Source organism: Jaculus jaculus, chromosome 15, assembly GCF_020740685.1.
Source record: "Jaculus jaculus isolate mJacJac1 chromosome 15, mJacJac1.mat.Y.cur, whole genome shotgun sequence".
Lineage (NCBI taxonomy): Eukaryota > Metazoa > Chordata > Mammalia > Rodentia > Dipodidae > Jaculus > Jaculus jaculus.
Genome location: NC_059116.1, coordinates 2,104,817 through 2,248,995, shown reverse-complemented (window position 1 = coordinate 2,248,995; position 144,179 = coordinate 2,104,817).

The window sequence follows — 144,179 nt, the reverse complement described above, 5'->3', positions numbered from 1 at the left end:
TTAATTTAATTCTTAAATCAGAAAAGGCACGTGATTATCAAGTTCTTGACTATGAGGCCAGATGTTTGGAAAAACATTTGTAATGTAGGAGTTTCTTACCTTTCCCCAAAGATACCTCTTTTGGTCTCACAATAACTGAAGAGCATCTAAGAGGACCGAAGCAAAGGAAAAGTCTTTTTGCTGAAGATTTTATTTATAGTCCTTGATGAACTGAATACATTTACAAGCTGCATTTTGAAATCATAATCTCATGTGTAGCAATCAAAATTCCCAAATCATCTAATCAGGAGTGACATCACAGGCCAGCAGTCTCTAGATGACTCTCTGGAAGTCTTCCATTTGGAGCAGATGTTCTAATTCAGAGGATTAAGTCAAGAAGAGTTGAGTTAAGTAGGTAGTTACTTAGAAAAGGTGAACCAACGTGAGCTTGAGTTTCCCAAGTAAAAAGAGCGACCTTCATAAAATAACTCGTAACTATTCTTCCTGTGTCAGAACAGGAGAATTGGGTTGCCAGATAAAACAGGAAGGTCTTTGTCAAGGGAAAGAGATATTTTCAAAGGACTGCCTTGGCGTTGTCTAACACCCACCCTGGTGTGCGCATCCCTTCCTTCTGGAAGCGGCTCTCCTCATTGTTCCCCTCCTAGCCCTTCCTTTCCTATAGGATTGAGAAGAAAAAAAGAACAGCCATGAGCTCTTGCAGCTTTTCATTTCCAAAGACAGCTATTTTTGTTCATTGATCAAGTGAGACATATGGATCTAGAAATACAAGATCTGTATGTTTTACTTCTCTCATCATCTTGGCGGGTGACCTTCTATGGCGCGAGAGGGGGTATGGGGTATATTGTTCTGGTCCCAGTTGTCACGACAGTTGGGTCCTGGCCCCCGATCTAGGAGCAGAACTGTGGGCTCCAAAGGTCTGCTGTTAACAGTTTACACAGTGTTGTCAGAACTGTGTTCATTCTTTACTGTTTTCTTATTGCTTTTATAATAAATATTTACAGATCTATTGCATACGTATTTTCCAAATGGATAGACATTTTTAGAAATGACATTTCTGAAAGTGCAGACGCTCTCTGGCACATACACAGTGCATCGTACCATGTGTTTTCTGACAAGAGTATCATCGAAACTGTCTATTCGTTTATCTGATGAAACTATCGCAATCCGTGGTATCAAGTTTACAGCCCCATTCTTTTACTCTATGCCTCTTAGTTTTACATCTGACATAGGGGAAAATGGCAAGATTTTCTCTTTTAAAAAATTTTTTTATTTTTCTTTATTTATTTGAGAGAAAGAGAGAGATAGGAAGACAGAGAGAGAGAGAGAGAGAGAGAGAGAGAGAGAGAAAAGGGACAACAAATGGGCATGCCAGGGGCCTCCAGCTGCTGCAAACAAACTCCAGATGTGTGCGCCCCCTTGTGCCTCTAGCTTAAGTGGGTCCTGGGGAATTGAACCTGGCTCTTTTGGCTTTGCAGACAAGTGGCTTAACCACTAAACCATTTCTCCAGCCCCAAACTTTTCTTTATTTCCCCAGCAAACCAGTCTGTAAAAGCTAAAGGAGATTCTCTTTCCTTTGCAAACACAGGAATTGCCTTCAGCAGCTCATCTTCTCTGCTGGAGAATTTGTTTCTATTCCCATTGTCAATAGATTGTGTCTTTCTTCCTAAGGACAGGGGTGGGTGAAAGGAAAAAGCTATGCAGGGATCTATAAGATGTCTTAATATTTAAGCTGCAAATAATTTTGAACCATTTTGCTATTTAGTGAAGGGTGCTACCACATAAGAACTTTCTGGGTTCTTGGGGTTGCCCAGAATGATATAAAGCAATAGACCGGTGGTTTCTCAAACTGGGGCATAGTTTTAGTGGTTTCTCAAACCGGACCATAGAGTTAGTGTTAGTAGCAAGAGAGGTTCTGTGATACTCTTGAGTTACAGGATGGTACAGCAGAATAAATAAGACTGGACTGTTATTTAGTTGTCTGCATTTGAAAGATCAGATGTTGCTGTGAAGTTCTTTCTCTCTCTCCCTCTCTTTCTCACTCTGTGTGTGTTTGAAAATTCAACGAAAGGCTCAGGATTTAAAGGAATGCCAGTGAAATACCTGAAAGCGCTTCAGAATAGCACTGTAGCCTCTAGGTGACTTGGTTTCTGGTTCTGAATGTTTTTGGTATTGATGGCAGCAATCAAGCGGTCTGTTTAGACAGTTGTTGATTCTGGACTTTATTTAAGGTGATATGGGAATTTATGAGTCATTTTGACCTATTTTGTCCCCCAAGGGACCCCAAGTGACAGGCAAACTATGCATAGAGGAAAAAGGGTTTGAGGCAGCATTCCTGTGTCTGTTTATATTAACACAGCAACTGGGACCACGACTGGCTGTCTTAAGGAAGGCGATTCTGATTGCTTCTAAGAACAACTTCCAAAGCATAGAGCTTTTTGCAATGAATTGGACTTTGAAAGATAGAGCACCCCTATCGATAGGTGTCTTTACACAGCCTGACTGATTACACCCCAAGATCAGTTTAGGGTTTCAGCCTTGTCTTCAGTGATGCCTTATGTCTCAGTCTCACTAATGAAAAGAATTTTAAGATTAGTATTCTATCAGCTTATATGTATAAAATTTCATTAAAGTAAGATTTCTAATTTGTAATTGAGAATAATTAGGTCAAAGTCTCTTGTTACATAGTACATAATTTTATTTATTTTGATTTTTAATATTTTATTATTATTTTTCTGTATTTTAATCTTTAAAATATTTTATCTATTTATTTGAGAGAGAGAGAGAGGGAGAGGCAGATAGAGAGAAAGACAGAATGGGTGCACCAGGGCTTTTAGCCACTGCAAACGAACTCCAGATGCATGCACCCCCTTGTGCATCTGGCTTACGTGGGTCCTGAGGTATCCAACCGAGATCCTTAGGCTTCACAGGCAAGTGCCTTAACTTCCAAGCCATTTCACCAGCCCTATATTTTTATTTTTAAAGAATAAAAATGACCTTAGAGAAAATTCTTAAGATCCTTAAAATATAGTTTTGTGGCCTGGAGAGATGGCTTAATGGTTAAGGTGCTTGCCTATAAAACCTAAAGACCCAGGTTTGATTCCCCAGGACCCAAGTAAGCCAGGTGCACAAGGTGGCACATGCATTTGGAGTTCATTTGCAGGGGCTGGAGACCCTGGAATGCCCATTCTCTCTCTCTATTTGCCTCTCTTTCTGTCTGTCAAATGGATAGTAAAATAAAATAAAAAAATATAGTTTTCCTTAAATGCTGTCATGGACAGATTATTTAGAAAACTGAGATGCTCATCATTTAAAAAATATTGGTTGCTAATCATACCTACTTCTGAATGTGAATGTCAAAACATATTTTTAAATATATGTATTTTAAATATTTTTATTTTTATTTATTTATTTGAGAAAGAGGGATAGAGGAAGAGACAGAATGGGTACACCAGGGCTTCCAGCCACTGCAAATGAACTCCAGACGCATGTACCACCTTGTGCATCTGGCTTACGTGGGTCCTGGGGAATTGAACCTGGGCCCTTTGGCTTTGCAAACAAGAGCCTTAACTACTAAGCTGTCTCTCCAGCCCTCAAAACATATTTTAATAGAGCTTTTCCTTATAAAATAATTCCTAATTGATATGATTTTATGCCTATTTATCTATACCTGCCAAAAGAATGCTTTTTAAAAACATTAAATTATTACTATTATTTTGTGTATGTATGGATGTACCAGGGTCTCTTACCACTGCAAACAAGTGCCAGACATGGGCCAGCAGGCTTTGCAAGCCAGTACTTTTAACTGCTGAGTGGTCTCTCCAACCCCTAAAAGATATACCTTTTTTAAAAACAAAACAAAACAAAACCTTGTTTTTATTTATTTGTTTGAGAGAGAGAAAGGAAGAAAGAAAGAGAGAGACAGAGAGAGAGAAAGAGAGAAAGGAAAAGAGAGAGAAAAAGAGAATGGGTGCACCAGGGCCTCCAGCCACTGCAAACAAACTCCAGACGCACGTGCTCCCTTGTGCATCTTGCTTACGTGGGTCCTGGGGAATTGAACTAAGGTTCTTTAGCTTTGCAGACAGTCATCTTTTTTAAAAATTTTTTAAATTTATTTTTATTTTTTTTAACTTGTAGTAATTTCTGAATTTTTATTTCTATGACATACATGATCCACAGTCATCTTAACTGCTAAGCCATCTCTCCAGCCCCCAGATATGCCTTTTAAAAATTAAAAGCTAAAACTATGACTGGGGAGATAGCTCAGTAGATAAATTGTTTGCCAGGCAAGCATGAGTATCTGAGTTCAGATCCCCAGAACCCATCTAAAGCCTGACATAGTGTTGCTGTGTATCTGTAATTCCAGCATGCCTAGAGAGAGACAGGAGGCAGAGATAGGAGAATCAAGCTTGCTGGCCAGATAGCTTTGCAAACCTCATGGTAAATAATAAGAGAGTCTGCCTTCAACAGGGGAGGGGAGGACTGACACCCGAAGTTATTCCCTGGCCTCTCCACATGTGCACTGTAGTATACGTAAACTCTCACATACAAACACATACATACACATCATATACCCCCGAAATATCAAACTATAACTCAAACAAGTACAAAGTGAGTACATATCAACGATTTCATTTAACTCATTCTTTGATGAGAGAAATAGAAAGTGAAAGAACTTGCTCCAAGTTGAATTCAAAGTCCAAAGATAGATGGACTGTCCGTTGGGAGTGTGAAGTAGTTATTCAGTGAAGGAGAGAAAGGTGTGGAATCTCCTCTTGCATTTCTGTGGAGGAGGTTATGCTCACAGCCAGCAGGATAGCTTCTGTTTCACCAGAGTTGGTAAACAGACCCAATCAAAGACATTTTTTTCATAAAGCCCTTTCTTCTGAGATACTTTTCTTTTTTAAATTTATTTTTTAGGGGGCTGGAGAGATGGTTTAGCTGTGAAGGCACTTGCCTGCAAAGCCAAAGGACCTAGGTTCAACTCCCCAGGACCCATGTAAGCCAGATGCACAAGGGGGCCATGCATCTAGAGTTCATTTGCAGTGGCTGGAGGCCCTGGCATGCCCATTCTCTCTCTGTGTCTCTACCTGTCTATTTCTGTATCTCTCTTTCAAATAGATAAATAAAAAAAGAAAAATAAATGTTTAAATATTTTTATTTATTTATTTTCAAGCAGAGAGAGAGAGAGAGAGAGAGAGAGAGAGAGAGAGAGAGAGAGAGGGAGAGGGAGAGAGAGAATATGAATGGACACACCAGGGCCTGCAGCCACTGCAAATGAACTCTAGATGCATCTGGCTTTATGTGGGTACTGACGAATTGAACGTGGGTCCTTAGGCTTTGCAGGCAAAAACTTTAGCTGCTGAACCATATCTCCAGTCCCTGAAGTAACCATCTTTTAAAAAGGAAACTTCTAACAACACCCTGTGATTTTGGCACACACACATACACACAAATGCTGGTGTTCTTAACTGCTCTCATTCCTAAGCTTTCTCATCTGTAAATAAGGATTGAGTTGAATGATTGCTAATAGGGTTTTTTGTTTGTTTGTTTTCGAGGTAGGGTTTTACTCTAACCCAGGCTGACCTGGAACTCACTATGTAGTCTCCGGGTGGCCGGAAGTCAGCTCAGTGGTGATCCTCCTACCTCTGCCTCCTGAGTGCTGGGATTAAAAGCGGGTGCTATCATGCCCGGTGATTGCTAATAGTCTTCGTCTCGTTAACACTATAAGATTACTCTTTTTATGAGTTTATGAGTTTTTATGAGTTTATGAGTTTAGCTTTCCCACTACAATTCAAGCACTTGGCTTCAGAGTTTCCATGTAGCTAAACAGGGAAGAAGTCGAAAAGTTGGTTTTATTCTCTATGATTCAACCCTAATCTAATTCAGGAGTGAAACCTATTTCATCATAGTATTTTATTTATAAAACCTTCTCAGGAAAACCAGGCTTCCTTGCATTTTGGATATCTAATCCCCTAAATGAGGATCAGTAAATACTAGAGAAGGTTGGGGGGGGGGGGCTGTGAACTCAACTGTCTTTAAGATCTCAAGAGGGTTTGGGGAGATTGGATCAGCACTTAAAGGCATTGCCTGCAAAACCTGCTGGCCTGGGTTCCATCCCTCAGTCCCTATTTAGCCAGATGCACAAAGTGACACATGCATCTGGAGTTCATTTGCAGTGGCAAGAGGCCCTGGCATGCTCACCTCTCCCCTTCTCTTCTCTCTCATAAATAAAAATCTTTTTTAAAAACTAAAGAGAAATAGACAAACTATGACAATCTGGAGAGTCTTAACACTAAGAATAGTTTGTAGCACTTAGTACATGTGAGGCACTGCATTTAGCGGTTTGAATTGTTAAAGCACTTAATTCTTGTGCCTCATGCAGTAGGATGACTGTCATCTCCACTACTATCACTGGAGCACCTGAGACACAGAAAGGTCACAGAGTTGTAAGGGAACAAGCCAGGGCATGGATCCCGTTGTCTCGAATAGGGTACTGACAGCCTTGGGATTCTGTACAAGCAAGATCAAATCAAGTCAAAACAAAACAACACCGCATGAAAAAAATCCTCCCACCTGACTGTCACCTCGACAGCCACAGTGGGAGGAAACGGCAAAGGTGCCACTGAAGACACTTGGATGAAGGAGATGCCTAAGACAACTGTGGCCTTGAAGCCTGGGAGGGCCATGTGCTTCTGTCCCCACTCCCAACCTCTCCATTCACTGCCAGTGTCTTCTTGCAGTGACGTCGTGGAGACAAACGAGCCTTTTCAAGATTGCTTTCCTATAGCTTGTCATACCACAGAGGTCTTTCATGTCTCCAGCTCATGATAATATGTAGTCTTTGCTAGAACTCCTGTGGTTTGACACCAGCCTATACAAGACATTATGGCATCTTTTGTTTTTCCTCAGAAGCTGGCCACTCTCAGAGCTTAGACTCCAGAGCACGGAGGAGAGGTTGGTTTGGCTCCAACAAAGCAGTGAAGTGTAACTAATACTGTGTTATTAGCACGGGGTGAAATTTTCAACTTTCAATGTCTTGATGAAACATAGACAATAAAAATTGCTCAGTGACTTTTTCTAACCTTTCTAACCTGTATTTTACTCCCCAAGACCACCATCCAATGTGCATTCAGAGACAATGAGCCAGGGAGCTCGAAGGTGCGCCACTCATGATGAAGGACGCTTTCCTTCCATGAAACGAAACAGCTATGTTTGCCAAATTGAAGTTTCAAGAAATCTTACAGTTTTCCAGGTACTAAACTGTTCTTCTAAATGACAGATTGAAATAGTCACCATGGCTCCAGTGTGTGTGTGTGTGTGTGTGTGTGTGTGTGTGTGTGTATTTGAAGGGGTGAGGAGAATCTGCCTTGAAAAGTTCTGAAAAAAAAACCTTGGTCAACTCCCCAAGTGTGACAGAAAACATTCTCTGCATCCCTGTGGATATTTAATTAATCTAATTGTTTTGAAATGTTCCATTATAAAATACAGTAGAAGACTACAATACAATGTATTAAAAATCACAGTGGTCTTAGACAAGGCCCATTAACATTGTAAAAATAGAAATATATACACATATCTTTATTTGGAGTTTTTCTAGCTTTTTTCTGCTTTAGGCATTTTGGAGGACTTGGAAAATGTTATGTGACTTTGAAATGTGGTTTCTCACATCAGGAACTAAGTGATCAGGGACATTGTGTGTTTATATTTGATAAGGAAAAAAAAGAATGCATTTTGGTGCCCCTTGTATTGATGCTTTGGTGGTAAACAAAGATTTAGAGAGGTTATACCCATCACCACCCCACACTGACATCAGCTGTGGAGGTACCCCCTTTGCTGGCTTCCAGAGCTCTCATTTTTTCTCATGCAAAGCTCCACTGTGGTGCACAGTCAAGACAACCTTCTCCAAATTCCCTAAGTTTCTGGCTAAATACTCACCTCCTTCATGATTGCAGGCGCTTTGGGCTGAAGAGGAAGCTTGTACTGGGGTTTGGAGAGGGAAGATTCAGGCCTGTGAGAAGGTGGTAGGTCAGGTCCTTGAAGCCAGTGGGAAGGCTGTGTGTGGGTAGAGCCAGTGAGTGTAAGGAGAGAGAATTCACAGTGCTCTGGGCCTCTCTCCAGTGCTAGAGCAAAATACTTAGAAGCACCAAAAGTCAGATTTATGACTTGAAAGACAAGGGGTTGGACTTACTGCTATATCAGTTTTTAAAGTTTGTGCATGTTCCCTTCATGTGAGCACATGTGTACATGTGGGTGTGTAGGTCAGAGATTGACATTGGACATCAATCACTTTCCACCTTATATTTGCGACAGGGTCTCCTGTTGGGCCTGGATCTTACACACTAGGCTAGTGAAGCTGGCCTGGAAAACCCCTGGGACCTTCCTGTCACCACTGCCTCAGTGCTGGGATTGTGGGCATGTGCAATGCGCAACATCTGGCTCTTCTTTTTATATTTATTTAGTTATTTGAGAAAGAGAGGAAGAAAGAGGAAGAGAGAGAGAGAGAGAGAGAGGGAAAGAGAGAACTGATGTGCCGGGGCCTCCAGCTGCTGTAAACGAACTCCAGACACATGCACCATCTTGTGCATCTGGCTTATGTGGGTCCTGGGGAATCAAACCTGGGTCCTATGGCTTATAGGCAAGCATCTTAACTGATAAGCCACCTCGCCAGCCCTCTTATGTTTTTGTTTTGCAAGGTAGTGTCTCAGTCTAGCCCAGGCTGACCTGGAATTCACTCTGTAGGCTCAGGGTGGCCTTGAACTCATGGCGATCCTCCTACTTCTGTATCCCGAGTGCTGGGATTAAAGGTGTGTTCCCCCACACCTGGCTTCTTCTTCCTTCTAAATGTAGGTATGGGGAGCTGAACTTAGGTCCCCATGCTTGCATGGCAAGCACTTTACCACTAAGCTACCTTTCCAGGGCCCTCAAACTTATCTTTGAACTTCAGGATTTCCCCTTCAAAGGCAATGTTACATGTAATGATAACAAGTTTGAGAGACAGAAGTGGAGTTGCTGTTATGAATGGGGTAGACCTTCATCTTGTTCTCCCTGGATCTTCTCATGCTGGTGTCTCTCTCTCTCTTTCTCTCTCTCTCTCTCTCTGTCTCTGTGTCTGTGTGTGTGTGTTCTAACCTAAATGTGTGGTCTAATTTCTGTGGAAGGAACATAAAACCATGAAGTTTGACACAAGAGAAGTCTGGGCAAGACAGAAAGAGGAAGAGGGATGAGAGAAAGGAGAAGGGAGACAGATGCAAGGCAGGCAGTTGGAAAGATTCATGTCCTTGTCAACCCTTTCTGGGCCAGAGTTCCAGAGTGAAAATGAATTGAGGGGGATGCCATATGTCATTTGAAAAGAAGCTATGCTATAACCATCCTGATCATCCCCCACCCCACCAAAGACCATAGCTCTATTTATGGAATTTTATAGAAATAAAAGTGTTTAAGAAGCAAATGATTTCTTTGCCCCCCTAAGCCTATGTGTGTGGCTGAGTTTAATGTTATATAATAGCTGGAAAAGAAGTTAAAAAGGTAAGAAACAGAAAATCTACCTCAGTAGAGGGTACCTGGGCCAGAGAGGAGGCAAGTTCCATGTGTGGACTTCTGGGGAATGAGAAGCTGCACAAGAGAGAGAGGAAGAGAGAGAAAGAGAGAGAGAATGGCATACCAGGGCCTCCAGCCACTGCGAATGAACTGCAGACACATGCACCATCTGTGCATCTGGCTTATGTGGGTACTGTGGAATTGAACCTGGGTTCTTAAGCTTTGTAGACAAACACTTTAGCTGCCAAGCCATCTCTCCAGCCCCCTCTTTTTAAAATTGAAGCAGGGTCTCACTGTAGCTCAGGCTGATCTGGAACTCACGCTATAGTTCCAGGTTGGCCTCAAACTCAGAGTGATCCTCCTTCCTCTGTCCCCTCCCACCCCAAGTGCTGGGATTAAAGGTGTGCACCACCATGCCTGGCTTCTTTGAGCCTCTTCAAATGACATGTGATCGTCTCGGAGAAGCAGAAAAGGCAATGAGGTAAAAGTCAAGAAGTTGGTATCTCCACATTCCATCTTTATTTTTTCTTTCTAGGTAAGTTCTTGCTCTAGCCCAGGCTGACTTGGAATTCACTATGTTGTCTCAGGCTGGCCTTAAACTCACAGTGATCCTTTTACCTCTATCTCCCAAGTGCTGGGTGGCATTAAAGACACCTGTTACCACACCTGGCCACTTTCCATCTTTAAATTATTCTCTCTATGTTATTTTGGTTAGTATTCAATCATTGACAGCCACATCTGAGCCCAAAGAAAGAGACTTGATCTTTGCATTCGTACACTGCACATGGCTGCTTTGCCAGTGTCCCTGAAAGCTGTCCTTGCTTCATGATCTTCCCGCACACCTAAGATTCTGAGGATGTGGGGAGACAAGAGACTCCTTTCTTCTTAGGCCTAAGCAGTCTATGGGTGCACACACACACACTCACTTTATAATGCATTGTGACGTAAATGCTTGAAAGAAAACTGTTTGGTTCACTGAAGTCTCCAACTTTATCATTTGAAAGATCCATATTTTCCTTCATGCTTGAACCAATATCACAAAATCCCACAGTTTGTCTTGGGGGGGGGTCTAGCAAGAAATCTGTATCTTCACAGGTCCAGAAGGAAAGTCCCAGTTCAAAGTCGGGCTAGGGTGGTTTCTGCTAAGAGCTCTCCTCTTGGCAATAAGATCTCCATCCTATGGGAACAGAGTTCCAGGTTTATGTTCTAGTTTAACTTTTATTACTTTCTACAGACCCTCTTTTCAAATAGTCACATGATGGCTAATCCTTCAGTATCTGAATTTGGAGAAGATACTAGTCAGTCCACAATGTTCTGTTTTTGCATAGATTGAAATATATTCATCTGACTAAGCATATATATAATATTTATTTATTTATTTGAGAGGGAAAAGATTGAGAGGGAGAGAAGAGAGAGAGAGAGAGAGAGAGAGAGAGAGAGAAGATGGGTGTACCAGGACCCCTAGCTGCTCCAAGCAAATTACAAATGCTGGGGACTAGAACTCAGGTTCTAATAATTGTGAGGCATTTAACTATCTCCCTAACCTCAGTAGGATATGTTTAATTAAATTCTTATTTGAAATGTTTATAGAGTTAGATACAGTTGTAAGAAATAACACAAATAAATATAATGCACCTTTAAAATTATTTTTGTGTGTGTATGGACTTGCATGCTGCTGTGTGCATGTGGAGATCAGAGAACAACTTGGAGGTGACTGTGCAGCACTTTCTCTGAAACAGAGTCTCTTGCTGCTGCAAACAGACTTCCAAACTAGAGCCATGAGTTTCAGCTTCTCCTGGCTCTTCCTGCCATTGTTGTAGGGCACTGGGATCACAAATGCATGTGCCACTTTGCATCCAGTTTGCTGGGGAATTGAATTCAGACTGACAGGCTTTGAAAGCAAGCACCTTTAACTGCTGAGTCATCCCCCCAGCTCCTTTTATCTAATTTTCTCTAATGGGAGTATCTTATATAACTATAGTACAGTATCACAGCCAGAATACTGATGTTGAAGTAGTCAAATTACAGAACATTTCTTTTCTTTTCTTTTTTTTTTTTTCAGGGTAGGGTCTCACTGTAGCCCAGGCTGACCTGGAATTCACTGTAGTCTCAGGGTGGCCTAGAACTCACTGTGATCCTCCTACCTCTGCCTCACGAGTGCTGAGTTCTGAGATTAAAGGTGTGTTCCACCATGCCTGGCCAGCCCCTTTCTTTTTTTGACATGTGTATGTAGTATGTGTGGTGTGTAGACGTATAGTATGTGCACGTGTGTGTAGACATGCATACCCCTGTGCAGTGTGCAGAGACACGAGGAGAAGTTGCGTGTCCTTGTCTTTCACTCTTCTGCATTGCTCCCTTGAGACCCAGTCTCTCTTGGAACCTAGAACTGCCATTTTTATTTTTTTGGTCAGACTGGCTAACCAGCAAGTCCAGCAATTCTCCTATGTCACCCTCCACAGGACTTGGATTACAGGTGTCCATGACTATTCCCAGCTTTTTATGTGGGTGCTGGAGAATAAATTCAAGCAATCTTGGGCCTTTCAGGGCAAGGGGTCTTACCAGCTGAGCCACCTCCCTAGTGTGATCCCACTGCCCTTTTTTTTTTTAGAATTCCATTTTTTAAAAAAAAATTAATTTATTAGTTTTCTTTTCAGTAAATACAGGCAGTTTGGTATCATTGTTTAGGCTCATCTGTGATCTACCCCCTCCCTTTGGACCCTCCTTGTTGATGTAAATGGGTCGTGCATTGTGGAGTTAGCCCCCAGTTATTGGTATGATAAATGTCTCTGCAAATCATGACCCAACATGTGACTCTGACATTCTTTCCGCCCCCTCTTCCGCAAAATTTCCCTGAGCCATGTTGGGTTCATTTTTGGTCTGCTTCAGTGCTGAGGTGTTGGGGGCCTCTGAGGCTCTGGCTCTCTGATATGGTAGGAGTTGATTTTTCTCTGTGTTGGTCTCCTTCCCCTTTGTGCTGGCATCTGGTTCACAGGAAAACATCACCCTTGCTTGTTTCGCCAGTTGTCCTTAGTTTCAGTTGGGCCCCTTTTGAGGTATGTTGGGGCAGCTCTCTTCTTAGGATCTGCATCTATCTGGAAAAGAGAAGCAGATTCTCCAACGGAGAGTAAGTTAGCACCCGGAAAATTGAGATAACACTTACTTTTTTGATAGACAGTTTGATAGGTGTAGGCCCTCTTATACCCCATGATTGATGGTAGCTTGATATTGTAGAGTGGGCTTGTGTTTGGGTATGGTTCTGACTTGTTTCCCAGCTCCAGCTATGGGTCTTGTACCACTGGGTGGATCAGTTAGCCAAATCAAGAGCAATTGGTTCCTCACCATGGCTGTGTACCACTATTGCACTTGTGTGGGCATCACATTAGGTTATTTGTTGCTAATTAGGTTAAACAATGAGTTGCTTGGACAGATCTTGGTCATTTCCCCCAGTCGCCTATGTAGCACCTTCTGGCACTAGACATGCTGACTGTCTGGGGACTGACTCTCTCCTGGCTTTTAATAGCTACTTGCTTCCTGTCTATGGTATACCACACTTCTACAATAGTTTGTAACACCCTCAACTGGACATCTGATTGCTTCTAGGTTTTGGTAATTATCAATAAGGCTACTATAAACATTCCTATGTGGATTTCTGTGTGAACATACATTTTCATTTCTCTGGGATAAACCTCTAGGAGTATCATTTCTGGGTTGCATATGTAACTAATAGTTATACATTTTTAGCTTTTTAAAGAAACTGCCAAGCTGTTATCCAAAGTTCCAAACTGTTTCTGCTCTGCATTCCCACTAGCCATGTAAGAGCCATCCTGTTTCTCCAGATCATTGCCAGCATTTGGTATTGTCACTGTTTTTGTTTCAGACATACTTGTAGGTATGCAGCGGGTTTGTGATATAAATTTCATTTGTAATTCCCTAACTGCTCATCAATCCAAACATCATCATGTACTTATTTGTGTATATGCATTTTAAACAATTTGGAAGCTGGGTGTGGTGGCATATGCCTTTAATCCCAGCACTCGGAAGGCAGAGGTAGGAGGATCACTGTGAGTTCGAGGCCACCCTGAGACTCCATAGTGAATTTCAGGTCAGCCTGGGCTAAAATGAGACCCTACCTCAAAAAACAAAAACAAAAACACTTGCAAAAAGGCATTTAATATCTCTTTAATGTTTATTTTATGGACTTTGTTCCCATGGCGCTGGCTTTCTTCTATAGCGACAATGTAGCCACAGAGAGGATGTTCGGCCGAGATGCTCAGCACATTGGACAAGGCTAAGTAGTAGAGATGTTTATTTGGGCTGGATGTCAAAAGAAAATCAATTCTGTTTCATGCAAGCGCCTGTGTAATACTGTAAGACAGTAACAAGGATTAGTGTCTTACCCCTTCAAGGGTCTAGCCTTTTTACCTTACGTAATGTTAGGAGATTTGTAGGCATCTTAAAGATGCTGTTATCATTGGCAGAAGTGTGGCGGCTTGGCTGGGAAAGCAAGCGGTAACAATGCTATCAGTTCCCTTAATATACTTTTTCTTCTCCTGGAACACCACGTTACCTAGAATACACGAGACTCTGGCAGAGATATACATTTTCTTCCCCTGTATTCCTTTCACACCATCTGGTTGGGTGTGCTAGAATCCACTGGAATGTCTTTACAAGGTGTCAAAACTCCGGGAACTCCACTGTATTTGGCAGCAGAGGGAGAAAGGATAAAGTGATCATGGGAGGCGTATGGAAGAGAGAATCCGGGGGACTGTCTGTCACAGTTATAAAAGAGACAATTTATAGCATGCTACAGCCCAGGGTTAGTGTTATTTCTCTCAGGATCTATTTCTGTTTGAGGTCTCAGGAATGGACGCCATGCGGGCTTCCTCTGCCTACAATGATGGGAAACATCACATGGTGCTGAACACAGCTTCAGAGCTGTCCACATTCCTGTGTGGGGTGCTCTCACAGAAAAAGAATGTGGGGCAATGGCTTGATGGCACAGAAAGCCCCACATTTATGTAGGACAAGTTCATCTGAATGATGGGACAGAAAGTCAGTTGGTTTTTGAGTCATTTCAAAGGCAGAATTTTGATTTTGCTTATTAAAAATATAGCAAAACAAGACATGACAAAACCTAGTATTTCTACAGTTTATAAACTGTATCATGTGAAAATCCAACTTGGAAAGAATTCTAGTTTGACTTTAAACTATTTGTCAGCTCATGGAATAGCACAGTTTTTGGATTCATTAGCTCTTATTTATAAACCTACAGTTGTTTTGGAATAAGAAGCATAACATTTACCAAAAAGAACATTGAGATGTATTTGTCTTTTTAATTAAAAAAATACGAAGAAATGAAGTCTTCAAAGCACAAAATCTTAATATTGCAGTAGGATTTTCCCTCATTAAAAAAGATATCAAACCATTGTCTGATTGAAACTAAACACAGTTAAACATATATAGATATAAATTATATAATTTACATTTATTATACTTAATCCAGGTACACATGCAAACACATTTGTATATATAAATTATGTATGAAAAACTCATAGCTAAAATTTATGTGGCTATATTTGAAACTGTGACATCAGAGATAGGCTTAAAACATGTTTAATTACATTACCAGCGTGTATAATCAGAGTGAGAGCTACTGATAGATTTTGCTGACAAGAATTATGGAAAGTAGCAGCTAATTCAGGATTGTTCTATTATAGATATTACAGGGGAAGCAAGTCTGGGAAGTAGATTTAGTCTCATATACTCACTTTTTAATGGGAACTTTATCACTAAAAACATATTTCTTAAGCAACTTAGGCAGGTGAATTCTAGAATAAAACAGTAGTCATCATTTCTGATCACTTCCTAAGTCTTTCCATTTATATTTGTTCAGCTAACGTCCATCATAGATTACATAACTCATAAACATAAAGCTGAAGACATGGCTTAGTGGTTAAGGCATTAGCCTGTGAAGCCTAAGAACCCAGGTTTTATTCCCCATGACCCACGTAAGCCAAATGCACAAGGCGGCACACGCATCTGGAGTTCATTTGCAGTGGCTGAAGGCCCTGGCAAGCACTTTCTCTATCTGCCTCTCTCTCTTCCTTTCTCTCTTTCCCATAAATAAATAAAACATTTAAAAACATAAATATAATGTAAAGTATTCAATACAGAAATACACATAACATTCAGTTTCTTGTCTTCCAAAGGAGGATTATAAAATATTGTAAGGTCCAGGTGGTATCATTGTCCAATACTGGATTATCCAATTCATACTGGAAAAGCGATTTATAAAAGCATTTAGAACACTGGAATACAGATAGTCCCTTCCTCTATATGTCTCTATATTCAGTACTTTTAGGGTCTAAATATATCCATGCCCATTCTTTCTTTGAGCAATGCAAATACATTTTTTTTGGGAGGGGTTCTGAGGTAGGGTCTCACACTAGCTCAGGCTGACCTGGAATTCACTATGTAATCTCAAGGTAGCCTCGAACTCTTGGCGATCCTCCTACCTCTGCCTCCCAAGTGCTGAGATTAAAGGAGTGCACTACCAATCCTTGCCACAAATACATTTCTAACAAAACTGTGAATCAAATTCAGTGCCTCATTTATACTAAGCAAACATCCACCAGTGAGTTATATCCGGGCTCTGAGAAATGCATTGAAAGAATGAAAGGATAGTTTTAAAAACCTGGGTGCCAGCCAGGCATAGTGGCACACAATCCCAGCACATGGAGGTAGAGGTAGGAGGACCACTGTGAGTTTGAGGTCAGCCTGAGACTACAGAGTGAGTGCCAGGTCAGTCTGGGCTAGAATGAAACCCTACCTTGAGAAAACCAAACCAATGCAACCAACCAACCAAACAAAAAAACCCCCACAAAACTTCTGTGTGTTGTAAGATGCTCTGTAAGTGCTCTATTTAAACTGTTTTTATAGCTTGGAAAGATTTTCTTTAAAAAATTTAAAAAATATTTTGTTTATTTATGAGAGAGAAAGAGAGAGAGAGAAAAGAAAGAGGGAAAGGGAGGAGGAGAGGGAGAGAAGGAGGGAGGGAGGGAGGGAGGGAGGGAGGGAGAGAGAGAGAGAGAGAGAGAGAGAGAGAGAGAGAGAGAGAGAGAGAGAGAGAACACCAGGGATTTCAGCCACTGTAAATGAACTCCAGACACATGCACCACCATATGCACCTGGCTTACATGGGTACTAGGGAATTGAACCCAGGTCCTCAGGCTTTACAGGAAAATGCCTTAACCACAAAGCCATTTCTCCAGCCCTTTGAAATATTTTCTAATGAAAATAGATGTTTTTTAGCAACCACTAAAGAAAGTGATCTTTGACTAGCAAGACTCTTCCAAACCAAACAACTTAGATGAAATAAGCTTGCCTTTTTTGGGGTTCTTAATGATTATTCTAAAAAGATGACAGTTTGAAATTATATTTAGTAAGTTAGCATCATTACCCCCAAATAATACAAGTAACATATTGGCTGCTTCGAAATGTGCTCCAAACAATTTTTGTTTTGTTTTGAGGTAGGGTCTTACTTTAGCCAAGCTGACCTGAAACTCACTCTGTAGTTTGTTTGCGGTGACTAGAGTTGCTGGTGCACCCATTCTTTCTCTCTCCTTCTGCCTTCTCTCTCGTTCTCAAATAAATAAATAAAAAATAAAAAAATACTTATTTACTTACAACACTTAAATCTTTAAGTCCTTCCTTATTTCCCTCCCTCCCTGCATCATCCATCACTCTCCCTTCTCTCCTCCTTTTTAGTTCTCCCTTGGTTTCTTTCTTTTTCTCTCTTTTTCTCCCTTTTCTCTTCCTTCCTTCCTTCCTTCCTTCCTTCCTTCCTTCCTTCCTTCCTTCCTTCCTTCCTTCCTTCCTTCCTTCCTTCCTTCCCTTCTTTCTTTATTCTTTTGTTTCTTTGAGGTAGAGTTTCACTTGAGCTCAGGCTGACCTGGAATTCACTATGTAGCCTCAGGTTGAACTCAAACTCACAGTGATCTTCCTACCTCTGCCTCCTAAATGCTGAGATTAAAGGCATGTGCCACCATTTTAAATATTTTATTTATTTATTTGAGAAAGAGGGCGAGAGCAAGAGAGTGATGGAGAGCACGCGCATGCGAGAGAGAATGGGCATATCAGGGCCTCCAGCCATTGCAAATGAACTCCGTGTCTATGCGCCACCTTGTGCATCTGGCTTTATGTGGGTGCTGGGAAATTGAACCCAGGTCCTTAGGCTTTGAAGGCAAGCACCGTAACCACTGATCAATCTCTCTAGCCCTTCTCTCTCTGTCTTCTTTGGGATAGGGTTTCATGTAGTCTAGCCTGGCTGGAAACTCACTACATAGTTAAGGATGACTTTGAATTCCTGATCCTTCTGCCTCTTCGGGATTACAGGTATGGGCCACCATACCCAGGTGTATTTTTAAATCCTTGACTTAATGATGCATTTATAATTAGAATCTCCATTTTCTTTCAAATTAAAGCCAGGGTGTGAGTCACCTGGTGACTTACTTTCATTTGTGTATCTGGCCTGCCTCATGGTGGTTTGATGTCGGTCAAAGTCCTGCATCAGAAAATTTGGGATTGAGGTTAGTTTATTTTGAGCATTCCCATTGCTCAGCTGGCCAGCTGGGTTGGGCACTTTAATGTGAGTGCTTTCGAGTTTAAGTTGGGTTTTCCTGGGAAGCTTCTGTGTAAGTGCATGAAGAACCAGTGCAAAGCAGCGCTGAAGGCCTTGGACAACATCCAGGTTGCGAGAGAAGGCCGCCCGTGACATGTGGGTGCCCATGCAGTCATGAGGAAGCATGAGAGTCCAGAGCACGTGTCTCCTCTCAAGCGTGAGATGCTGCACTGTGCTGCCCCCCTGAAAACCTTAGGGGTCTATTTGCAAATGATTAGCCAAAGGTGGATAGTATTATCAAAGAAATTAGCATATTGTAAACAGAAGGATCTGGTGGACCGAATGAGGGGAGAGCAGATGGCCGGAGCCTGCTTCTAAGGGTAACTTCGAAGGCTGGATGTCCAACAGGGGCCCAAGGAAAGATTCAGGGGCTGTCATATGCTGAGCAAGATATGTCCCTTCATTCTTTCATTCCTACGTGTGGAACTCTTGCTGAGTCAGACTTGTTTCAGTCTCTAGGGACTGAGCATGGACAGCAACAACAAAAGCGACAAAGGTCTCTGCCTCACTGACGCAGTCGCTCTGAAACCAAGTACACTGGGAGAAATCTTAATCATCAAACAGTTCATTAAAAAAGACAAAGCATTTTATTTATATATTTATATGTAAGAATAATACTGCTTAATCTATAAAGAGAAACAAAATTAAAAGTAGACTGGCTTTCTTGTTTCCAAAGGAGACTAGACAAAAATACATAAAAACTAATAAGAAACTATTTCTAAAAAAATTGAAAAATGACTTCCAATCACTTTACCACCATCCTCTTATATCTGTTATAGTCTCCCATCTAAGTGCTACCCCAGCCCGACCCTGCTTAGCTTCCGAGATCAGACAGGTCGGGTGTGCTTCAGGGTGGTATGACCATAGAGCATCAGTTATAATCTCTATATTTTTAAAAACATGGATGCTAAAGGTCTTTGATATTCTATTAGTAGTTATTTTGCATTGTGTATGTTTGTAGTGTGCAAGTGTGAGTGTGTGTGCATGTGTGTGTGAGTGTGCCCATATGTGCCCGTATGCATGTGGAGGGTATAAGGTGGCATTAGGTGTCTTCCTCTATTATTTTTATACTTTAATTTTGAGACAAGGTTTCTCACTGAATCTGAGCCTCATTGAATTGGCAGACTAGTCACCAAGCCCTGGGATACTCCTGTTTCTGTGTCTTTAGGGCTGGGATTTTAGCCCAGCTTTTATTTAGGTGCCAGGTAATCAAACTCATGTCCTCATGCTTGCATGACAAGAACTTTATCAATTCCAATTTGAAATGTTATTAGTAATTGTTGCCTAAAATTTTATTTCTGAGACTCATGTATTAGTCACAATTAAATGTAGTCATTGCATATTTCAATAATGGATGTTAATTACTCTAGTATTGAGTGCAAATAGATCAAAGGAAATGCAAACAAGTTTATACTGTAGGTCCCCATGTTGTGAGTTTCCATACTCAAGTTCAACCAACCTCAAGTTGATAATATTTGAATAAATATTGCATTCATACTGAAAATGCACAGACATTTTTTCCATTAGTCCCTAAATTCTCATATTATACCTACATTGTATTAGGCATTATAAGTAATGTTAAGAGCCAGGTGTGGTAGCGTATACCTTTTATCCCAGCACTTGGGAAGCTGAGGTAGGAAAATTGTAGTGAGTTTAAGGCCAGCCCGGAGCTACAAAGTGCACTCCAGGGAAGCCTGGGCTAGAGTGAGACTTTGGCTTGAAGTCACCAACAATAAACCAAAGTATATATGTAATCTTAAAGTGACTTGACAGGTATATGGGAAGCTGTGTGCAGGTTCTGGGTAAACATTGTGTCATCTATGGGTTTTGGTACCCAAGGTGGGGGTTAGGTCCCAGAATTGATCCTCTCTTTATACCCAGGGTAAGGGTAAAAAGCATGGAGATATGACTTGAACTTTATAATTTGTTAAGACCTTATATCTGTTATTTTATTTCAAACTAAAGCAATAGGATTGCAAGTTAAACTATCTACCTTAGCTATAAACTCAACACATAAAAAGTAGGAAGTTAGAGGAGAGCACTCAACTTCATAGCATATGAAAAAAATGTGTGTGCATTACTGAATCAGACTGTACTGAAGAATTTGCTCTTTCCTATCACTAACCCTTCTGTTTCTAAGCAAGTCTTCTTGCTTTCTGTGCCAGTGTGCATTAAGTAGCATGGTACACAGACTCAGTGTATTATTTATATTATCAGAAATTGGTGAAAATGTCAGCTTATTTCTTTCTTTTACATGTACATTAAAGACCAGCTTCTGGGCTGGAGAGATGGCTTAGTGGTTAAGCGCTTGCCTGTGAAGCCTAAGGACCCCAGTTCGAGGCTCAATTCCCCAGGTCCCACGTTAGCCAGATGCACAAGGGGGCGCATGCGTCTGGAGTTCGTTTGCAGAGGCTGGAAACCCTGGCGCGCCCATTCTCTCTCTCCCTCTATCTGTCTTTCTCTCTGTGTCTGTCGCTCTCAAATAAATAAATAAATAAATAAAATGAACAAAAAAAAAAATTAAAAAAAAAAGACCAGCTTCTCTTTTATTTATTTATCTGAGAGAGAGAAGGGTCGGGGGGGGGGGGGAGACAGAGAATGAATATGGGTGCTCCACAGCCTTCAGCCATGCAAACAAACTCCAGACACACGTGTCACCTTGTGCATCTTGTTTTTCATGGGTACTAGGGAATCAAACTCAGGTCCTTAGGTTTTGCAAGCAAGTACCTTAACCACTGAGTAATCTCTCCATCCCAGCTTCTCTTTTCTTAATGAAAGTTAGGTCATTACATACAATAATAAATGAATGAATGAACAGATGAATAATTATGGACAGAGGCTTGCTCAACGTCCTTGCAAACGCCCTGTACAGGCCTAACCCTGCCACCCTTAACTTTGCCACCAATGGTTGGGCTACTCACAAAGGGGGTCCAGAAGGGTCTTGCTACCAAGGTGAGGGGATCTTTGTAGAGTACTTGCCCTCTGAACCATATGGAAAGTATGAACGGAAGTTTTTCAGGGGGCAAGGGATCTTCTAAAGAGAGAGCATAACCAGCACAGAAATGGCAGCTATACCTTGTGCTTTTCATGGACATGGATCCAAATTTCTATCTGACATCTATCTGGCGCCAATTTTTTCGCCTATCTGAAGGGCTTTTCTTAACATCCATAGTGCAATCAGGTTTCGGTGAATTGTTTCAGCTTTGGCATCTGAAAAATTCTCTATCTCACATTCATTTTTAAAGTATGTTTTCAGGGATATTGACAGTTCTTTTTTCCAGGACTTTAAATGTGTTTCTGGATTGCCTTCTGGCTTGCATTGATTTGGGTGGGAATATGCTGTAATTCTTATTTTTGTTCCTGGTTATGTAATGTGTCTTTTTAATTTGGCTGCTTTTAAGATTTTCTTTTTATGGATAGTTTTCTATAAATTTTTTTGATGAGTCTTGGTGTAGTTTGTATATTAATACTGCTTTGGAGTTTGTTTAGCTTTTTGGATCTATAAGTTTATAGTTTTCATCAAATGTGGAAATGTTTTGGCCATCATTTCTTCAAATATCTCTATCATATTCTCAGATTCTCCTGGAGCTCCAAGGATACTGGCCCCCTTAGACTTCCCCACAGGTCAATGGAACCATGTCCCCCCCCCCTTTTTTTCAGTCTTATTTTCTCCTCTGCACATCATTTGGGATAGCCTCCCTTTCTATGCCTTCAGTTTACTTGTCCTTTCTTCAGTGCTTATCCAATCTAGGGTAATTTGAAAGTTGCAGATATGGGGCTGAGAGGATGGCCCAGCAGTTAAGACTCTTGCCTGCCAAGTCTATGGACCCAGGTTTGATTCCCTAGTACCCATGTAAAACAAGATGCACAAAGTGGCATATACATCTGTAGTTTGTTTGGAGTGGCTAGAGGGCCTGATGCACTCATTTTCTCTCTCTCTATCTGCCTCTTTTTCTTACTCTCTCAAATAAATTAAGTTGCACATATAGTTTTCATTACTAAAGAGTTCTTTGACATTTCTCTCCTCATATTCATGTTTTCTTCTCCTATCTTAAATATTTGCAGCATACTCTGATACCTGTTTAAACATGCATGTTTCTTAATATCACTTTTGTCATTTCTCACCTCTGTTTCTATTGTTTTTCCTATTTATACATCACATCTTCTTGATAGTTCTTTGTTCTTTTTTTAAAAAAAATATTGTTTTTTTAGAGAAAGCAAACGAGAGAGGCAGAGAGGTGGGGGGTGAGGGAGAGAGAATGGGTGCACTAGGGCCTCCAGTCACTGCAAAAGAATTCCAGATGCATATGCCACCTTGTGCATCTGGCTTATGTGGCTCCTGGGGAATAGAGCCTTGAACCGGGTTCTTTAGGCTTCACAGGCAAGTACTTATGTGCTAAGCCATCTCTTCAGCCCCTAATCCTGATAATTTTTAATTTTTTTGTTTATTTTTATGTATTTATTTGAGAGTGGGGGAGAGAGAGGAATGAGGAAGAGAGAATGGGTGCGCCAGGGCTTCCAGCCACTGCAAATGAACTCCAGACACATGCACCCCCTTGTGCATCTGGTTAACATGGGTCCTGGGGAAATGAGCCTCAAACTGGGGTCCTTAGGCTTCACAGGCATGCACTTAACTGTGAAGCCATCTCTCCAGCCCTTGATAATTCTTTATTGGATTATGCACATTGTGAATTTTACATTGTTGGAGTCTGGGTTTTGTTGTATTTCTTCAATATTTACTTATTTGTGAGAGGAAGAAGGCAAGGCCTCTTGCTTCTGTAAATGAACTCCAGACACATGAACCACTTTGTACATCTCGCTTTACATGGGTACTAAGGAATTGAACCAGTTCCAGAAGGCTTTGCAAGCAAGTTCCTTTAAATACTGACCCATCTCCCCAGCCCTTGTATTTCTTTAGATATGTCATATATGACTTTGTTGTGGTATGCAATCCAGTAACTTGGAATCCATCTGATCCTTTCACATACCCTCCCCACTGCATGTGTATGTGTGGGGGGGTACAGTGTATTATGTGTGTGTAAGCACGTGTGGGTGGATTCCTGTTCATTGTGGGCATGCATGCACAACCCAGGTAACTTTGGATGTCCTCGTGTATTTCTCATCTGTGCACTTCCTTGAGATGGGGGCTCTCCTCAACATGGAGCTACCATTTTCAATCATGGAGCCTCAGCAACCCTTTGATCTCCACTCTCAACAGAATGGGGTTACAGATGTGTGTGGTCATACCCAACTTGGCTATGTGGGCTCTTGGGAGTTGAACCTCATGCTTAAGTGTTAGGCACTCGAAACTACTAAGCCCTCTCCCTAGCCCTCATGGACGTTTTTTGTTTTGTTTTTCAAGGCAGGGTCTCACTCTAGCTCAGGCTAACCTGGAATTCATTATGTAGTCTCAGGGTGGCCTCAAACTCTAGGCAATCTTCCTACCTCTGCCTCCCAAGTGCTGGCTGGCTAATGGATTGTTTTTAGATATACCTGCAGTCTTGGGTTCATTGAACTCTCTTGCTAAGACAACACCCTTCTGAGGGCTCTGCCTCATGCAGCTCAGGGCTGGACTCCAGAATCTGCCCCCAGTGACACCTCTTCCACTCAGGTGGCTGGAGAGCCAAGTTACCAGCTTGAATAAAACACCCAAGTCGAGGGGCATGTCTTCTCACTTGCACAGGATCCTTGTCTGATGTCTGGAGTATGTGCTGTCACTTAAGCACCGGCTCCAGGACCCTGTCCTGGAATCCTATGGGGTGCTCCATGGCAGAGTTCCTTCCTCAGGCAGGAAGCCAGGACATCGGAGGGCTCAGTTAATTTGTTTTCCTTTATGCAGTGTCTGTTTCTCAATGTCTGAAAACAATTATTTCATATGCTTCCGTTCTTTTTCTGGTTGTCTAGTTTTTCCAAGGCAGGAGGATAAATCCAGTCTTGGATATGTTATGTGGTTGGAAACACTGTGCTTTGTAAAATTCCTTTTTTTTTTTTTAATGATGAAGATTTAAAATATTTACAATTATTTTTTAAAAAAAATTTACTTATTTATTTGCAAGCAGATAAAGACACACAGAGAGAAAGAATAGGCACACCAGGGTCTCTAGCCACTGCAAATGAACTCCAGATGCATGCAACACTTTGTGTATCTGGCTTTATGTGGGTACTGGGGAATTGAACCCAGGTCATTAGGCTTTGCAGGCAAGTACCTTAACCATTGGCAAATCTCTCCAGCCCCATTTTGAAATTTTAAGTGGCTCACAGAGTCATGGAATATTTATATTTATAAAAAGTGGTCATATGGGCTTGAGGGATGGCTTAACAGTTAAGGCATTTGTCTGCAAAGCCAAAGGACCTAGGTTTGACTCCCCAGGACCCACGTTAGCCAGATGCACAAGGGGCACATGTGTGTGGAATTTGTTCGCAGTGGCTGGAGGCCCTGGTGTGCCCATTCTCTCTCTCTTTCTCTTTCTCTGTCAGATAAATAAATAAATCAAATAAGATATTTAAAAAATGGCTATAGGTTTAAAGAGTTTGAAAATTAATGATTACTGTCATGGAGGATCTGTTTTAATTTGATGAGTCTTATAAGTGAATTCAGGGGAAACAAGTGGATTCCATGCCCCTTGCCCACCTACCATTCCCACCTTCCTCACCTCTTCTTGGATATCTGAGATGTTCTATAGTAGGAAAAGACCACAGATCAAGAAAAGCAACTTTTAAAACCAGCTTTATTGATATTCAGCTCACACACCATGCCCTCTACTCACTGGAAGTGTATATGCAGTGGTTTGAAGTATATTCATCAATATGTATAGTCCTTGCCGTCGTTCCTTTTAGACATTTTCATCATCTGAAAGAACCTCACTTCTATTACCAGTCACCATCCCTTTCTCTACTTCAACTCTCGTAGTCCTAGGCAAACATTCCCCAACTGCGGTCTCTGTTTCACATAAATGGTGTCACGCATGTGGTCTCTGAAAAGATTTAAATTCATATCAAAAAGGCAAAGACTGTATTCCTTTATATGGGTTTTTGGTAGGAGGAAGAGACCCTTTTGCAACTGGGTAACCGATAAGAAGGCAATACAGAGTGGCAAAGGGCAGTGCTCCTCACTTTCCTGTCTGGCAGTGGCAGCCTTGGTAGTCAGCACTAAATGTAAAAGCTTCCAGGTGATAATTCAGGCATTGGCATCAAAGAGAAGGACTTGCCTAAGTGGCCTCGTGCATAGATGCTGGCAAGCCCCGGTTCCTGCCCGTCACATTCACACATCCTGGAAATGAGACATACTTAGACCTCACTTAACTGAAAGCTCACCTTGTTTCCTCACGGAGCCACTCGCAGGACAGTGTCTCCTCCCTCCGCTGCATCGTGTAGCGCCACACCTTGCAACAAGGTTGCCCAGGCTATTTGCCGGATCGGGCCAGGTAACGGGGCACTGGGCTGTCATTTTCATCACCAGGATATTGGTCTTCTGGTGTAATTTTCCTCCAGTAATTAGTCTCTCTGTGGTTTTTAGACTTCATGTCATGTTGTGCATGCAGCATGCTCCACAGATTTCCTGGGGAGGAAGTATCTTCTATGATGGGTTAGCAAATATCATCTTCCGTTAAAAACATCAGAAAAATTTTATGCAAAACTTCTGAACAGTCAGGGGAGGAGAACTCCTCATGACAGCAAAAAGCCCACTTATGCCAATATCCATGTGAGAGCACTGTGCAGAGCATTCTGAGACGTGCCCGGTGTTTGGATATCTGTTCACACATGAGTGATGGTGTCTTCTGAGACAATCACTTCTGGTCCACCAAATGGTGTTATTTAACTAAGAAAGGAAGTGGATGGCCCTAGTGATGTTAAATTAAGACACTTTCCTAAATAGGAATTTAAAAAAATATATTTTTATTTATTTATTTATTTTCAAACAGAGAGAGATAGAGAAAAGAAAGACAGAGAGAATGGATGCACCAGGGCCTGCAGTCACTGCAAATTAATTCCAGGTACATACATCACTCTGTGTATCAGGCTTTATGTGGGTACTGGGGAATCAAACCCAGGTCATTAGGCTTTTCAGGCAAGTGCCTTAACTGCTGCGCCATCTCTCCAGCCCCTAAGTCAGATTTTTTTTTTTTTTATTAACTTATGCAAGGGCAAGGAGCTTTATTTCGGACTTAAGCTTGGTCTCTTGACTTTACCAACACAGTGTATCTGTACAAGGGCCCCAAGAAGTGGGAGGGTAGGGTTTTTATAGGGATTTGAACATAGAAGAAAGGGATGGGTACATGATTGGTTGATTTAAACAGTAACTGCACCTGTACTCTTCTGATTGGCTTAGGATTTTGGTGTGCAAAGATGGAGGGCTAAAAATTGGCAGGCTGGGGCTAGGGGAATGGTGCAATCAGTTTCCAGTAACTGCTAAACCCACCCTTACCAGAAAATAAAAACTTAGACCTTTCTGGGAAACAGAAATTTAGGCCTACTGAGGACTCTGAAGCCTGTCATGGCGTCCATGTGGTTCCTAAGTCAGAATTCTTAAAGTCAGGTTTTGACACCACTAGTCCTTATCTCTCTCTCTCTTTTTTTTTTTGTTTGTATGTATGCAGGTGTGTGTGCCTGGGGCATATGCATACAGTGTCCAGAGGAGAATACTGGCTACTACTGTTCTACTGTTCATCCACTCCTTGAGGTGGGGTCTCCCAGTGAAAAGGGCTTGCTGACTAGCTCATCTAGCTGAATCAGTGAGTTCCCAGTTCAGTGAGAGACCTGTCTCCAACATTAAGGTGGAGAGTGTTGGAGGAACGCATCTGACACTGGTTTTTCTGGCCTCCAAATGCATGTGTACACACCTGCACCCATGTGCATTCATACACATATGAACATGCACCTACACACTCATATACACATGCCAAAAACAAAGACAAAAGCAGTTCTTCTCTGTAGTTTTCCTCTTAAAAGATATTTGCATTGATATTATCTTTTGGCCACTATAATTCTCTTTCACTACATCTTTATATCAAGAAACAACAGGGGGCCTGGAGAGATGGTTCAGGGGTTAAAGGCACTTTCTTGCAAAGCCTGATTGTCTGGGTTCCATTCCCTAGCACCCATATAAAGTCAGATTCACACAGTGGTGCATGCATGTATTTAGAGTTTGAGTGCAGTGGCAAGATACCCTGGCATTCCCATTCTCTCTCTTCTTTTCTCTCTTAAACAAACAATAAGAAAAGGAAACAACAGTGGAGGGTGTGTAACTTGTACTGTTTCTAGGCCAAGGACTTCAAGGTGAAGGTGTACATGTGAGTGAGATATCCGAGGAAAGAATGTGGGTGTCGTGTGTGTGGACATCATCAAGCATCCAGAAGAGAGCAGTGAGTGAGGACAGGAGGGCCAAGAACTGCATCATGACGAGGAGGCAGCTGCATGGGGGAGAAAGAGGGGCACAAACAGGAGCTGAAGATCCAAGTGGCACATGTGTCTGGAATTCGTTTGCAGTGGGAAGAGGCCTGGTGTACCTGTTGTCTCTCTGTCTTCTCTCTCTCCATCTCTCTCTCTAAGTAAATAAAAATGTTTATTTATTTATTTATTTGAGAGAGAGAGAGAGAGAGAGAGAGAGAGAGAGAGAGAGAGAAAGAATGGGTGCACCAGGGCCTCATGCTGTTACAAATTCCAAACATATGCACCACTTTTGTACATCTGGCTATACATGGATACTAAGGAATTGAACCTATACCAGAAGGTTTTACAAATAAGTGCCTTTAGCCACTTAGCAACCTCCTCATTTCCAGAGAAATCTTTTCTTTTCTTTTCTCCTCTTCCCTTCTCTTCTTTCTTTCTTTCCTTCTTTTGCAGGGTCTCACTCTAGCCCAGGCTAACCTGGAACTCACTGGCTGGCCTTAAGCTCACAGCAATCCTTTTATTCAGCCTCCTTTTCTGTTTCTTTGAAAGTATTTTTAAATTTTTATTTTATATATATATATAAATATATATATATATATTTATATATATGTATATATTATATATATGTTATATATATATATCTTTTTCAATTTAAATTAAGCCAATTTTTTTTTAACATCTACCACGTCTCCTTCTCCACCCTGACCTTACTTTCATACTCTAGTTCTCAATCTGCACCTTGGCAAATATCAACAAATACCATATATCCAAGGCTCTAGAAGTTGTGGGGTAGATAGGGTCAAGAATGTAAGAAGTTTGAAGGATAAAAAGGAGCATTTTAACAGAAATATAAAGGTTGTTGACACACTCAAAGCACATGGAGGAGATTCACTTTGGAAAGGGGGAAGAGAGGAGGGTGACGTCTGGAAATAGAGATATGCCCGCCTGTTCCTAGTCCCCTTTGAATGACTGTTGAAGTGTCGAGAGGTGTTGGCAGATATTTCGTTATTGCTGCTCATCCAGCACTATGCTATGTGCTTATGGATACCACCTTGCTTGATGCTCATGACAAGCTTGAAGGAAGTTAATAGCTTGCATTTTTAGATAGGGAAATTGAAGGGGCTGATGTCCCCTCTTTGCTCATGCCATCATTTTCCCCTGCCATCGTGGAGCTTCCCCTCAAGCCTGTAAGCCAAAATAAATCTCTTTTTCCCAGAAGCTGTTCTTGGTTGGGTGGTTTCTACTAGCAATGTGAACTGGACTGAAAACACTCTCCTCCTCTCACATACACACAAAATCAACGCCTAGAATGCCTACGGAACTAATTGACCAATCATCTCACTCTTACCACAGAGTGTTTCATAGCTGGCTAGGTGCTGGCTTTCATTTCCTTCTCATAACAATTAGGCTACAGTGCCTCTTTATGGACACACACACTTGTTAGCGTACCCCCTTCAGGACTTCACGAGGTCTTCTTGCCTTCCTTAGCCCCTGCATCTGCCTCCCTGTTCCTGTCCCCAGGATCTCTGGATGCTTTTTACTCTGCTTATTTTTGTAACTGGGTGAATCATTCCAATGGCAGGTTTGCATGTGGTCAAGCAGGTAGGGATGGGAAAGTGACCAGTTTAGTTTAATATGACCAGGGGCTTGGAAGGCTTCAAATTAATGAATGATGAGTTAAGATACAATTTACCTGACAGGACAGAGTCACTGAAGGCATGTGACTAGAGCTTCCAGGACTTGAACCTGACAGCACTGAAAGTGCCCTGGAGCAGCAGAGGGGTAGACAGAGGCCAGTTTTGTAACAGTCCAGATAAGGTGATAGGCCTGGAAGGATGATAATAGAGAAAGCAGGAGAGAAATGAGAGCTATCAGAGAACAACCCTTCTCAGAGGCCCTGCTGGGGAGTGTATTTACCCAGTTTCCAATGGAGCTAGTGGAAAGAGTACCTTGGTCCTTTAGCACTTAATTAAATCTTAGATTTCCCAGCTAAACTTTCAAAGGCCCTGTGTAAACTGATGCCACCCATATATGTCCATCTTTTCTGTTTGCTATTCCCCAACTTTCCATTCACACTAGTGGTGGGCTGGCCCTGCTGTTCCCCACGTAGACCATGCCTCTTCTCTCCATTCCTCAAGACCTTCAAAGCAGGTCTGCATGGCTTAGCTGCACTGTGTTTTCTTGAGCCCAGTGGAGTACGGCTGGTGACCACCATGTATTGTCCTCCACCTCACTTCTCCACAAGGTCTAATCAGGCTTGGAACACACACAAGCTCTAGACCAGTGCTGAAGGCCCACATGTAGAGAACCTAGCTTCCACGTAGAGTCGTGACCGGCTGGAGTTGGTTCTGTCTTAAAGCTCAATGTTCATTCAAGTGCATTGTTACTGAAGGGAGGTGTTAGGAAACAAGGAGAGATGACTGGAAGTGAGGCCACGAGGAAGGTCGTGGAAGGAGCATTACTTTGAATACACATGCTTTTCCAAACTCCACTCTTCCTTCTCCTTGCAAACTTTGTAGGACACCTGACTTCGGTGCTTACGTTCATTACTTTGGCTTTCTGTAGTGAACCCAAGGTCAACCCAGAAGAGAAAGAACAGGGAATGAGCTCGCTTGGGACTAAAGCCAAGGACCAGAAGGGGTGTGAGCACCACGACCAAGACTATGCTTGGCTGTCCATGCCAAGACTGTGATGATATGTTAGTTAGCCTTCATCTTTGAGGTAGAATAGCTAGAAAACATCAACTTAAAAGGAGGAACGATGCATTTTTTTTTTATCATAGTTTCAGACTTTTCAGCCCATGATCACCTGGTCCCATTTCTATGAGTCTGGGCAGGCGGGGCAGAACATCACGTGGCCAAACACGAGGGTGCTGATATCACGGAAGCCGGTAAGCAGAGAGAGCAGAGCCACACGGCATGGACCGTCCTCTTTCTTGCATCTACATCTAGTCTGGGTCCCAGCCTATTGCACAGCGCCATCTGTACTCAGGGCAAATCTTCCCTTATCGCGTCTGGAAATGCCCTCGTCGGCTCGCCCCGAAGTGTGCTTTGCTGAGCTCTTGACGTCTGTCAATCCACTGCGCTTGGCAATCAAGCTGAACCCTCATGAATGGAAAGTTGTCATGCTTAAAGGGGAAGAAAGGGGGCGCCCGCATCTAGAGTTCGTTTGCAGTGGCTGGAGGCCCTGGCGCGCCCATTCTCTCTCTGCCTCTTTCTCTCAATAAATAAATAATAAAAAACTCTATCTTTAAAGGGGCAGAAGTGTCCATGTCCTATAGATCCATGACTGCCACAAGGCTGCACTGTGTTGGCATCTCCTTTCAAGTGTATCTTCCTCAGCACTTGGTACCCCACAAGGCACGCAATAGGTACTAATTTAGTGCTCCTTTTCCTTTTCAAAAATTTTTAATTTTTTTCAAAGTAGTGTTTCCCTCTTGCCCAGGCTGACCTGAAATTCATTATATAGTCTCAGGGTGGCCTTGAACTCACGGCGATCCTCCTGCCTCTGCCTTCCAAGTGCTGAAATTAAAGGTGCGCACCACCACACCTGGCAAATTTAGTCCTTTTTGATTGTTAGCATGATCTAGTTTATTTAGCAGCATCTATGTAATACTCAGAAAGGGTATAAGCTTAAAAATGCCAACACTTGCAGTCTTTACAACTCCAGTGGATGCTGTTACTGTCACTGGCTTTAGTTCATATGGGACTAGTGGAGCACAGTGATTTTCAGTAAATTGGCCAAGGTCACATGGCCAAGTAGGCAGAGGGGCAGGATTTAAACCCAGACATTCCCGCTCAGGAGTCCCTGCTATGGTCTGCCAGTACTTGTCAATTTAACCATGACTTGCACTAAGTATGTTTCAAGCTACCTGGGTCTAGAGCTATGCTGAGGTCATTTGGAGGGATGGATAAAGAAATAGAGGCAAGGAAAAGGCTCGTGGAGAGATGGCAGAAAGAGGACAGTTGAAGGCCAAGACATCTGCCCTTCTTTGACAATTCAACCAGGACTTGGCTGGGGTTAGAATTGTCCCTTCCCTCTTTTGATTGAGGAATCCTGAAAGCCTGCCCAAGATATTAAAAAGTAGCAATTAGATGTCATTGTCCCTCATAGTTCATCATCTGCACTCTGACAGGAGTGAGCAGATGCTGTGTGAAGATCATGCTGTCACGGACGTCGTGGAACAATTTGGGCTTGATGGATGTCACTCCCTCACTGCTTCTCCAACTGACAACCTGGGACATGGCAGGGATGAGGAGGTCTCTTATCAGTCGCCTCTTCAATCTAGATGTCTCGGGCCTTCCGGGAGTTCAGCTACCTGGGCAGGAACCTTCTTGCCGGATGGATGCTCCGTTTGGGATGAGTTCTGGAATAGACAAAATTAACCCCATGCTTTTGGAAGCACAGTGACATTATCTGATAGTGTGATGAAGCCCTTTGCAAACTGGCATTATTTTGTTTTCGTTTTTCTTTGAGATGAAGAGCTATTAATTTAATGGAAACCTGTTTTTGCAACTTAGAGGGAATTATTTTGTGTGGCAAAAGAGAAGGATCTGAAATAACCTGGCAGGGAACAGAGCCTGGGGACCTTGTCAGAGCTTCTCTGAGATGTGGAAATTTAGGGTTAATTGCTAAAAATGAAGTGTTTCCTTTCCTAAGTGGTTGGCGGGGTGTTTAAGGCTCTCCATGTGGTCAATCTCTACCCATTAGGCTCACGGCTTTCCATATTCCTCCTATGAGGACTCTGATCCTTTGTGCTAAGCAATCACTTCACGAGTCCCTTTATTTACACTGAGAATTAGCTTGTGTGTGTGTGTGTGTGTGTGTGTGTGTGTGTGTGTGTGTGTGGTGGGGAGCTATGACTTTATTATTACTGTTACTGGAGTCCTAAAAAGAAATCAACAATAGAGTTCTGTCCAATTTTACATAAACACTTCTTGTATTATGTCTTTGGCTAACTTGGGGGTTATAACATGGGTTATTCCAGTTCTAGTACCTTGATGACCTGTATGCAGGAGTTGAGGTGGGGCAGAGAGAGAGAGAGAGAGAGAGAGAGGAGGGAGAGAGGAGGGAGAGGAGTGTGTGGCTGCATGAGGAGCCTACCTGAGAAGCCAGGGTGGTTCTGCCTTGGCACTCTCCATCATGACTTGGAATCTCGATGAAGCTTGACATAGGGAAGAAAACCAGGGATGAAAAGAGCCCACATGCCTGATCTGCATTTCCCCTGGAAGATCTCTTGTTGGTTAACTTCATGTCAAGCCTCAGGTTGGGTGTGTGTAGGGTCACTGTGGAAGCAGGATGACTTGTCTGGACTTTAAGGTGTGATTAGCTGCCTTTGTTTGCCTGGTAAGCGACGCTTTAAATGAACAGAAGTGAATTTGTGTTTTCGTTAAGCCTGAAAAGGAACAGCACACATTGTCATCAGATGCCCCGTGCCCTGGGTGGTCTCTCTCTCTCAGGGTGCGCTGGCTCCCCATCTCTGCAGCTCTCTTCCCAGGTAGCTCACCTGCAGAGCAGGCCGCCCTCCGCACCCCAGGTGCAGCACGCGAGCAGGTGGAGCTCTTCTCTGGAGGGCTTGGCTCGCCCTTCAGCTCCTTGGCTGATTAACGGATCCTCTTCAGGTGAAATTTTGGAAACTTCCTGAACTTCCAGTTTTGCTGGTAGAGTCTCTTTCTTGTTCCCAGGCTGAATGTCTGATGTGACACTTTTCCCAGTTTCTTTTGACTGATCTAGGCCCTCCTTATCCTTTCCATTTTTATCCTTCAATTTTCTAGTTTTTAAAAATTATTTATTGGTTAGGTGGGAGGAAGAGATGGGGAAAGAGAGAGAGGGTGAGAGAGAAAGAGTTTGAGAATGGGTGCACCAGGTCCTCTTGCCACTGCAAACAAACTCAAGATGTATGCACCATTTTGTGCATCTGAACTTACGTGAGGATAAAGAATCTAACCGAGGCCATCAGGCTCTGCTAGTAAGTGCCTTTAACCACAGAGCCATCTCCCCAGGCCCTCGTCTTCAATTTTCTATCATACTCCACCTTTTCTGTCTCTTGGGACCGGAATTTTATCTTGAAAATCTATCTTAGAAACAAGAGTTAGGCATCAAATTTATGGATTTTTCTCAGTGACCATAGAATAAAGTCTGTTCCTTTAGTCCTCAAGGCTGAGCTTGCCTTTCTACCTGTGTCTTCACTTGTTAGTTTAGTTAACCTCACTTTGACAACCCATATACTTTTTTTTTTTTTTTTTTTTTTGGCTTTTTGAGATAGGGTCTCACTCTGGTCCAGGCTGATCTGGAATTCACTATGTAGTTTCAGGGTGGCCTTGAACTCATGCCAATCCTCCTACCTCTGCCTCCCGAGTGCTGGGATTAACATGTGCGCCACCATGCCTGGCTCGATATACTATTTCTTTTTTCAATATTTTTTTGTTCATTTTTATTTATTTATTTGATAGTGACAGAGAGAGAGAGAGAGAGAGAGAGAGAGGGAGAAAATGGGCACGCCAGGGCTTCCAGCCACTGGAAACGAACACCAGATGCATGCGCCCCCTTGTGCATCTGGCTAACATGGGTCCTGGGGAATCAAGCCTTGAACCACGGTCCTTAGGCTTCACAGGCAAGCACTTAACCGCTAAGCCATCTCTCCAGCCCTCGATATACTATTTCTTAACGGTGACTTTAGCTTTCTAGGTCAAAGTTCCTGGCAGTGGGCATCAGATAAGCAGGCATCAGAATCACGTAGAGATTTTTATTAAAACATGGGCACTTGGCCTGGTCCCTGAATCTCTCTCTTCTCTCTCCCCTCACTCCCCTTCTCTCCCTCTCTCTCTTGTTCTATTCTCCCCGCATCTCTCCCTCTCCCTCTTTCTCTCCTCCTGTCTCTGTATTTTGGATTGAACTCAGAGCTTGGGTAAGCTAGGCAAGCCCTCTGCCACTGAGCTATATCCTCAGTCCTGAGCATCCCCCTTGCCTTGCCTGGACTGAGCCTGTTATCTCACTGCTTAGGACAGGCATTGTCTTTGACCCAGCTTTTGTAAATCACTATCCTTTTATGTAGTGCAGGTTTTACTTGACCAGCATGGTGCTCAACACAATGGAGGCCCTGCGACATTTAAAAATAAGTGTTCTTTCAGCATAGGGCTTTGATGGGTCTGTGTTGCCCACTCCCCGTTTCAGCAATCCTATTCAGGCTCAAGCCTCTAGAATTGGGATCACATCAGTTTCTTAAATGTAGCATTTTAAGATGTTAGTTTGGTGTCTTATAAAAAAAGAATTTCTTATAGTTTCTCTGTCCAGACAGTTCTTGATGACATTAGAGAAAATAACTAAAGCATGTACTTGGAAAATTCAAATACTAGACAAAGGTCCCTGTCTTTGAAGGCAAACATTCAAAATAACATATTATGTATCTGAAGGAAAATATAGGATATGTATGTGTGTATACAGGCATGTATATGACACACATGCATATATTTTATACAATCTTCTCCATCTTTTTTTCTCTAGATAATGGTTTTTCTGTGAGATTTCTTAACACCAGAATAATATTACTTTGTTCTTGTAAAGCCTCCCCAGAATCTGTCAACAGATATATCACAATTTAGACATCATTAGCTTTAAAAATGTTTTATTGGTTTATTTGAAAGAAGAAAAAAGAAAGAGAGAGACAGAGAAGAGAGAGAGAGAAAGAGGGACTGCACACACTAAGGCTCCTTGCTTCTTTTGTGCATGTGGGTCCTGGGGCATTGAACCCTGGCTGGCAGGCTTTGCAAACAAGTGCCTTTGACCACTGAGCCATTTTCCCAGACCTAATTAGCTTTTTAGATGAAGTTTTGTGAAATATTTTTAAACAAGGAAAGGAGAGTTTGTGGCATGAAAGGAAAATGTCCAGCTGGTGGGTGAAGAATAAGAAAAAAGAAAACAAAATTGCAAAGAGTGGAAGCATCTCACGAAAGTGAAACTTTAGAACAAAAGAAGTCATCAGACATGTCTTGGGGCATTCAGCGTGTCCTTCTGATCATCGCCTCGCTGGGCCCTGTGAAACAGGAACATCGGCGACAGTGGGGACTTGAACTAGGTTCAGAATGACCAGAGGGAAGCAGTCTTGGCAGCAGCTTCTAATATTTATTAGACTTGAGAAGCTCAGAGGGAAGACAGGCCATCTGGACAATAGTTACATTTGTCAAGTCAAGAAGGGACCAAGACACAGGGCTGGATCTTGTCAGCGGGAGAAGAGACAGGCTGGAACTATCTAGGGACCAAGAGAGAAGGGCTGGAGTTGCAAGAGGAGAAGGAGTCATCGCCACTGGCAGCTTAAGAAAAGGAGCAGGAAGTATTATTTGTAGCATAGAGGAAAGACAACTTAATTTTGAGTTAGTGTGAGGTTAGTTTAATCCCTGTGTGTATGTGTGTGTGTGTGTGTGTGTGTGTTTACATGCCTATGCATGCCAAAATGTGTGTAAACAGCAACAACAAAGTAATTGAAGAAATTAATGGTACGAGGATTTGAAAATACTCCTTTCTGGAGCAAATATGATAAAAATATATTATATACATGTATGAAAATTGTTCAAATAAATATATAAATGAAAATCTCCTGCCCTGTCTCTCAAAGGCTATGCTAGACACTTGACATAGAAGCTGCATTTGCTCAGTTTGCCCCTAATTTCTTTCTTTCTTAATATTTGTTTATTTGAAAGGGAGAGAGAGAGAGAGAGAGAGAGAGAGAGGCTAGGACCTCTAGCCATTACAAGCTCCAGATCATGTGCCACCATGTGCAACTGGCTTATGTAGGTTCTGGGGAATCAAATCTGGGTTCTCAGACTTTGCAAGTAGTGTCTTAAGCACTAAGCCATCTCTCCAGCCCTCTTTTTTAAAAAATATATTTTTATTAATTTGCAAGAAGAGAGAGAGAGAGAGAGAGAAAGTGAGAGTGAGTGAGCTGGGACTTCAGCCACTGTAAAGGAACTCCAGATACATGCTCCACTTTGTGCATCTGGCTCTGTGTGGGTGCTGGGGAATTGAACCTGATCATTAAGCTTTGCAAGGCAAGTGCCTTAACCACTAAGCCATCTCTCCAGCCCCCTAACTTCTTCTTTAATCTTTCTTTTAAATTTTTATTAATTAAAAACTTTGTTGTATGGACAAATTGTTTGTTGGTCCCTCCTCCTTGCCCCCATTTCACTGAAGGCGCTCATCAGTGGGGTCACTCACCATGAGCCATGGGTTATGAGTGGTGAGAGCCGCAGTCAGTCATTGTGGTGATGGGGGCAGGGCCTCTGCATTCTCCTTTGCTCCCTGCAGCTCTTACAATCTTTCTGTCCCCCTTTGCAATGTTCCCTGAGGCTTGGTAGGTGTGCTATAAGCCTACTTTGGTGTCAAGCTCTCAGCAACTTCTGGATTTTTGCTTTGATACATTTTGAGTGTCTCGTGTTTATGGTCATCTCCCGGGTGCGGGTTGTCAGGCTTGCACTGAGAGCAGCACTCTTGCTTAATTCACCAATTCCTCTGTGATTTCATCTGGACCCTGGCTGATGTGTTAGAGGCAGCTCATGTTATAAAGTCAGCTATCTTTTGTCATGTTGATGGATTTTGGTTCTCTCAGGTTTTTGCTGCCTTCTGTAAAAGAGAGAATTCTCCAACGGAGAGTGAAAGTATCATGAGTTAAAGGGAATAAGCAGAGTTAATTAAGAGAGGTTTTGATGAGAGAGGTCTTTTTGCCAAAGACTAGTGGGAGCTTCTAACTCAAGTCCTGACCCTTGTCTCCATAAGATTCTGATTTGGTTCCCAGTACCAGCAATGTGAGTTCCTAGCATTGAGCAGGTCTCTTATCCCATCAGAGAGCCATTGTTTACCTAGTGCTGAGTGCTACTATTGCATAGGTGTGTATAACTTGCTGGCTGGTTTATTTAATGTTTAGCAGGATCCCCTATTTGTTCACAATATTGGTGGCCATTTTCCCACAGCAGCTCATATAGCACTTTCCAGCACTATAAACTTGCCCCTAATTTCTGTGAAGTAGTTTTACGTTTTTTTTTTTTTTTTTTAAAGCAATGTCTATGTAGCTCAGACTGGTCTTGAACTTGTAATCTTCTTGCCTCAGCCTCTCAGATTCTGTGTTTACAGACATATCCTATCATGTCTGGTTAAAATTCTAGATTTGTGTGTGCGTGTGGTGCTGCGGATTGAGCCCAGGGCTTCGCCCACACTAAGCAAGTACTTAACCACTGAACCACGTAAGAAAATTGAAGTCCTGGGAAAGTGCTACTTAGCCAAGGCTTGAAACCAAGCCTTTTTTTTGCTTTCAAAAGTGAGGTTCTTTTCTTCATGCCAGAACCTATGGAATCTTTGACTATAGTAAGAAAAGCTGCTAACACCATCTGGGTTCTGTTGGATGGAAGAACATCACGTGCAGACAAAGCTGAACATAAAGAGGTAGTAAAACAGCTGGGAGGGGGTGGCTAAGCGCATGCAGTTCTTGCCACACAAGCACGGACTTGAGTTCAGATCCCTGGGACCCACATCAATGCTGGGTGGGTGACTTGCCTATGGTCCTAGCACCCAGGAAATCAGGAGAGTGGCTTCCCTAGGGCAAGCTGGCTAGCTGCAGTAGCTGAGTCAGTGTGCTTTGGGTTTAAGTGAGAGACCCGTCACTCAGTAAAGTAGACAGACAATGATGAAGATACCCGAGGCCAGACGCAACAGCCATGCAGCACTTGGGAGGTGAGGAGAGAGGGTCACTGTGTGTTCGAGGTCAGCCTGGACTCGCTTGATAAGATGAAAAAGAAAAAACAGCAAAAAGATACATCTACTCCTGGCATCCACATGCACATGTATAGATGTATGTGTGCATGTACCACACACATATGAACATGCACAATGCATGCATGCAGCATGCACACGCGCTCTTGCGCGCGTGCACACACACATGGGTAATGAATAAAATCACTGTTTCAGTGCATATGTGTCCAGAAAACAACTCCACAAATATGTGCTGTAGAGGCGATGGGTTTGTGCAGAAAACTGGCAAGCCCAAGAGAGCTTGTTTTTCAATGGGGAGAGATTTGCTTGCAGAAAGCACTCTGTCCTACATGGTGGAGACAAAGCTTGGAAGATCCAACAGATCAGGGAGGGGAGGAGGGGTGGATTCACCCAACAAGGTCAGGGAACCAGATTTGAAAAACAGAAATGTTGGCCAAAACATGTTTAGGAAAAGGAAGCTAGTAAGAGACAAGGAAGACAAACCCCTCAGGGGATCCAGCGGGGTTTAGAGAGAGGATGCTGAGCCTCCAGAAATAACATTATCAAGAAAAGCAAATGTTGTTTGGTACAGAGAAGAGATCTGGTGGCAGAGTAGAGGCCCCACCCTTGGAAGAGGACTTGTGATAAGTAGGATGAAGAAATAGCCTAGGTCAAAAAAAGCTATGCTACTTTCTTTTTTTCCTTTTTTATGCATTTTTTTAAAGATAGTCTTTCATTGACCTGAATCTCACTAATTAGGCTGGACTAATCTGTCCACTGTGCCCCAGGGATCTTCCTGTGTCCACCTCCCAAGTACCAGCATTACAGACATGCACCAGCATGCCCGGCATATTTATCTGGGTCCTTGGAATTGAGCTCAGCTCCCCATGCTTGCGAGGCAAGCACTTTACCAAATAAGCGACCTCGTCAATCCACCTCCTCTCCTCTGCATAAGCACAACTCAGACTCATATGACAACTCTTTTGTGTTAGGTGTGCAGGTGACAGTTCTGGGGACCAAATCCATGTAAACTAGGCAGTCATCACCCTTTGGTTTTCAGAGACAGGCTCTCACTATGCAACCCAGGCTGGGCTTGCACTCACAGTTCCTGCCCCGGCCTCCCAGGTGCTGGGATTCCAGGCATTCACCGTGGTGCCCAGCTGCCCCTTAACTCCTGTTCATGCCTCACCACATGTGGACAGTCTAGAGAGTGATGACAGAGGGTCTAAAATGTTGAAGTTCAGTCAAATCACTTCCATATGAGAAACTCAGAAGAATAAATTAACTTAATAGGTGACACCAGGAACTACCGTCCTGGTTTTCAGGTATATGAAGGTGTAAGACACCAAGCATACTAACAGTGCTGGCTCCGAAGGACTAGAGAGAAAGGATCAAATTCCACGTGATGTTGAACTTGATAATGTAACAGAAGGCCAATCTCTCTCTCTCTCTCTCTTACACACACACACACACACACACACACACACACACACACACAATTTAGACTTTCAGACTCAATTTTATGGAGAATATGATAGTATCAACTATTCAAAGGGTATGTTTTCAGTTCTCTTGGATGTTTTAGGGAAACTTAAAACATTCTTCTTTTATCTCTTTAGACTCTGGCCAGGTTGGGACGGTAAACACACACAACTATATTTAGAAAGTATTAGAGCAAGTGAGTTCCGCTCGTTGAGAATTGATAATTATGAGAAGTCTCAAAGGGGAGTCTGTTCACGCAGGGTCTCTCTGGAGGGACTGAAATAATCTGCAAGTTTATATGCATATTAACTTTTTGTGTGTGCCAAACAGGATGGAGTTTGTGATTCTGAGACAAACCTGCAGAGCCCTCGAGGCTCACTTTCAACTCATGGAGATTATGCATGTCTTATAGTGGCCATTTTTCAGAATATCTATTTTGCAGGCATAAAACAGTCATGTTTCTTGGCCAATCCTTTAAGAAAAAGTATGCATGAGGGTTAAGCAGTTTATATTCTGTTGATTATGTCTCTTTACATGTTTATAATTTAAAAGAGAAAGTAATTTTTTCTTGTTATATGAGTGTTACATATATCTTAAAACCCAGTCCATATCGAGGAAGGACAGGGCCAGTGTCTGGAAGACCCCATGAGTAGGAGGGCCACGCGGCAAGAGCTGGAGGTAGAAAGAGTCACTGGGCAGTGTGTACGTGACCATTTACACTGATGTGTGCAGTGTGTACAGATGCACGTGTCTACTGGGCAGTAGTTGAGGTTTGTGTTCAGTATGTAGATAATGCCTCACTGAAGATCAACAATGTATGGCCATGATGGGTGTTGGGCTCTGAAAGGCCCAGGCGTGAGGCCTAGTGGGACTTCCTGAGCCTAGCTAAAGTTTGGCGACCTGTCTCTGGCCAGCTAGGACTCAGCAAGACGCCTAATGGCTTCTGGCCTGCCACCTCCGCATGGCAATTGTAATTGCCATTTCAATAGCTAAAGTTTACTAATGGCCCTTACCTCTGCCCCCATCCTAAAATCCCCGCCTTCGTCCCCAACATGATATAGGCAACTGCTCAGAGTAATAAAGTGAGTTGTTTCTGCGAGTTCCTGCATTGAAAAGACTCCCGACTCAGTGTGGTTTTTCTCCGGTGGCCAGGAGAGGTTTCTGAGTTGTCTGACGTTCATCATCCCCTCAACCCCTAGTGAGGAACCAGCAGGCCTGGTACCTTCCCTCGGCACTACCTGACTGGGAAGCAGCCCCGCAGATAGGCACATGCCTATGTTCCCGTGCTTGGGAAGCTGAGGAAGGAAGATCACAAGTTCGAGGCCACCTGGACTACACAGTGATGCCTTCTCAAAAGAAAAAAAAGTTTTGTGTGGGCTCTGGGGCTTTCAACTCAGCACCTCATGTTTCAAGAACAAGCATTTTACCATGAAGCCATTGTCCCACTCCATATCAAGAATTTCTTCCATCTCTTATCTCCATTCATTCTGACAAGAGCCTGCAAAGTACATGGTACGATTTTATAACTGAAGAGGTCAAAAGGTCAAGGAGGTCATTTTTCTCAAAGTTATGTAGTTAGTAGGAGGGAGGATTGAAATTCAAACCCATGTATTTTTTCTCTATCTGGTCTTTCTACTGTTCAGATTATTTTAAATCCTTTCTCTCTCTCTCATTTGGTTTTTTTAAAATACTTATTAACATTCTCCATGATTATAAAATATATCCCATGGTAATTCCCTCCCTCCCTGCCCCCACACTTTCCCATTTGAAATTCCATTCTCCATCATATGACCTCCCCATTACAATCATTGTAATTACATATATACAATATCGACCTATTAAGTATCCTCCTCCCTTCCTTTCTCTTCCCTTTATGCCTCCTTTTTAACTTACTGGCCTCTGCTACCAAGTATTTTCCTTCTCACGCAGAAGCCCAATCATCTGTAGCTAGGATCCACATATGAGAGAGAACATGTGGCGCTTGGCTTTCTGGGCTTGGGTTACCTCACTTAGTATAATCCTTTCCAGGTCCATCCATTTTTCTGCAAATTTCATAACTTCATTTTTCTTTACCGCTGAGTAGAACTCCATTGTATAAATGTGCCACATCTTCATTATCCACTCATCAGTTGAGGGACATCTAGGCTGGTTCCATTTCCCAGCTATTATAAATTGAGCAGCAATAAACATGGTTGAGCACATACTTCTAAGGAAATGAGATGAGTCCTTTGGATATATGCCTAGGAGTGCTATAGCTGGGACATATGGTAGATCAATCTTTAGCTGTTTTAGGAACCTCCACATTGATTTCCACAATGGCTGGACCAGATTGCATTCCCACCAGCAGTGTAGAAGGGTTCCTCTTTTTCCACATCCCCTCCAACATTTATGATCATTTGTTTTCATGATGGTGGCCAATCTGACAGGAGTGAGATGGAATCTCAATGTAGTTTTTTTTTTTTTTTCGAGGTAGGGTCTCACTCTAGCCCAGGCTGACCTGGAATTCACTATGGAGTTTCAGGGTGGCCTCGAACTCTTGGCGATCCTCCTACCTCTGCCTCCCGAGTGCTGGGATTAAAGGCGTGCGCCACCACGCCTGGCTTCAATGTAGTTTTAATCTGCATTTCCCTGATGACTAGTGACGTAGAACATTTTTTTAGATGCTTATATGCCATTCATATTTCTTCCTTTGAGAATGCTCTATTTAGCTCCATAGCCCATTTTTTGATTGGCTTGTTTGATTCCTTATTATTTAACTTTTTGAGTTCTTTGTATATCCTAGATATTAATCTTCTATCAGATATATAGCTGGCGAAGATTTTTTCCCATTCTGTAGGTTGCCTCTTTGCTTTTTTCACTGTGTCCTTTGCAGTGCAAAATCTTTGTAATTTCATGAGGTCCCAGTGATTAATCTGTGGTTTTATTGCCTGAGCAATTGGGGTTGTATTCAGAAAGTCTTTGCCAAGACCAATATGTTGAAGGGTTTCCCCTACTTTTTCCTCTAGCAGTTTCAGAGTTTCAGGTCTGATGTTAAGGTCTTTAATCCATTTGGCCTTAATTCTTGTGCATCTCATTTGGTTTTTTGAGGTAGGGTCTCACTTCAGTCCAGGCTGACCTGGAATTCACTATGTAGTCTCAGGGTGGCCTCAAACTTTTGACAATCCTCCTATTTCTGCCTCCCAAGTGTTGGGATTAAAGGTGTGCACCACCACACCCGGCTTCTCTTTTGTTTTTCTGAGGTAGGGTCTCACTCTAGCCCAGGCTGACCTGGAATTCACTATGTAGTCTCACTGTGGCCTCGAGCTCATGGCTATCCTCCTATCTCTGCCTCCTGCCACCCGAGTGCTGGGATTAAAGGCATGAGCCACCACACCCAGCTTAAATCCTTTCCAAAAGTGATAGCTGGAAACTTTAATTTTTACAACTGCATATTTTGAAGAATCATATTTTATAATAAGAGTCGAGTTTTTGTGGCTAAAGGAAGTAGTGAACCTAGTAGGATTATCCTTCACCCATCCTTCATGGCCCCTCTGAATGAAACCCAGAGCTCAGAGGATTTAGTTGAAAGCGCCACCCCTCCATCATGCTGGTGCACAGCCGTGTCATCTCCGCATTTAAGAGGTGGAAGCAATAGACCAGTCTGGACTACTGAGCGAGGGCCTGCCTACAAACAAATAAACAAGATCCCTCCACCACATTGCTTCATCAGGGTTAAACTTTAGCACTTTTGGAGACCAAAAAGAAGGAAGCCAGTCATGATAAACCACACTTGAGTCTAGCCAGGCCTTTATAACATAATACCTTATGTTGGATAATGTACAAACAATGGAATCTCATTACCCACAGTCCTAAATTCTGGGAAGTACAAGACTGAGTGCTGGGTGAGGGCCTGATCCTCCCACACAATGCCTTTAAACTGTGTCTTCACATGGCATAAAGGTTTCCTTAAGGCCTCTTCTTGAGGGCACAAATCACATTTATAAGGGCATAATCTTCATGCTGTAATCTCCTCCCAAAGCTCAGACTTTAATGTCACATGAGGCTAGCTTTGGCCATGAACTAAGAGAAGGGACATCAACATTTAGATCACAGTACATCATGAGTTTCTAGCTGTTGAGGTTTTAATTTTATCTTAGCCTTTGGTCGTCTGGTCCGCAGTAGCAGATATTTCTGAAGGGTTGTATTTTCCTGAGCTTGTCTACTATATCTGATATATCTTACATGCTTATTATACAAAATATGAGAATCCGTGCTCATGGGATAGGGAGACAGCTCAGTGGACAACAGCGCTTGCTGAGCAAGTTTGTGGACCTGAGTTTGATCCCAGCACATGCATAAAAAGCTGGGCAGGGCCGTGCTTTTCTGTCAGCCCAGCACTGAAAGGAGTGGAGACAGGAGGATTTCCAGGGCTCCTTTCTCCTTACACAGCCCATCTAACCAAGAAACCACAGGGAGCTGAGGTGGAAGTGTGGTAGAGGAGGGTACCCGACGTTCTCCTCTGGCCTCTGCATGCTCGTGGGACACACACATTGGTGTGTGTACACATGTGCATGCCCTACATGTACATACATACATACAAAAAATTCCTGTTCACCCACTTTCAACCTTAGAGCTCTCTCTCCATGTTGCTTCACCATCATCTTGCATTAGGGCCGCAGTCATCTCACCTACTCTGTTTTGTGTCTTTCTAGTACTTTTTTTTTGCTTGAATTTTGATTAAATGACACTATATATCCTTACAATTAAAAATCCAACTCTATTGCTGTCTATTCATGATTTGCATGTAATATCCTCTTCCTTATTTCTTTCCTCCTTCCTTTCTTTTTTCTTTCATCTTCCTTCCTTCCTTCCTTCTTTTATTTTGCCTTTTTTTTTCTTAAGGCAGGGTCTCACTGTAGTCATGCTGACCTGGAATTCACTCTGTAGCCCTTGGGTGGCCTCAAAATCACAGCAATCCACCTGCCTCAGCCTCCCAAGTGCTGGGACTAAAGGTGTGCACCACTACACCTATTGTGTTACTTTTGTGTTTCTGGGCCCCAAATACTTGACAGAGACAAATTAAAGGTGCAAAAAAACCTTATTTTGGCTCATGGTTTCAGAGACTCCAGCCATGGTCTCTTGTCCATGAAAAGCCCTCAGAGATGGGCCAAGGTGACTCCCTAAGTAGTGCTTCCTGGACTCTACCTGGCTGCCCAGATTGCCTTGAGGAAAAGGACTGACAATCTGACAGCCAGTGGGACTGCCCGCATGCCAACACCAGTCATCCTGAACAGCCCACAGATGCCTTAAGACAACGAGGTCAAGCTTGCCTCTGATTTCCCAGTTCCCGAAGGCACTGCCCTAGTGGTTTGTTTGTTTTTGTTTTTCGAGGTAGGGTTGCCCTCTACCCCAGGCTCACCTGGAATTCACAATGTAGTCTCAGGGTGTCCTTGAACTCATGTTGGTCCTCTTACCTCTGCCTCCCAAGTGCTAGGATTAAAGGCATGAGCCACACCTGTTGCATCTGGTTTTTTTTTTTTTTAATGAGAGAGAGAGCGTGGGGGAGAATTGGCATGCCAGGGCCTCCAGCTACTGCAATGATGAGTGCACAACCTTGCGCGCATGTGTAACCTTGCACATACATCACCTGGTGCGTCTGGATTATGTGGGATCTGGGGATTTAAACATGGGTCATTAGGCTTCACAAGCAAGCACCTTACCTGCTAAGCCATCTCTCAAGCCCTTTTTTTTTCTTTTTAATTTTTTAAAATTATGTGAGTGGTGTATGTGCGTGTGTGCATGTGCATGTTTGGGTGCATAAGTGCCATTGCACACATGTGAAGATCTGAAGACGTTGCATTTACCTTCTCATGGCTGGGACAAAGCACTTGACCAAAAGCAACTAATGGGAGGAAAGTTTTTATATTGACTCAGTCTCAGGGGGGAAAGCTCCATGGTGACAGGGGAAAGCATGACATGAGGTAGAAAAGAGCAGCAAGAGAGTTAGCCTAGCTAACACCCATGAGCTAGGGCTAATAGCCTCGCGCTCCACTCCCAGGGAAGGACCTCCTTCAGCAAGGCTCCAGCTCCTAAACTGCTGTCAGCTGGGGAAGCAAGCACTCAAGACACATGTGCTTATAGGGGACATCTGATTCAAACCACTGGAGGACAACTTCTGGGTGGCAGTCTTCTCCACCCACCTTGTTTGGTGCATAGGTCTCTTCTGTTCACCACTACGTACTCAAGGCTAGGCGGCCTTTCTGGGATTCTCCTAGGTCTGCCTACCACCTAGCCATAGCTGGGATTACAGATGTTCTCTACTTAAAGTGTCTGGACTTAAGTGGGTTCCAGAGTCTGACCTTGGTCATCACTTGCACAGCAAACGCTCTTACCCACTGAGCAATCTCCCCAGCTCCAAAGTCAAGTCTTACTTCCACAGGGTTGGACGATTAGAGCCATGGAAAACGAAGCAGAAAGAAGGACATGTATTGCTCTCCACCTACCTTTTCCCACCTATTAAATTGTTTTCACTCATATTAAAGATGACAAAGCAGAGAGTAAGTATGTCTATCTAGTCTGTGTACTTTGGAACCGAGAAATGTTTGGTAAGGTTGTACCTGGAAAGTGTGTGAGGGTTGTAATAAAAATATTGTAATTCTCTTTCACCACACTGCCTTACTCACTCATGGTGACATAGGTACCTAGATTTTCTGTGGACTGCAGTAACATTTATGCCATTTGTTTACCTGAGTCTATGACTACAAATCTGAGCTAAAAGTAAAGGCTGGAGAGATGGCTTAATGGTTCACTTGCCTGTGAAGCCTAAAGACCCAGGTTCAATTCCCCAGGACCCACATAAGCCAAATGTACAAAGTGATACATGTGTTTGGAGTTTGTTTGCAGTGGCTAGAGGCCCTGGTGCACCCATTCTCTCTCAAATAAATAAAATATTTAAAAAATTTGAGCTAAAAGTAAAATGAGAATACACTTTAGAAAGAGAAACCAAATGTAGAAACAATGCTGAACATAGACTTGGTAAAAAAAATCTAATGGCTTGGTCCAAATCTGCATGTGAAGTAACCTCTGACATGCATGTCAAATTTAGCAGTCACTATGGTTTGGAAAGAAATCTAAAAATGGCAACAGAGAATAAAGAGTCCAGATGGGAACCCAGGAACCTTGATGTGTGGTACACCCTCACTCTCTGAAGAAAGAAACACACTGGAGGAGGGACAGAGGGGTTTTGTGGCATCTTCTTTTGTTCAGCAAAACTTATGCTTCTGGAGCTGTCACGGAAGTGTAGTCACTTAGACCCTTGGGGACAAGTGCTACATGTAAATGGTGGCTTCTGTGAAAATGCTCACCACCAGCGGTGATGGTGTGGAGGAGGAGGAGGAAGAAGGAGAAGAATAGGAAATAAGCAGGCTCCACGCATGCAGCGCCATCCCCCTGCCATGAAGTGGGCTGTGTTAGAGACTGGAGACCCACATCGACCTTCCCCTGTGACTCAGAGCTCACCTGTTCCCTTTCTCTGAGAGCCCAGCCCTGTGTGCACGTGAGTCATGTCCTGAAACAGGAGTCCGATGCTCTTGACACGCTTCTACCTTGCCAAAGGACTGGTGATGACCAGGTTTCCCTGGTCACTCTTCCTCTGTTTCCTCGTCTCTTTTATCTAAGCATCACCAACACTAGGCATACTGGGGCTGAACTGTGTTTCCCCAAAATTTGTATGTTGGATTCCCAGTTGCCTGTCCCTCAGTATGTCACCATTTTTGAAGATGGAGTCTCCAAAGAGCTAGTCAAGTTCAAATGAGCTCATGAGGTTGAAAGCTAATCCAATGTGACTGGGGCTCCTATAAGCATGAGGGCATGAGGATGCCTTGGATGGACTGTGAGAACGTAAATGTCCATTACTTGAGCCACGCAGCCTGTGTAACTTTGGCCAGCAAGCAGATCTTCCAGAGCCAGTTTCTACCCCATCGCACCTGTGCTGACTATGACTTGGAGGACCCAACCAATGCCCTGGAGGAACATGAGTGGCGCACATTGAGATCCTAAGTCAGTACACGGCTCTCTGCTTGGACCCATACATCTCCAAGTGGCAGGTGACAAAGTTATTATTTTTTCACATTAAAAACGTCAAGCTGATCAAAGAAACAAACACTTTTAATGAAACATATGTGGGACACTTCGAAGGAGAAGATTTATAATGTGTCTGCTGTGAAACCAGAAGGTTTATGGAAAGTGTGAAGAAGGAGGAGAAAGACAACGGGCTCCGATGCCAAAGGAGACACGGCCTAAATATTAAACAGAAGGAAAATGATTCCCCTTCATAGGATCACAATTCATTTCCGTATCTAACATAAATCACAGATACACACATCGGGCACTTTCATCTAGCCACATTCAGTCCATTCCATGCGCATCACAATAACATATACTTTGATCCTGGGAGAGGAAATTAAATTCAGACATCAGGATATAAAACTGTCATAATTGCTTACAAACCCAGATTCTAAGCCAGTTGCCTCTGGTTTTAGAAGTTGGAGGATGAATAAAAATTGGTCATCCTTTGTCCAGTTTTAAATGCTAGATGTCTTAACTTCCTTTGCATTTGTTGGATATAAAATAAAATCCTGTGTAAAGATGGGACACTTGACTTTTTTGAGAAAGCTTCTGCCACCAGCATTATTCTCAGGTGATCATATTGAAAGATGGCATTTAATACTGTAAACTAGACATTAAGTTAATGTCAATTAAATTACTACAGAAGCCTGTGGAATGTGTGTGGGGTTGCCTGTATGGTTGATAGAAGCCTGTGAAGAGAGTGTGGGGTTGTCTGTGTGGTTGATAGAAGCCTGTGAAGAGTGTGTGGGGTTGTCTGTGTGGTTGATAGAAGCCTGTGAAGAGTGTGTGGGGTTGTCTGTGTGGTTGATAGAAGCCTGTGAAGTGTGTGTTGGGTTGTCTGTGTGGTTGATAGAAGCCTGTGAAGTGTGTGTTGGGTTGTCTGTGTGGTTGATAGAAGCCTGTGAAGAGTGTGTGGGGTTGTCTGTGTGGTTGATAGAAGCCTGTGAAGAGTGTGTGGGGTTGTCTGTGTGGTTGATAGAAGCCTGTGAAGAGTGTGTGGGGTTGTCTGTGTGGTTTGTAGAAGCCTGTGAAGTGTGTGTGGGGTTGTCTGTGTGGTTGATAGAAGCCTGTGAAGTGTGTGGGGTTGTCTGTGTGGTTTGTAGAAGCCTGTGAAGAGTGTGTGGGGTTGTCTGTGTGGTTGATAGAAGCCTGTGAAGAATGTGTGGGGTTGTCTGTGTGGTTGTAGAAGCCTGTGAAGATTGTGTGGGGTTGTCTGTGTGGTTGTAGAAGCCTGTTAAGAGTGTGTGGGGTTGTCTGTGTGGTTGTAGAAGCCTGTGAAGAGTGTGTGGGGTTGTCTGTATGGTTGATAGAAGCCTGTGAAGAGTGTGTGGGGTTGTCTGTGTGGTTGTAGAAGTCTGTGAAGAGTGTGTGGGGTTGTCTGTGTGGTTTATAGAAGTCTGTGAAGAGTGTGTTGGGTTGTCTGTGTGGTTTATAGAAGCCTGTGAAGCGTGTGTGGGGTTGTCTGTGTGGTTTATAGAAGCCTGTGAAGCGTGTGTGGGGTTGTCTGTGTGGTTGATAGAAGCCTGTGAAGATTGTGTGGGGTTGTCTGTGTGGTTTGTAGAAGTCTGTGAAGAGTGTGTGGGGTTGTCTGTGTGGTTGTAGAAGCCTGTGAAGAGTGTGTGGGGTTGTCTGTGTGGTTGATAGAAGCCTGTGAAGAGTGTGTGGGGTTGTCTGTGTGGTTGATAGAAGCCTGTGAAGAGTGTGTGGGGTTGTCTGTGTGGTTGATAGAAGCCTGTGAAGAGTGTGTGGGGTTGTCTGTGTGGTTGTAGAAGTCTGTGAAGAGTGTGTGGGGTTGTCTGTGTGGTTGTAGAAGCCTGTTAAGAGTGTGTGGGGTTGTCTGTGTGGTTGTAGAAGCCTGTGAAGAGTGTGTGGGGTTGTCTGTGTGGTTGTAGAAGCCTGTGAAGAGTGTGTGGGGTTGTCTGTGTGGTTGATAGAAGCCTGTGAAGAGTGTGTGGGGTTGTCTGTGTGGTTTGTAGAAGTCTGTGAAGAATGTGTGGGGTTGTCTGTGTGGTTGATAGAAGCCTGTGAAGAGTGTGTGGGGTTGTCTGTGTGGTTGTAGAAGCCTGTGAAGAGTGTGTGGGGTTGTCTGTGTGGTTTGTAGAAGTCTGTGAAGAATGTGTGGGGTTGTCTGTGTGGTTGATAGAAGCCTGTGAAGAGTGTGTGGGGTTGTCTGTGTGGTTGATAGAAGCCTGTGAAGAGTGTGTGGGGTTGTCTGTGTGGTTGATAGAAGCCTGTTAAGAGTGTGTGGGGTTGTCTGTGTGGTTGTAGAAGCCTGTGAAGAGTGTGTGGGGTTGTCTGTGTGGTTGATAGAAGCCTGTGAAGAGTGTGTGGGGTTGTCTGTGTGGTTTGTAGAAGTCTGTGAAGAATGTGTGGGGTTGTCTGTGTGGTTGATAGAAGCCTGTGAAGAGTGTGTGGGGTTGTCTGTGTGGTTTATAGAAGCCTGTGAAGAGTGTGTGGGGTTGTCTGTGTGGTTGATGGAAGCCTGTGAAGAGTGTGTGGGGTTGTCTGTGTGGTTGATAGAAGCCTGTGAAGAGTGTGTGGGGTTGTCTGTGTGGTTGATAGAAGCCTGTTAAGAGTGTGTGGGGTTGTCTGTGTGGTTGATAGAAGCCTGTGAAGAGTGTGTGGGGTTGTCTGTGTGGTTGATAGAAGCCTGTGAAGAGTGTGTGGGGTTGTCTGTGTGGTTGTAGAAGCCTGTTAAGAGTGTGTGGGGTTGTCTGTGTGGTTGTAGAAGCCTGTGAAGAGTGTGTGGGGTTGTCTGTGTGGTTGATAGAAGCCTGTGAAGAGTGTGTGGGGTTGTCTGTGTGGTTGTAGAAGCCTGTGAAGAGTGTGTGGGGTTGTCTGTGTGGTTTGTAGAAGCCTGTGAAGAGTGTGTGGGGTTGTCTGTGTGGTTGATAGAAGCCTGTGAAGAGTGTGTGGGGTTGTCTGTGTGGTTGATAGAAGCCTGTGAAGAGTGTGTGGGGTTGTCTGTGTGGTTGTAGAAGCCTGTGAAGAGTGTGTGGGGTTGTCTGTGTGGTTGATAGAAGCCTGTGAAGAGTGTGTGGGGTTGTCTGTGTGGTTGTAGAAGCCTGTGAAGAGTGTGTGGGGTTGTCTGTATGGTTGATAGAAGCCTGTGAAGAGTGTGTGGGGTTGTCTGTGTGGTTGTAGAAGTCTGTGAAGAGTGTGTGGGGTTGTCTGTGTGGTTGATAGAAGCCTGTGAAGAGTGTGTGGGGTTGTCTGTGTGGTTGATAGAAGCCTGTGAAGAGTGTGTGGGGTTGTCTGTGTGGTTTGTAGAAGTCTGTGAAGAGTGTGTGGGGTTGTCTGTGTGGTTGAAGAAGCCTGTGAAGAGTGTGTGGAGTTGTCTGTGTGGTTGTTGAAGCCTGTGAAGAGTGTGTGGGGTTGTCTGTGTGGTTGATAGAAGCCTGTGAAGAGTGTGTGGGGTTGTCTGTGTGGTTGTAGAAGCCTGTGAAGAGTGTGTGGGGTTGTCTGTGTGGTTGATAGAAGCCTGTGAAGAGTGTGTGGGGTTGTCTGTGTGGTTGATAGAAGCCTGTGAAGAGTGTGTGGGGTTGTCTGTGTGGTTGATAGAAGCCTGTGAAGAGTGTGTGGGGTTGTCTGTGTGGTTGTAGAAGTCTGTGAAGAGTGTGTGGGGTTGTCTGTGTGGTTGATAGAAGCCTGTGAAGAGTGTGTGGGGTTGTCTGTGTGGTTGATAGAAGCCTGTGAAGATTGTGTGGGGTTGTCTGTGTGGTTGTAGAAGCCTGTTAAGAGTGTGTGGGGTTGTCTGTGTGGTTGTAGAAGCCTGTGAAGAGTGTGTGGGGTTGTCTGTGTGGTTGATAGAAGCCTGTGAAGAGTGTGTGGGGTTGTCTGTGTGGTTTGTAGAAGTCTGTGAAGAGTGTGTGGGGTTGTCTGTGTGGTTGTAGAAGCCTGTGAAGAGTGTGTGGGGTTGTCTGTGTGGTTGTAGAAGTCTGTGAAGAGTGTGTGGGGTTGTCTGTGTGGTTGATAGAAGCCTGTGAAGAGTGTGTGGGGTTGTCTGTGTGGTTGATAGAAGCCTGTGAAGAGTGTGTGGGGTTGTCTGTGTGGTTTGTAGAAGTCTGTGAAGAGTGTGTGGGGTTGTCTGTGTGGTTGAAGAAGCCTGTGAAGAGTGTGTGGGGTTGTCTGTGTGGTTGTAGAAGCCTGTGAAGAGTGTGTGGGGTTGTCTGTGTGGTTGATAGAAGCCTGTGAAGTGTGTGTGGGGTTGTCTGTGTGGTTGTAGAAGCCTGTGAAGAGTGTGTGGGGTTGTCTGTGTGGTTGATAGAAGCCTGTGAAGAGTGTGTGGGGTTGTCTGTGTGGTTGATAGAAGCCTGTGAAGAGTGTGTGGGGTTGTCTGTGTGGTTGATAGAAGCCTGTGAAGAGTGTGTGGGGTTGTCTGTGTGGTTGATAGAAGCCTGTGAAGAGTGTGTGGGGTTGTCTGTGTGGTTGATAGAAGCCTGTGAAGAGTGTGTGGGGTTGTCTGTGTGGTTGTAGAAGTCTGTGAAGAGTGTGTGGGGTTGTCTGTGTGGTTGATAGAAGCCTGTGAAGAGTGTGTGGGGTTGTCTGTGTGGTTGTAGAAGCCTGTTAAGAGTGTGTGGGGTTGTCTGTGTGGTTGTAGAAGCCTGTGAAGAGTGTGTGGGGTTGTCTGTGTGGTTGATAGAAGCCTGTGAAGAGTGTGTGGGGTTGTCTGTGTGGTTGATAGAAGCCTGTGAAGAGTGTGTGGGGTTGTCTGTGTGGTTGTAGAAGCCTGTGAAGAGTGTGTGGGGTTGTCTGTGTGGTTGATAGAAGCCTGTGAAGATTGTGTGGGGTTGTCTGTGTGGTTGATAGAAGCCTGTGAAGAGTGTGTGGGGTTGTCTGTGTGGTTGTAGAAGCCTGTGAAGAGTGTGTGGCGTTGTCTGTGTGGTTGATAGAAGCCTGTGAAGAGTGTGTGGGGTTGTCTGTGTGGTTGATAGAAGCCTGTGAAGAGTGTGTGGGGTTGTCTGTGTGGTTGATAGAAGCCTGTGAAGAGTGTGTGGGGTTGTCTGTGTGGTTGATAGAAGCCTGTGAAGAGTGTGTGGGGTTGTCTGTGTGGTTGTAGAAGTCTGTGAAGAGTGTGTGGGGTTGTCTGTGTGGTTGATAGAAGCCTGTGAAGAGTGTGTGGGGTTGTCTGTGTGGTTGATAGAAGCCTGTGAAGATTGTGTGGGGTTGTCTGTGTGGTTGTAGAAGCCTGTTAAGAGTGTGTGGGGTTGTCTGTGTGGTTGTAGAAGCCTGTGAAGAGTGTGTGGGGTTGTCTGTGTGGTTGATAGAAGCCTGTGAAGAGTGTGTGGGGTTGTCTGTGTGGTTGATAGAAGCCTGTGAAGAGTGTGTGGGGTTGTCTGTGTGGTTGTAGAAGCCTGTGAAGAGTGTGTGGGGTTGTCTGTGTGGTTGATAGAAGCCTGTGAAGAGTGTGTGGGGTTGTCTGTGTGGTTGATAGAAGTCTGTGAAGAGTGTGTGGGGTTGTCTGTGTGGTTGATAGAAGCCTGTGAAGAATGTGTGGGGTTGTCTGTATGGTTGATAGAAGCCTGTGAAGAGTGTGTGGGGTTGTCTGTATGGTTGATAGAAGCCTGTGAAGAGTGTGTGGGGTTGTCTGTGTGGTTTGTAGAAGCCTGTGAAGTGTGTGTGGGGTTGTCTGTGTGGTTGTAGAAGCCTGTTAAGAGTGTGTGGGGTTGTCTGTATGGTTTATAGATGCCTGTGAAGAGTGTGTGGGGTTGTCTGTGTGGTTTATAGAAGCCTGTGAAGAGTGTGTGGGGTTGTCTGTGTGGTTGTAGAAGCCTGTGAAGAGTGTGTGGGGTTGTCTGTGTGGTTTATAGAAGTCTGTGAAGAGTGTGTTGGGTTGTCTGTGTGGTTTATAGAAGCCTGTGAAGCGTGTGTGGGGTTGTCTGTGTGGTTTATAGAAGCCTGTGAAGCGTGTGTGGGGTTGTCTGTGTGGTTTATAGAAGCCTGTGAAGTGTATGTGGGGTTGACTGTATGGTTTTGAGAAGCCTGTTAAGAGTGTGTGGGGTTGTCTGTATGGTCTATAGAAACCTGTGAAGAGTGTGTGGGGTTGTCTGTGTGGTTGATAGAAGCCTGTGAAGAATGTGTGGGGTTGTCTGTGTGGTTGATAGAAGCCTGTGAAGAGTGTGTTGGGTTGTCTGTGTGGTTTATAGAAGCCTGTGAAGCGTGTGTGGGGTTGACTGTATGGTTTATAGAAGCCTCTGAAGTGTATGTGGGGTTGATTGTATGGTTTATAGAAGTCTGTGAAAAGTGTGTGTCGGGGTGCCTGTATGGTTTATAGAAGCCTGTGAATAGTGTGTGGGATTTCCTGGATGGTTTATAGGAGTCTGTGTAATGTGTGTGGGGTTGTCTGTATAGTTTTTATGTTGGATATTGCACATGTTTCATGTTTTATTTAATATGTGATCAACACCTGAATTCTGTTGTAGGGTTTATTCAATATTGTTCCTTAAAAATCAGTTTGGAAATATACAAGTTTATAACCCATATTCTCTCCAACTTAGTTCTCCCTGTGCTGTTTGCAGTTTCAAGCTTAGCCTGTCCTCCAGGTGGAGTATGTGGGACGGGCCAGGGTCGGAACTTAGCTCTGTTCCTCCCCTTCTTTCCAGTTCTTTGTTGTCTGTTTCAGGTGTGTCTTTAGGTGAGAGTTTTCAGCCTTCAAGAAAGGACTTCCCTTTCCGTTGACAGGATTAGGGTCATCAGGGAGTATGTTTTGTGTATTGAGCTTGAGATAAATGTGTGTGAATGAGTGAAAGTGTGTGTGGGAAAGTGTGAGAGTGAAAGAGTAATTGTTAGTGTGTGAATGAGTATGTAAGAGTGTTTTGAGCTGGACATTGTGGCACACGCCTTTTATTCCAGCATTTGGGAAGCAGAGGTAGTAGGATCACCATGCATTTGAGGCTACCCTGAGACAACAGAGTGAATTCCAGGTCAGCCTGAGCTAGCGTGAGACCCTACCTCAATCAACCAAAAAAAAAAAAAAAAGAGTATTTTATGTACACATGCAGTTTACAGGTATGAGGGACTGTGTATTTGAGTGTGTAAGGAAGCGTATGTTTGAGGACGTATGTGTGGGGGTGAGTGAGTGTGTGTGTGAGAGTCTAGCACGAATATATGAAGGAGTATTTAAGTATGTAAAGGAATGTGTAATGTAAGAGTGTGTGCATGTGTGAGGGAGTGTATGTGAAAGAGTATATGTGTGGGTGAGAGTGCATGAGTTTATAAGTGTGCAAAACAGCTTGTGGCCATTTGTGTGCATGTGTGTGTGTGTGTTTGTGTAGGGCAAGACTGCAGGTGTGATCATGATTCAGGGTGATTTCCCTCTGCAGATACAAGGAGAGCCCTGAGCAGGGCTTGGATCTCTCTTCTCAGGTCCTGAGCAGGGCAAGAGTGGCAGAGGAGTTTAGGAGGTTTGGCTCATGATGCTGCCCCCTGACAGCTGTCTATGCTTTCCTGAGACAGCTCCCCCTCCACCCATAGGCACCAGAACACTGCTTAGCTTCCAAGTTAACTCCCTCCTTCTTTTTTACATCTTTATTTTTCCCAGCAGGACAAGTCAACTGTTCCCAGTTTGTGGTCCTCAAAGTTCTGAGGGTCACAGAGTTGTTTAAAAAGTCCACCTATGCACTTTGTGGTTTTCCACCTTGGACATAGGTTTGTTTGACTTTAGAAAATGTATGTGGAGTTCCCTGAGGATTAATAAACTACAACTATGGATAAGCACTGGTCAATTCAGGGAATTTTTTTTTCCAGTCTCTTTTCTCAAGCCTGTGGGAGTAGATGCCACTATCACCCCTTGGGTATCTGCAGTTTTATTGTCGTTATTTTTGACTTCAGAACATTTCAGCCCACAGAAGGGGCTTTTTATTATTATTTTTGACTTCAGAACATTCCAGTCCATAGAAGGGGGTGTCCAGGCTCTTCATGTACCACCCCCGCCCATGCATCATGGCGATGTAATCATAACTCCAGCTAGTCAAAGGGTCACTGTTTAATGAGAGCAAGCCAGTGTCAAAGGCATAACACATTGGGCCATTAAGGAGATGTTTTTAATGGCAGATGTTGCAATAGAGAGAGAATGTTCTTTGATGAGGAACATCTCAAGGAAGACAAGAAGTGAAAAGGCTAGAATTTTATAGAGCAAGGGAACAAGGAGTCACTAGACTTTGCTAGCTGGACGGACCGCAAGTGATGCACCTTTCACAGAATATGGGACAGCAGGGTGGCCCTTTGCAGTTAATCTTTTCCAGAAATTAAAACGGTGCAGGGAGTGGGTATGTAATAGTCATTACTCTTTCCAAGGAGCCCCCTGTCAAGTTCAAAGATGCTAGAACCAGCCAGTATGCTGTCTTAACTTTAGCTCTACCCTTCACGTCTCTAACTTTTAATAACTGTGATCACTGAACTTTATTTGCACACTTGTCTTCTTGTGCTTACATTCCCAGCATTCTCAGAACTGTGCAAATCATGTAGCTTCAACATGGTCTATACTTACTAGATGTTTTTTGCATAAATGAATGAATAGAAAAAGAATGTCATACATACCATTTTGCAAATGAGTTATTAGTGTTCTGTCTACTCAGAATTTTCTAATCACATTCATCAAGTCATTTTAAGAAAAATGTCCATCAAAACTAGAAATTAGGGCTGGAGAGATGGCTTAGTGGTTAAGGCATTTGCCTGTGAAGCCTAAGGACCCAGGTTTGATTCTCCAGGTCCCACATAAGCCAGATTCACAAGGTGGTACATGTGTCTGGAGTTCATTTGCATTGGCTAGTGGCCCTGGTGTGCCATTATCATTCTCTTTCTCTGTCTCCCCCTCTCTCTGTCTCTAATAAATAAATAAATGAAAACTAGAAATGAAATCACAAAGATAACATTTGAGGGTTTCTTTTTTCTCCAATAGTAACTTCAGTACCCTACAGGCCTCCACTCATTGAATTAATGCCATTCAAAAAGTTAGCCAAAAACAAGGATTTCAGTAAAGGACATAAATAGATAAATTTATTCAGCAGAGAAGAGTCTAGAAAATACTCTTTCTATAGCAAGAAAAGGCTCTTTGAAGAAGAAAAGTGATTTTTATCTTAAGATAAAATGTATAATTAGGAAGAGTCAGGGTACAGAGTTTATACCTCAACTGGGGGACGAGGAGCATGCCTGCTGATGAGACCATAGTTTCTGGCCTAAAATGAGATTTATGATAAGTGGCAAATGGAAAAGAGAAAGCAGATGGGACAGAAGAGTTTATTCTCAAGGACAGAGAGAAAGAGGGGAGGGCTCCTGCAGCTGAAAATGAGCCCCAGACACATATGCCACTTTGTGCATCTGGCTTTATGTGGACACTGGGGAATCGAACTCAGGCCAGCAGGATTTGCAAGCAAGCAACCACTGATCCATTTATCCAGCCCCAAGGAAGAGAGTTTAGATGACATACCCCTGTGCACCAGGGTCAAACCATGGACTGGAAACAACATTCTATGAACTTTGAAACTTAGAAACCCAATGGATTTAGGGTCCCTTAAAGCAGAGGCTGAAATCTATTTAATCATCAGCCTGGTGGAAACAGCTTTTGGTTTTCAACAGTTTCCCATCAGGTAGAAGTGACAATAGGGCTGCAAAACAGCTGTCCCTTCTCCCACTGTCCTTTGGCATCCCCTTCCTGTACACAACAGCATAAATTCTAAAGAAAGCCAAGCGTGGTGGTGCATGCCTTTAATCCCAGCACTGAGGAGGCAGAGGGGAAAGGATTGTCATGAGTTTGAGGCCGCCTTGAGATTACATAGTAAATTCCAGGTCAGTCTGAGCTAGAGTGAGACCCTACCTTGAAACCCCCTTTCTCCCCAAATTCTAAAGAAACGATGGACCTAACTGGTTCAGATGCTACCTGCTAGAATTAGTCAGGTAGTCTTTCTTCAGATTTATAGAACCCAGAATATCTGATGACATTTAGGTCACATTGGAATATGTAACACTCCTCCCATTTTTTGTGTATGTGTTCATGTGTGAGTATGTGTTCATGTGTGAGTATGTGTGTGGCACAGTGTGTGTGTGGAGGCCAGGGGCCAATGTTGGGCATCCTTAACTTTTTTCTTTATATTTAGAGAAAGAATCTTTCACTGACCTCAGTGCTCATCAAGTCAGCTAAACTAGCCAGCCAGTAAGCTCTGAGGATCTGCCCGTTTTCACCTCTCCAGCACTCTGACTCAGGTTCTCATACTTGCAGGGTGTCACGGTTAAATTCTAGTGTCACCTTGACCAGGTGAGGAATCAAGCAAGAAACCTGCCTCTTGGGCAGGTCTGTGAGGGTGTTTCCAGGGAATATTAATGGAGGAAGGCCTTCTCTCAGAGTGGACAGCCCTTCTAGTGGTGGACTACATGGAAAAGCTCCAGGAGAGTTCAGGGCTTTTGCCTTGTTGTCCGTTCTACTTGCTGGTGGGTGCATCCACCCTGTTGCTGCTATCCTTCGTGAACACTGGAACCTGGCTTCTTCAGCCTTCTGACGTGGCCAGAAGAGTAGCAGCTCTCCAGGAATCCTCTAGGCATCAGGGATAGACTGGGACTGCTGAGGCATCCAGTCCTCATGGACTGAGAAGTTGGGTTCTCCAACTCTCCAGCCTATAGACAGCTATTGTTGGGTGCCCAGCCTGTATCCTGTAAGATAATCCAATAAATCTTTATTTATTTATTTCTTCATAAGAGAGAGAGAAAGAGAATGGGTAATCCAGGATCTCTTGCTACTGCAGATGAACTCTTTGTGCATCTAGCTTTATGTGGGGACTGGGGAATTGAATCTGAGTCCTTAAGGCTTTACAGGCAAGCACTTTAACCACCGAGCAATCTCTCTAGCCCCTCCTTTTAAAATACAATTTATTCTATCATTCTGTTCCTTTAGAAAACCCTGATGAATACACAGAGTAAGCACCAAGCCATCTCCATTTCCCCATCCCACATTTTTGTAAAATTTGCAGCAATAAAATCTTTTTACACAATTGGTTAAGAACCACTATCTCTTTGCAGCCCACATTTCCTTCTGCCAAACTTTCTTTTTGTTTCAGATGGTGTTGCAGTAGTAAGTCGGATTTTGGGAGGGGAAGAGGGAGTTGAGTTGGGAATGCATTTATAGTTAAGCTTAGTTGGATACATTTATACCATTCCAGCTACATCTTTACATAATTGTTTTAATTAGTCATCAAAATATATAAATTAGTGCTCAAAATGCTGCTAGCATCCACTGTGCCAATGCACCTAGTCATGACAGTGGCATGAGCCACAACGTGATATGAACATATGCTACAGCGCTGACACCCAACACAGCAATGACGGTGGAGAGGAGAGCCGGACGCTGCTGTCTAAAGTCGCAAAGTGAATCACTAAGCTTTCATTAATGCCTAGCCAGAGGAAAGTTCTTCCTTGTCAGGAATATACCCCATCATATTTTTAACTCAGCAAAAATATCATTTAATAGCCTCTTTCTTCAAGGTAGTTACTGTAAGACCCCCAGAATGAGGACCCCACGCTCTGCCCGGAAATGGCGACACCCCAAATCACTCACGAGAAACGGTCTTGATGCAAACAGCAAGAGGATTTTTATTCCAAGCGCGCTGGGGCCCACAGTCGTACACCATGCAGGGGTAGAGGACTGCAGAGCCCCGAATGCAGGAACGGGACAGTTTTTATAGGGTTTCTAACAAAGCCTGTGCATTAGACCAATCATTTTTTTAGCATCAGGAGCCCGTGGGGTGCAAGCCAGTCAGTTTGTGCCACTCCATAGTTTCTAAGCCGATTAGTTTAATTTGTTCAAGCCCCTCGTGGGCCAGTCAGTCTCCTATGACCTTGGAGATCAGCATTTGTGCAGGTCCTTGGGTGGGGATAGCAGAGTGTGGTATCAGTCTCCTATGACCTTGGTGGTCTGAGGCAGGCTGCTACGGCTTATGGTGCGGGCTACTAAGGCTTACGGTGCAGGCTATTAGGGCTTATGGTGTAGGCTATTTACAGAAACCAAATAAGTGGTTCACTTTATTATTCATTTCCCATCCTTGAGGGCTATCTCATGCCCTTTTTACCTAGTTTTATATTAGGAGCGGGCTCTGATATAATGAGAAGAGGGATTCTTTACTTGCTTCCAACAGAGAGTAAAGCCTGGAGTTTGAGGTATGCAGGGGCCCGCTTAAGCTCCCTTTGGAGCGTGACAGTATTTCTGGGCTTCTGAATTCTTGGGCCTTTCATTACAAAGAAATTTAGGGCTGGAGAGATGGCTTAGCAGTTAAGCTCTTGCCTGTGAAGCCTAAGGACCCCGGTTCGAGGCTCAGTTTCCCAGAACCCATGTTAGCCAGATGCACAAGGGGGTGCACGTGTTTGTTTGCAGAGGCTGGAAGCCCTGGCACACCCATTCTCTCTCTCTCTCCCTCTATCTGTCTTTCTTTCTGTGTCTGTTGCTCTCAAATAAATAAATAAAAAATTTAAAAAAAAAAGAAATCTGGTATTCCTCTATGTAACTTGGGTTCTCTCTTCCACCCCTTCCTCTGGGAAGGGATTGCTGCTCCGCTGATGTCAATGTCTTTGAGGTGGGAGAGGGTTTGAAGGGTTTGGGAGGTGGCTGTTGATGGCTGGATTGTTGTGATGTCTTTGAGGGAGCAAAGGCTGTTTCCAAACTGAAATTGTAATCCTCTGTTAGCAAGAATATGGAATGAGGCTGGGGAGAGGGTCGCAGTGTAGGAAGAAAATGGGAGACAAACACAAAGTGCAAATCCCTTGTGTCTCGTTCCCATCCATCCTCTTCTAGCACCCATTGGCGTAGCCCAGCAGGAAGCCAATGGCAGGGGATAGACAGGGTGTTCATGGATTTAGCCCAGATATCATGATGCAGTATGAGGCAAGAGAGGTGAAATAAAGCCTTTGGCTGGATTCTGCCTCTGATTCTTAGAAGGGATACTCTAAATCCTTGTAATTTCCTGAGGACTGTATTGCTTTCTTATTCATGAGCCCTGTGGTTCATACATGAATTTGGGTTGATGGATGACTCACTGGGGTTTGGTAACCAGGAAGACCAGCTAAATGATTAAAGAATTGGAGTCTTGAGCTAACTCATCCTCTGGGGAAGAGTTTAGTTTAATCCTATGGGCAATCATTTAATCAATTTTTCCTATGTAATAAAACTCCAATAATAGCTTTGGCTACCAAAGCTCATACAGCTTCTTTTCTTGGTGAACTCGTTAATGGGCAGCTGCTTAATAAATTGGCTCAACTTGGAAAAATTGCCAATTCTTACAGAGTGATAGTATTCCGACTATTTTTGTGTACCAAATTTTCACTCACAAATTTTATTAATTAAGCAATTGTATCAGTCATTGCTAGGACAAAACTTCTGACCAGAAAGCAGCTTTTAGAAGAAAAGGGTTTATTTTTTAATTTTTTTGTTTTATTTTTACTTATTTCTTTGAGAATGACAGACAGAGAAAGGCAGAGACAGAGAGAGAGAGAGAGAGAGAGAGAGAGAGAGAGAGAGAGAGGGAGGGAGATAATGGGTGCACCATGGCCTCCAGCCATTGCAAATGAACTCCAGACGTGTGCACCCCCTTGTGCATTTGGCTAATGTGGGTTCTGGGGAATCGAGCCTCGAACTGGGGTCCTTAGGCTTCACAGGCAACCGCTTAACCACTAAGCCATCTCTCTAGCCCTTATTTTTTTTAATTATATTTTCTTTTTTAACGAGAAAATTTATTTTATTTATTTGAGAAATATATATATATATATGCATACATATGTATATATCTCAAATGAATTCCAGATGCATATGCCACCTTATACATGTGGTGTTATATGGGTACTGGGGAATTGAACTTGTATCTTTAGGTTTTGCACTAACCACTGAGCAATCTCTTGCCCTCTCTCAAGCCCTTCAGCTTTTATTTTCAAGGGGAAGTTTCATCATGGTGGAAAACCATGGCAGGAACAGACATCAGGGCATCACATTTTGTCACAGCAGTTGGGAGGAAGCAGACAGGCTGAGCTGGTTAGCTCTGGCCAGTGGGGCTAGATTACCAAATCCCAGGTGACACACCTCCTCCAGCAAGCATCACCCAAAGGCTCCGCCAGCTGGAGATTATGAGGCTTAATCACAAACACATGGATCTGGGGGCATCATTTACATTCAAACCACCACCGCCATCACAAAAGGGTCTTTGTTCCAGGATGTATATGGTTTCAGTTGGGTCCCTAAGCAGGCTCTTCCAAGATGGCTTCTTCAGTTGTATGTCTGGCATTTGGGCTGAGTTTTGTTTGGACTGAGAACCAAATACTGGGATTGTTGACCTGCACATCCTATGTGGCTCTTTTACTTTAGATGCTAGAAGTTGAACGTCTTAGATGCTAGCTTCAGGGTTTCTAGTGGGCAGGCTGTAGCGAACAAAGAAAAATCTCCTTGGAGGTAACCTAATCTCTGAGAGAGAGGCGTACAGATGCCAGGCCCAGGGCTGGTGGTGGATAACTACGACATCATTTCTGCCATGGTTCGTTGGTCAAAACTGTCAAACCAATTGATTCAATGAGAAAGGACACAGCCCTCACTACCCGACCATAGTGTTAAGTAACTGCCAGCTACACTTGAAGTCTGCCCTAGGTAATGCCCAAAAGTTTATTGGTGTGATCAAATTTTATGCTGAGCAGCTCAGTTGTGGTTTCTGAGAGAGAAGCATAGAGATGCCAGGCTCAGGGCTGATGGTGGATGACTACGGCATGAATGGAATGGTGATACAATGAGCTATGAAATATAGTCAGGTACATATGGCATTGACACTGCTTTTATTTCTTTTTAAAATTTTTATTTATTTTCAAGGAGACGAGAGAGGGAGAAGAGAGTGAGTGGGCACACCAGGGCCTCTTGCCACTGCAAATGAACTCCAGAAGCATGAGCCACATTGTGCATCAGGCTTTACAGGGGTAGTGGGGATTCAAACCCAGAGCATCAGGCTTTGCAAGCAAGTGTCTTAATTGCTGAGCCATCTCTCCATCCCTGTAACTGCTTTTCTATGACTCCTCTTGACTGAAGTCTTCCAGAGAGTAGGACTGACATGTATATGGTCTATTGTGGCATTCTTGGGGTCTGCCCACTGTTTGAGACAGTAGACAAGTAGGACTCACATCTGCATGGCCTGCTGTGGCATTCCTGGGGTCTGCACAGTGAGACAGTAGACACGTAGGTATCTCAGACCTTTAAAGATGTTTTAAAACATGTATATGTGGGTGAGTGGATATGGTGTACCAAAGAATACTTTGGTATTCTGGTATGTGAGGGATTAGATCATGACTCCTGAGGGAAGAATAAGACCAAGATTACCAAAAGCACAAATTCTTTTTTAAAATTTTTTAAAAAATTTTTATTAACATTTTCCATGATTATAAAAAAAAATATCTCATGGTAATTCCCTCCCTCCCACCTGACACTTTCCCCTTTGAAATTCCATTCTCCATCATATTACCTCCCCATCTCAATCATTGTACTTACATATATACAATATCAACCTATTAAGTACTCTCTTCCCTTCCTTTCTCTTCCCTTTATGTCTCCTTTTTAACTTACTGGGCTCTGCTACTAAGTATTTTCCTTCTCACGCAGAAGCCCAATCATCTGTAGCTAGTATCCACATATGAGAGAGAACATGAAAAGCACAAATTCTTAAGTGAAGGAAGTTAAATCTTATGATGGGAGTCACTGGAACCTCTTTAACCATGAGATACAAGCTTGGATTTATATTTGATAGCATTGCACAATGGTGAAAAAAAATCAGGGAACATGAGATCAGAGAGGGGCAGGTGGTTAAGAATGTGTGGGATAACGTGGAGAGATGATGGAATCCTGAAACAGGGCCGCTCAGGACTTTTCACTTACAAAGCTGGATCATGACCCTGAGATGTTCCTACCAGGTGAGCATAAAGACGGTGCAGAGTCACAAAGCACGAAGCTTTCATGCATACTAAAATTCAAAATTATCTTTTTAGTGCTTTGCATGTGTGGGGTGTGTATTAGCATGTTTGTATGTGTTTGAACATACTTGTATGCGTGCACATGCATGCCTTTGTGCACATGCATGTGTATAGAGGCCAGAGGTCAACATTAGGTGTCCTTGATCATGCCCCACTTTATTATTTTTGAGACAGGGCTTCTCATTGAGCCTGGAACTCATCGATTAGGCTAGACTAGCTGGCCAGCAAGCCTCCTGTCTCTGCGTTCCCAGTGCTGGGATTAAAGGTGTGAGCTGCTGAGCTTGGCTTCTGCGTGGGTGCCGGCTAGCTGAACTCAGGCCTCCATGCCTGCGTGCAAGCATTTTCTCCATGGCGCCATCTCTCCAGCCCCTCTTTCCAGAATTCGTATTGTCAAGTTTCATGTGTGTTCTTGAGGTTTCTTCCCTTCTCCAGTTCCCTATAATCTGTCGCTATTCTTCACAGAGTTTGGTGTATCCTTTGAGCCAGCCAGCACTGCCTGTCGGCAGGGCTCTGTAGGTCACAGTGCCGGATGACAGGACTGATCTTAGAGCTGAGCTTGCTGGCCTCCATGAACTTGATCAAGGATTATTGCAGTTGCCTTCTGGTTTATTGATCATACATCTCTCCAAGCTAAGCATGAAATACGGAAATACAGATCAGGAACTCGCTAGCTGGTGTTCTTTTGGTCAGTAATTTGGAGCCAGGCTGCCCAATCTTATGGCATTTGTGACACTGAACAATATGAAAATAAACAATGACAGCAACTGCAAAACTCTGTGCCTCAGCTTTCCCATGTGTAAAATGTGATTCACAATGGTACTTGCCACCTGATAAGTCAGAAGGACTGAGTGGTTAGTAACATTCAAGTAATTAACATTGTGTTTGGCATGCAGTAGCTGTTCAATCCATAGTAGTTCAGGGTCATTGTTCCCTACTCTTCCACCCTAGAGCTCAACTACTTCCAGGGTTCTAGATGTTAGTGGCTCTGAAACATTTATCTCCAGCCCTGATTCTCTGAGTTTCAGGGCCAAATGGCCAGCTGTTTATTCGAAATCTCTCTATATCAGATGATCTTCAAGATCTGAGAGCATGAACTAACAAATGGTATGGGCAAAGGAGGATGTGCCATGACTCAGTTCTCACCTGGCTTTGTTACCCACCTGGTGTGTGGCTGTAGGCATCTCAGTTTTGTCATCTGAACTGGGTGACTGCCTGCTCACTGCCACTCTGCATTTCTAGAGATGGGAGGTGTTTTCAAGCACTTAAAGGTACAACACCCTTACAAGATAGGTGTGAGGAGTTGCCTTCTCGTAGCTGGGACAGAACCCCTGACCAAAAGCACCTGATGGCAGGGAAGATTTTATTTTAGCTTAATGTTTGAGGGGAAGTTTGATTCTGGGAGGGAAAGCATAGCAGAGCAGACATCTTGCCACAGCAACTTGGAGGAAGCAGTGAGAATGAGCTAGCTAGCACTGGCAAGTAGGCTGGACTATAAAATGCCAAAGCCCTAGAGACACACCTTCTCTCAAAAGGCTCCATTTCCCAGAGGTCCTCAAGCTGAGGTTTAAGTATGAGCTTAATCACGAACACATGACGCTATGGGGGACACTGTACATGCAAACCACCGTATGCTTATATTTTACTTTCCCCAGCACATGCTGCACCCCATCACTCCTTGGCACTCCGCGTCCTAGGCCAGTCTGTCTGATCGTTGAGCCCTTCCGGTGTAACAGCGGAAACTCCAGCTCTAGAGTTAGACTGGCTTTGGGCTCTAGCTCTGTCACCTGTCTGGCCAGAAGCTTTTAAGTCTCCACTTTTCCATGTGAACTCATCTATGATCCTTATGAGGTCCTTGGCTGTAAATAACTGCCCACCTGAAAGCTGCTTAGAGAGCCAAGGTGCCCATCATGCTATTATAGTCCCTGACAAGAAGGCTGGCACAGGGGTTATTGGCTGGTTCAGCAAAACTCAGTTGATGTTTTTTTTTTTTTTTTTCCTTTTCCTCATTATTCAAGATGACTGTTACAAAATGATGTCAGAGGTGCTACATGGGCGACTGGGGGAAAACGACCAATATCTGTCTAAGCAGCTCATGGTCTAACCTATTTAGCAGTAAATAACCTGGTGTGATGCCCCCACAAGTGCAATAGTGGCACACAGCCATGGTGGGGAACCAGCTGCTCTTGATTTGGCTAACTGACTCCCTCAGTGGTATGGGACCCATAGCTAGAGCTGGGAAACAAGTCAGAACCATATCCAAACATTAGCCCACTCTCCAATATCAAGCTACCATCAATCATGGGCTACAAGAGGGCCTACACCTATTAAACACGCTATAAAAAAGTAAGGGTTATCTCATTTGTCCTGGTGCTAACTTACTCTCCATTGGAGAATCTGCTTCACTTTTTCAGATAGATGCAGATCCTAAGGAGAAAGCCACCCCATCATACCTCAAAAGGGCCCCAGCTGAAACTAAGGAAAATTGGCAAAACAAGCAAGGGTGCTGTTTTCCTGATGAACCGGATACCAACACAAGGGGGAAGGAGACCAACACAGAGAAAAATCAACTCCTACCAAACCAGAGAGCCACAGATCCAGAGGCAGACCAAAAATGAACCCAACATGGCTCAGGGAAATTTTGCGGAAGAGGGGGTGGGAAGAATGTTAGAGCTACATGTTGGGTCATGATATGCAGAGACATTTTATCTTATCCATAACTGTGGGCTAACTCCACAATGCACGACCCATATACCTCAACCAGGAGGGGCCAATGGGGAGGGACTAGGTCATGGATGAGCCTAATAAGTACCAAACTGACTGTATTTGCTGAATACAAAACTAATTAATAAAAAAATTAAAAAAACCCAAAATGATGTCAGAAAACATAAAGCATCTTCTGGGACTTCTTGTCTAATATTTTCTTTTGTGAGACAAAAGTCTTCCTTTATGACTCTAGCACATCTCTATCACACCCTACCAGACTCAGGAACCATTGTGGAAGAGGTGATGGAAAGAATGTAAGAGCCAAAAGAAGGGAGGACAGCTTACAATACTGTCTTCCAGACATAAGGCTGTGGTACTCAAGACCTCACAGTGGCTAATGCTGCCTATGCTAGATCTGCATAATAGCAGGGCAAAAATGATGACATCAAAATACAAGTGAGACTATTTGGAAAAAGAGATTCAGTGGAGGAGACATTTGGGTGGGGGAAAGGAAGGGTGGTGGGATGGGTTTATGACCATGGCACATTGATATATATGGAAATTGTCAATGAAAGGCTTAAAAATAAAATATAAGACCTCAGCAAATCTCCTTCAGGCTGGGTTATGGCTGGGTTTCCTGCCCATGTTTTAGTGCCAAAGAAAGCCAGCCTATGGCGCTGTCAGCCTCCGTCAGTGGAGGTAGGAGGAGGGAAAATGGCTTTCAAGCAGACACCCATTAATGTCCGTGAACAAAACCTAGCTCAGAGGCTGGAGATGTAGAGCGCTTGCCTTGCATGTATGAAGCTCTGAGTGGACCCCCAACATTCATAAAATCAGGCATGGTGGTACTTGTATGTAATCCCAGCATTTGGGAGATGGAGGCAGGAAGATTTGTAAAGGCTAGGCTATCCTCAGCTACAGAGTGAGTTTGAAACCAGCCTGGGTTACATGAGGCCTTGTCTTAAAAAAATATGACAGTCAAATAGATAGCTATATTAATTTATTTATTTTGTTAAGGTAATGTGTAAGCTTACCAAATGCTTATACGGTGATTATAACATGCCAGTCACTATTGAATATCAATCCAGTTACTCCTCATGATTGCATGAGGATGGTATTACCCTACTCATTTTTCAGATGAAGTAACTGAGGTACTGAGAAATTAAAATAACTGACTAAGGACTCACAGCCTCCAAATGAGGAAGGCAGGATTCAAACCTTGCTGTGAGGCTGCTCAACTTCTTTTCGAATTGTGTGCTAAGTACCACATGGAGTGGAGCCGGCCGCCAGTACGTGCTGACTGCTCCCACGCTGATTCTGCCACAGGAGCTCAGTAATAAATGCGGGGGAGAAAGGGCAATGCTAACCACGGGCCCACCACATCAGAGAGATGTCTTTCTTCTCCCATTCCAGCTTTCTGGACTTAGTGTTTTACCCCTGTTAAGTTTCAAAAGAACTTAGGAGCTCTGTTATAAAATTCTCATCCCTACTTATATTATCAGCTTTTAGAGGTACATGAAATGATGACTTTTTTTCCTGTCCTGGATTTTGAAAGCCCAGGCCAATGGAGATGAAATATTTTCTGCTTCTAAAGAAGCACGGAAATGGCTGCTGGAGTGACTTGTGGGAATTGTCTTTGAACATTCTCTTTTCCTGGGAAGAGGCAGGTCAGGAAGGACCTCCACAATGACCTAGTCTTATGATGAGATCACTTTAACATAGGGTATTTTAAGTCTATTATTATTAAACCAGACTTGGGTAGCTTTTCAGAAGAATAGGCCCCTAATGACTTCTGTGGTAACATTCACACAATGCTAGAGAGGTCACAGGGGGATTTTCTTTGGAGGGTCCCCTTGTCTTAGGACACAAAGGAAGCAAGTGAAGCATGTATGACCCAAACAGCAACTCAGGAAGGAACAGGAGAGGGCTTTTGAAAGTTTCCTAGCTTGGTACACTGAAAACAAAAACAAGGTCCTGTGTCCACACAATGAAAAAAAGAGCTCTGGAAAAAGGAGGAAAAAACAACCAAATATAACTCAACATGAAGTCAGTGAAGAAAACATCATTCTTAGCTGATGACCAATCAAGAATGAGACATGGATTCATCAAGTCCAAATTGGGGTGGGAGGCGCTAAAAGCCTTAGCTAGCTCAGTCACAGACTAAGGAGTGGTTTCTCATCTTCATGCAGAGGACGGCTTGGAGCAGATCTTTATAGAGTAGCGCCAGCCCTCCAACCTGGGCTTTCCTGTAGACCTGGAACAGCTGTACCTTTGATGACTCCTTGGATATCAGCAAAAACACTTGCTAAATATAGATGCACACCAACAAGTCATAAATAAGGGAACAGGAGTGGGAAACACTGTACAAAAGGTAAGTGGGCAAGAACAAAGACATCTTCCCTTGCCAAGAGCATCATCACCTGGAAGCACCGCAGCATTAATCACCAAGTCATTTGGACATCCAAATGTCAAATAAGAAAAGCCCCATGCAGGAAGCCGTCACATACCAGGGCACTGGAAGCAAAGGGGATGTGGACTCTAGTTCTAGCACTATATTCCATGGTGTGTAGAGACAATATGTCATGTTAAGAAACTGGAGGACATTATCCTGTCCAGGTGGCAGACAGCTGCTCAGTCTTCTTGCTGGTCTGGGGCTTTTCTTATATTATGTTGGTCACCTCCACATAAGAGAAGTGGTAAAAATCTCATCACATCAATCTGGATGAAGGTAGCTCAGATACATGTGTTTTCAAAGCAAAGCCAAACATGTGCAGATCAAGTTTTGCTCTTCCTTTCTGCAGTGGCCAAATTGCTTACAGTCCAGACAGGCGGCACTTATTAAGGGCCATGTTTGTATGGACTTGGACGGGGTTCTACCCAGGCCACATCAAACAAGTAAACAAGGTCCTCTTCTGTGAGATTTAGTCTAAGGAGGCATTGGCATGAGTGGATGGAAAACTGTAGATGTCCCACCCACAAATTTAAGTAATTTCTGCTGAACACGAAATAAATCTCATCTTGGGCTAGAGAGATGGCTCAGCGGTGGAGGCTTTTGTCTGCAAAGCACAGGACCCAGGTTTAATTCTCCAGTACCTGTGTAAAGCCAGATGTACAAAGTGGCACATGTATCTGGAGTTCATTTGCAGTGGCTGGACACTCTAGCATGCCCATTCTCTCTCTCTTCTCTCTATTTCTCTGTGCTTGATAATAAATAAGTAAAAAATAATAAGAAAAATAAAATCTCATCTTGAGATCACAAGAAAATATAGTACCTCAAACCTCAATATTATAATATATCATATCAAAATTATAGCCTATCAAATTGTTCTTAAATGTCAAATAATCTGTAAAACAACTTTTAGAAACTTTATATAAAAATTCATATGTATGTAATTCAGTAAATTCACATACATGAGTAGGCATTACTGGAATAAAAGTTCAGCCAGAGTCAGGTTAACTGACTTTGTGGTTTGAATGTGAAATGTCCTCCATAGGCTCATGCCTTTGATCACCTTGTCCCCAGATGGTGGTGCTATTTGGGGGGGTTGTGGAACCTTTAGAAGGTGGAGCCTTGTTGGAGGAAGTGGGTTACTGTGAGGGGGATTGGGAAGCCTTAACATTGTCTCACTGAGCCCCACTTCCTAGTCACCTTCTGCTTCCTGACATCAGTATGACCAGCTGCTTCTCATTCCCGCCACCATGCCTTCCCCACCATGGTGGAGTGTAACCCTCTGGAACTACATATAAGCCAATGAAACGTTTTCCTTCCTTAAGTTGATGCTGGTTATGTACTTGTTCATACCAGTGAGGAGACACCTAATACAGCTAGTAAGGGAAGAAAACAAACAAACAGACAATCCCATTGCTAGTCATGGTGTGCTCTTATTTGAAGCCAGATAATCACATTAGAGGGAGGTCAGCCCAGGTATTCCAGGGCCTCTTACGCTAAATATGTGCATGTATTAGCAAGCAAGCAAGGAAACCAGCTACTCATAGATTCATTTATTTATGCTCTATGGTGGTTTTGCAGTCTTGGAGATTTATGAACTATTGCTTATTCATTTCATCAGTCAGCTTGTCCTATCATTGGTGCCAGGCCTCCCAGACTGCCTGTATTGTCTCTATTTGCTGGAGATTTTCATAAAGAACTTCTATCCTCCCAGCACTATGGATGGTAACATGTCCCCTGATCCATGGTTTTTGGAGTGGCAGCTCCCTTCAATATGTTACTTGTGTTCCATGTCCCACCATTGAGGACCCCCATTACTGGGTCTGGTCCTGCCATTGGTAGAAGGAACCAAGGCTGTTGAATGAGTCTGATGCAAGGAGCTGCAGAGCTGCAGAGCCCTTTCTGTTCAAGCTTTCGAGCTGTGCAGTCTAGGGGTGCAGAGAGAGCCTTGCCTGTGGCTGTCATGGCAGGAAAAGGAATTCAAGGTGGGGCTGCTCATTCTCATCTTGGGGTTTCATGCATTGGTTTTTGTCTGCCTTCTAGTAGGAGACACTGGTTTTCAGACTCTGGGATGGGCTGTTGGTTGTATAATTTTAAGAATAATGAAGCTGAGATGGTGGCTCATGCCTATAATCCCAGCACTTGGGTGGTTGAGGCAGTTATATTCTGAATTTGAGGTCAACCTGGAATACATATCTTAAAACAACAGCAACAACAACAGCAACAAAAAGAGCATAACAAACAAGTAAACCCAATTAAGGAGAGGAATAATACTGGTACTTTTGAACCCTATGTATGCCATTCTCAAATTGCAATCTCTTCTTCTCATCACTGGAAGTGATCAGTAGACCAAATTCTAATTTAATTATTCCCTTTGATTTTCTTTATGTATACAGATTCCTAGATATCTGCTATTTGATATATCTTATTTTAGAGTTTCAGGTAAATAAAGTCATACTGTATATTATTTTCTACAACTTACATTTGTTGCTTGATATGATATATTTCAGTTTTAGTACTGCAGACTGAATGTAGGGCCTCACATAGGCTAGAAGTATTTTACCACTGGGCTGTGTCCCTAACCCCATTATAGATTTTGGACTCAAGTGTTCGTGTGTAGACACACTGCATTCCATTGTATGATTATCTTAGTCGTTCATTTGTCATGTTTACAGATGTTGACTTGTTTTGCTATGAAGAACAGTGTTGCTGGGAACATTCTTATATATACTGCTGAGTGCATGAATTTCTCTTGCAAATATGGATACGTGTATATATGTAAACATATATTTGTAAGACACACACACATTATATGTATCTGGAAGTGGTCATCTACATCTACAAGCAGTCTGCGGGCATGCACATGTGCAATGTTTCTAGGTAATGCTCAATGTTTTTCCAAAGTGGGAGTTACATTTGGTTCACAGCAGCAGTGTGTGGGAGTGACCATTACTCTACATCCTCACTCTGTGTCACCTAACATTTGAGGTTGTCAGACTTAAAAATGTTTGCCTCCCTCACTAGAGTGACAGTGTCTCACTGTGACCTCCTTCTGCATTCACATACATCTTCTATATGTTTAGTTGGCATTCATCTAGTCATGCCTGTGAAGTGACAACATCTCTCTCTCTCTCTCTCTTTTTTTTTTTTTTGGTTTTTTGAGGTAGGGTTTCACTCTAGCCCAGACTGACCTGGAATTCACTATGTAGTCTCAGGGTGGCCTTGAACTCATAGTGATCCTCCTACTTCTGCTTTCTTAGTGCTGGGATTAAAGGCATGTGCCACCATGATTAGCTGCATCTCTCTTTCTCTCTCTTTTTTTTTTAAATACTTATTTTATTTTTTGAGAGAGAGAGAGAAAGAAAGAAGATGAGAGAATGGGTGTACCAGGGCCTTCAGCCGCTACAACAAACTCCAGGCACATGCACTTCCTTGTGCATCTGACTTACTTGGGTCCTGGGGAATTGAACCTGGGTCCTTTGTCTTTGCAGGCAAGCACTTTAACTGCTAAGCCATATCTTTAGCCATTTATTTACTTATTTTTACTTTAGACAATATATCTTTTGCCCACTTGGGTTGTCTTTTCCATGTTGACATGAAGGAGTTCTTTGTTTTTTGGATATTAAGCCTTTGTTTAGAACAGGCTTTAAAGTTATCTCCTCTCTGAATCTTGTCTGACCTTCTTTCTGGATCTTCAGAATTTTTTCTTCTTTTTGTGATCTTAAAATATTCCTTTCCTATCCTGAGGCCTCAACCATATTTTTCTAAAAACTATGTTGTTTTTTTCTCCCATATGTCACTGGTCTATGTGGTATAAGGTATTTAGCCCTCCCTTCCTCCCTCCCTTTTTATTATTAATTCATTGACCCTATTATTAATGCAAGTTTCCTTTTCCCACTAACTTGCAGTGTTAGATTTTGTTTGGATATTCTTAGTCTGCTTTATTCCATGGACTACTTGACCCCATACCACAGTTTTATTTATTTTTGAGTCAGGATCTCATCAGCTGTGGCTGGACTTGAACATCTGATCTTCCCCACTCAGCCTCCCGAGAGCTGGCATTAAAGGTTTGTGCCATCAGGCCTGGCTCTACATTCTTACTGAGGATGACTTCTTGGCGAGTCTTCTGTACATAGGACACATTGTTGTGTTCAAGTGTAAGTGGAATCTGGATACCACAGAGTGCTGGGATGTACTTCACGGAGCACACACAACTGTCCGTCTTCAAGGGCATGGAGACACACTGGGTTCTTTTATCCTTACAGGAACCAGAAATGAAGCAGTTGAAACATTAATGATAAAACATCTGGACCTTCACCGATGTTTCCTCATGAGAACATTGGTTTATGTTTCCTCTTGCATTCATTCAAACTTCTCATTTGGGTGAGAAAAGTCCTGCCTTAGAGGAAGCTCTAGCTCACCCAAGTGGATCTTTTTTGCTTTTTAATTTTAATGAAAAAAAAAAAGCAACAACAATAGAATGAAAAGTAGGGTTTGTCCTTGTTTCTCCCAAAGATGCTTTCTCTAGAGTTATCTAAAGTTTATCAGCAAAATAACTTTGACTAAGTTAAATGGCGATGTGTCACACACCCAAAACGTGTGAACCAATTTGAAAAAATATTTTAAATATGCCATGGATTTGTAAATTAATGCAGGGCTCACTGTGCTTGAATTTCCATCTCTAAACTGCTTCATTTGCATGCAAAGAGTGGGCAATTTTTGTGTGTGTGAAAATTTAGCCTTAAGAAATGAAAATCAAAAACTCAGCAACTTGAAAAGAGCTGTTAGGCATAGAAATTGTTTAATCGGTTTCCAGCAGGGCCAATGGTGTTGGCATTTTGAAATACCAGATTGGATTGGCATCCTAGAAAAAAAGAAAAAAAACTTCAACTCAGAAAAAGTCGCCTAAAAAAGCCACCTTGTACAAAGTGGTGAAAGAAGATAGCCGAGATATGACAAATGCCAATGGAACAAATCCTGTGATCCAGAGAAAGCCTGAAGTGTGAAACGAACAAATGTAAAATGTGATGAAATTTCTGTCAGTGCCACCCAACCATCTACTCTGACAGGTACAATGCCTAGCAGAGAGGTCAGGTACTTTGTCTAATTGGGGGGCATCTTCCCTGCCATGAAAGGCATCAAGAAAATCTTTCTGGGCTGGAGAGATGGCTTAGCGGTTAAGCGCTTGCCTGTGAAGCCTAAGGACCCCGGTTCGAGGCTCAGTTCCCCAGGTCCCACGTTAGCCAGATGCACAAGGGGGCGCACGCGTCTGGAGTTCGTTTGCAGTGGCTGGAAGCCCTGGCGCACCCATTCTCTCTCTCTCCCTCTATCTGTCTTTCTCTCTATGTCTGTCGCTCTCAAATAAATAAAATAAAATAAATGAACAAAAAAAATTAAGAAAAAAAAAAAAAAGAAAATCTTTCTAGCAAAGTGGAAATCCCAGTTAAAAACTCGATTCAAGCGGGGCGAGGTGCGCACGCCTTTAATCCCAGCACGGAGGTGGGAGGGTTGCTGTGAGTTGGAGGCCAGCCTGTGACTACATAGTGAATTCCAAGTCAGTCAGGGATAGAGACCCTAGTTAGAAAAACTAAAATACATAAATAAATAAATAAACCAAAAACCTCTCATACACATTCCCCCCCACATGCGCCAGGTTTTCTTAGGCTTTTTCATATCTCCCAAATTTTGGTAACCCTCCTCAGCCTCTTCTTTGACTCACCCCCCTGCCCCCACTATTGTATCCACCATCCTTTCCAGGGCTCAGGGAGGATCTGGAACGATGGGAAGGAAAGAATGTAAGAGCTGGAGGATGGGAAGGAACACTATGGAACTCTGTCATCTAGACATGATTTGGCCATTTTGGTCATCATAGCAGCTGTGGGTACCTGCAGAGACCTCTACCTGATGACATGGCCAACAGTCCATAATAAGCAGGGGAGGAGCTTGGGAGGTCACTCCCCTCCCTAATGAGCGAAAGACAGTTGAAGGTCGCTGGGTGGGAATGCCTTCTCTCCCATGGTTTTGTCACTGGTGAGTAATGAGAAGTACAGCACACTTAGGGAGGTAAGGAAGGGCCATGTGGGGTACATGGGATCAAAATGTAACATGTATGTTTGAAAAAGAAAAAAATAAATTAAAAACTTCCATCCAGAAGTTTTTTTTTTTTTTTTATATTCCAGAATTTTTAAGATGTAAGTTGAAACTAAGATGTCATTTACACACAGCTTGGCATTTCATGGTGCTTTTGTAGCTTGGGTCTTAAAAGCCACACCAGAAAAGGATATATTATTGCAGACCATATTTCTTTTCTTACAACATCCCAAATGAAAGCTACAGTTAGTTCCATCTGACCACAATACTGATGATGAAGAGAAAAAGATCAATAGTAATAATGAACTAATCTATTCACTCATTTATTATACCCAGCCACTCTGTATTGGTGCCCTTCTGAGCACTAACCAGCCCCAACCCTGTTTAGCTTCCAACATTAGACAAGATTGGGTATGTTCAGGTTGGTATGACCATAGACCTGTGTTGGTACTCAATAAGGGTATGTATAATAAATAAGTGAACCTGCTAGTCTAGGTGCCAAGGATAGAAAAATGAATAAAGGGGGTGGTGGCCCACACCTTTAATCCCAGCACTTGGGAGGCAGAGGTAGGAGGATTGCTGTGACTTCAAGGCCACCCTGAGACTACATAATGAATTCCAGGTCAGCCTGGGCTCATGTGAAACCCTACCTTGTAAATTTGAATTCATTTCTCACTGACCATTTGGGAACTTCCAGCACTGGGTGAGTTTCTCCCTTGGGCCCAGGCCAGACCCTGCCAGGAGGCCCCCTAGCCCTTGCTCTCCACGTGTGTTCTTTATCCCCACCATCTCCTCACATGGCAGGAGCTCCTTAAACTTTCTTTTCTCTCTTTCCTTTCCGTGGGAGTCTTTCCTTGGCTCTATACTTCCCTCAACAAATACAATAATTTAATAATTAAAAAAATAAAAAATGGGTAAAAAACTAACTTTGGGCCTCCACAAGGCTCACAATCTTTGCAGTGAGTCTCATTGGGGTGGGTTTTACACTCAAGTTGTCTCTTGTTATGTGTTTCCCCCAGCTCCCTCCCCCTACAGGAGACCCAAGCTATCAGGAAGTTGCTGCTCTCTCCAAGGTCCACCCTCATAAAGAAGTCACCCAGCAGGGCATGGTGGCTCATGCCTTTAATCCCAGCACTCAGGAGGCAGAGGTAGTATTACCGTGAGTTCGAGGCCACCCTGAGACTCCATAGTGAATTCCAGGTCAGCCTGGGCTAGAGTGAGACCCTACCTCGAAAAAACAAAACAAACAAAAAGAAAAAAGAAGAAGAAGAAGAAGAAGAAGAAGGAGGAGGAGGAGGAGGAGGAGGAGGAAGAGGAGGAAGAAGAGGAGGAGGAGGAGGAGGAGGAAGAGGAGGAGGAGGAGGAAGAGGAGGAGGAGGAGGAGGAGGAGGAGGAGGAGGAAGAGGAGGAGGAGGAGGAGGAGGAGGAAGTCACCTGCCCAGGGAGTGTGATATAGTCCTGTGGTATTTGAGCGCCATGGTTTGCTTGCACTATGGTCTCTTACCAGAGAAGAGTAGAGAGCGATGGAACCCAGAAAATTCTGTCTTCTATTCTCTGGGCTAGGAACAGCATCCATGTGTAAGGATACAAGGATAACCTAACTTTTTCAGGATGGAGTCACTTCTATTTGTGATGTTGCAGAGAAAGGACCTAGTGCATGGCCTCTCTGGGACTAAATTCCCAACACTGTGTTTGGCATGCAGGGTGGTGTTTGTTGATTGAACAACAAATAAATCAGGGCTAGGGCATCTTAGAAAAGCTTTCTGTTCCTCTTAAATCATATTTAATTTTTTTAAATATTTATTTATTTGAGAGAGAGAGAGAGAGAGAGAGAGGCACTTACCATGGTTGCAAATGCATCTAGTTGCATGCTCCACTTTGTGTATCTGGCTTTATGTAGGAGCTGGGGAATCCAATCTGAGCCAGTGGGCTTTGCAAGGAAACATCTTTAACTGCTTAGTCATCTCCCCAGCCCTCTTTTCTTTCTTTCTTTCTTTGCTTGGTGGTGCTGGGGACTGAACCTATGGCCTTCTACATGTTAGGCAAGCACTCTACCTCTGAACTACATCCTCAGCCCCAGAAAATTTTTTTTTACATCATACAGTACAGTAGTATAGTTTAAAAATAAGATAGACTCAAACAGCATTAATGTGTGCCTACCAATTATATGTTCAAAACTAATGGACTGTGAAATATACATATATAGGGCAAGAGGAAGAAATCATATATTTGGTAATAGAAACATTGCAGGTCTTGGGTTGAGCCTCTCAGGCATTTCATTTCTTCCTGCCCCTTCTGGGCAAATCTAGTGAGTTAGTGTTGTGGTCAGCTCTATGCTGCTGGGATGAACATACAATTGGACACAGTTTATGGGAGGAAGGGATTGATTTCAAGCTTACAGATCCAGGGGAAGTGTCATCTATGTCAGAAGAAGCTGGCTCCCTTTCATAGATCCAAGAAGAGAAAAAAGAACTGTGACAAGCAAGCCAATACCAGCAAATATGAACCACTAGAGCTCAAGTTACTATCTCTATATCTTTGGTCTAGAATCAAATCTTCCCTCAGTGACACAACCCCCCCTAACAGAGATCTTCCTGCAAGGGGCTCAAGTAGGAAGTTTCATCAAAAATGCCTGGGTCTATGAAGACATACAAACGATCACATTCAAACCATCACAGTTAGTATAGGTATAAAATATATAAAATCAAACAGCTTGAGTCCCTTCTTAGGCAGGCGTTTCCCTTTCCTAGAATTAAGACTCTTATAAGGATTAAACCTGAACCTGGCATTGTGGTTGGTTAAACTCAGCCCCAAAGTGTAAATGAACACCAATTTAGATCTTTGGGCTGGGCTTTTCTCCCCTTATGCCTTCTCATGAGCAGTAGCTCTCTGTACTTTCTCATCTCTCCTTCTCTTAAACTAATAAAGTTTCTCTAAACCTTAAGAAATACATAAAATAGGGCTGGAAAGATGTCTTAGTAGTTAAAGCATTTGCCTACAAAGCCAAAGGACTCAGGTTCAATTCCCCAAGACTCATGTAAACCACATATACACGGTGGTATATGCATCTGGAGTTTGTTTGCAGTGGCTGAAGGCCCTGGTACATCAATTATCTCTCTGTGTGTCTCTCAAATAAATAAATAAAAATAAAAAAATACATGAAATAAGTACCAGGATTTATGGTGTCTACAGTTCAATCTGAACTTAAAGGACTCACATATGAGTTCTGTTTGACTATTTATCAACTTCTGTTGGGTACTGAATAGTCTTAAAATTTATCAACCAACACTGGATATAAAACATTTTTTTTTTTTCGAGGTGGGATTTCACTCTAGCTCAGGCTGACCTGGAATTCACTATGTAGTCTCAGGGTGGCCTTAAACTCATGGAGATCCTCCTACCTCTGCTTCCCAAGTGCTGGGACTAAAGGTGTGTGCCACAATGCCCAGCATATTTTTTTTTTAATATATAGCCACACATACATGTATCTATATTTAAATTTCATCTTATAGGATCAGATTTGTTTTTCTTAGTCAAAAATTCAGTCTCTGAATGATAATGGGTTAGTGGGCAGCAAATTCTTCCAAATGAACATTCAGTGTTACAGAGCCTAAGACTCAGTGTGAAACCCCAGTGTGGTTCCAGCCTGTAACTGTTTCACAAAGAAGATGTAGCTGAGCCTGAGCTCAAGCAGTTCTCCCTCAAAGGATGTGTCTCTAGACTAACATTGAATAGAAATGCTTCCAGCTTTGAGGAACAGAAAATCTGGTTTAAGGTAGCTAGGCAGTAAATATTAACTTGAAAATACAAGAAATGAGTGTAGGTAGGCACCTTTACGTTAATGCAATGGCTCAACAATGAGTTTAGACACACAATGGCAGCACAATGTTTGTTGTAGTTGTGTCTGTGTTTAGTGTATTTGTCTATTTTTGTCCTTGCCATTACCTCATCTTTGTAACATGACTGCCTGCATTTCAGGCATCACAGATTGATGCTCATGCTGATGTCTGTACCAGAATCGTAGGATGGGAGGCTAAAAATTGTGTATTCTGGAACTGTCTCTTTGAGATCAAAGCTCCCCGTTACTGTTCATAGCTCAGAATGAGACCACCCACCCATCCTACGCCAGCTACGATGAGCATGAGGGGAACGAGAGCACTGTGGGTGGTTAGATCCACCATTGTTTCGTATTTCTTTGTTTTTTTTGAGGTAGGGTCACACTCTAGCCCAGGCTGACCTGGAATTCACTATGGAGTCTCAGGGTGGCCTTGAACTCATGGCAATCTTCCTACTTCTGCCTTCCGAGTGCTGGTATTAAAAGCATGCGCCACCATGCCTGGCAGATCCGTCATTATTTACTTCTGGTTCTGGGCACTGGAGAGAGGCCTACCTTCCCAAGATCTAGGGCCATCTGCTTGCTGCCTGAACTCACTCTCAGAGGTGTGTGGTCAGAAAGGAAGGTTAGGAGTTGTGGGATAGGCTAGTGCCAGGAGGCGAGGGACATGAGTCCCAGGTGAGCTGTAGGGATGCCACCCATCCATCACATTCATTGCAAAGACTAGCGGCTTCCTGTTGTCTATGATGAGCAAAGGGCCTGAGCTCTCCTGATGGTTCCTATGGAGTCAATAGCCCCATGATGCAACTAGGAGCAGCCCAGGATAAGCTAGACACTGCTTTCTACCAAGATGACCAGGCACTTTGTTCCAGTGTGGCTCTCTGAGGTGAGAGAGCCCCTCAAAGGACTTGGTGTAGAGCAGGAGCTCTGGGGACTCTTTAGAATCATTGTGAGTTGACTCCAAGCTTTATTTTCAATAAAACAAGACAAATGTATAATTAGCATCTTAACAATAAATAAATTAGAACTTGAGATTGCTGTAACAATATACACTGTTAGAAGAAGGGTCGAAGAACACAGGCTAAAAATAAAGGCAAAAACCATAAACAACCCCCCCCTCCGGAAATCAAAAACACAACCAATGGCTTAATGACAAAGAAGGATAATGACAGGAACAAAAACCTTCCTTCCCACCTCATAGTGGGAAGGTAGTTGTGAGCAGTTGGATGGAGAACAGTTGTATCCAAAACAATGAACTTGTCCTAAAAGGCCTGATTATTCCACTTAAAAAAAAAGCAACATCAACAAGGATAAATGTGAAACGGATGTTCCATGTTTAAAAAGCTGCAACCTATGAAAACCAAGTAGAGATTTGCAAAATCCAGTTCCAATCAACAGAATTGTTTCCTTCAGGAAAATGGGGTCACATGTCCCCATACCCCACCCTGGTCCAGCTTGAAAGCTGTCTTTCTTCCTGTGGGACATGATGCTGTTCAAACACTACATGAAATCTGTCATGCCCTAGAAAATTCTGAGTGCCGTTGCTGAATAATCAGCCTCCGATTTAATGGTACACATGTTCCAAGGCTTGTGGCAATGAACAAGTGTGTGGGGCTGGGAGCAAGCAGCTTGGGAGTCCATGTGAAGATGAGGTGGAAGCCAGTGATGGGCCCACTGGCAGGGCATGGTCCATGGTCCCATCTGCCTTTGTGTGCATTCCCAGTGTAAATCTTCTCCACACACTTGGACTCAGAAAGAGCGCAGGCCAGGGGCAAGTAAGAACCTGTGTCTTCAGTTTCTGTAAATCGCCACCTGGCTGGGATGTCCTGAGAGTGGATGTCACTGAGTGACACTGGGCTGGCCATCGAGGCTACCTCCTCAGAGCTTGCAGTGGGCTGTCTGGAAGAGGTGAGCTTCTCTCTGCGAGGTGATACCACATGGTAGATGGTACATTGAATACCACTCTAAGAGACATTGAGTCACAAACAGAGACAACTATTGTCTTCTCAGCTTCTCAGTGCTTTGGCCACTACCAAGGCCCTGTTTTCACACAAGTGATCTCAGAGCATTAATGGAATTTATATTGCTTCACACTGCCTATGGTTGTATTTTATGAATGGTAAATGATACGGATTTTCATGTATAGTAGTGGACTTCTGTAAGTGAAAATGTCTTGACATAAAGAAAACTCTTGAAAATAATGCAGACGTGCCAATGGGTTGACAAATTCAGGGTGCTCAAGGATTCCTGGGGTTGTATTCCAAGGTTCTAGTCACAGGTCTCTGGGAAGACTTCAGACTGGGGTAGAGACCTATCCTTCCTGGGCCTTGGTTTCCTCAACCCTAAAGTAAAGACTTCATTCAGCTTAAGCACATATAGTATTTACATTCACCATCATATGTCCTTTTGACAGAAGTTTCACTTGTCAAAGATATAAAGAAACTCCCCATGATAAAAGAAATGGAAAGGAAAATAATTTTCCTTCCCAATGCAGAACTTGCAGGTTACCTGCTCTTAGTGAAGTCGCTGCTTGCCCAGAGGTCTGTGCCTCTGTGGGGTCCTGTGGCTGACAGCCCTGACTCCTCACTTTTAAATTACACTCTGATTTGGGTGATTATAGACACTTGGAGGTCCAAGCCAGGTTTACTCCTGTGAATTTTGTAGGGAATTATGAGATGCTATAGAAATTAGATCGTTTCCTTGGCAAGTCACCAGATAGCGAGGGAGAGGGGCCCTTGGTAGGTGGCTGTATTGTAAAGCATTTTAAGACAGTGACAGACGATTAGGGGGAAGACTTTCTGCCTCTTCTCCCCTGAGAACAAAGGAAGCAGGGACAATTTTCCTCTGTTGGCATGCTCCCTCTGCAAGCTTTCTGGATGCATCATGGACCAACCAGCACCTTCATCTTTGTTTATTATGACCAATCATAGACCAACCAGCATCTTTATCTGGGTTTCAACTGACCAGTCATGGACTCCGGATGAGAGGGCTTTCCCCCTCATTCAGTAAAAAGCCATGCTCCCACTGGGAAGGAAGATCTTCCAGGCTGGGATCCCCCCCAACAGAAAAAGGCTTCCTTTAGTTTTACTTAAAAAAACCTTTTATTTATTTGAGAGAGAGAGAGAGGGAGAGAAAGAAGAAGAAGAAGAAGAAGAAGAAGAAGAAGAAGAAGAAGAAGAAGAAGAAGAAGAAGGAGAAGGAGAAGGAGAAGGAGAAGGAGAAGGAGAAGGAGAAGGAGAAGGAGAAGGAGAAGGAGAAGGAGAAGGAGAAGGAGAAGAAGAAGAAGAAAAAGAAGAAGAAGAGGAAGAAGGAGAAGAAGAAGAAGAAAGAGAACGGGTGCTCCAGGGCCTTCAGCTATTGAAAATAAACTCCAGATGCATGCACCATCTTGTGCATCTGACTTACATGGGTCCTGGGGAATGGAACCTGGGTCCTTAACTGCTAAGCCATATTCCCAGCCCTACTTTTAAATAAACTTTGCTCTGCTTCACTTTTGACCTCTTCCTGCCTTTAAAATTATTTTATTTTATTTATTTGAGAAAGACAGACAGAAAAAGACAGACAGAAAAAGACAGAGGGAGGAAGGGAGGGTGGGAGGTAGGGAGGGAGGGAGGGAGACTGAGAGAATGGGTGCACCAGGGCCTCCAGCCATTGCAAACGAACTCCAGATGCATGTGCCACCTTGTGCATCTGGCTTATGTGGGTACTGGGGAATCAAGCCTTGATCTGGGATACTTAGGCTTCACAGGCAAGTGCTTAATGGCAAAGCCATCTCTCCAACCCTCTTCCTGACTTTTAAATTCCTTAATCTGCAGAGAAAATAAACCCTAAGCCCCTAGACATAACAATTAGACTGTAGATTATGTATTTCCAGGAAGCCTCTGGTACAGGACAGATTCCCTCACTGAGGAATGGTCATGAAATGTTATTTGATGTAAAACCAGCAGTGATTTGGTGCTTTGACCCAACATGACAGCCGGGCGCTCTACCTGTTGTACCAGATTCCTAACTGTGTGAGTTATGGTCTGTGGGGCACCGTGCTGACAGGGTAGGAGCTGATATATTAGTTTACTGGGAATACGCACAGGATTTTCTGTTGTTCTTTGAGGCTGGTGCCCACTAAAGAAAAGATTAGTTTGAAGCAAGCAAGAAGCCCAGAGTGCAAAACTCACAGGGGCATTCAGAGGTTCCTGTGAAGTCTTCCCTGACATGTGAAAAGTTGACTTTGGGGGCTGCTGAAATTCTTGGTCCTGCTCTGGAGGAGGGAGGCTAATTGATTCTGTTCACTGTCTCTTGATCTGTGCCTTCATTGCTTGGATGGGTGGCCATTTTGCATCATCCATAAAAGTCATACTCCACCACCTCCATGCCTCTTTTTCTCCATGGTTTTCTATTTCCTGTTTCCTGGTTGAGAATGTAAATTAACTCATGGGCCCATCCATTCATTCAGTCACTTATGTGAAACTATGCCGTGAGTATCTACTAAACGCCAGATAGCCTCACCACCTAGAAGGTAGTGGTAAGCCGTCAGACAGGAGTGGGAATGGGAGCTGCAAAGATGCAGATTTGACTAGCACTTCCTCAGTGCTTCTCCTGTCACAGGCATTGTCCTAGACCTTTTCTTGTATAGTATTTTATTGAATTTAACAGTGTTATTAATATCAACAAAGGGAGCTCAAAAGATGGGCTTGTCCTATACAGTGAAGACTTTATTTATTTATTTTTAGTTTTTTGAAGTAAGATCTCTAGCCCAGGGTGACCTAGAATTCACTATGTAGTCTCAGGGTGGCCTTGAACTCATTGGTGATCCTCCTACCTTTGCCTCCCAAATTCTGGAAATAAAGGTGTGTACCACTAGGCCCAGCCTGAAAAGACTTGATTTTCCAATAGAGAAGAAATACTGGGGAGATTTCCTACAGAGTTGTAGTACTTGGGAGGGTGTATAGCTTGGGCCTGGAAAATGCTGACAGCTCAGACACTCTAATTCTTTTGGTAACTCTGGGTTCAGGATAATAAGGAAAAGTCTGGAGTGGATGCTGGGATCAGCATTGAATGTAAGGCCAGCAATCGATAGGCAGCCCTATGAAGTGAATGAAGAGCCTTGCATCTTGAATCACAGGTGGACTCATGAATCTTATCCAGTGAGATATTCTAATGATGGTGAATATCTCTGATCATGAGGATGAATTGTTTGGTAGTCTATGTAAAGATCACATTCAGAAGATAGTTTGTTAGCAATTTACTCAAAGATAGAGGGTTTGTTAGCAATTTACTCATGGGCCCATGCATTCATTCAGTCACTTACGTGAACTATGCTGTGAGTATCTAAGAGCCAGGCATCTGCAGCATTGAGAACGCAGTGGTAAGCCATCAGACAGGAAAGTGGTGCTTCTGAACCTGAAGGTTGAGACGACTCAAGGAGAAGAAAAAATGAATGGGGACATGGAGGTGGAGTGGGCCAGAAAGTGGCTAGAAAATTAAGAGGGCATGCTTTAGGTAAGCCAGAAGAGTGTTTGCAGCATGAGGGATGATGGGATAGTAGCCTTGCTTGATGGAACATGAACCCAAGGTAAAGCAGCTGCTCAAAGAGAAAAGTCTCGGGGTAGAGAAGTTGCCCATGCTCTGGTAAATAACCCTGGCCTGTGCTCATGCAAAACATGAAACCAAACCAAACCAAACTAAACAAACACCTTAATTAAACTCGGTGGTTATACCCCCCCACACATCCCAAAGTAAAAATGGGACTAACTGGGAAGAAAGAAGCATTCAGTGGGTAGAGGAAGGAGACAACAGAAGGTAATAAGAGGTTATTATGATCAAAATACATTAGATATATCTAAAATTGTTACTAAATTAAAAAATTATGGGGGTGTGATGGCTTATCGGGTCAAGTGCTCTTGATGCAAGCTTGAGGGCCCGAGTCTGGATTCCCAGAATCTATGCAAAGCTGAACATGCAGTGGTGTATGTCTGTATCCCAGCCCTCCTATGGCAGAGACTGGAGGAACTCCAATACTCGTGGGCCAGCTAGCCTGGCATAAGCAGTGGTGAACAAAAAGAGATCCTCCTCCTAATGATGTGGAAGGACCAACATGGAGACTGTCCTCTGACCTCCACACATGCTGTGGCACACGTCTTCCACTCTCTTACACTCTTTCACTTCCACCTTGAGAACATACAACATTTCCTCTTTAGCTCTTCCCTAGAACCTTTACCTTGACACCATTCACCTCTCCCCTGAATGGATGATGCGTGCAGCCATGGGGCGCATATGCACGTCACATGTGCTTGCTATCATGTGGACTCTTATTTTTGGGAGGCGAGTCTTACAGACCATGGTGTGTGTGTGCTATGGAACATTTAACGGTGTATTTCTGTTTGAGGTCAAGGCAGTTCTGAACATCAGCCATAAATGTGCGCTGCTGGGAACAGAGCAGCGGATGCCTGAATCGATGGATGTGTCTGCCAGGATCAGCTGTGGGCTCTGCCAGATCTTTGTGGGAGAGAAAATGCCAGAGAGCGGCCTGTCACTCAAAGAAAAGCCGAAGTGGCAGCAACACCTCCAATGGCAGGAAATTCAGAAAATGTTCCTTGGAACCGATTTCCCTTTATGCATCACCGCAATACAAAGATACCAACCCACTTGCTCCTGAGAATAATCACAAGTGACATTTGTATAACCTTTGATAAGGTGCTTCTGTGGATATTATATTTTATTTGAGTCTGGAGCATGGAGACAGTTCAGGTGAGGAGTCCTTGTACATCAGTTTGCTGAAATCTGGCTGTCTCCTTTCTACAGTGGAGCCCTGGTCGCTGTGGAGCCCCTGGGAGATGGCAGTGTCCTGCCTTCAAAAGATGACTCTTGGCAGTGAAAATTCATGACTTGGAATCCTCACCATGGACCATTTCCTATTTCTCTGTTACGTTTTGCAGTTCTCCAAATTTTGTGATGTAAGCGCTGGCTATTCTTGAAGTATAAAAAGTAGTCATGTAAAAATCATGAGGTGTAAGCTTCTACAATGTACGCAAGGTGACTAGACTTGCCTTCCTGGACCTGCTCACCAGTGGGGCTGGCTAGTTGACTGGTTGGCTGAGCTTCCGGAGTGAGAAGAATCACTGCAGTTTGGAACAGGGGCCATAGAGACCTCGGAGCCGACCCTGTCAATGTACCGGCAGTGTGCAGAGAACACCCAGCCAGAAGCAATGCCCTACTTCTCTAAAATAGACATGTGGGGAGCTCCAACACCTGCAGAGGAAAGCTGAAGACACAGGTCCTTTCAGCTACACTGAGATGAATCTGAACGTGCTATTTCCTTTTAAGTAGTTTAGTTTACACGCAATCATATGGGCTGTTCAAAGGAAATATGAACCATTAAGAAAGGGAAAAAATAGCTGGGGAGTTGGCTCAGCCATTAAAGGCACTTGCTCCCAAAGCCTTACAGCCTTGGTTTGATTCTCCAGTACCTATGTTAAGCCAGTTGCTCAAAGTAGTGCATGCACCTGGGATTTGTTTGTGGCAAGAGGACCTGGTATGCCCATTCTCTCACTTTCTCCTTGAAAATAAATATATTTTTATTTTATTTATTTAAAAATATGTGTTTACTAGTGCTGCAGATGAACTCCAGATGCATGTGCCACTTTATGCATCTGGCTTTACATGGATACTAGGGAATCAAAACCAGGCTGACAAGTTTTGCAAGCAGTGCCTTTAACTGATGAGCCATCTTCCCTGCCTAATGTGTTTTTTAAGTTTCTATTTATTTATTAGAGAGATGAAGGGAGAGAGAGACAGAGAGAGAGATTGGATGTGCCATGGCCTCTAGCCACTGCAAAGGAACTCCAGATGCATGGGCCACCATGTGCATCTGGTTTATATGGGACCTGGAGAATCGAACCTGGGTCCTTAGGCTTCACAGGCAAGCATCTTAACTGTTAACCCATCTCTCCAGCCCTAATTTTTTTTAAAGGGAAAAATACCTACTAAATAGAGCCACAAAAATTTATTTTCCCTAGCCTTTTTTTTTTTTTTTTTAGGTAGGGTCTCACTTTAGTTCAGGCTGACCTGGAATTCACTATATAGTCTCAGGGTGGCCTTGAACTCATGATGATCCTTCTACCTCTGCCTCCCAAGTACTGGGAGTAAAGGCGTGTGCCACCATACCCGGCTTTTCTCTAGTCTTTTTTAAATGTTACAAGTCAGTTTTTTTTTTATAATGGTATATATATTTGGACTTGTGAATTTTTTTCTAGAATAATTGTTTTAAATTTGAATGATTAAGAATGACACTTCATTGTAATCTGTGAAAATTTGCATGGTGCTGTGTATCTAACCCAGAGTGTCATACAGGCTAAGCAAGCACTCTGGCACTGAGCTGTAGCCCAGCCTCCTTATAAAAGTGGTCAGCCTTTCCCATAGATAAGCCAGGCTGCCTCCTGGTAATCTTGGCAAATCTTGCCAACTTGATGGGATTTAGAATCACCATGGAAACAAATCTCTGGGCATGTCTGTGAGGGAGTTTCTAGATTAGGTTAATTGAGGTGGTTGTAACTCATTAAGTATGGGTGCCATCTTGAACTGTATGAAAAGAAAAGAGTGAGCTGAACACAGGCATTCATGTCTCCTTTTCCTTTCTGACTGTGGATGCAATATGACCAGCTTCCTCAGGCTCTTGCCACCATGTCTGTATATGTCTGCCCTATCCACCATATTGGACTGTATATCCTTGAACTCAAAGCTGAAATAAACCCTTTCTTCTCAAGTTACTTTAGTTGTAGCCATGAGAAAACTAATACAGTATAAATTTGAATAATGACTACTGTCATCAGTATAAATGTTACCAATGCTGCATCTGAGCAGAGGTATATGAATGGTATTAGAGTAGAGGTATGAAACAATACATTGATAACTTAAAAAGGAAGCCACCTTCCCATAGTGAAAAGATAGCTGTCCTTTTTTTTTTTTTTTTTTTTTGAGGCAAGACCAACAGACTGGCCTTTTTACGTCTATGTATGTGTGTGTGCAAGAGAGAGAGAGGGAATTGGCATGCCAGGGCCTTTAGCCACTGCAATCACATCCAGACACATGTGGCCTGTTGTGTGCATGTGCAACATTGTGCACTTGTTTCACTGTGCATCTGGCTTACATGGGACCTAGAGAGTTGAACATGAGTCCTTAGGCTTCACAGGCAAGTGCCTTAGCTGCTTATCCATCTCTCCAGCCCAGCAGTCCAATTTTGAGATTGGTCCAGATGCTGAAATTCTGAATGGTGGTGGGCAATGAGGGCATATTTCTAACAGCTATTCATTGGTAAGTTACAAAGTAAGGTGCTAAGCTGATTTGATGGGCTTCTTATTTAGTAGAACTCTCCTGGGGATCCAGTTAGGGCTTGGCTGCAAGTTCCACTTTTCATCTAATGTCTCATCATCTGGGTCTGCATCAGTGTTCTCATGGGACGCTGACAGTGGTGTACTCAGAGCTGTTACTCAGTTAGAATGTGAAATCAGAAGCCTCGTGATTTGCTTCATTAGTAGTCAAACAAAAAAGAAAAAATGAGCACATACAACCAGTTAGATACATGGAAGCAAAATATGTCATATGGGCGATTTCTTTAATTCCCCAGAGTTAAGTGTGTACTTTTAGGTAGGCATGATTGAACCTTCTCTTCTGCTCCATTTTCATGTTGATATTCTATCATTCTCATATCATTCCCTAGTGGAATTACATGTTTTGCATTCTTTGGGATTGTTTAAATTGCTTATTTGTGTTTCCCAGAGCTTTTATTAGGATCAAGCACAGTGCAGAATTCAGTGTCCTTGGTATTGAACTACCAACATATTTGAAAATAATACTTGAACTATACCGTTTGATATAGCACTCTTCCTGCTAAACCACTGTTCTCCTAAAACAGAATTTACAGTTGTATATTATCTCTGTTATGGAAAGATGCATTTTTAGTGGCAATGTTTCTGAGATAACTTGATTTAGCTCACCACAGTTCATATTCAAAGCTGACAGAATTCTGGGAGAAGCTTATTTTACGGTGTTGGAAAGAATATTGTCCCACTGGCTAGGGGCAGTCCTGTCCAGTCCTAGTTTTACTAAGACTGCATCCAATTATGCACTAATAAATTTAGCATTGACATGGCACTTAATTGTAAAATGTTTTCAATTCTCTGAAAACTCTCCTCAGACGTAGGTTATTGTCATTATCACCCTATTGTTTGCAGGGTCTAGTGTAATTCAATATGTCCCATGGGCTCTTGGTTTCTTTGGACAATTCGTTTCCATTAATATTTACTGAGGCGACATTTGGTTGCTTGTGCATGACAAACAGTGAGGGTAGAATGCCGTGTTCTGTGGTCGGGACATCGGGACACTGAGGCGTATAAGGGATGCTTTTCTTTTGAAAGTAAGAAACACCAGGAAACAAGCCAATTAGCCCTTCAAGTGAGTGCAGAGGATGCCAGGGACATGTGGCTAAGTTACATAATGATGGGAAAGTCAAAAGAAGTCCCATCTGAGGGCCAGAGGAATGGGGTCACTGCCTGGAGGATTTGGCCTTATCTTCAGGTGTGCTGTTGTTTGTGGGGTCTGGGTGGACTCTAGTTCCTTGGGTATGTTTCTGTTGGCAAATGAATAAGCTAGTGGAAAGTTAGATAGTAGCCTCAGTTAGAAAGCCTCATTATGACCGAAGTTTTCTCCAGAAATTCTGTCCTGAAAATCTTTTGCTTGTGTATCTCAACATGACCTGAGATTTAGACACTTACTTGAGAATCTCAAGGCTGGCACACATCCCTTCCTGCAAAGTCCATGAAACAAGGCAGAATCCTCCATTAGTCCAAGTTCAAGACAGGCTCTAGGGACCAAATATGGCACTGAACCTTTCTCTGCAAGTCTTGGGGGGAAGAGAAGGGAGAAAAAGGTGCCAATACATGAGAACTACAGTATGAAGGCTGATGTACAACTGACAAATATTGCTTTGTGGAATCCTCATGACACTTCTGGTGAAGCCTTTATTATTATGCTTCCTTTTTATGGATGAAGGGCAGGGGACACATTTAATTGTGAGTAGGAATTCAGTTCTTTTGAATGGTAGATGTCAAACCTTAATGGGTGCCAGGATCACCTGGAAGGCTTGTTTCTTTCAGCACAGTTTTGAGACCTCATTTCCGGTTGTTGGTTAACTTGGTTTGGAGTAGGACTCAAGCATCTATATTTTGACAAAGTTCCCAGGTGATTTTGAGGCCACTTTTCCTGAGACCACTTTTGGAGAATCCCTGTTCTGTGCTGTGCTAGATGTTCAGAAACATGAGCCCAGCTGTAAAGGTGAGCTCAGGTGAATGACTCCATGAAGTTACACAGCCTTATTTTGCAAATTTTCTTTGAGTCTCTTGTAAAAGGCCTGTATGGCTTTTGGTCTCTGAACTGTAAAATTAGTCTAGTTGATGTATAGAGTTACCAACAACATCTTCAAATATTTAATGAGTGGTGTCCTGCTTTGTGGAGCATGTAGATTTGCTTGATCTTGGTCTTGGGTGAGGCCTTTGTCTTGACAGTCCTGATCCATCTCAAGCAAGCCACCTCCAGGGAAGTCACAAGTAATTTACCTGTCTGGTTGCAGGAGAGTGTGGGGCTCAGAAAACAATACCCAAAGCATTGAACTTTGGCATTCCAAGTACTATGGACTAAACAATAGTGAATCTCAAAGGCTAAGTCTCTCTCTGAACTTTTCTTGTCACCTCTTCTCCGAGAGAGAACTGATTTATTTTAGTTTCAGGTATGGTTTGGATTATGGCCTAGTATCATGATATGACTTTAGCTAAGTTAACAATCTTGGAGGATTGGCTGAGGATTCTTTTTTTTTTTTTTTTTTTTTTTTTTCAAGGTAGGGCCTCACTCTAGCCCAGGGTGACCTGGAATTCACTATACAGTCTTAGGATGGCCTTGAACTCTGCCTCCTGAGTGCTGGGATTAAAGGTGTGTGCCCCCATGCCCAGTTTAGAGAAAGGATTCTTTAACAGAATCCTCAAAGAACAAGAAATGACTTGAAGAAGAGGCCTTTGGGAGACTTTAAGAAGGAAAATTCAGAAGAGGGGCAACTGTTTTGATTTCATGGAGAAGCTGGGAGAAGTGCAATCAGTGAAAAAAAGTAGAGACCAACTGACAAAGAGCAAGGGAAGTTAAACAACACCCTTAATTTCTGATGAGGGATTTTAATGATTTTGAGGCAGCTGGACAGTATAGGGGATTCCAAAGAATCCTCTATAGCCAGAATGGTAGCTGAGGAAGGGAAGGTTTTTATTGTTGGTTATATGCAGATTGAAATGGAAGGTCATAAGGGGGGTTGGGAGTACTTTTTTTTTGTTTTGTTTTTTTTGAGGTAGGGTCTCAATTTAGCCCAGGCTGACCTGGAATTCACTATGGAGTCTCAGGGTGGATATCCAGGACATTTTGTTTCTGGAGGAGCACATTATAAGGAGTCCTACCCTTCCTTTGGCTCTTACATTCTTTCTGCCACCTCTTCTGCAATGGACCCTGAGCCATGGAAGGTGTGATTGAGATATTTCAGTGCTGAGCACTCCTCTGTCACTTCTTCTTAGCACCATGGTGCCTTGTGAGTCATCCCAAGGTCACTGCCATCTGAAAAGAGAAAGTTCTCTAACCAAAAGTGAGAATAGCATTAATATATAGGTATGAACTTTAAGAGAAGTGCTCACTGGGCAGTTTGGTGAGCATAGTATATGCTTTTAGCTAAACAGCAGCAGAGCAGACATTACACCCCTAGGGCTCATGACTAACCCTATTGTAGGTTTTCAGTATCAGGGATGTATTCCCTCCCATGAAGCAGGCCTCTAGTCAAATTAGAGGGCCGTTGGTTTTCCCCATAACAGATGTGCCACTATTGCGCCCGTTGGCTTATTTGGCCTGGCTGGCCAAATATAAGTCTTGCAGTGTCCACTGTTGGGTATCTTCACTGGTGATTTCTCTCTCTCCCATTGAACTGCATGCAGCTTGGCTTTTTCCAGCTTTCTGTCAGCTGGTCTTCATGGAGGAGGTTTTCAGCTCAGCTCCAGCAGGGTGTGTGTGTAAGGTGTACTAGGGTCTCTTACCACTGCAAATGAATGTCAGATGCATAATCCTTTTTGTGTTTGGATTTACATGGGTGCTGGGGAATTGAACCCAGGCCAATAGGCTTTGCAAACAAGCCACTGAGTCCTCTCCTCAGTTCAGAAGCTCTTCATATTATGGAGAAGGTCATTGATGAGATAGGACATGCTCAGGGTGGTTTGGCTATAGATGGGAAGATCACTGGAATGAGAAGCAGGTGGCAACCAAAATGTTCTGTGTTTTCATGATTATTTAGAATCCAAGATTCCCTGTGTGGTACATATGGAAGCCATGTGAATATTTGAAATAGTTTCAAGCCTGCCTCTTATGGACAAGTACTTGATATTACATAGTTCAGTGCTTCGCACATCGTATAGTCAATAAGTGCCTTGATTCAGAAGAGACTCTGAGACAAGCATTGGAGATACATAATCAAGTTTGGAGGTGGTCCCACACAACGCTTATGGAGGGGGGATGACATGATGGGACAGAACCCATTGAAGGGCATGACCTTAGTCCACGTGCCTGCGTGGGCAGCTGGAGCTCAATCATGTTGGGGAGTTCTGTAAGAAATCGGTTTAGTTCAACTATAGGGCAAAAGAAGGGGGAAATTTTCCATTTCCCTCTACAAATCTTGGGTTGAGAGCTATCCATAGGCACATAAACTTTCCTGCTCTCCTGGCTTGGTATAGAGCAGCCCCAGGCAGAAGTGGAGAGTGAGTGTCATGGTGTGCAGGTCCAATGTTACTAGTGCTAAGGGTAGGTACCAACCTGTCTGGTGCCATAGGTACCTAGAGAGTAATTGTTGCATCATGACCATTGTTTTCATCTAGAATATGCACATATTCAGCCTTTTGTAGTCCAAGGCCAGTGTACCAGCATGTCAAGGTGCTTCATGTCACTTCTTCATCCTTGGGTATATTTACAATGTCTCTCAGCTTAGACTCATTTGCAGATTTAATTAATGGGCTATTTACCCCTCTTCTGGATCATTAATGAAGACAGTAAAATAAGGCCAGATCCAACATCATTCCCTGAAGCTCCCCTCTTCTCCTTATTTCATATCTGTTCCTTTTAATTTTCTCACAAATCGACAGCTATTTACTGTCAGTCTGGCTTGCAGGCCTTCAAGCCATTTCTTGGTCCTTGTCATAAGTCATAACCAAGATAATCTGAATGAATGTGTTTTCAAAGAACATTTAATGAGACTCCGTGTTAAATGTGCCATGATAATCACATAATATTAACTGCACTTCCTTTTGGCCAACTCGTTTTTCAGTTCTTTTAGCAAATGGTTTTCAGAAGTAAGTGTTTAAGTAAATTTTAACAAAACCTAGCATTTGTAGAGTTTTATTGGTTGAGGAACCCCAATTATGTCTTAAATTGTCACTTTATAAGCACAATATTGATGTTATAGACATTAACACAGATATAATCTTATTTTATTAAGTGGTATTAAATGATTGATCTAGTGCACCTGAACAGGACAGTGGGGCTCCTGTACAAGCCCTGAGCTTGTCCACTGGTTGATTCCTGCCAACACTTGTTTCTACTGCACAAGGAATCACACCATGCAGATAATGGCTTCTGCACCATCTAAAAGGCAGCAAGGGGTTGGGGATATCTTTCCCCTGCCTGTTTCCCCACTTCTCCCCCTTCTGAAGATGAAGGGCAGGGGGGTGACAGCTGAATGACAGTGGGCAGCACTGGAATGGCAGCAATTAAGGGGGGCAGGGGGCAGGGAGGGGACTGGGGAAGTACACACAGGCCCACACAGACAGACAGATGCAGAGGGAAGGAGTTGGGATGGGGACTGGGTGCATATCAAGGCGGGTAGGAACACCTCCCCCCAACATCCCCTCCCTTTTATCCTCTCCTTCCCCATGGTAGGAACATAGTGTGGTTATATTTTATGGCCAAACTATTTTGAATTTTGTCTGCCTCAGTGCCCTGCCCTTTCTCCTCGCTGGACCACAGCTCCCCTCCCCAGTTTCAATCCCGGTTTCTAAAGTAGTTGGTTCTCTTTACTCCCTACCTCCCACCCTGTGGCCCTTGTCCTTCTCCTCCTCTCTGTGGCAGTTTTATATTTCCTAATACGAATTTTCTTATTAAACATTTTGTTGTATTTTTTAAAAATGGCAGCGAGGCCTTGACTACAATACAGAATTCACTGTTCCTGTCTAACCTAGTATTTTTTGGGGGGGTATTTATGGGTATATATGTGTGTGTGCATATGCATGTGTGTGCATACATGTGTGTGCGCGTATACACGCATCCCTTGTGCATGAGTACATAGATCAGAGGAGGCTGTTGGCTGTCCTTTCTTATTCTTCCACCTTGTTTTCTTGAGACACTGTCTCTGCCTGGATGCAGCACTCATGTTGGTTAGTCGGTTGATAAGAGAGCTACAAATGAACTCTTTGCTCTGCCTCTTACAGTCCCACAGTGCTGGGGTTACAGGAATGTGTGGCCATATCCAGCTTTTTATGTGGGTGCACTACGGATCAAACTCAGGTTCTCAGCTGAGCAGCATGCACTATTACCAACTGAATTATCTCCCCTGCCATATATATACGTGTGTGTGTGTGTGTGTGTGTATTTTATAGTTTTATTTATTTGAAAGAAGGAGAGAGAGAGAGAGATATTGACAGAGAGAGAGAGAGAGAGAGAGAGAGAATTGGCATGTTAGGCCACCGCAAATGAATTGCAGATGCATGTGCCATCTTGTGCATCTGGCTTACATATGGGTCCTGGGGAATCAAACCTAGGTCCTTTGGATTTGCAGGCAAGTGCCTTAACTGCTAAGCAATGTCTCCAGCCCCCATATATATTTTTTAAAGTCTCCATTCCTTCCTTTCTTCCTCCCTCTGTCCCTCCCTACCTTCTTTTACTCCTGGACTGAACAAAAAGGGAAGAAAATGAGAAATCCAGCTGAGCACCCGTCTGTTTCCTGATCTCCCCACGTGAGAAAGCTCTCTTCACCACAGCTGTGCAATACCTCTGCTACCATGTTTTTTGTGCCACAGAGGACCATGTCCTCAAACTGTGAGTCAGAATAAATCCTTTCTTTAAAAGTAGCCGTCTGCCGGGTGTGGTGGTGCATGCCTTTAATCCCGGAACTTGGGAGGCAGAGGTAGGAGGATCACTGAGTTTGAGGCCACCCTGAGACTACAAAGTGAATTCCTGGTCAGCGTGCACTAGAGTGAGATCCTACCTCGAAAATAAAAATAAATAAATAAAATAAAATAAAGTAAAATAAAAGTAGCCTTCTAAGACTACTAGGGAGCCATCGAATTTCTTTGCCACACAACATAATCCTTTGGACATTAGATAGAAGCCTGTATGTCTCCTCCAGGGATTTTCCACTGGATCATCTTCCGCTCTTGGAATATGTCCTAACAGGATGTGGATCCATGACCTGGCGGCCAAGCTCTTTCCTCGCCACATTCAGCTGTTCAGCATCCTGCCTATGAGGCAGTGGCTCTGATGCCAGGTGTACTCTAACCTGTTAATGTGTAGTTGATTTTTAAAGCTTTTTAAAGAATCAATCAAGCAATCAGCAAGAGTTTATATTCCTTAACTGCTTCATATAAATACTTAAATATAAAGTAAGAAGGCAAAACAAGATCTGGAGAGACTCAGGGATATATCAACATGCATACATTTGAAGGGGTGGGGGAGAAGCCATCTTATTAAGTCTCTGTTTTTGGAGCCCTCCTGTAGAAAGGCAAAGGTGGTTTTACAAAGTGCAAAGACATGAGATTGAGCCTGTCCATATCTCATCGTAGCTGACACAGGGTTCCCTGAGACCTCCCGGAGTAAAGAGTGGAGACTTCTGATTTCTGGGAGAAGGAGGGTCATGTCTATGAGTGGTGTAGCCACCAGAGTTTTGCCCATACTCCAGCAAATAGCCTCTCACCCACAATTACACAACTGATTCTAATTTGAATCCGTGGGTCAAAATAATAATAAAATATGCAACGCATGGGAGTAGGATAGGGCTATAATGGGAAGAAGAAGGGTTTTAGTGGGAGGGAAGAGGGAAGGCAAGAGGGGGAATCAAAATGCATGGCAAATTGTGAATAAAAATATGAAAAGGAAAATCCAGAGACATCAAAACCATGGTTTTGGGCTGGAGAGATGGCTTAGCAGTTAAGGCACTTGCCTGCGAAGCCTAATGACCCAGGTTCAACTCCCCAGAACACACATCAGCCACATACACAAGATGATGCATTTGTACAAGGTCACACATGCACACCAGGTCACACATGTGCACAAGGTGGCGTATGCATCTGGAGTTCAACTGTGGTGGCTAGAGGCCCTGGCATGCCAATTTTTTCTCTCTCTCTCTTATGAACAAAAAATTGCGGTATTCCAGTAGGCAAAATTCTGATGGACTTTGCATGTATCAGGCCAGTGGTAGAACTGTTCACTGGTAGTATTTGTGTCATTTATTTGTGGGGAAGAAAAAAATGCCAATTTTACTTAACAATGATCATAATGATGCAGTAAGAAATTACAAATTTTACTGAATCTGAGTTCTTGAGTATGTATTTTTAGCATTTGCTTAAATGGAAGGCTGGATACAGCACTTCTGTGGCTTTGTAAGATAGAATGGCCACTTAGAGGAAAAGCAAACGAGGTAGTGCAAGCTGTGAACTAATCTTGCCACATTTTTAGCGGAACGCCATTTTTACTTGAAAGAGTGACTGGTAGAACAAACCTAGAGCTCTTCAGCTTTGTGTGTTTGCCAGACACTTCCTTAAATATGAAAAAAGCGAAACTGTCACTCCAAGGGAAACAAATGACAGTATTTGTTGCCTGTGATAAACATTTGAGCTTTCAAGTAAAATTAGAATTTTGAAAAACGTCTATCTACCACTATGAACTTGACAGCTTCATGGTACTTGAGGACTTTTGCAATGAGACTGGTGGTGATACGAACAGATACAACTATTCGATATTGTACGATCAAATGTGTCAGCATATGGGCAATCTGCATAACTCAGGGAACCAGAGATTCCCAATGCCCAAAATGCCCAATGCATGGTGATATAAAGTCATGCATGGGCACTGTAAAAAACAGACAATTGACTTCAATGTACCAGAAAAACAAACACTGCACTCCATGGGTACTACTTCATGTTTGGTTATAATAATAACAACTGAGTTTTCAGAAAGCACTGTACATGATCATTGCATGATGTTAAAGAAAAACATGCCATAATTATCTGAAAAGGCTATGAAAATCCTTCTCTGTTTCCAACTGTAGATATTTTAGTAACTCGGATATTCTTTAACCTCTCCCACTATGACATATCACAACAATTCAAATGCAGAAATAGATATGTCAATCCAACTGTCTTCTACCAAACCAGTACTAGAAAATATGCAAAAATGTAAAACAATATAATTCTTCTCAATGGTTTTGATTTGTTTAGTTTTGGAGTAGAGTTAATTTGCATTAAAATGCCATTAATATTAATGTGTAAAGGGACTATGGTTATTATTATTCTTATTTGGTTTTTCGAGGTAGGGTCTCCTTGTAGCTCAGGCTGACCTGGAATTAACTATGTAGTCACAAAGTGTCCTCAAACTCACAGCAGTCCTCCTAACTTTGCCTCCCAAATGCTGGGATTAAAGGCATGCACCAGCATGCCTGGCTTATGGTTATTATTTTAATATACATTAATATATATGTTAAAATATTTCACTTTGGATTCTAATATAGTAAATAAGATATAACACACATAAACAAAAGAGTTCATTGGTAGCCCAATAATTTTTTAAGTGTTTTAAGGCATCCTGAAAAAGTTTGAAAATGATTAAACTGAAACAAGAGTGGGAGATGAATGAATAATTGAAGAGAAGGAAGGAAATAAACTGGACACAATGTGGGAGAAGGGACATAATGAGGTGATGCATGCATGTAGTAGAGAGCTGGGACGGTAAGTGTAGGAAGTAAGCTTAGGGAGAGGATTGGTCTGTGAGGAGTATTTCAACTTTAGGAAAAGTCCTAAAAATGGATCAAAAGGCCCCAGGGGAGAACAGATTATTATGTTTATACTAAACAGAGACCATGTTAAGTTGCCTTGTAAATATCTATATTTGTTCCCATAGACCCAAAGTGCTTGAAACCTCAATCACAGTTTCTTCCTATAAGTGAATAGTAGTTAATTCAGACATGCATAAACTGGCAAAGTTGCTAAGAAAAGTGACTACTGTGTACTCAGCTTCAGACAGGATATCTAAGCCACACCTGCAAGGTTCAGAGAACTCCTTGGAAGAAGAGGGGCTAGAACAGCAGGAGAGTGGGGAGGAGGGCTATGGAACACTGTTTTCTGGATATGACAGGGCCATTACTCTCATGAGTTCATAGCAGCTGTGGTTTCCTGCACAAGATTGAGACTGCCAATAAATACATCACCATTGACGGCAGAAGAGCACGTGAGACACCACACCTTCCAGAGTGTCAGCTAGTGGATGCCGGGTTTGGTGAGTGTATGTGTGTGTGTGCACACATGCAGGGGAGACAGTCAGGTTCAACCCTGGTGTGGCCACCAGGAAGCTGTCCATTTGATGTAAATAACCTTCCACCCATAATCATGAAGAAGCTCTAATTTACCTCAAAGAAAAGCATGAAAATGAGATAAGAATTAATGGGAAAGGGCAGTGTTAGTGGGAGGTGGGTAAGAGAAGGTCGTGGAGGGAGTAAGATCAAAATACATTATACACATGTATGAAACTGTCAAAAATGGAAACGATAAATGCTTTTTTAAAAAAGTGAGATCAAAGATCCGAAAAGCATATGCCTATGGTATGAACTAGAACTTGGCAGCTGCTCCCAGACTCACTGCTGTGCAAGCCCACTTTCCCAAGATCTGACCCCCAAACTATAACTATTCCTTTCCCCTTGCTTTCTCTTCTTTGGATGCAAGCTGAAATCCTGAGCATGTCTGCACAAGCACTTTGGATTTTTTTCACTCTTTTCTCAATAAACCTTCATTGTACTATACAACACACATATACAAATTATAAGACCATATTATGAGTTTCATAAAAGAGAAATAGTAATGTAAGAGTAGCATTGCTTATGTTATACCCTCTTATGGTCCTGATGGATGGACCCAAGAGGGTATGGAAATTTGAGGAGAATACCATTGTTTTAGCAATGACTAATTTTGGATACTGGAGATATTTGTTTAGTAATAATAATGTCTTGTTTATTGTGTATAATCCACATGTAATACACTAGAAACTTTCTTTGTTATTGCACTTATGAGATCTTAGAATGAATTCGTTTAGAGTAAGGGGCTGTGGTTCATATACACCATGAAATACGATTGCACCATGCAGAGAAGGAAAGCCTGTCACCTGTGGCAGAACTGGAGACCACAGTGTTAGGAGAACAGAATGAGCATGGTACTGCACGCTTGCGCTCATCTGTACAGAGCTGACTTCATGGTAGTTGATTTGATTTTTCCCGACTTTTCCCACCCATTTCCTTGGATTATCATTTCTTTTAATTTCATCCTTGTTAAAGTAATTTGAAGAAATTTATCTCAGTGGAAAATTCACCTTTGGGAACTCTCAGCCAATCACTGAAAAAATTCTGCCACCTGTGTGGATCATGGTGCCAGGGCTAAACTGGGCACACCTGGGCACCTCAAAACCACAGAGCCTTTTAAGCAGGAAACATTCTTCTGGATCATCATCCATCTTCCCACTTTACTATGCACTCTTTATTTCATGCTGGTTATTCCCTTTAGTCCTTATGGTTGTATCAATGTCCTAACGTGTGGAGATGTTGACTAAGTTCCCTGTAGTTCAAAAAGAAACAGAGGAAGGACTGGAATTTGAGACTGGAAATGTCTGACTCTGAATATTACATGTTTTTTTTTTTTATCAGTGCTTTAAGTACAGAAAAAAGACAACACACACACACACACACACACACACACACACACACACACACACACTTGAGATTACATATAAAAAAACAAGAAGCCAACCATTACAGGGGTGGGTAAGTATAAACCGTGCTGGCTGTGGTAGCACACGCCTGTAATCCCAGGATTCTGGGGGCTGCAGGGGGATCATGAGTTCAAGCTCAGCTAAAGCTACATAGTGAGAGTCTGTCTCAAAAATCAAAAGACAAACAAAATCCAAACCACACAAGTGTATTAAACTGAGCCACCTGCAAGTTCTTCCCTTATTTTCCCATTTGCTTTTAAATGTTCTATGAATGCCAAAAGGAAATAAAGAAGCCATGGGCGTAGCAGAAGCTGCCCTAACTTTCATTATCTCATCCTGTAGAAAGAGGAAACTGCAGTAGAATAATCCAGTCCTTTCCTTAGCCCAGTCTTCCTTACAGAACTCATTTTTTATTTTCATGGCTGAAAGTACAAAGTTAAGTACCTTACCTACTAATATATTTAGTGACTCCAGTGGACTGTAGTTGTGGACTATGTCCACATACTATGGTGGAAGGACCAATCTCTTTCTCTCTCCACCTTGTCTATTTGGTTTATATAGGTACCGAGGGATCAAACCTGGGTCCTTAGGCTTTGCAGGCAAGTGCCTTAACTGCTAAGCCATCTCTCCACCTTCTCTCCCTTTCTCTCTCTCTGTATATATGATATGTATATATACTACTGAAAACTTTAACATGTGAGTGTAGAGTCATTTGTCCCTTTCTCCTCCCCGTCCCCTCTCCCCTGCCTCCCGTCCCCTGAGGACTCCTCTTTCAAGGTACACTTCTTTGTTCCGCTGCCTCATTTCTTTTGTCCCTCTCAGTCTTCATGTCAAAATGCTGATGGACTCGGAACCATGCAGGTCTTGTGGGGGCATTGGGAACCACTATGGAACCAGTTCCTTGATTTATATTTGAAGCTAATGGTTATGGCAGTGAAGATTGTATAATTCACTGACTTCAAATGTTGTTTTAGATATGAGTAACAAGCAGAAAATGTTCCTTTCAGAACATGTATATATATGGTAAAGAAGTTGTAACCAATTTTTGTTTTCAAAGGAAAGAGGAAGAGGCGGGGAGAGAACCTCAAACCCCACATAAGCAAATCTTCTCTCAGACACACATGGAATCTTTTAAATTACATTTGTATCAAATTAACTTGGGTGGTCTGAACGTCATCAAGCATGTAGAAAGGGTTCTCTTGAAAAGCTAATTTAAGAAAGTTGTTAGGGCTTCGACAATAGAAGCAACCTGTCCCCTTATTGTCAATGTGTTTTCTTTTAGGGCAACTTGCTCTTTGCTGCCCATGCTGAAAATATCTACAGCTCTCCAAAGGCTCAGCTTTAACATCATCATGGGTGGCTTCAAGTGGCTGCCATTTTTACCATGTGCAGTGTGATAGCTTCTCTATGTTTTTTTTTTTTTTTTAATTTCAAACAGTAAAATGATTAAAATACTGCCAGGCAGCCTCATATGTGTGCATTTAAGATGTGAATTGCTCAAAACTTACCACAGTTTTGTAGTTGAATAGTATTTCAGTAATTCAATTGTTTTTTGAAAATAAATAACTGGGCAATTTTGTTTATTACACTGTGATCAAAAATATCCAAGGGATGGCAGTACACTAAGGAGTCATAAACAGCAGAGGTAGGCTGTGAATAGCAGCTTGCTGTTGGAGGAGGGGTGGGGAAAACAGAGGGCAGGGTGGAAAGAGAGTTGATGAAGTGGGGATTTGGATGGGACACTCACAACTCACAGCAGGAGAGCCACCTGTATTCCATCCAGAAAACATTAATGATGCTGATCTCAGTGAGAGTTTGCATGAGGGCTAGTTAAATCAGGACAAAATGAAACCTACAACGTATAGTTCAATGTATAGTATGTTACTTCAAAGATCTAAAAGAAAAGATACTGCTTTTTTTTTTTTTTTTTTTTCCTAAGGTAGGGTCTTACTCTGGTCCAGGCTGACCTGAAATTAACTATGTCATCTCAGGGTGGCCTTGAACTCACTGCAATCCTCCTACCTCTGCTTCCTGAGTGCTATGATTAAAGGCATGCATGATCATGCCTAGCTAAAAGATACTGTTTTTGAAAATAATATTCAACAATCATTCAGTAAACACTTGATGCTTATCACTAAATTGTTTACTTACATTGAATTCCTTCAATTCACATGCCTCACATAGACGAGAAAGACAACCAGCTGAAGGGACACTGTGTACTCCCGGCACCATGATGACACCAGTGCAACCAAATGCAGGCATCTATCTCCAGGGGCAGTTCTGGCACGTGTGCTGGGAGGTGGGGCTCGGGGTGTGTCAGGAAGGAGGGAAGGAGAGAGTGGGTTTAGCAAGTTCTCCTGGAGCCAATGTATGAGGTTCACAAAGTCTACATGGCACAACAAGTTCCTTCTTGCAACTGGCATATGTTCTGATTGCATTTCTCTTAGGTCTATGAATTTTGCCTCCTTTGGTATCCCTGAAGCTGAAATTACATGGTGTAATGATCAGTGGCTTTGTAGAGGATGCCTTGTCACCCTTTAAGTAACCAGCTACTTGAGCCAATCATTGATTTGTCCACCCTTACTTTTTAATATTCAAGAAGGTGGTCATGGGCTGGAGAGATGGCTTAGCAGTTAACCGCTTGCTTGTGAAGCCTAAGGACCCCGGTTCGAGGCTCGGTTCCCCAGGTCCCATGTTAGCCAGATGCACAAGGAGGCGCACGCGTCTGGAGTTCGTTTGCAGAGGCTGGAAGCCCTGGCGTGCCCATTCTCTCTCTCTCCCTCTATCTGTCTTTCTCTCTGTGTCTGTCACTCTCAAATAAATAAATAAATAAATAATTAATTAAAAAAAAAAGAAGGTGGTCATTTTCTTTATAGACTACCGGGTCCCTGATAAACTTGCTATGAAGAAGAGATTAGGTAACTAAGCACTTACTTTTTTTAATGATGAAAATAACTTCCATGGTATCTATGTAAAATATTCCAGGTGAAAGAGATCAGTATTACTTTGAATCTCTATATGACCTGTCTTCTTTTTAATAGTAAATTATTCACAGTTCATAATCTGTGGAGAGGCCAATCTGGCATGGTACCAAAAACATACTTTTCTATGATTCCTTATAGTTGCTCGCTTAGAACATTGAGCAAAATTAGTAGAATTTAGAAATCTATGGAGAATTATAATACTAGAGTTATAGAAATGTATGGTAGAAAAACATTTGGCTTTTGGTTCTTCCATTTAATAACAATATGTTTATCAAAGTACATAAGGGATCCTAAATTGAGCAAAGCTTGGCCACTTATTCCATCAGTAACAAGTATTTGGACGGGTATTAGTGTTACTAGTTAGGAGCAAGGGGCTCTGGTGAGCTACTGCATAGTAGGTAACTGGAGATAATGATGATACTCTGTGCATTTCCAAAAGCTAGAAGAAAGGATTTGAAAGTCGTTGCCATTGAAGGGGTAGACACGTTTACCTCAATTTAAACGTTGCACAAAGAGACTCTAGCCTGTGCTAGAGTCTTCCACGAGGAAGAGCGATTTGTCATAGACTTCAGACACTCCCACTCACATTCAAAGTGGTAGAAGGATGGCTTTCTTAAGATAGCTTAGAATTTAAAGGACAATGCGGACAAGAAAAATTTGTACAATAATTTGGGCAATTTTAATAATGTTCAGTATCTATAACTGAAAAGGGTGTCATTTTCATCAACATTAGCGTGATTTAATTTTACAGCAGTCATTATATATTTGTTATTTTTATAATTTTTCTAAGATGAGGCACCTTAGTAACAAAATTTCTTTGCATGTTGAAATATTTTTGGTAATCCCCTTATTTTGAATACTTCCTTTCCAATGAATGTTAAAATATTAAATGAAAGAAAGGGATAGAGAAGTTATAAGGTGGAAAATTACAGAACTTGGGCAGGGAGAGTGATGCCATTCCAGAATTCAATAGTCTAAACTCCAGTCAATTAAGTTAATATTAAAGTGGAATGAAGTGAAAACTAGATTGCTTACTCTACTTTCATCTGGTCAAATTCCTCTAAGAATTCCTGTTCCCATGAATATTTAGCTTTCCCAGTCGAAGGAATGAATCTGATTTTTACCTTGAAGGAACACATACCGTATATGTCCTGAAAAAATACAAATGCAAATTCAATGAAACCTCCTAATATTGAACCCATCTGTATTGAATCCCTGTATATAGCAATCAAATTGGAAAGCCAGGTCTATTACATGCACATGTAATATTTCTAGAGTATATCAAATTCCATCCTATATCAAATTTTTTTCCTTAGGTTCCTAGAAATTTAATATAGGCAAGTTTCACTCTATTTGAAAAGGACATGATGCAATATAATGTGTTTTTCAATGAATAGACTTCTTGGTAATTCAATTTATGTTCAGAACTTCTTAAAGGCAACTTACTTCCTAGAGACCTCACACCAGAGTTCAGTTCTGGGAACCTTTCTCAGGTAACATTCCTTTTGGCTGGAAAGACTGTGAAGGGAAATCAGAAAGAATACTGATGATTCATGAAACATGATTTAAAAAGCAACCATGCCACATCCCAGTCAAGCAGAGAGAAAGATACATTTGGGAGACCAAGCAGGCCCTTGATTTACTTAGATTTTTATACATGTTTGTCCTCTGGACAACCAGCTTCCTTCTGGGGAGACTTAGCACTTCTTATTCTTTGTACATCCAGCACTGGACCCCTATGTAGTAAATGCTTAGAAAGACTTAGCAGAATTAATTAAAATGTCCAACTGTGTTTGTGTCTTGAGCACACAGAAAGGTTTAAAAGTTCTCACAGCTTGCTGCTTTCATAAGGCCATTTTTTTCCTTTTTATTGTAATTTGAAGTTTTCTTCAATAACCAAAACTTGTTGTTTTCTATTAGTTTGCATTTTCTACCAATGTCTCATAATTTGTTTAGGTAACTAATCTTTGATTGTAGCTGATTATCATTTTGTGAACAAATTGATGATTTGCACACCTCTGATGACGGTTATTGTTAAATAACATATACTGTTACATCCTATGTTCAGCATCTCCTGAGTCATAAACCAAATCTGTTACAAATGATATGCACTCATTAAAGAAATTCCATTTAAAATCTTGGAAAGCCTACATTAAGAATACTTTCTCGTATGCCTCTGTCAATCTTTCCTGCACCTGTTAGCATGTTTAGAAAATGGCTTTTTATAATTCAACCATCTTATTGCAAGTGGAAAAAAGATTCACAAAAGTAATTCTGATTATTCAAACTATTTTGTAAAACATAAAGTTGAAAGCATATCCTATAATAAGCACTAATAAACTTAGCAGCTAGATATAAATAAAATATAGGTTATTAAAGTATTCTGATATGATGGGAAAGAGTTATAAGCTCATATAATTATGCTCACTGAGATAGTGTTAACTATTTTTAGTGCTTGAAATTTCGAAGCTTTCTTTCATATACTGAGAGAATCAGCCCAGATTCCATCATTAAAATGCTTATTTCTTAACTCCCCAATGCATAATAAACCCATGAACTCTATTAACTGTAATTGATATGCATGCAAGTATGCAAAGGCCTTCCCTTGGTCCTCTCACTACCTCAAACAAGGAGCCAAAATGAGTATGACGCCAAGTCCCATACAAGTAATCAGCTACGTCATTTTCCATTTGAAAAGAAGTCCTCTTCAATAATAGAAATGCTGGGAAAGGTTATTACAATAACAAATGAGTTGGCAGGGTGATTTATGCTCGAAACAAATGTACCTTTGGATGGAATCCTCTTTAATTCCTAATAAATCCTGGGCTTAGTGGACAGGGTTTGACTCTGGGAATTCAGCAGTTGAATGCCCTCAGTACTTTGAATTTACTTGTTTCATTTCTTGTGGACCAAACAGCTGTTTCCCATAGTCCTCCCTGCAGGTATCCGTTTGGGGATTAGTCATGCTTCACGTGGTTCTACATCACAAGAAATGGTTGTGTAATTATATTAAATATGCTTCATCTCTTTGGACTTATTCATCCCAAATCACGATATTGGAACCATTCAATAATTGTCCCTCATAAACTGGTTAGCTTTTTAAGTAACAACATCTCATGTTAAGTATAATGGTTTTAACTCTTCAAAATGTTTCCAAAAGCTTCCTCCTTCATTTCATCCTTGAGTGTGCCCAAATGTATTTTTCCAAACTTAGTGTTCTTGAATGAGAACGTCCTTCTGATTATACTAGGACTAGGTTAGCCCCATATATCTTAAGGTCTGGATTAAATTTTGAGGTAAATTTAGGAAACGGTCCATGCAGACTTTCAAGTTGGTAGGCTTCGGGGTAGATTGGACCATTAGTGATCCTTGAAAATCCCAGAAAAACATCTCACTTCATTCTCAACACTAACCCTTGCCATGCCTTATCCTGACTCAGATCATGTGATGTCCAAAGTCAAGTGCATTCTCATAGTCTTTGCATCTCTTGTAATTCTACTGTTTACTTTGGGTGTGACAAGTGTTTGCTATGTACCACAAAGCATTTAAAATGATGATTCTGAATGGGCAAACCTTCAAGAAAATGTCTTCTATTTTTGGATACTTCTTTCCCTCTCTATTCTTAACCAGGGGCAAAAACTGTGAAAGTCTTTTACTCTTGTGTTGCTTGAAATATATATTATGGTGTCTTGCATACAATGAATGCTTAATAAGCTCATGTTTATGTTTGATTACATACTATTAGGAAATGCATGATGCTTGAAAACATGATTTGTTGAATCTAAAACAATAACCAAGGTCAGGACCATTGTTGCATGTTTGTTATATGTTCACTGATTTCACTCACTCCTTTGGTGACTATCTTTTGAGCGTACACTGTGTAACAGGTGTTGAGTTAGACTCTAGTGTGGCGCAGTGGTGAACAGACAAGACTCTTGCTCAAATTGAGTGGAAAAGGATACAACAAACAAGGACACAAATAACAGAAGAGTTCCAGGGAGTAATCATTTCTAGGATGAAGTGAGATTGGAAGGTTGTGGGCAATGTACCTGGGTTAGGAAGGGGAGAGAGGACCTTTTGAGACAGTGACATTTGGGATGAGACCAGAATCATGAGATAAAAGCATAGTTGACAAAAACATAACAAGAGGCCTGGAGAGATGGCTTAGCAGTTAAGGCGCTTGCCTGTGAAGCCAAAGGAACCAGGTTCAATTCCCCAGTACCCATGTAAGCCAGATGCAGAGGTTGGCATATGCATCTGGAGTTTATTTGCGGTGGCTAGAGGCACTGGCATGCCCATTTTATTAAAAAAGAAAGAAAGAAAAGTACAACAAGTTTGATGAAGAGATGGATCAGTGGTTAAAGGTGCTTGCTTGCCTGGCCTGCCTGCCTGGGTTTGATTCCCTAGTAGTCCTGTGAAGCTTGATGCACAAAGTGGTGCATGTGTCTGGAATTTGTTTGCAGTGGCAAGAGCCCCTGGTGTGTCCATCCTCTCTCTCTCTTTCCCTGTTTCTCTCTGCCATAAACATATATTTTAAAAAGCACAAGATGGTTATGGAATGTAAAGTAGAAATAATGACTGCAGCAAACTGCAGTGAAAGTCACATATTTAAAGAGGCGCAGGGAGCGTGTACTGGGTTTGTTATGGACAGAAACTTAGGTGGTTGGTTGGACAGCGAGGAAAGGAGGAATTGGTGAGAACTGTTTCAAATTTCTGAAAATATAGAGTGGATCAAACTTTCTCTCTTATTCTCTCCTCTCTCCCACCATTTTTTTTTTTTTTTTTTTTTTTTTTTGGTTTTTCGAGGTAGGGTCTCACTCTGGTCCAGGCTGACCTGGAATTCACTCTGTCATCTCAGGGTGGCCTTGAACTCATGGCAATCCTCCTACCTCTGCCTCCCAAGTGCTGGGATTAAAGGCGTGCGCCACCACGCCCGGCTGTCTCCCACCATTTTTTAACATTTATTTTTATTTATTTATTTGACAGAGAAAGAGAGAGGGAGAGAGAGAGGGAGGGAGGGAATGGGCACACCAGGGCCTCTAGTCATTGCAAATGAACTCCAGATGCATGCGCCCCTTGTGCATCTGGCTAATGTGGGTCCATGGTGAATCGAATCTGGGTCCTTTGCCTTTTCAGATAAATGCCTTAACCATTAAGCCATCCCTCCAACCTTCTCCAACCATTTTTTTTTGCATATGTATATGTGTATGTGTGTGTGCAATGCATGTGTGTGTGTGTGTGTGTGTGTGTGTGTGTGTGTGCACATGTATACATGTATTGGTGCATGTGGAGGCCAGAGGTTGATGCTTCCTCTGTGGTTCACCACCTTATCTTTCGAGACAAGAATTTTCCCCGAACCCAGAGCTCACCAAAGGTTAGATTTGCTCGCCAACAAGCCCTAGGGATTCTCCTGTCTCTGCCTCCCTAGTGCTGGAATTACAGGTACACATGACTATATTAGCTTTTTTTTTTTTTTTTTTTTTTACAAACAGAGAGAAAGAGGGAGGGAGAGAGAGAGAGAGAGAGAGATCAGCTTTTAATGTGGTTATTGGTTATACAATCCCAGAGAAGATGAGTGTGCCAAGGTCTCTTGCCACTGCAAACAAACTCCAGACACATGTACCACTTTGTGCATCTGGCTTTACATGGGTACTGGGAAATTGAACCCCAGGGCATCAAGCTTTGCAAATGAGTTCTCTAACCTATGAGCAATCTCTCCAGCCCCCAGGTATCATTTTTAAACTTGACAACCGACATACATATGTACAATGTACTCTGATCATAACCCCCTCCCTTGTCCCCCAAGTCCCCTACTCCTCCAGTTAAACCCTTCTTTCTATCTTCTATTTTGATGTATACTTTTCTTCTCTTTCTATTATGCAGATCTTGTGTAGGTAGTGCCAGCCACTGTGAGGTCATGAATGTCATGACCACTTGGTAACTGAAGGACAGTACTGCAAAATATTCCTTCTCTTGCTTTGGCTCTTATGTTCTTTCTACTATCTCTTCCACAATGGTCACAGAGCCCTGGAACATGTGATAGAGATATTTCAGTGATGAATACTCCACTGTCACTTCTTACCACTTTGATTAGTTTTGAATCTCCAGTGGTCACCACCATCTGAAAAGAGAAGCTTTTCCAACCAAAAGTGAGAGTAGCATTAATTGTGTGTGTGTTTTACTCTTTAACTGGCCAAAGAGCTATTAATTAGAACAGATAGATATTAAGCCTGCTGTGTGTGACTCTAGGGAATAGACTTACAACTTGCAGAATCAAAAGTAGGGAGCAGAAAACAAAACAAAACAAAAGAAAACAAAGCAAAACAAAAAAAACCTTTCTTATAGCTGGAGCTGCTGTTGTCATGAGAACTAGGTGTCCCCGTGAGGCGATGAATTTCCCACATCTGAAGGTATTCAAGCCATGGGGTGGGGAGGATCACCTGTGAGGCGCACCTATAGGGAATATTACTGCCTTGGCAGGAAGGCTAGATGAAGATATTGCAATGTTTTGATATGACTGGGTAAGTCCTATATATTTGCCTGTATAAGCTCATCATCAATAGTTTGTATCACAGATTTGATTTGTGTGTGTACAAATACTCCAGTTCTTGTGAAGCCTGAGAAATTAATAGGGTTATTTTTTTGCACATATAATATTACTGGATCATTTAAGAATCCTATTAGATAGCTATTATTTGCTTGGTTTTGTAGACTTGGAAGAAAAATGCAGAGAGGTAAGGTTATTTGGTCATAAACTTAGAGGAAAATTAGTCTAAGAATCCAGTCTCAGTCCTCTGGGGCTGGGGAGATGGCTCAGTACTTAAAGACTCTTGCTTGCAAAGCTCAATGGCTCAGGTTCGACTCTCCAGTACCCACATACAGCTAGATGCACAAAGTGGTACACACATATGGAGTTCTTTTGTAGTAGCAAGAGGCCCTGGTGAGCCCTATTCTCTCCCTCCTCTCTGTCTCTGCTTGCAAATAATTAAATACATATTTTTTAAAAGACCCAGCCCTCTAAATTATCCAGTAATTCCCACTTTAGTTCTTTCAAATTGAGTGTTTTGGAGTTTACAGTCTAAGTGCAAAATATTACTCAAGGTCAACTCTTTACTAAATGTGAAAATGAAGACTAATTCTTTATTGAATATTACACATAAAATGTAATTTTATCTTGTATCACTTGGACTAAATAATTTATTTCTTATAATATCCAATTACTTAAGCAAATTTATCTCATCAATTCTTCTATGTGGATGAGCAACCTTAGAACCAATTTGCACAGTATTATTGTGATTTGCTATTAGCCCTTAAAACAGCACTAAGGTGCAAAGCATTATTTCATCTCAATTTGACAATAAATAGGGAACATTTCACTATGGTGAGAACTAGAGTTATATTCAGGATTAAAAAAAAATCTTCAATGGAAGTTGACTAATGCTTCTTTCTAAATCCGACAGGAATATTTCAAAACTCACTTTCATAGAGAAGGAACAATGACATTTTTTAGTGGAAAAAGGTTAAGCTGGTGCACTGGAGTTTTCTAGAAAATGATATAATTCAAGCTGAAGAGTTGAGGCTTCTATAACTTTTGCTAGAAGCTACAATATAGTCAAAGGTTGTGGGAGGGGAGAATGAGAGAGCCAAGCAGTTCTGAGGGATAAGAAGTGAAGGTGACCAGCTCTTTCTATTAAGCAGGAAGCTGGGTACCAAATATCCTTAGAACATAATAACTTAAAGAAGAGCTCAGATTGCTCCCCCCATTCTCAACAGTAATAGGAGGTAAAAACAAGGAAGCTTTCTGTACAGTTTTGTAACAAGAGTGCAAGTTAATCCAGCTGGGAGAGATAGGAAGAAGGTTAATGGTGAATGAATCAGTGATTTACTTTGGGCCAGACAAGTTTCCTAGACTTTCTGATTTTTCTGATCTTCAAAAATATACATATATTTTTTGGGCTGGAGAGATGGTTTAGCGGTTAAGCGCTTGCCTGTGAAGCCTAAGGACCCTGGTTCAAGGCTCGATTCCCCAGGACCCACGTTAGCCAGATGCACAAGGGGGTGCACATGTCTGGAGTTCGTTTGCAGTGGCTGGAGGCCCTGGCATGCCCATTCTCTCTCCATCTGCCTCTTTCTCTCTCTGTCTGCCACTTTCAAATAAATAAATAAAAATAAACAAAAAAATTAAAAATATATTTTTTATTTGCAAGCAGAAATATGAGAGAGAGAGAGACAGAGAGAAAGAGAAAATGTGCACAACAGGGCCTCTAGCCACTGCAAATGAACTGCAAGATGCATGTGCCACTTTGTGCATCTGGGTTTATGTGGATACAGGGGAATCAAACCCAGGTTGTTAGGCTTTGCAGGCAAACATCTTAATCACAGAGCCATCTCTCCAGCCCTTTTCTGGTCTCTGATCTGAGCAAAATGTTTGCTCATCTCAGGTGACTCTGTCTGCCCCTTTTCTCTTCATCCACACCCTAACTCCCCCAGGCCTGCTCTCATTCTTTCCTACAGTAATACATCCTCTGTGATTTTCCAGCTCTGGTAGATGACTTTTCAGCATGTCCATGTGTCTTACCTGAAGACAAACTTGCTTTGAACATTTCGGGCATTTTTATACTATCTCCCAACCTGATTTGGACTTGCTTGTGGCCACAGACTGTTTCTTTCCCTTATTTGGCAGAACCTGGCACATGGTGAGTGCTCAATGAACTAGGGGTTGGATTTGCAATTTGCTGTTTGCTCCCAAGTGCAGATCCTCTTTGTGGTTTTGGTTAATAATTCATGTGTTTCTGGACACTGAGATGATTGTCTTCAAGTGATAAGCCACATTTTCAGAGATTCTCATATTACTTCTTTAGAACTCTCTCACGATGCAAGGAGATGGCATTGTGACCTCCCCGATTTTGTAAATGATGTATGGGCTGTGACCTTGGATTTTTCCTATAAGTACATAAGTGAAACTGTAGTATACCTGATGTGACTGGGTGGAAAAGAGCTGGCTTTGTGTCCAGATTGCTGTCAGGTGAAAATGACAGGGGAAGTTGGCAAGTGACCAGCCCACATCTGGGTGACACAACCCCCAAGATCATGGAGATGCTTGAACATAGTGAAGTGTGTAAACATCAAGGGTTAAATAGAAAGGAGCTGTCGTCATTGTGACGGAAGTGGCCTTTATCAACCACATGTACACCGCATGAGTCCATCTGTGCCCTGGAATTAGATACCATTGAACTAGATATTTTAATTTCCTGAAGTGTGTCTTCCCTGAGACTTGCAGAATTGGTAATGTTGGCTTGAAGATCCACAGGAAATTGAAATAATGGAATTTTTTTTGGTAGCATATGAATTGACCTTGTGTGCAGAGGCTGAGCCTAAATGGCAGGTTGAGGAAGAAATTCTAATTCCTTGATTATCAAGGTCTTTTTTTGCCCAGGCACAGCACCTTGCCATCTGTCTTTTTAATATTTGCAAGGAAAACCCCAGCCTGATTCCAAACTCTCTCTCTCTCTCCATAATGGGAAATCTCTCTGTGTTTGATGAACCTAAGTGAAAAATGCAGTCTCATATCCATGTATTTATTAAATCTCTGCTTGCATAAAGGCCTCACTCCAAAGTAATGTTCACAATAAATTGTTTCCATGATTGTATTGTTAGAATGCACACGGATGATTTCTTCTCTCTGCATTCTAAGATGACAGTGTATCTTGGGGAGCATTAATGTTACAGACTCCAACTACCTGGGCAATCAGTAACAGACAGATCAGAGAATTGTAGTGATTGGCCTAAACACTCTTTCTGGGTTATTCTTTGTGCTGGAGGCTCAGAAGCCTTTTCCAGAAGACCTGGTTCAACATCTTTGTTTTTTTTTTTTTTTTTCCCTTCGCCTGCAGAGACTCTAAGTCAGAATTTTGAAATTGTTTTATTTTTAAATTAAAAATTTTTTTTGTTCATTTTTACTTATTTATTTGAAAGTGACACAGAGAAAGAAAGAAGGAGAGGGAGAGAGGGAGAAAGAGAGAGAGAGAAAGAGAGAGAGAGAAAGAGAGAGAGAGAGAGAGAGAGAGAGAGAGAGAGAGAATGGGCGAGCCAGGGCTTCCAGCCACTGCAAACAAACTCCAGATGTGTGAGCCCCCTTGTGCATCTAGCTAATGTGGGTCCTAGGGAATTGTGCCTCAATTTGGGGTCCTTAGGCTTCATAGGCAAGCACTTAACCACTAAGCCATCTCTCCAGCCCTTATTTTAAAATTTATTTATGGTGTATGTATGTATGTATGTATGCATACATGTATATATGTATATATATGGGTGCATGTATTATAATGTGAGGTCATAGGACAACCTCTGGTTGTTTATCCTCTCCATCCACCTTTTCATTTGTATATTTATTTGCAGAGGGTGGGGGGGGGTGAGAGAGAGAGAGACAGAGAGAGAGAGATGTTAGGGTCTCTTGCTACTGCAAATAAACTCCAGAGGCATGTGCTACTTTGTTCTTCTGGCTTTATGTGGATGCTGGGAATTGAAGCTAGGCCAGCAGGCTTTGTAAGTAAGTGCCTTTAAGTGCTGAGTCAACTCCTCAACCTCTTGCTGTGCCTTGAAAGCACTGTAGAGAGTGTTTAGCTGGGATCAAAGGCTAGTTCTGTTGCGCTAATCTCTTGGGATTATAGACAGGTTTTTTTTTTTTTTTTTTTTAAAGCTCCCTGAACTCTTGCTATATTCTTGTTAAACGGAGCAAAAGGAATCTGCTACACAGGACTGAGGAGAGAATTAGATTAGATAGTGCATATAACATGCTTGGGCCTAATATATTCCATAGATGTTAGCTATGGTGATTGAGCTACACCCTATGATTGCATAAGGTCTACTGTGAATTCTCTAGCTTCAAGGCTATCTCGGGGGTTTCTTCTCATTGGCAAGGAAGTGTCAATAGACTGTGTTAAAGGGATCTAATGGAGGATTTCTAGCTCCCTGACTGTAGAAACATGTTGACTCTATGTGCTTATTTGGTTTTCGAGGTTTGACATAAAGAGATTCCATAATGTTCTGGCTTAAGGAGAGCTTTAGTAAAGCCCATTTTCATGGTTGTTCACAGAGGGACAGTGGCGAGCACAGCTCAGGGTCCTTGTCTGAGAGCAAGGAGAACTGGCTGCCAGCACCTTTTCACTCTCAAAGATGTGAGTGAACAGAGTTGGTTCATTGTTACTTGAGGTTCTTGTGTGCAAAAGAGAACAGAACTAGATATGCCCAAAGGTCTTTCTGCTCCTGGGATATATGGCATCACTTGTAAAGCTTTTCTAAATGCCTTTGTCACCATTTGCTTTTAGTATGGGCTGCGTATGCACTGAGAATGTGGAAGAGAAACAGAAGAGTGAAAATGTGTCAGGACAAGGCACAAACACAAGAATTCAGGTGCACGTTAGAAAAAATGGGTGTTTAGGCTAAGGCAGATGCAGAAAAAGACTGAGAGAAAGAAAAACCAAAACAGGGGCTGAATATATAGCTCATTTAGCCATATGCTAGAGGCAGGAGAATGAGGACTTGAGTTTGGATACCCAGAATTCATGGCAGCCTGGACATAGTAGGATGTTCTTGTAACCCCAGCAAGGGGGAGGTACAGACAGAGAATGTCTGGGGCCCACTAACCCTCTAGTTCATCAGCCCAGATGGTGGGCTCTAGTTCAGTGAAGGATCCTGTCTCATAAAATAAGGTAAAGCATGACTGGGAAAGTCACCCAACATCAACTTCAACCCCCACATATGATGTGCACATGTGTAGAAACACACACACACACACACACACACACACACACACACACACAGCAAAAGAGAAAAAATACAGGAAAAGAGATTTAACAACAACAACCAAAAGCTTGTTGGGGGCTCAGGAGATGGCTCAGTGGCCAAAGGTACTTATGTGCAAAGCCTGCTGGCCAAGGTTCAATTCCCCAGTCACCCACATAAAACTAAACATGTACCCATTAACACACAAGTGAAAATAAATAAGTAGAAAAAGTAAATCAATATTTAAAAAGAAACAGTTGAAAAGCAGATAAGGAAAGGGTTGGAACAACAAAAAACTATTGTTTGATAAAGCAGTGAGATATAATGCTTTTACTTGAACTCATATTTATATGACTCAGATGATATGATGCCAGGCCTGTTTTAATTAAAGGAAATGCATAAACAGATAAGAAATGAGAATTTTTCAGATAACCAACATGCTTTAAACAGTAATCCAATAATTTATATATTTTTTAATGATGACATTAAGAAGATGTATTGAAAATGGGGTCAGGAGTGAAGATATTAAAATGTATATTTAATAGAAATATTAAATGAGCTAGGTGTGTTGGCACAAACCTGTAACTTTAGCTAATTGGGAAGCCAAGGTCAGAGGATCACATACTTGAGGCTACACTGGCTACCTACAGAGAGTCTGTCTCAAGGATAAGCAAACCAGGACTGGGTAGATGGCTTGCTGGGTAGAATGTTTGCTGTACGAGTGTGAGGACCTGCGTTCAGATCCTCAGAAGCCATGTAAATCTGGGTGTGTTGCTGTGCGCCTATAATCCCTCTGCTCCTACAGCAAGATGGGAAGTGGCAGGGGAACTTCAGGAAGCTGGTGTGTCCATAATCCCACTGCCCCTACAACAAGACGGGAAGTAGAGACAGGAGAACTCCAGGATGCTGGTGTATCCATAAACCCAGGGCTCCTACAAAAAGACAGGAAGTAGGCCGGAGAACTCTAGGAAGCTGGTGAGTCCATAATCCCTGTGCTCCTGCAACAGGATGGGAAGTGGAGACAGGAGAACTCCAGGAAGCTGGTGTGTCCACAATCCCAGTGCTCCTACAAAAAGATGGGAGGTGGAGACAGGAGAACTCCAGGAAGCTGGTGTGTCCACAATCCCAGTGCTCCTACAAAAAGACGGGAAGTGGAGACAGGAGAACTCCAGGAAGCTGGTGTGTCCATAATCCCAGGGCTCCTACAACAAGATGGGAAGTGGAGACAGGAGAACTCCAGGAAGCTGGTGTGTCCACAATCCCAGTGCTCCTACAAAAAGACGGGAGGTGGAGACAGGAGAACTCCAGGAAGCTGGTGTGTCCATAATCCCAGGGCTCCTACAACAAGATGGGAAGTGGAGACAGGAGAACTCCAGGAAGCTGGTGTGTCCACAATCCCAGTGCGCCTGCAACAAAACAGGAAGTGGAGACAGGAGAACTCCAGAAAGTTCATGGGCCAGCTACTTGGTGTATGCAGTGGCAAGCAAGAGACTGTCTCAACACAACGTAGAAAGTGAGGACTCACCAGAGGTTGTCCTGACCACCACACCTTTACTGTGACACACTTGTACCCCCCCATACAGATATACACACACACAAAAGATTTTAAAAGGTAAATAAGTGAATAGTTTTAAGATAAACTGTGTATAAAAGTTCTAATAGGAATAGTATTTTAAGTGAACAGGAAAGCAATGCTTTAACCAGGGATGTTAATTTAGTAAAAATCAACTAAAAAAAAGTTAGCTAGCTATGGTGGCATATATCTTTAATCCCAGCACTCGGGAGGAGGATTGCTGTGAGTTCAAGGCCACCCTGAGACTATATAGTGAATTCCAGGTCAGCCTGGGCTAGAGTGAGATCTTACCTGAAGAGAAAAAAAAAAACTTAAAATATATAACATATGTTTAGTTTAAGATTTCCCATGTAAAAATGAAACCTTAAAATAACTAGAATAAGATAATAAGGTAATGGTTTTGTAATTTTGAGGTGGAGAAAGCCCTTTTATACCTAATACCATGTATAGAAGTTATACAAAGAAAAGATAACTAGTTTATACCATATAAAATAAAAATAACACAAGAATGCAAGAAGCAAAATAGCCTGTGGTCCAAAATATCATTTACAAAATAAAAGAACAAATTGAGAAATATAATTGCAGTATTAGTCTCAAAGGATACCATATAACCTGGCAATGGTAACCCTGGGAATATAACCAGAAGGATATGTCAGTGTATTACAGAGATACTTGACACTCATATTTATTGCAGCACTATTCACACTAACCAAGTTATAGAATCAGTTTAGGTGTCCATCAACAGATGAATGGATGAAAATAATGTGTTATATATACATGATGGAGCCTTATTTAGCCAAAAAGATGGATGAAGTTATGTCATTTGTAGTAAAATGGATGGAACTAGAGCTCATTATATCATTAAAATGTGCTCAGAAGACAAACACTGTGTATTTTCTTTCACATGTGGATTGTATATAAATATAACATTTTTCTACTTTACATATATATGTATATATAATATTTTACCTATATATGAGATGAAACTAGAACCAAGCTATGAAAGAAAGACTAGAACAGGGGCAAAAGGGCTAAGAGGAGGCCATGGGAGGGAATATGGTCAAAGTACATGATAAAATTGAATGAAAATGTTTTTATGAAGCCTATCACTGTGTACAATGACTATACAACAGTAAAAATGGGTGTGCCAGGGCCTCTTGATGCAAATGAACTCCAGACACATGTACCACTTTGTGCATCTGGATTTACATGAGTACTGGAGAATAAAACTGGATTAGCAAGCTTTGCAAGAAAGTGCTTTTTAAATTTTATTAAGTGGAAACTTTGTATGGACACGTGTTGGTATCATTTGTCTCCTCCTTGCTCCTGTTTCACTGAGGGCTGTCCTTTATTGGGTTTGCTTGTAGTTACCATGGGGTTCTGAGTTAGGAATTATAAGTGCAGCAGTCAGTCATTGTTTGGGGGCAGTACCTCTAGTTACACTTTTGCATCCTATGGCTCTTCCAATCTTTCTGCCCTTTTTCTGCAAAATTCCCTGAGCCTTGGTGGGTGTGATTTAAGTCTACGTTAGTGTTGAGCTCTTAGTAGCTTCTGGATTTCTGCTTTGGTGTGTTTAGAGTATGCTCTCTGTGTATTTCCATCACCTCGTGCAGCTTGTCAGGCTTGACATCTTGTCAATTCCTCTGTGATTTCGCTTGTGCCCTAGCTGATCAGGGAGGGATGGTTCATCTCCTGCCAGGGAGTCAGCTATCTTTTCTTGTCTTGCTGATAGATTTTGGTTGTCCTTGGTTTTCACTGCCTTCTGAAAAAGAAAAACAGATTGTCCAACAAAGAGAGAGACCAGCATAAGTTAAAGGGGATCAGAGTTAATTAAGAGAGATTTTGATGGGTGTTTTTTGGCCAAAGACTAGTGGAAGCTTCTCAGTTCAGTCCATGATCTTAGTTTCCATAGGATTCTGTTGGTTCCATGTTACAGCTATGGGTTCCTTTCTACTGAACAGATCTCTTAGCCAGTCAAAGCCACTGGTTTCCCACCTAGGCTGGGTGTCACTATTGCACAGGTGTGTACATTTTGTCAGGCTGGTTGCTTTCATACAGCATTGTCCCTTGCTTGCTCACAACATTGTTGGTCATTTTTTCTCAGCAGCTCATGTAGCACTTTCCAGGACTATACACACTAACCATCTGGCTTCCTTCAAGATTCCAGCAGATGTTCTATGTTGGCAGGATGTAGTGTCTTCAGCAATAGGTTCTTACCTTTAACTTTAGGCCAGTCGCCTAGTGCTTTGGCAGATATCTGTCTTGTTTTGGGGATCTTGTAGGGCCTTGGACAGGATGGAAAGAAGCCTAATCCTAAAACAATTGGCTCTGGCTTGTAACTCCCAGTACCAAAAGTACACCTTTAAAAAATTACCTTGAAGTATTTAAAAATTACTTTTGAAGTATATATGATGCAAGTCAGTAAGAAAAAGAAAATACTCAGATGAGACAAAAGAAGTCAAATCAGTTACTTTTTCATTCCTGGGACAAAATACCCAACCAAAAGCAGCTTAAGGAAGGAAAGGGTTTATTTTTGGCTTGCTGTCTAGAAGGTAGAGTCCATCATGGTGGGAAAGGCATGGTGGCGGGAGCTTGAGCCAGCTGGTCACATTAAATTCACAGTGAGGAAGTCAGTGTCACATGGTCACATTAGCAGAGGAAGTAGAGAGTGACGAAAACTTAATGCTCAACTAGCCTTCTTCTTTTCTTAAATAAAGAATTTATTTATTTGTAAAGGGAGAAAGAGAGTGAGGAGAGAGAGAGAGAGAGAGAGAGAGAGAGAGAGAGAGAGAGAGAGAGAGAGAGAGAGGGAGAGAAAGAGAGCAAGCAAGCACAAAAGGCCTTTTGCTTCTGCAAATGAACTACAATTGTATGTGCTACTCTGTGGCTTTATGTGAGTAGTAGAGAATCAAACTTGGGGCCAACAGGCTTTGCAAGAAAGTACCTTTAACTGCTGAGCTATACCCCAAGCTAGCTTTCTCATTTTTGGTACAGTCTTGGAGCTCAGCCCATGGTATGGAACTACCCACAGTTAGGGTGGGTTTTGCTACCTCAATTAATGTAACCTAGGAAATCCCTCACAGACATGACAAGAAATTTCCATGGTGATTCTCAATCTTGTAAATGTGACAACCAGAAATTAACCATCCCATGGAAAAAAGGAGATAAATGGGAATTTTATACTAAAGTTGCCACTAAATACACCCCCAATTTATGATGCAATAGAGATATAATGTTGAGATAGCATTTATAAAATGGTCAGATTATTCAAAATAAAAACAATAAATCTATTATTTGTGACTAGATCAGGAAATAACTTCTCATTCTATTTTTGGCTCACAAAGTATGCTATCATTCTGAATGACTAATAGGCAATGACACCCTTTAATTTAATCATTTAAATCATGCTTTCCTGTGAAAATAACCACTAAGCACATAAAGCATGCATCTTTCTTGATTAAAACAAATCAAATTAGTATTGATAAGGAATCTATTTGAAATAGTCTGATATGTTTGTATAATGGGAGATCATGAAGCCATTGCAATTTTTATGTAGGCCTGTCTTAATTGAAATTCTAAGATGTTCATAAAGTAAGAGGACATAACATTATATACAGTTTGTATAGATAGAAAGAACCTTATTATTATTCTGTTTTGCTTGACCATTTGTCTATTCCTCAGCTCATATGAGGATTTATTTAGGAGACAAGACTTCTTCACTTAAGGAATGGAAGGAGTTCAGTACAGGATTGGTTACCAAGTATAGTGTGTGTGAATAAATGGAGCTCAGACCTATTGGAAACTTGAACAGGCATCCAAGCTATTCTATCTAAGGATGAAGAAAGCTGAGGTGTCCTCCAAATCTCAGTTACTCTTTTTTGGCTGAGAACTATTCCCAGGGCCAGCTTTTGTGGAAGACTCAAGTACACTTGAGAGAAATCCCAGAGGTAGAGTTAATAAGTGCAATAGCAGGAGCATGTGGCGCTGGTTAGAATAATGAGAGGACAAGGGGATAAGAGGACCCTGTCAGCGACAGGGACTAACTGAGGGCTGAGAAGCTTAAGATGACTGCAGTCAGTACACAGGGCATTGGGTGACCAGGGCTCCAGCAAGGGCATGCAGGGTGCCTCTTATTCTGTCTGCCCACTGTGTTGAGAGGCACTCTTGGACATGAGTAGTCTCTGAGACACTGACCACATGGGCTGGTCCCAGAGCTTCAGATACCACACCTTCATGTGTACCTTCATGTGTTTTTGTATTGGTTGATGGTAGTCTTCAAGGAGCGTCCTGTTACCTTGCATTTTGATTCTTGGACATTGATTGTCTTCTCTGTTCTAATTTTTACCAAATCATTGCACCTATGGTCTTGGTTTGGTTCAACTACAGGACCAAATCATAGGTGTTTGATTGTCTGTCTGGCCTCTAAGAGTGATTTGAGGTACATAGAAGACCACAACTAATGTGGCTTATAAAACTACAATTTCCAGTAAGTGAGACTGTCAAGGCAAAGGGGTAATCTGAAAATAAAATTAAAACACATCAAGAATGATTATTTGTTAGCATACAAAATCCATGAAATATTTTTAGTGCTATTTGTGTATTTGTGAGAATTCAGTGACATTTTGGGCTCTGAACATCTTAACATTAAAGCGAAGATGGAAAATCATTAGAAGAAAGAATACAATTACTTTAAAAGGACAAAAATGTTCCTAAGGTTAAAAGAAAACAAAATCCTCCAAGACACAAAACAATACAAAGAAAAAGACTGTTGATTGAAAGTACAGCATTTTTGAGACCCTGGAGAGGACAAAGAGAGATATCTCCAACAGTCACCTCCATAACACAGTAAGTATGGCAGGAAATTCATTCCATTCTCTAGTTGTTCCATTGTTTCTTTGATGATTCTATCTGTACTACAAAGCAAACTTTGGCATAATGCCTGAGCAAAATTTAATAAAAACTCTTTTAGGATACAAATGAATGCAATCCAAGTATAGAGTTTTCCAGTACTTTGGTTTGGACAAATATAGGCTACCCAGAGAAACGCATAGAATATATATGCTCCAGAAAATCCACTATGAATATTAAATAATTGAATAATATGAATACTATTTTTCTTTGGTGAAACTCTAAGGCAGCAAAATTTTTAATCTTTTCTTGAATACTCATGCAGTGTGTGTGTGTGTTTGTGTGTGTAGCTAGTATGTTTTCTTGCTATCAGTCAACCCAACCAAACAATAGAACTACCTCTTTTTTAAAAACAACATTAAGAAGTCTGCGATTAGGCTTACTAGGTAACTACTACTATGTTCCAGTGGGAAGATAGCTATACTGTCTATTCTATTTGGGTAGATTTAGCTATATGACATCCTTCAAACGAAGGGTTATTTCTGTCAGTATTACTATTATTTTGATATATTTCTCAAAAGAAAAATACTCTGTGACACAAATGTTTATGGAATTATCATTTTGATATCTAATAAAAAAACCTGTGCAATGAATTGGCTTTCTAGCCTGGCATTTTCATGAAATGTGTGAGCTAGTAGTCTCATTATTGATAAATATTTTAAAACACGTGGTATTTACCCAGAAGGTCCCAATGGCTCAATGTGCCTCCTGCAGAAATGGCATGTAATAAAAAAGAAAAAAATCCAGAATGAAATTTCAGAGGAAAAAAAGGATACTGCACTTAAACAAAAATTCAATAAAAGAAATGTTAGAAAATCCCCAAAGCATTCCAACCAAGTTATGGATTAATTGCTTGGCACGCTTCCTTTTTTAATTCCAAGCTGCCTTTTTGTTAGCTGAGTAAACAAAGCATCTAGAATAAGTCAACTTCAGCCAACAATGACAGCCCATTAACATCATGACGGATAATAATGATAATCCCCAAAGGCCTTGACAAGGTCTACACATAAGCAGTATTTGACCAGCAGGGACTATGTTAAGAAAAATGGCTCTTATTCTCTCTTTATATAAAAAAATTGAAGTATATGGGCTGATGAGAAGGACTGTCGTCTGCCTGGACTTCTGTGAGTTAATTGAGAGCTTTTGTGAAAGATGCTGGGGGATGTAGCTTGCAGTAGTGCTGTGTGGTCCAGCAAAGGGCAGAATTTCTACTCCTCAATCGAAAAGACTGGCGAAGCTGTTAGGCCAGTGAAAGCGACTGACTGCTGCCTCAAACATTGTTAGGTAGTATACTTGTTCGTGCTGCAAGGAAAACGTTTCCACTAGAGATCATTTTATTTACATAATGTAGATGCGCTCTGCTCCTTTCCTCCCTGAATGCTCTCTGAGTTCCGAAGAGAAAGGGCTCTTGCCTTGCATGCCACTTGCAGAAAGTGTATAGTGAATATTAAATAGCATTCTGCCACAAACAAGGGGTCTCCAGATTGGACTTGTTGACAAAAGAAACAACAATAGCAATCACACAACACTGCTCCCTTATCTCTGCCCTACCCCCTAAATTAACTGTCAAAATAAAATCAAACTTAAATGTTGATTTTAACTTTTTGGCAGTGTTCCGTGGTATATATTACCACTCTTACTACTCCTCTGATTTTGCCACAAAATATCAAGAAAGAGATATTTATGTGCAGGATTCTCCCAAAGCTGTGCTCAGTCATCTCTTGGGAGGAATAGTGCATGATAAAACACTCATAGCCCAGAATGTCTCTGTCTTCATAGTCTTGACACTGTGTCCATATTTTTGATCATGAAAACTCTGTCCAGAGAAATAAAGAGAGACACAGTTGTGCCCTACATTGCAAGACTGAGACCAATGCACTTTCCCATGAATTCCAGGACCTGCTGTGAATTTGAATGCTTACTTGTCAATCTGAATTTATACTGATAAACTAAAATAAATAAATAAATAAGTAAATAGATGATCAGATTTTCCATCTGAAGGGCATGCTAGAAATTAGTCTCATTCTTGAGCTTAACAGATCAAGAAAATAAGAACCTAAGGGCTTTTGTATTGGATCCAAGCCTATGTACTTCTTAGAGGCAGAGCTTAATAAACATATCTTTTTTGGGTATGTGTTTGATGTGTATGTGTGTGTACATACACATGTGTGTATGGGTATGAGTGCAGGAGTGTGCATGCTACAGTGCATGTGTGGACATCAGAGGACAACCTTGGGTATTGGTTCTTGCTTTCCACTGTGTTTGAAACTGCATCTCTTGTTCCTGGTTGCATTTACTAGCAGCAAGCTTTCTTTCAGGTCTGTACTTCTGGTGGATTCTCCTGTCTCTTCCTCCCTCCCTTCTTTTTTTTTCCTTTCCTTTCTTTTCTTTCTTTTTTTTTTTTTTTGAGGTAGGGTCTCACTCTAGCCCAGGCTGACCTGGAATTCACTATGGAGTCTCAGGGTGGTCTCGAACTCACGGCAGCCCTCCTACCTCTGCCTCCTGAGTACTGGGATTCAAGGCATGTGCCACTGTGGCTGGCCCTCCCTCCCTTCTTGACATAGATGAGTTGGGATTATAGACACTTGCATGCTAGCACCTGACTTGTGTGGATTCTGAAGATCTTAACTCATATGCTCATGTAGGCACGGTAAGCACCATATCTATTGAACTGTCTCCCCAGCTTCAAACATGTCTTTTAAAATATTTTACTTATTTATTTATTTGAGAGAGAGAGAGAAGAGAGAAATGTGTGTGTGTGTGTGGGGGGGGGGATGGACACCAGGGACTTCAGCCACTGCAAACAAACTCCAGATGCATGAACCATCATGTGCATCTGGTGTACATGGGACTGGAGAATTGAACCTGGGTCTTTAGGCTTCATGGGCAAGCGCCTTAACCACTAAGTAACCTTTCCAGCCCTGTTTTTTTTTTTTTTTTAAATGAATATATTTAAGCAGTTAGGGTAGAACAAAAGATTGATCTTTTGAAAAGTAACACTGTCTGTGTATATTAAGATTGTGGTCAAACTTTTAAAACTCTATTGACCTAAGGTTTAGTTTTAGAATTTGTTTCTATTTATTGCTTCAAAACTGTCCAGGAAGATTTTTATAAAACATAGTTCTATTTTCTGGCCTTATGAGACACTTCGATGTCTCTTATTCTGCAAGTGTTCATTGAGTAACTATTCTGTGTCACCCATGGTGCTGGGTATGAGGTTGTGTCACAATGTAGACATGGTCTCATTCTCAGAGTTATGAGGCGGCATGAGAAATAACAGGGTAAGTCCGTGACATCACACACCGTTATATGACACAGAATGGATTTCAGCCTACAAGGGCAGAAAGCTTAACAAAGAGACAAGAAAGCAGTAGCTTTTCACTGGGGAAACTTGAGAAAATGTTCTTAGAAGATGTGGTATTTGGCTGGCATTGAATGAAGTGAAGATTTAGACAGATGTTAGGAAAATCTTTCCAGAGGGAGGGTCCCCAAGGAGTAAAGACAAAGAAGCAGGGAAAAAAGATCACTTCCACTCTCTTAGGGGCATGAAGGTGGGCTGAGACTAGATAGTGGGGGTCTCAACCACAAAAAGCAGAACAAATCTTATGGTTGATTTTTAAAAATATTTTATTTATTTGAAAGAGAGAGAGAATATGGGTGCAGCAGTGCCTCCAGCCACTGCAAATGAACTCCAGACACGACATATATGCCCCCATGTGCATCTGGCTATTGTGGGTCCTGGGGAATCAAACCTGGCTTCTTTGGTTTTGCAGGCAAGCGCTTAACTGCTAAGCCACTCCAGCCCCACCTGATGGTTGTTTTTTAACTGCATTAAAACTTAATTATCTCTGGGGGGGGGGGGGCAAAATGAGTTGAAAGCTATAAACCCTTACCTTCTCAAGGATCCAGAAGAATTCAATACTCAAATGTCCTTTTGTCTCCCCAGAGTTTCTTGCTTACCACAGTGTAGGAAAAGGAGTCTGCAAGGTCTAGTTAACAACAAAATGCAGTCAACATTTAGTAGTTTAGGTAACCAGTCTATATTAGGAACTCCTGGGGTCCCCATGCCATCAACTTTTCAATCCCTGAATCAGAGGTTTGGGGCAAAAGAGGAGATAGTTTTGTTGAATTCTAATGTTTGTGTATTTCTCCACCATCAGTTCATTCATTATTCATTGGACAAAATTTAGTAAGCACTTTCAATGAGCCAAGCAATGTGCTAAGAACTGAGAGGCGATGACTTAAAAAAAAAAAACAACAAAAAAAACCCCAGAAAAACAAAAACAAAACAAAACAAAAAAACCTCAACAAGATATGGTTCTTTTCACCTTGGAACTTGAAAATCTAGGGGGAAAGATAATTTTAAAAGCCATAAATACCAACCCTCAAATGTCTCAGCACCATGTTTAAGGACAAAGGCATGTATTGGACTTGGTATGCAAAGTTTTGGTGGCTCAGGAGGAGTTTCTAGGCTGACCCTTGGAGGAGGAGGAAGAGGAGAAGGCGAGGGAGGAGGAGGGGGAGGAGGGGGAGGAGGAGGAGGAGGAGGGCCACCAACAAGGAAGAGGGGTGGGAGGGTTGTTCGTGCAGGGAAAAGAGCAAGGGTGATCTCTGAGGCAGGAAGTCATGGGCCATTTGGGAGCACTCTCCTCACGAGGAGGGAGATGATTGAGGAAAGGTAAAGGAGAGAGTGGGTGGGAATGGTGACATGAGGCTCAGGAAGCCAGGCCAGAGAGACCCTTGTAGGCTATGTCAAGAACTTTTCTTTTCATCTTTTTTTTGTTCCTTTGGACAGTAATCCTAGGAGTTTAGGCTCCAATCTGGAAATGCATGCATGCCTCCTTCTAGGGATGGGCTGTGACGAGCACCGTAGTTGTTTTGGGCAGCGCTGTGCTGCCCATCGGTTGTGCTGTGTACATAACTGGTGATCGTGTGAGGCGTAAGCAGTCTAAATGCAGATGTATGGTGAACGACGAGTGCAAGGTGGAGTCGAAGCCTGAGCACAGGAAAAAGTAAACTCAAATGAAATAAAATAAAATAAAGCAAAAATGCATGTAAGTAGCTAAGTAATTTTTTATCTTGGCTTAGGTTAAAATGATAATATTTTGGATATGTTGGGGTAGATAAAATAAAATCAATTTTACATGTGTCTTTTTACTTTCCTGAATGTACACATCAGACATTTTTTTTTTAAAATTTTTATTTATTTATTTGAGAGCGACAGACACAAAGAGAAGGACAGAGAGAGGGAGAGAGAGAGAATGGGCGCGCCAGGGCTTCCAGCCTCTGCAAACGAACTCCAGACGCGTGCGCCCCCTTGTGCATCTGGCTAACGTGGGACCTGGGGAACCGAGCCTCGAACCGGGGTCCTTAGGCTTCACAGGCAAGCGCTTAACCGCTAAGCCATCTCTCCAGCCCAACATCAGACATTTTTAAATGATACCTGTGGCATACAACCTGCTTCTTTGGACAGGGCTGGGTCCATGGAGCCAGTGGTGTTTGTGAGGGTAGGTCAGGGAAGCCTTTGCGGTTAGGTCCTTCCCTGAAACATCTTCCTGAGGCAAACCTAATTTCCTATTCAGACAGAGATGTCACTGTCACTAAATCAAGTCAGTGTGCTGGTAGTTAGCACCACCCGGTTAGGGACGTGGGCATTTTCTAAGTAAATGAGCAGTGGCAACTGGGCTGGCCACAGGCTTGTGTTTAGTTATGAGCAATAACGTAACAGTTGTCTTGGAGCACCCTTAAATTTGAACAAGTAATGGGAACATTGTGTGTAATGCAAATATGTACTTATTGTCAGAGGACCTTTACTTAGCAATAATTTATTATAGCTAAAATTAATATAATTAGTAGTAAATAATGCCTTCAGAATTTTATAACTCAGACTCAGCGAGGCTCATTTAAACCTCTCCATAAATCTAAATTAAAGTGATTTGAGTTTATTTCCTGTGGCTTCCTCCTTTGGTCTTTTCTTATTCATAAAGCCAAGTACCATTATTACAGAAATGAAGCTTCATAAATAGACCAAGTGTCAGCCAATTAAAGCCTGGTTGGCAAGATGAATCTTATAATACTCTGCTACAATTTAGATTAAAAAAAATGAACACGTTGGCTTCCTGAATGTGTGAAAGGTCAGACTCCTGGACTAGGTTAGAAACTATTACTACTACTGTCATTGTTCATATGGACAATTTCTTTTAGTCGTATACTGCTATATTTTTCCTAAAAGAAGCAGATGACAATGCCAACACCCACCACAGGGTGATGGCAAATGGATGACCCTTCCTACCCTATCCCTCTCCAGTAAAGGACTACCTGGCTGATTATTGAGGGGAGCCGTTGGAAGCACTGCTGAAGATTGGCCACTGCTGTTAGGACAATAGTCTCATGGAATTCTGAATCCTAAGAGCTTTTCTTAAAGAAGCAATATCTGCACTTGAAAAACCAGCCATGTATTCCATTTTCCTTGCAAAGTCTAACAGAAAATTCACGATTGAACTGTGCCAAGACAACAGCACCATCCTCCGAGCTGGTACTTCTCTGGAAGACTGCCATCATTGTTTCTCAGACCTGAACAGGACCTCCCTCTACTTCCTTCTCAGGACCGAGTAACTTTAATTGAATCATCCTTGTTTTATTTAAGCATAGAAAATAAAACCAGAGAATTGCCCAAGCCACCATCATACAGAAGCTGCAGGAAATTGATTACAGGAGGGCTCAGAGGCTGTTTATTAACTTTTCTTATAAGAATGCCTGATTGTTTTAGGATTTCAGTATAGTCAATGGACCCCTTTGTGGTGTGCTGTGTTAGGACATAGAATAAGGTTTGTGATGGCCTAGTCACTTATAAAATAAGACATGTAGTAATGTAATAGTCCTAACATTTAAACCTCAGATGTATTTTCATGCACAAGTGCTTAAGAACTCAAAAACAAGCAATTATCAATAGCATATGTATGCAATAAGAGAAGCACCAGCCGAAAGGAGTTATATTTATGACATTGGCAAAGAGAATGCATTAATTGGCTGCAGAAAGGAGCCAACATAATATTTACTCTACATTTTCAAAAAGGATATGAAGAAGATTCTAGAAACATATACATTTTTGTGAAGGAAAGCTCAGGGAACACTAATCAGAAGAGAACTGGTTGGTTGAAGTTTGTGTTTTGATTTGTGCTGGACACTGGGCAGGGCCAGTAAATAGTCTCACACCTAATGCACAAGATAACAACACTATTGGAGGTGTTAAGAGAGTTGTGGTTTTCCACATGATGGACAGTTGACAGGAGACTTTTGAGGTGAAACTTTCTGTATGGCCATATAGTCATTTTCTTGCTTTGCCTCATATGAGCTTCTGTTCCTGTGGGTTTCCTTTGTAGAACTAATCCCTCTGTCATCCTAACTCTATTTGCCAAAGTATATTTTAAGGTTTAGTAGCTTTTAAGAAATCCCAAACTTGATTCCCAGCCCCAGATTTACTGCAGGGTGCCTTTCCACAAACACCACAGTCTGTTCACCTTCTTCCTCTCTCTCTCTCACTCTCCTATATATACCTTCCTCTTCTCTCACCTTTATGTTATAATTACAATTAGGTATTGAATTTATTTAATCTTGTTTTCTGCCTCTCTTTTTACCCCAAAGTACCAACTGGGGGGGGGTCTTAAAAATATAAGATGTGCAATAAGCTTTTTTTGTTTATTTTTATTCATTTATTTGAGAGTGAGTGAGTGAGCAAGCAAGAGAGAATAGGTGTACCAGGGCCTCCAGCCACTGCAACCGAACTCCAAACATGTGCGCCCCCTTGTGCATGTGGCTAATGTGGGCCCTGGGGAATTGAGCCTTGAACCGGGGTCCTTAGGTTTCACAGGTAAGCGCTTAACCACTGAGCAATCTCTCCAGCCCCAGTAAATATTTTTATAAGCCTCTCTGAAAAGAGTGTGAAGCTTGCTGTGGGAAGAAAGGAAGAACATCAAAGACCCGGCTTCCAGCTAGATTAGGTCTGCGAGTCTGTGAGAATGAGTCTCAAACATGGTGACAGCCAATGTTCAGTGCGCACACACTGAAGCCTTCCATTTGGCTCCTGACACTTCCTGCTGAAACCATGGGCTCTCCGGTGAAGTGATGATTAGACTGGGGAAAAGAAAGAATACCTGAAATGAAGGAAAATTAATATAACCTGGAGAATTCTGAAATAACTCTTGAAGTAATTGACATTCCTTCAAGGTGTGGTACACAAAATATTAAACATTCATATTGCTTTATGGCCACATACAATTAAAAGATTTATTAGCCGAGTGTGGTGGTACATGCCTTTAATCCCAGCACTTGGGAGGCAGAGGTAGGAGGATCGTCATGAGTTTGAGGCCACCCTGAGACTACATAGTGAATTTCAGGTCAACCTGGGCCAGAGTGAGACCCTACTTTGAAAAATAACAACAACAAAAATTAATCAGAAAATACTGTTTTGATGTGAAAAATTCAGGGAAGAAGATCTGAGAGGTCATAATCCTTTTTCTTTCTTTCTTTTCCTGAGTGCTGGGATTAAAGGAGTGCACCATCATGCCCGGCTGAGATGTCATAATTTAAAATTTACTTTCTAGGTAACTTGTCTTGGGTCTGTGTTTTGCCTAGTAACAATGAAAAAATAAGGCACACACTCTAAGATTTTAGTTTACTACCTCTAGCAAGTAGCCAAAATGGCTTACAGGAATATTCATATTATCTTGATGATTTTCTCAATTTTACACTAATTACTATAATAAGAAACCCAATGACCTAATTGCTTCTCAGGGAGAAATGGTTTGACATATCAATTGCTTAATTTTAATGCTTTTTTATGTGTGCATGCATGTGTGTGTGTGTGTGTGTGTGTGTGAGAGAGAGAGAGAGAGAGAGAGAGAGAGAGAGAGAGAAACAGAGAGAAAGAAAGAGAATGGGCACACCAGAGCCTCCAGCCACTGCAATCTAACTACAGACGTGTGTGCCACCTTATGAATCTGGCTTCTGTGGGATCTGGAGAATTGAACATGGGTTCTTATGCTTTGCAGGCAAGCACTTCAACTGCTAAGCCATCTTTCCAGCCCGACATATCAATTTCTAGTGGAAGGATGTCACATTTATCAACCATGGATTTATGGACGTATGGCTACCATTCCAGGTTACACATCTTAGAAACTGTGGTAGAAGACAGGCATGAAATTGCAGTCACAAGGGCCTTCTCTGGCCTCTGCCTTGAATTGTGTCAGATCTCTTTTGTGACTTCCCCATTCTATCTGTCCAGTGTGTCTTCTTGGTAATCTATCACTTCCCTTCTGTTTTGTGCACAAACCTTGTCTAATTGGATTGTTTCCTCTTAGCTGGATGGTGAGCCTCTTTGAAGGAGAGTGCATCCACCACGGTTGGTGTCTGACTCCTGGAATGCACCCTCTGGTTAGGGTCCTGCCCATGGCTGGTTTTCAGCAGACAGCTGGGTAATCTACCTGCCTGGGGTAACCCCTGAACTCTTCTCACCTCTTGACTCACAACACCCTCCAGGGCCGAGGGCTCAGGTGCTCCCGTGTGTGTGATTTTATAATGTTACCAGATCACATTTCCTGATTTTCAGCCCATTTTCTGAATTAGTGTCATTATTATTTTCACCAGAAAAATCCCAGTCCACAATTATAGTGGGCAACAGCTTGCTCAGAAAAAAAAGAGTATTTTCCTTGTATTTTAGTTTGTTAAAGGATGTGAAATGTCTGGGAGGCTAAGGGTCTGTTATCTCTGTGTTGGCTAAAGCCCAATGTTGGAAAGGCTGACTTTACAGGGTTTCATCCCAGATGGACTGATTAGTAGGATTTGTTGTATTTAGATTTTTTTTCAAGTATCCTACCAGTATCTTCTCACTTACAATATATGGAAATAATGCTGTATGGTTCATGAGGTTGTTGTGAGGATTAAATGAGAATACTTTTACACTCCATGAAACAGGCGAGCAACAAGCTCTCAGTGAATGATAGTTGTGGTTGTCGTATTATCAACACAGTATTTTAACATTGATTTTGCACTTCCTCTGACTAGGCCATGTTGTGGCTATTAGTAATGAATTTGGATTGGTTTTACTGAATATAGGCCACTGGGGCTTCCAGAGACCAAGCCTTATCCAGATGATGGAAAGAAGACTCTTGTAGAAGAGTGCATAGCAAAGTCGTATTAGTCAGGGCTCTGGAACAATTCCTTGTGCCGTGATTTGTAATTGTTAGGGTTCACTAGAGAAAGAGACTGGGTAGAATAAATATATGTTCTAAAGGTGATTTATATGATTCTCTTGCATGATATGGGCTGGGTAGTCTAACAGTGGCTGTCTCCAGACTGGAGAATCAGAGAGCCCAGGAGCTGCTCAGTCCAGAGGCTAGGATACCTCAGTGGTCCTAACCTGGTACTAAAGGCCTGGAGGATTCCTGGAGAGCAACTGGTCTTCAGTTTACATTGGAAGGTTGAAGAAGGTGCAACTGGACAATGCTTACCAGCCAAGGGTAAAGTCAGACAGGCGAAAGCACTGCTTGTTCCTGGAACCACTTTATATGTGGGCTCCCACTGGAAGGGTTCCCCATTCTGGGGGTGGTCTTTCCCCTCAGGAGTTCCTTCCTGGAAATGCCCTCAAGGACTCATCCAATAGGCATGTCTCTTAATGGATTCCTGACCCAATCAAGTTGATGATAGAGATCAACCAGCACAAAAGTGTCGGAAGAAGGAGGAAGAAAAGGCATTTTAGGAATCAGCAAGTTCAAAGACCCTGGGGTGGGGAAGAGGGAGCTTGGGTAGTATAGGACTCAAAGGATGGTTGACAAGGAAGAGGAGAGTATTGATAAGGAATAGTAGAGTATCAAAAAGTAGAAAGATAGACAGTGCCTCAGGTTCATGTCTGCATCCATTCTGTTTTTCCCTGACAGCATTTTCCCTGGAGAGGGACCTACAGAGCTAAAACCAGTATAATGCCAGCTGAGCAAGGATACAGCCATGTCCAACCATCACTGGGATCGACAGCCTTGGGCTCAGCAATGATAGAGTAAGTGGGCCTCTTCTCTAAGAAAAAAAGATAAACTTGTTTTAGAACTGTAACAGTGACATTATCATGGATGATCAGAGCCTCCCAGTGAGTCTGGAAATGAAGATGGTACAGTTACCTTCTTGTTGTTAGGACAAAACACCCTACCAGAAGCAGCTTACAGAAGAGAAGGGTTTATTTTGGCCTACAGTTTTGAGGGGAAGTTTCACTGTGGTAGGGGAACACACTGCGTGAGCGGATAGTGAGGCATCGCGTCTTATCACAGCAGCAGAGAGGGAGGAGAGGGCCCTAGGTCTGAACCCCATCCAGTGCACTGGGCTCACAAACCCCAAGGCCTGCCCCCAACAATCCACCTGCTCCAGTCAGGCTCCACTTCCCAAAGGCTCTACTAGTTGGAAACCATATTTAAAGCTTAATCATAAACACATGAAGCCATGGGAGACATTTTACATTTAAACTACCACAAACCATTCATTTATGAACACATTCAGGACAAATCTGACCATATTTCAGATTCAGAGAATGTTTGCCCCATATTCCCAGTAATTTTGTTTCACATTATATATATATATTTGAGAGAGAGAGAGAGAAAAAGAGAGAACGTGTGCATGCCAGGGCTTCTAGCCATAGCAAATGAACTCCAGACACATGCACCCCCTTGTGCAACTGGCTTATGTGGGTCCTGGAGAATCAAACTGGGATTCTTTGGCTTTGGCAGGCAAACACCTTAACTGCTAAGCCATCTCTCTAGCCCTCCCATCATTAAAAAAAAAACTTTTTAAATTTAATTTTTATTTGAGAGGGAGAGAGAGAATGGGCACACCAGGGTCTCCAGCCACTGCAGACGAATTCCAGATGCATGTACTACCTTGTGCATCTGGCTTATGTGGGTCCTGGGTAATCGAACTAAGGTCATTTGGCTTTGCAGGCAAGTGCCTTAACCACTAAGCAATTTTTCCAGCCCCCCCCCCCCACCGTTTCACATCATTTTAAGAAGGTAGGGATCAAAAGAAGGAATTTCTAGCTAATTGAAGCTTACACTGGGTTTTAATTCCCTTAAGGTGTCACTTTCTTAGTGCGTTTCAAGGCCTGACAGTTATTAGAACCCATCTCTTCCCTGCTGGGCAGATGGGTTTTATGTGTCTTCTTGCCTGGGCCATGAGATGTCCAGATATTTCTTCAAATTCTGCTGTGTTTGCTTGTGTGTATTTATGTATGAGACTGACATTTGACATGATGGACTGAGCGAAGCAGATTGCTCTCCCTAATGGGAGTAGATCTCTTCTAGTCACCTGGACACCAGAATAGATCAAAAGGGCTGGTTCTTCATCATGTCAGCTGGACTCCTCCTTTTCTTGCCTCCAGACTCACAATGAAGAATTATTTCTTCCTGGCTTCCAAGCTGCCCACCTTGGGCATCAGTAGTTCTGCCTTTCTGTTCTGATTAGGGCTGTAACATTGCTTCTCCAGCTTGGCCAATGAATAGTGTGGGACTTGTCAGACTCCATATGTATGTGGCAATATATTTGATGCATAGATGAATGCTATTAATTCTGATCATCTAGAAGGACCCAATTGACATACTTGTAGTTAAAACCCACTTTAATTCCTTATTATGTCCATATCAGCAATATAATGACATTTAATTATTTAATTAGAACATCAGGGGAATAAAAATAAATGTAAGAGCCCTAAATCCATATTCTTTTAATTTAATTGTCTATCACAATTTTTTTTGAGGTAGGGTCTCACTCTATCTGAGGCTGACCTGGAATTCACTATTTAATCTCAGGGTGGCCTCAAACTCACGGTGATACTCCTATCTGCCTCCTGAATGCTGGAATTAAAGGTTTGTGCCACTAGGCCCAGCTACAATTTTTTTTAAAAAGGGATAAATATGAATTTTCTCTGGTTAAAGTGAAGATTACTTCATTCATGCAGGCTGGTTTCTCCGATGCTTTCCTCAGCATGAAAACCTTTGCAGGGAAGGGAGGCTGTGGCTATTGGCAAAGAGAAAAATGACGGGAGGAAGAAGTGATGTCTTTAGAGACCCACAGTCATGTTCTTGGGTAAGACTAGGACATCGCTGGTCCTGAACAAGATGGAGTCACTTTTCACCACGTGAATCCTTTTTATGGGCGGAGGATCTGCTTAATGGTATTTATTTGTGATTTATGAACGAGTGTCTGTCATGTTTACAATAATATAATTTAACTGCGATAATGTGAGGAGCCATTAGGAACGGATAATTATGATAGTTACCACTACTATTGCGTTTGAATTTGAACATTTCTCTTTACTGGCAAGCTGTGTAGCTTAGGAAGGGGTAATGGCTGAAGGTATTGAATGCAAGTATGAAAGATGTTTGCTTAATATACTACTTGGTGACAAACTTTTACAGAAGTGTGTAAACCAGTAAAATTTTGTTTTCCACAGGGGGAAAAATTACAGCGAGAGACTCTAGAGAGCAACATTTCTGCCGTTTTTTTTTTTTTTTTTTTTTTTTTTTTTGGTTTTTCGAGGTAGGGTCTCACTCTGCTCCAGGCTGACCTGGAATTAACTCTGTAGTCTCAGGGTGGCCTTGAACTCACGGCGATCCTCCTACCTCTGCCTCCCGAGTGCTGGGATTAAAGGTGTGTGCCACCACACCCGGCTCATTTTTGCCTTTTAAGAAGATTGAATTAAAAGCTTCCCTCCCTCCAAAATAAAAAATAAAAAAAGCTTCCCATATACACTCACTACCTTTATTAGTAACTGAACAATGACTACTTTCGTGTGTTCCTCACCTTTCTCATCACTGAAACAGAATAAGTGGTATGAGTAACTTAGAAGGAGAAGGTATTTATTTTGCTCATAGTTTCAGAGATTTTAGTCCATCATGGTGCAGAGAGGTTGGCATAGTGGCTCGCATCGGAGCAGGAAGCAGAGTGGGGTCTCAAGTTCCTTTGAGGCTCCCTGTCAATCATTTTCTCTGGTAGGCTGACTTCAGAAGAGCCATGCACTGGACTGTTGGCTGGGAGAGAACCGAATGGTTCCTTCCCCTGGGCACCAGCAACTCCACTCAGCAGCTAAGGCCTGGAGAGGAGGCGGAAGGTTGGTAGGGTCAGAAAGCAGAAAAAGGCAGCCACCTCTGGGTCTCACTCTCCAGCATTGTCTCTTTCATCCACAACTTGGATGGCTATATTGCTCCCTCAAACATTTTCTGTTTTAGTAGCAATCAAGGTAAATAAAAACCTATAAAGCATGCTCTTCTAGTAAAAAAAGAATTTATGGTAATTTCTAGGCAACAGGAGAAAGAACTCAAGATAATACAAATAATACACAATGAGTAAGAGAAATAAAGAACACTTTTTCTTTTAAAAGTGAAAATGCCAGTATCAGACTCCATGTCTCCTTTCGTATCTTTTGTGTGGCATTATTGAGATACAATTTATAGATAGTAAAATTCACTGGGTTTAAGTGTGTGATTCAATTAATTCTGATAAATATACCTGTGTAACCAACCTGTTCATCATAGCATAACATATTTCCATCATGCTGCTAAGCTCTGCAGGCCTTTTCCCACCCTGTTCTTTAGTCTCTGGGGAATACTGTTCTTTCTTCCACCACAGCTTTGCCTTTTCAAATAATACATCAGGAGGTTTTTGAGTTCATTTTTTTCTCTTAGAAAAACATTTATTTATTTGCAAGAAGAGAGAGACAGAAGGCACACACACACACACACACACACACACACACACACACACAGAAAGAGAGAGAGAGAGAGAGGGAAAGAGAGAGAGAATGGTCATACCAGGACCTCTAGCTGTTGCAAATGAACTCCAAATGCATGTGCCACTTTGTGCATCTGGTGCTGGGAAATCGAACCAGGGTGATTAGGCTTTGTAGGGAAGCATCTTAACTGGCCTATGTTCAGCATTTGGGTTTTTTTTTTTTTTTTCAAGGTAGGATCTTGCTCTATCCCAGGCTGGCATGGAATTTACTATGTAGTCTCAGGGTGGCTTTGAACTCATGCTGCCTACCTAAATCTCCTGAGTGCTGGGATTAAATGTGAACCTTCCATACCCTGCTGTGTTTATCTTTTTAATGTGCTTCTGCACAATGCTTTTGAGTTTCTTGCAACCCTACAAGTTTGCTTTCTCACATAAATGCCTGTGTATTTATATGTCCATCTACAAAGTTGAAAAGGTCAGGTGTATATTTGCTTTTCTGTATTTTACATGACATAGGTATGTTTACAGAAACATCCTTTGTTTTTGTGTTTTGATATGTGCTATATCATTTTCATGTCTCTCTGCATTAGTTTTACTCAATGTGTCTCTGAGGTCATTTAATATTATTATATTAGATCTATCCCCATTCCTTTTCAGTACTATGTAGTACTCCATAGCAGAAGTCAATCACAACTTACTCAGCCATTGCTATGAGAAACCACTGTCATGACCACCCGTGCATGTGTTTCCTTGTGCTCTGTGCAAAGTTTCTTTAGGCAGACCTTGTGAACTGAAATGTCTGGGTTAAAGCATAAGCTAATTTTTAGTGTGAAATGACCTTGCCAAGCCAAATGGCTTTGTTATAAGCTTTGTAAATATGTCATTAACTTGCTGTCAGCTAAGTAAATAAAATTTGTAATAGGTGGTTCTGTGAAATTTCATGTTACATTCATTCACTAAATGTTTATGAAACATTGAGTCAGGGCCAGAAACTGCTTGGGGCTGAGATATGTTGATCTATTTCTGGATTCTCTTTTCTCATGCAATCTTGCTTTCTGAAAGCCCTGGATGGGGCTCTGCACAGAGCAGGGGGTGGGGAGTGCGGTGGAGAGATGGTTGCTTCCTGTTCCTCTGCTTCCTCCCTCTTCATCCTCTCTTGTGACTTCCAGTGCTCCTGTTGTACCGACTTGTTCCACACATGGTGCCCACTGTTTGTCCCTTGCTTTCTTAGGTGTAGCTTTGTGCTTGACATCAGGACAGCCTCAGTGGGCAGGCCTGATGAGCTGCTATCAATGTTTGGTACCCTGGGGCCTCTGTCCTTGTCTTTTTACTGTGGTGGCATACAGAGAGCATGGACTCTATCCTCTTCACGAGGATTCAAGTTTAGGGTATGGGACTGTTTGTTGCATGGCAGGTCTGTTAAACTTCTGCATTTTGCACGACTGAAAGTCTATCCCTATTGGGTTACCAGCCCACTACTTCACCCCAGCAGCCACCTTTCTACCTCCTGTGTCTGAATGCATAAGGTGCTACCATGAGTGATATTAGGTGATATTTGTCCTCTCATGACTGGTTCCTTTCACTGACTCTACTGTCCTGTTTTCTTGATAGGACATGTGGTTAGGACAGAGCTAGGGCCCCATATAGAATATATTTTCTGTGAGACTTAGTACTGAAGGCTCTGAGAGGAGGGGCCTGTGTGAAGAGCCTGCTCCTAAGATAGATGGTTCCTTCCCATGACCTCAGTTGAGCCCCTTAAAATCCCAAGAAGCTAATACATCACCATGTCTGACAGCTAAGGAAAAAAAGCAAGGAAGAAGGCAGTCTCTGTTCACAAAGCACGGCTGGGGGGGCATTAGTCTCCCCCAACACCTTTATTTTAATATTTTAATTATATATTTATGTGTGTGTGTGTGTGTATGTGTGTGTGTGTGTGTGTGTGTGAGAGAGAGAGAGAGAGAGAGAGAGAGAGAGAGAGAGAGAGAGAGAGAGAGAGAGAGAGGGAGGGAGGGAGAGGGAGAATATGAATAAACACATCAGGGCCTCTTGCCACTGCAAACAAACTCCAGATGCATGTCCACTTTGTGCATCTGGCATTATGTGGGTAGTGGGGAATCAAACTCCAGTTAACATCCTTTGCAAGCAGGTGCCTTTGACCATTAAGCTATCTCTTCAGCCCTCCAAAATCTTCAAAGTAACCATCTTTTTGGACATGTATATGTATACAGAATGTGTATGGTATAGCGTATGATACATATATGTGTAGTGTATGTATGTGTGTGTGCAGATGTGTTCCCCCCACACTGGATGCCTTCCTCCTTTTGCTCATCCCCTGGTTTCCTTGAGACAGTCTTTCCTTCAACCCCAAGTTACTGTGTTTACCAGATTTTCTGGTCAGCAGTCTTTATGTCCCTATACCTAGCTGTTGCTGGAAGACTGGAGGTGGGTACAGACATGCATGTGGCTACGTGCAGCTGTTTATGTGGGTGCTGGGGAAATCAAACTGGGGCCTTCATGTGTGTTCAAAAGGTTCTCTTAGCCACTGAACCATATCTCTAGCTCTCCAAACTCTGGTCTTAAACAATACTTCTTTTCCATAGAGGTTTAAGTCCTACTTTCAAGCAATGGGATCAAGTCATGGCATGATGTCTAAATTTGAAAGAAACATGATTGTGTTCACATCTTGTCTTTCTCTGGTCTTCGGCAGACTCGCATTACTGCTGTGTCCCATCTCAGCTCACTCTCCTTATCACAACTGAACAAGGGCCATTATTTACTTTTGGCAGGCTGTGCTCATGTCATTTGTTGGCTTGTGAATGAGACCATGCTGGTGGCATTGACTGAGTGCCCTTCTGAACATGGATAGCAGGGAGCCAGCTTCTCACAGAATTATTCTCGCTTCCACCCCAAACCCCTCCCTCCAAACCTCTCCTGATTTTTTTTTAACCATGAAGTCCTGCAGTCTTAAGGAGACTAAACTAGCCTTGGAGCCACTGTCCTTGCGAAAGGTGAAGGGACATTGTTTTATTCTTTATGTACAAGCAACAGCAAACATGAAAATGTACCAACTTTCCTCTTTATTTCCCCAAGATTTCTTTTATTAAGTGTTCCATTATTCTGTCAGAATCACAAGTACACGCCAGCAATCCTTGTGGAGCCACATATCCTATGGGCTCATTCAGTGAGCATATTGTCCTTCTCAGACTTTATGTCTTGTCAAAGAAAGACACAGAAATAAAACAAAAGAACAGAAGTCTCCAAATGAATGGGCTCGCTTCATGGAGGAGAAAGTTGAAGTATTAAAATCACTCATCAGATGTTCAGAAAAATCATTTCAGCTGCTGAGAGAGAGAGAGAGAGAGAGAGAGAGAGAGAGAGAGAGAGAGAGAAAAGAAAGAAACAAAATTTTATTTTGAAGGATGTGTTCCAAGAACTTCCCCTTTGATTTTTTCAAAAACCATCTGTCATGTTTGTTTCATTCCAGCCTTGAAGTAAATAGATTGAGAGAGTGCGCGGCGGCCGCGGAAGCCTTCCGCAGAAGGACTGAGGCAGCCGGCTCCGCCTGTGCCCTTCTGCTACGCTTTAATCAAAAGGCTTTGAAATTAAGAAAAAAAATACCCAAAGACATTTTGCTTGAGCTGGAATATGGTGTGCAGAACACAGACTGTTATTTTGACCTGTTGTTGAAGGTCTCAAAACTTTTCCTTTGAGCAACAAGGGGAGACTTTTCATTGGCACACGGGAGTTTATTTCCCTGTTTCATGCTTTGATTTAACCTGAACACACGATTTCATTTTTCTAATAGAAGCAAGCCTCAGGAATGTAATTCCTCATTTAGGCTAAAGCTGGGCTTTCTTATTCATCTTGCCTATTTAACCTCATGATGCAATGTTCACTTGTTTATTTTACCATGGCAAGTTTGTCCTACCCCACCCTCCCTGTAAGAAACTTAAAAGCCTTTGGGTGAATTTCCTGAGAAGATACTTGAACTTGATGTTGTGTCCTTTAGGTGCCACATGGAAAGGAGACCCATGGACTAGGTAGAGCTCCTTCCCACGAGACAGATGAAATGGGCAGACTTTCTCAGATCAGTAACTGCCTGGGTGCAGGAAAGGAAACAAAAATGTGAGAAACTCATTATAATATGAAAATATTCTAAATAAATAAATGGCAAGTACTAACATGCTCGAAATAATAGTGTGGAAATGAGTGACAAAGTGTGAGCATGTGAGCTTGAATCCATGGCTGTGCAAAAGCTCTGTGATGATTAAAAATGGTGGTGTTTATAGATAATCATCATGCTTGTTTGTTTAGGATACATGGGCCAAGTCTACCACTGGCCTGTGTGGATCAAACACATACTGCAAGATATTTTAGGATGTGAAATAGCCCGATAAATACCTGAAAATACTTGGGACCCATTTACACATAGAGGAAATTGAACAAAACAAGTTGTAAACATGGAGGTCTTTATACAGGAAATGACAGTGTGTTACAGGGGAAGGGGCAGGTGGGGAGTTAGAAGAACTGAGGTTGACTGAGTATTGATAAACATTGGAACTGGGTAAAGGGGAAATAAAAGCACATTACATATAGATCTACTTTGTGTATAATTGAAAACTTCTGGAAGGAAATGTAAGGATGAAGAGGGAGAAGTCAGTGTAATAATCAGAGGGAATTTGAGGTACTGGAGTGCTTTATCAGAGAATGTCTGATAGAAAAGCACCATCTGTACTTAGTTATCATTTATTTTATAAGATTCACTTAAATATTAAGAAATGAGAAACTAGAGACATGACCCTTAGAAGTATTTATGCTCTGGTCAACAGAGATCAGGGAGAAAATGAGAAAGATGTGCATGCCTATGTAAAAATAATGGAGTATAGGGAATGCAGGTTGGTTTTCTCTCCCACTAGACTAAGCCCCTTAAGTTTCTGGATTCATTTCTTGAATAACTTTATGCCTATCATAGAACCTTGCATCAGATGATATCTCAGGCAGCCCTTTGGCACCTTTTTGCTATTGGGTGAGTCAGAACTTCAAAAACAGATTTGATCGAACATTTTGGATTCACAAGTGTTCCTAGAAGCCTTAGTCACAAATAAATGTGCCCGAACAATGCAAAAAGATTCCAGAGGTCAGTGTTTTGATTGACAACTGAGAGGTACATTATGGAAAATACATTTTTTTAAACCACCACCTCCCTCCCCACATTTTTACTGTATTTCAGAGTCAGAGAGCCCCATGCAGTGACATATAAGAACTGTAGGGCAGGGCAAGCTCACATTTTTAAGACAAACAGAGTTAGCTTGTCCAAAACAGTATCCCAGGAGCATGTCAGACTTTTCAAAATGCTTTCAATTCAGTAATGTTGCTAGAAAAATATTTGCCTTCAAATCAGTATGTAGCTTCAAACAGAATGTCCCAGGCCCCACCTTGCATAAGCAGGGACTAGTAGAGTCAAGTAGCATTTCCCACTGCTGAAGAAGGGATCCATTCTGTGAAGAAGAAGAAGAAGAAAAAAAAGAGCAGTTGCTGACGTTCATTTTCCCAGTGTACTTGAAACTACCAAGGCTTATACTTCAGCAGTGGACAGACTGATAACTCAAACTATGACTTTGGTGAATATCTTGATATTTTAACATTGTGTCTGAACTAGACTTGAATGAAGGAATTGCGTGTTTGGTGATGAGTCCACCATGAGTGTGGAGTGCACACACCTGGGGATTTTTGGGCACATGCTGCAACTAGGTCCTTGGAAGCTTTTGTACTCGACCCCAGATAGAAGCTGACAATAATCCGCTTACTTATTTTCTCTTTAGAGGAGAATTCTGGAAAGAGCAGATGGGAAGAATTTCTATGGATATTCCCAGAACAAGGTTTAGAGCCAGGTATTTTCAATTTAGACTTTTTTGTCCTCCTACCCTGAACAGCCCTGGGAAAAAAAAAAAGGCTGAATGCCACCGGAGGCCCAAGATGAGTTGAAGGGATCAGGTGGCATGGGTCATGCACCTCTGGGTCACCTTCAGCAGTCAACAGGGCTCCTTGCAAGAATTATTTACAAAAGTTGTGCTTATGGGGCTGGAGAGATGGCTTAATGATTAAGAAGCATGCTTGTGAAGCCTAAGACCCAGGTTCAATTGCCCAGGACTCACGTAAGCCAGATGCATAGGGTGCATGCATCTGGAGTTCATTTGCAGTGGCTGGAGGACTTGGCACACCCATTTTTTTCCTCTCTCTCTCTCTAATAAGTAAAAGTGAAATATAAAAATATCATATTTATACCACTTTCTTTTTCTTTTTTTTTTTTTTTTTTTTCGAGGTAGGGTCTCACTCTAGCCCAGGCTGACCTGGAATTCACTATGGAGTCTCAGGGTGGCCTCGAACTCACGGCGATCCTCCTACCTCTGCCTCCCAAGTGCTGGGATTAAAGGCGTGCGCCACCATGCCCGGCTTTTATACCACTTTAATACTTAATTGCTAGACAAGAAATATAACCAAGAGAGATTCACTTAAATTATATATATGCATATATATAATTTATTTGAGAGAGAGAAAGGGAGAGAAAGAGAGAGAGAGAGAGAGAGAGAGAGAGAGAGAGAGAGAGAGAGAGAGAAAGAGAGAGAGAGGGAGGGAGGGAGAATGGGTATGCCAGGTCTTCCAGCTACTGCAAGAAAATTCATCACCTGCGCCACCTTTTGCATCTGGCTTATGCAGATCCTAGGGAATCAAACCTAGGTCCTTTGGCTTTGCAGGCAAACACCTTAACTACCAAGCCATCTCTCCAGTCCTTAAATTATATTCTTAAATGGTTTCTGAGATAATTATGGACTTGACTTGCTTTCGAGAATTCAGGGAAATTTGTGCATCTAGATTTAAATTATATTCCTTTGTTCTGCTCATCAAAGTGCTGAGAACACATGACTATTGAGTACTCAGCACTAAATGAGGTATGTCTATCACACCTCACACCTACCAAGGCTCAAGGATCATCATGAAAGAGGTGGAGGAAAGACTATAAGAGCCCAAGGAAGGGGAGGAGTGTCTGGAATGCTCTCCTTCAGACACAGAGTGGCCAGTGAATTCATAACCTCACAGAGGCTAGCATTACTTGCATGAGACCTGCACCATATTAGGCCCATCAACATTCTGTCATGGATAATGGAGGAAACAAGACATCAAAATAGAAGATGAACTAATTAAAAACAAAACAAAACAAAAAAAGGAAGAGGAACTGGTTGGATGCAAGAAAGGGTTCAATAGACAGGAAATGGAAGAAGGGAGACAGAAGAAGGTAATGGGAGGGTATTATGACCAAAAATACATATGTATATGCATGAAAATTATCAATGAAAAAGAAAAAAAGTGGGGGATGGAGGGTGGCTTAGTGGTTAAGGTGCTTGCCTGCAAAGCCAAAGGACCCAGGTTCAATTCCCAAGTAGCCATGTAAAGCCAGATGTACAAGGGGGCACATGCATCTGGAATTCATTTTCAGTGGCTACAGGCCCTGGTATGCCAATTATCTCTCTAATAGCTCTCTCTCTCTCTCTCTCTCAAATAAATAAATAAAAATATTAAATTTTTAAAAAGAAAAAAATATTTTTTCTGGATATTATCTTTAGAAAGAAATGAAATAGGTAAGGCTTAATAAAGATCCATCTGTCTTTTCTATTTTTCTGAGAAGTAGAGACATGTCTTTTATGCATTTCCATCTTTCTCTTCTCTTCCCTGTTGATAGCACAGGACACCCCTTCACTTCCCTTCCCTTCCCTCTCCCCTTCCCTCTCCCCTTCCCTCCCTTCCCTCTCCCTTTCCTTTCTTTTCCTTCCCCTTTCTTTCCTTCCCTGTCCCTCCTCCCCTCCCTTTCTTTTCATCTCCTACTTCTCCTCCCTTTCCACTTCTTCTCCTGACCTCTTCTTTCCTTCTGTATTCCCTCCATCTTTTCTGCATTCCCTTTCTCAGATGTATTCTTTTTCTTCTTATAAAACACAACTTGCTGGCTGGTATGATGGCTCAGTGATTAAGACCCTTTCCTGCAAAGCCTAAGGATCAACATTTGAATCCTTGGTACCTGAGTAAAGCCAGATGCACAAAGAGGCACATGC